General features: G+C 39.1%; 6 protein-coding genes across 26 annotated transcripts; 3 read left to right on the forward strand and 3 right to left on the reverse strand.

Annotated features, from left to right (window-relative positions):
* Positions 1-7,701: 7,701 nt before the first annotated feature.
* On the reverse strand, positions 7,702-23,388 carry khdrbs1b (KH domain containing, RNA binding, signal transduction associated 1b). 8 transcript variants are annotated; one of them, XR_010914658.1, is made up of 15 exons: positions 22,981-23,388; positions 20,788-20,909; positions 19,566-19,682; positions 19,036-19,182; positions 16,602-16,735; positions 15,629-15,869; positions 15,142-15,209; positions 14,733-14,791; positions 14,034-14,216; positions 12,712-12,757; positions 12,479-12,555; positions 12,267-12,375; positions 12,143-12,171; positions 11,725-11,792; positions 7,703-9,164 (listed from the first exon to the last, which is right to left on the reverse strand). XR_010914658.1 is itself a non-coding variant. In XM_067507561.1 (9 exons), exons 1-9 carry the CDS (start codon positions 23,072-23,074, stop codon positions 14,116-14,118), a joined length of 1,083 nt encoding a protein of 360 aa, XP_067363662.1. In that variant the 5' UTR covers positions 23,075-23,388; the 3' UTR covers positions 12,789-14,115. The 8 variants fall into 8 exon arrangements, 1 of the variants encoding a protein (XP_067363662.1); XR_010914653.1 differs by having other exon boundaries at positions 7,702-9,164; positions 12,267-12,555; XR_010914660.1 differs by lacking the exon at positions 12,143-12,171.
* Positions 23,389-46,734: 23,346 nt separating this feature from the next.
* zgc:91944 (uncharacterized protein LOC436941 homolog) lies at positions 46,735-61,938 on the reverse strand. Of its 11 annotated transcripts, XM_067507623.1 has the most exons (11): positions 61,800-61,938; positions 59,979-60,090; positions 58,502-58,928; positions 58,080-58,165; positions 55,580-55,690; positions 54,295-54,519; positions 52,993-53,149; positions 51,674-51,756; positions 51,222-51,317; positions 50,720-50,838; positions 46,735-48,604 (listed from the first exon to the last, which is right to left on the reverse strand). In XM_067507623.1, exons 2-11 carry the CDS (start codon positions 60,058-60,060, stop codon positions 48,422-48,424), a joined length of 1,569 nt encoding a protein of 522 aa, XP_067363724.1. In that variant the 5' UTR covers positions 60,061-60,090; positions 61,800-61,938; the 3' UTR covers positions 46,735-48,421. The 11 variants fall into 11 exon arrangements, with proteins under 11 accessions (XP_067363724.1, XP_067363733.1, XP_067363716.1 ...); XM_067507632.1 differs by lacking the exon at positions 59,979-60,090; XM_067507615.1 differs by lacking the exon at positions 61,800-61,938 and having other exon boundaries at positions 59,979-61,554.
* Positions 61,939-62,034: 96 nt separating this feature from the next.
* On the forward strand, positions 62,035-64,393 carry LOC137128954 (gap junction beta-4 protein-like). Its single transcript, XM_067507681.1, has 2 exons — positions 62,035-63,601; positions 63,713-64,393. Exons 1-2 carry the CDS (start codon positions 63,066-63,068, stop codon positions 64,002-64,004), a joined length of 828 nt encoding a protein of 275 aa, XP_067363782.1. The 5' UTR covers positions 62,035-63,065; the 3' UTR covers positions 64,005-64,393.
* Positions 64,394-65,712: 1,319 nt separating this feature from the next.
* Positions 65,713-67,598, forward strand: LOC137128980 (gap junction beta-3 protein-like). Its single transcript, XM_067507722.1, has 2 exons — positions 65,713-65,790; positions 66,147-67,598. Exon 2 carries the CDS (start codon positions 66,200-66,202, stop codon positions 66,929-66,931), a length of 732 nt encoding a protein of 243 aa, XP_067363823.1. The 5' UTR covers positions 65,713-65,790; positions 66,147-66,199; the 3' UTR covers positions 66,932-67,598.
* A 434-nt stretch (positions 67,599-68,032) lies between these two features.
* Positions 68,033-74,953, forward strand: tmem54b (transmembrane protein 54b). 3 transcript variants are annotated; one of them, XM_067507694.1, is made up of 6 exons: positions 68,194-68,350; positions 68,985-69,181; positions 69,945-70,004; positions 71,831-72,019; positions 73,386-73,532; positions 73,658-74,953. In XM_067507694.1, the coding sequence occupies exons 1-6, from the start codon at positions 68,338-68,340 to the stop codon at positions 74,009-74,011; spliced, it is 960 nt and encodes a 319-aa protein (XP_067363795.1). In that variant the 5' UTR covers positions 68,194-68,337; the 3' UTR covers positions 74,012-74,953. The 3 variants fall into 3 exon arrangements, with proteins under 3 accessions (XP_067363811.1, XP_067363795.1, XP_067363803.1); XM_067507710.1 differs by lacking the exons at positions 73,386-73,532; positions 73,658-74,953 and adding an exon at positions 72,735-73,378 and having other exon boundaries at positions 68,033-68,350; XM_067507702.1 differs by lacking the exon at positions 69,945-70,004.
* Positions 74,954-75,252: 299 nt separating this feature from the next.
* Positions 75,253-105,269, reverse strand: LOC137128986 (hippocalcin-like protein 1). Of its 2 annotated transcripts, XM_067507743.1 has the most exons (6): positions 105,023-105,269; positions 104,758-104,933; positions 85,225-85,393; positions 83,418-83,699; positions 79,650-79,755; positions 75,253-78,587 (listed from the first exon to the last, which is right to left on the reverse strand). In XM_067507743.1, exons 3-6 carry the CDS (start codon positions 85,318-85,320, stop codon positions 78,490-78,492), a joined length of 582 nt encoding a protein of 193 aa, XP_067363844.1. In that variant the 5' UTR covers positions 85,321-85,393; positions 104,758-104,933; positions 105,023-105,269; the 3' UTR covers positions 75,253-78,489. The 2 variants fall into 2 exon arrangements, with proteins under 2 accessions (XP_067363844.1, XP_067363836.1); XM_067507735.1 differs by having other exon boundaries at positions 104,758-105,269.
* Between the last annotated feature and the right edge of the window lie 38,910 nt (positions 105,270-144,179).

The following is a 144,179-nucleotide window of genomic DNA, read 5'->3' on the forward strand; positions in this document are numbered from 1 at the left end:
GTCTAAATGCGTGAGCCACAGAGCAGTGTTGACACTGACTTATGGAGACGTGCAGTGTGATAATGTTATGAAGTGGTGGGACAAAGAGGTTGAGGACAAGAAAGATGCTGTTGGGTAAAGACAGACTTCCATTAATTCCAGCTTTATCCAGGCACAGAGACAGTGTGAAGGTGTCATGTCATGGAAATTACATTTTTTAGGATGTGTTACCAGAGAAATGAATGGGAACATTAAAAATTGTGAACTATGACCATAAAGTAACTGAACTTTGAACAAGCTCTTTCTTAGTGAGAAGCTGTGTAACAGTTTTGTAATGACCATATACAGTACATCTAAATACACCAAGTCAGATGGATTTTTTTCCATTATCAATGTTTTAATCAATTTTCATTGTTATATCATGTCCGGAAGGCAATCTATCAATCTGGATGGTCAGTTTTACTTGCGTCTCTGTGCAGAACTATGGCATTCTCTATTCTGTAAAGCACCATGGAAGCTGACAGCATGTCCCCAACCAAAGCTGGCTCTCAAATGTCAGTCACAGCTGCCATTTAGTCACTGTTTCCACAAATACTGTAACTGTTGTATCCTCTGCTTTAAAAATGCATTGTAGCAGAAATACATTGTAGCTAAAGCAGAGTTTAAACATTATTTCCTGAAACAAAAGAACTCAGATTTAATTTTGACATTACATTTCATTTTATCACTCCTTGAGCCACTCTTTTCTCCTGAGAATGCAAATAGGGAGGGGAAAAGAGTAGATGACAGTTGAAGAACATAGTTGGGAGCTTGCAATCTGTTTCTAAAGCAATAGTAAGTCATGTGGGCGTGAGAGCAGAACAGAGCAAAGGAGAAAAACCAAACTAGATGCACTTGCACATGCATAACCAACCAAAGAAGCTGAGAGTATAGCAGCATCTTTTTGGAATTAGACAGCAGTGCATGTCATTCTAATTTTCTTTCCTCCTCCCTCCATTTTTATCCTTGAATCTGCCGAGCAAAGCTTAATGATGTCCCTTGTGACAACTAACTAACTACTAGCCATCAACACTTGCAGCCACATACAGTAGACACAGGCGTGCGCACGCTTCCACAAACACACATGCTCAGACATTCTGGCCAGCAGCTGGTAGTTTTGCCAACTGTGTCCCCCTGACTTGAAGGAGATACGGGGAGCAGATGTGACTCTATTCTGCCTGACAGGTCTGGGAGAAGAAAACAAGAGCCAGCAGCATTCTGTGTGTGTTGGTGAAAGTGTGTGTGTGTGTGTGTGTGTGTATGTGTCTTCAAGATCATGTCTCTACCCTTCACTCCATGAGACAGATTTGTCTTAGTTTTGTATGGCCACGGACATGTCTTCATTCTTTTCACAACATACTGAGCAAAGACCCGCCCTGCATCTCATTACATAGGAAATGCCTCTTCCTTTCTGTCACTACTTCCTCCTTTCCTTCCGATTTGTGCACCCTACATGCAGACACTGGAGGATACACACTAAGCCACCTCATTATCTCCTTTGCTGCTGTTTTGTTAAAGAAAAAGTTTTGTTAAAGTTTTGTTTCAGGAAGCATTTTCACTGCCACACCCAGCTAAATATTAAGATGACATGCAAACAATAAGAAGAATTAACATAAAATCATGACATATGTGACTTCAGATATCAGTTTGACCCATGATGCTACAAGCCTTAAAAGAAAACTCAATTTAAATTAAAGATGTTGCTGTTTACTGCTTCTCAGCCTGTGAATATTAAGTAGCATCATGTCAAGCATGATCCAAATCTGCAGTGTGAGGGCACAAGTTTATATGAGCTCGAGTGATTTATAATAAAATCTTCCTATGAGGCATGAAGCCGAATAAACACATTGTACATGCAAATACTGAATGATGAAGTGATAGTAAAACATTCCCAGAGGAGATTTCCCCAGTCAGTGTCATTAACAATCATATTCAGGCATTTCACTGCGTGTATGTGTGTATAACTTGTATCTGTATATGAATGACTGTGTGCATTAAACTAGTCTATAACTGGAATTTATTCACCATTTCATAAATCTTAAGGTGAAAGGCCTATCTGCAATCAGTCTCATTTCGTTTATATGGGGATTAAGGGTAAGTAATTAATCTTTAATCTCATCAGATAGGGTGCTAAGCAGTGTTTGTATGCTGGAAACCAACACGGTAGAAAGCACACAAACGTGCACATACACATAGTTGTGTGATTAAGAAATAATTTGCATTATGGGTGCACTAATCTGGGACAAGGCCATAATTATACTCATTGGCAATACAACAGAATGCCAGTCTGTTGTTAGTATCCTACTGATACACACACACACACACACAAACACAGCTGTTTTACTGTTTTATTTCTATAGAACTTATATTAAATTATTATTGTATTTTACACCACTCCGTAATCCTAATTCGTCGTATTCTCTAATGCTAACTTTCTCCTTTTTGTGCCTAAACCTAACCATTAGTTAGTATTTTTTGTGCCTGAACTAAAAGACATTGTGGCACATGATGTCACAAGATACTGACCTTCTGAGCCTGCTAGCATGTGGAGCAGGTACCTACTGGTGCATAGATATGGTGCTGATGTCAGTTTTTTTTTGTGAACTGAACCCCAGCTGAAAACTTTAAAGCGCTGTTTAAGGTTGTGATTTTATCAGGTCATCACATAATAGTTACAAATATTGAGATGAACATTTCATAAGACAAGTTAGAGTTACTGATTGACTAAAGCAACGTACGGTTTAGTAAAGGCATGCATGGTGGAAATAAATAATAACAATAAAGACAATATTGAAGGCCAACAATTAAAAACAAGTTACATACATAGGGTAAGCACATACAAGACTGTAAAATATGAAACTAAATATAAATAGTAAAATCAAGGTATAAATAAACAAATGACTATAATAAATGTTAAAGTCATTAGAAGCAGTCAAAGGCAATTGAAACATGCATCCCAAAGTTTTGATGCAGCTACTGGAAAAGCATCATCTCCTTTACCCACTGGCCGTGATCATAGAACAGTTAAGAGCAATTGATCTGATCTTAAAGCTGCAGTGAAATACTAATGGTCACATAATATTTTGTACAATTTAAAGAGATGAAGCCATTTGTGATTGAGTTGTTTTAGCCAAAACATGTTTTGGGAGGAGGAGATTATTATGTGAAACAACTCCTGGGTTGCAAACATGCACGTACAACCTTGTCACAACTCTTTTCAGCTTTCATCTGAAATGAGAACATGCCGTTGGCCGCGCTGTGAGAATGGGAGTCAAAGACAGAGAGAGAGAGAAAGAAAAAAGAGGACAGTGATGGAAATAAAATGAAAAGAGAAAAGCCAAAGGGGAGAACACAGAGTGATAAAAGGCAAAACCAGGAGAGGGAGGGGGGGAGACAGAGAGAGAACGAGCAAGAACAAGACAGGGGCTGTGGATCAGCCTGGAGGGTCAACGGTGTGAAAGAGTTGTAGCTCATTGTAATGTCTCAACCTCTTCCATCCTCCACCCTCCTCCATTCATCCCCCACCCCCTCCCCCCACCCCCTCCCATCCACACCCTCCAGCAGCTATTTAACATGGAAATTGATTTAAACAGAATGAGAGATATCCGCAGTGGGACCTGAGGACAGGTGCCTCCAGTCAGCAGAGGAGAAGCTAATGAGAGGTGAGAGACCCGAGCAGAGCTAACAAGGAAAGCAGAGAGCACAATGAGATGGGAGCAGAGAGGCAGAAATTAGAGGGAGGGAGCACAGAATAGGGAAGGAATTGAAGTGAAATTGGAGAGAAATGAGGGAGTCAAAATTTTATAATTTCCAACTCCAGTTCCTAGCCAACTGCGAGACAAGAAATAAAAAAATAAATGAGTGAGAAAAGTGTTCGTATGTGAGCCTGTGTGTGGGTGTAGAGTCTGTGGGTTAGCAATATATTCCAGTCAGTCAGAAGCACTGTTTGCACAAATTTTACCCTGGTGGAAGTAAAGTTTCTGGTGTAAAATACACTAAAGTCAAATTTTTAAAAAAAGTAAAAAAAAAGTTAAATTAGGCACTATATACAGTATGAGTCTTTTCATGTCTGAAAAAAGAACTTGTCATTTTCGCAACTAACTCTCAAACTAACAGGAAAAAACAAGCCAGCACATAATTTTGTCTGTGAAAATACTGTGCACATAAAAGATTTCAAACCTTCATCTTATTATTATTATTATTATAGTTATGTTGGTTTGGTGCAGGGGCAGTAGTGTACAGTGGCTTTATTTAAGCTGTTCCACTGAAAACAGTTACCAGCTGTGTCTGACATGTTGATTATAATTATGAACAAAAATAGTAAAGTTACTGAGCTCAAAGATGCTAAAATGCAGATGTGAGGGGAACAGCAGAGTCAGCTATTTTGGGGAAATCAAACATCACATCACCTGTTTACATTTTTACACATATTCCTTTAATACAATATTTCTATTGGAAACTTTGAATAGAACAGCTTGTTGTTTTACCCGCAACAATTATGTTAAATGCAAACCTGCTTCAGACTGATCCATGCAGACTACACACTGCAGTAGTTTATTGCTGGTCAGCGCATGGACACCATAAATACGCTACTAACTTTAGAAAGGTTTTAGCTTTTAAAAAAATAGTCTTCAGGAACAAAGCTTTCATCTTAATTCCTGAATATATAATAACAAATCTCTCTTGTAGGCCATCCCATGTTGAGAACCACAAAGGTTGATCAGGAAAAAGAGAAAAGAACACAGTAATTTACTGCCAAAGGAAAAAAGCATTTAGCAGCAACCAGTGTTTGACATATGCATGAATGAAGTAGGTCAGTTGTTACAGATATGAGGCTTTTTAATTGACCAGTAAGCAGTATTTAGTACTGTAAACTCTACCCATGAGTTGTTATACAGTACTGCCTTCAGATGTGGTCTATGTGGGCGTTTAGTAACCAAATCTAAAAGTAGCTACAGTGGCTGAAATGCAAGTCTAGTTTTTGAGTAATTTAAAACGTACAGGGGTAAGAAGTAGTTTCATGTGATGGAAATCCCTTTGCCCCCATTCTACCTTATTTTGCTGTTACATGTTTTGTCCATTTAGCATTTATTGAACCCACATTGTATCCTACCATTTAGTCATCTTTGAAGGAGATGATTACACCATCAAAGCTACTAGCTTTTTTGACACCAACATTCATGTTTGTCTGTAGGAGGGGTCCCTGATATCTGAAGGTGGTCATAGTAGGGGTCCTAGAGTCCTGATAGAATAAATAGGGTGAAAAGTGCAAATAGAGAGATACAGTTGAAGAGAAAACATGTTTTTATACATGGACCTGAAAGTTAGTGTCAACCTGGTTCATTCAACAAATAGCCAATGGGATTTTTCTATTGGAAAAATGCTGATAAAAGTTCCTTGTTTGTTTCCTTGTCCTTGTTGCAGGACTAATTCCTGGGGCGCTCTATCACCAAAGTGGTCTTGATACGAGTTGTGACTCATGCCCAAACAGTTTCTTTTAACTTATTTTAGAACTTACCTCGGCTTTTTTGTAAACTTCAGGCTTTCCACGAATGCTCAATTCAACTCAATCTAAAAAATCAGCACTGCTACCTAGGGCTGAGACAAGGGGAATTAATTTCATTATTTTGGATGGAAATCAGACGTGACAAAGATCCATGAGGACATCACAAGCTGGGCTTGTTGGAGCCCCATTCGTTGTTTCCCTCACTTTGTAACCGAGTTGTCTGCACATTAAAGAAAAGGCTGACTTCAGAAAAGCTTGAGTCTTATTGATCTTTGCTTGCCACTCGGGAGATGTAAGAATTCAACATGTGAACATGCCGCCGTACACTCACACACAGACACACGGTTTTGAATATCAATGTGATTAGTGAAAGGTCTGGCTGTCGTGAGGTTTCAGAGTGTAAACTACACTAAAAGACAGCTGGGTTGCTCTTTAAATGTGATCTTGCAATTTGATAAATATTACTTAGGAAACATGACAGGTATGACATTTTCTTGCAATATCCTCCCACGCACAGATGTAAAGGCACTCTTCATTCTCTCTCTCTTTCCATCATCCTTGTTTCGAGTTTCTGCAGAAATGGATACACAGAAGCTGTTATCACTGTTCCCTTTCACTGTCTTTCATTAATAAACAACCCAATATGTGCTTTCAGTCTCTTTCTTGCCCGAACACACACACACGCCTGTTTTAAAGTATTCCACACTGCACCGCAGCATCTAGAAAGTCTTCCATGGCAACCATTTCAAAAGTAAGATTCATCCACTTTATATAGCTGGCCTAGTTTGTCTACTCCAACCCCCACTGAGCACTGCCATCCGTGATGACGACTCGGCCCTGTGCAGACGGCACGGCACTGGAGAAGGGGACAAAATCCCTATGCAAACACAAGCGTTTAGTCTGGAAAGTTCTGTGCTCTATTTAATAATGCTGTAAAAAAGACAGAAATAAGACCGAAATAAAACATAGAAGGGGCTATTTCATATGTAACAAAAAAGAGTGCTATAGTTGCAGAGCCTTAAAATGGAACGCGAACAGGTAGAGAAATCATAATGCTGCTCCAGTAACAGAAATAAAAGAGAAATTATGAGACTGACATAGCGTTAAGATCCTCAGACCCAATGATTGCAAATACCACTGCCTTGTGCATGCCGCTTATCTTTTAGCACCCGTGTGTATGCATTTTTGGAGTTGTGTATGTCTTTGATTGTAGTGGTTTTGTGTCTTTGTGGTATTCTACATCTCTTCATGGTTGTTGCACATGAAGGTGGTCCTTTCAAGTCTGTTTGTAATTTGCAGCTCTTTGTTGTCAGTTTAGTTCTCTTTGTACTCTTTATGCATGCTACTTGTACATCATTGTAGTCTTTTTGTATGTTTTAAGTTGTTTTGCATCATTGTGGTGATTGAATGTCTTTTTGGTTGATTTCTGTTCTTTCAGACATGTGACTGGATAAAAATGTTAACAATCACTTCTTACAGAATACATTAAAACCCTTTCAATGCACAGAGATGGCTTGGCTTCATCTTGTGTTTCATTGCAATAAAAAAAATAAATAAATAAAAAAAGAAATATCGGTTTTTGAAGTTTTTAAATTCAATTTCAAAAGCTTGTGGCTGCTGTATTAGCTCTGCAGATTATGATCTGAGCAGAGCACAGAATTCCAATCTGACAGAAGTCTTTGGTTTAAGTCCAAAGATGGTCACTTCATCCCAGTGACTTACCTTTGGTACCATTTTGCACTCTTGAAGTCACCCTGAAGTAATCTTAGAAGTTTTTTCTATCTATACTCTGTGAACATAAGAGCACATAGGGCACCTATTATAGTAGCCATGCCTCTACATCCTCAAAGCCTCTGCTGAAATCCCCCTGGAAGATCAAGGACATGCAGGTCTGCTGACCCCACTTTAAGCATCACAAGCTACCTATTATTGCCTCTCCTGATGAAGCAGCCGCTGATGTGTATCTGGGGGAGGCTGATTGTCACTGTCTTCACAGGCAGCAGGATGCGATGTTCCTCTGATGGCGTGAATCTGTCAAGACCAGAAGATGCAATCCAGCTGTCCACCATATCTGCCCACAGTATTGCCACCTCTAACACATACACTTACAGTATTTTAACACATCCGCCTCAACACATTGACACCCCCTGGATGACACACGGCTTGTTAAAATTCAAGTCTATTTTTATTGATCATTGAACAGTAACATTTACTTTATTTTCCACCTATACGCTTTTGACAGTTCGATTTAAACAAAGATGGCTTCCACACAAGCCCACATCTCTCCTGTAATAGATTACAGGAGACACATCATTATTTTGAAGTAATAGCACATAACTACCGAAAAATGATCCGTTTTGGATATGGCCTGTTGACATTTCATCTCAAATAATGGTTTCTGTCCTAATATCTAATGTCCTATCCTCTAAGCTGCTAGCATTTTTAATAAAATAAATGCAGCCTCTGACTTGACTGATACTGCTTATGACCAGTGGATCGGGACAGAGAAAATCTGTTTTTAATACGGGAAAGCACAATTTTGACCTCTAAATGTAACTCAGCACCACAGGCAGCCGTAATATCATCAGTGATAATGGCAGAAAATGGCAGAGGGGAATCAAATCAGCACAGGCATGATGGATAGATGGAGGGAAGTTAGTAATGTCTGTCTTCACCCTCTGTCCCTTTCTCACATGCAGCTATCCTCCCAGTTCCATCACGCTGAATTATTATCCTTGGATGCTGAACTGCCGAAAACAGGCCTGCGTCAGTTATGGAAGTGTTGCACATTTGCAAGGAGGGTACATGTGAACATGCAAATAGGCTGCTGCATTAGCAATCGATGTCCTCGGGCAATGCCAGGCATTGTATGAGCTTGAGGTAAACTCGCCACCACACGGTTGAGATACTGATCCACACTCTCCGGGCATCTTTTACTCCTAAGCACTGAGCCTAATTTCACACTGCAACAAGGCATTGGTGCCTAACAGTATGCCACCAGAATATTAAAAAAAAATCCAATACTTGAAACGCAGATGTCACATGATTCTCTTTGAATATAGGTTGCCCTGCAAAAAGTAAAGGCATTCATCTCATGTCTAATTCAAGGGTTAATAGAAATTAAAAACAATTTCACAGTCTACTATAACAGGAGTGCTCATTTTATGGTAAATTAGGCTGTAACAATTGAGTTTGTTGGAAGGGGGGTGGTCCTCAGAAACTGTGCACAGCAGCATGCAATCAGCAAAGGCCTCAAGTGGGTCTATTCAATTGTAGAAAATAATTACACAAGAATAATACATTGTAATTCAATGTTGATAAGAAATGTACAAAGTAGTCCACATGAAGTGAGAGCTGTTCATCAGTCTCTGATCATTCTGGATTTGCACTGAGCTGAATGTCTCCACAGACCAGCTGCGGTCTTGCAGTCCTGTTCCAATGGGAGTCTGAGCCAGCTCCCATCTCCCACACTAAATCAGCTGGCTCGTGTGGGTCACTTGGCAGCCAGCTGCCACACCCCCCGTCTTTACCCTGTGCCAGGAACAGAACTGGGCTACGGGCCACTCCTTTTCAACAAGGGACCCCAAGAGCTTCGTCTGACCACTTCCTTCATGCTGAGCTGCTCCTGTGCACGGCTTCACTGAAGAGGAGACAAAAGCACAAGGGAGACATAGACATAAGCAGACCTATAAACACATAGCCATGGTTCATCAAGCCACTAAATCCTCCTCTGCTTCACAGTGATTTAATGACAGATAAGAGGTAGCCTTTGGCAGCCCACTTTTTAAAATTTAATTTTTAAGCAAAGACTGAAATAATTAGGGGTCATTTTCCTGCCAAGCAGCATAGCTCTTCAATGGTAGTTCAGCAACATTTTCCAAAGTGAGACATAATTACTGGCGAGACTAGTGATTTTGGATTAGTGCATTTATATTTAAATCAAGAGCTAATGTGGTCACAGATTGCAATTTTTGAATGTTTTGCAGCAGCATTGTATATAATAAAGAATTACCAGGGACCAGGCATCCTCATCTCTATAATTCAAGATTCAAACAACTTTATTGATCCAAGAGGGAAATTGTGTTGCCTTTTTACAGATGCTCTTCCGTGAAAAATAGAAAAGGAAAAAACTTCCACTAAACCAAGACAAGTACAATCTACTCAATCAATAAGTAAGAAAAAACCCAGCTAGAGAACAACACTTAAATTAAAATAATAAATGAATAAAAATAATATTTTTCCATTTTAAACATCCTTTTTACAGAAGGGGGATGAGTTGAACAGTTTATTGGCCACTGGGAGAGAGGATCTCCTGTGTTGTTCTGTGAAGCACTTGACTGTGATCAGTCTCTGGCTGAAAGGTCTCCTCTGTGCAGCCAGCACACAGTGAAGTGGGTGGGAGGGATTGTCCAGGATTGAGAAGAGCTTGGACAAGGTTTCTCTAAAGTCTGGACATGACGCAGCTTATTAGATTTTGCATTATTAACACTCAGTTTCTTGCTCTGAAGGAGTTTTGTAATAATTCAAAAGTTGCAACTGTTACTGTTACTTTATCACTACAAACAACCATGGACAATAACGTTGAACACAATCCTCAAACAAGCAAGTGACACCTCTGTCAGAACATGTCAATGAATGCCCTTAAATGTATTTTTTATTCAACTCCAGAAAGCCAATGCCAGTTATGCTTCTCAAAGTCTGACCACTACAGCATTACTTCCCAAGCCTTCATTTAACTTTTTTCTGCCTTCAAGGCATGCAAAGGACATTGTGCGAAATCCCTCTGACACCTTTCTACTCCTGCTGGTTCCATTTCAGGAATCGCCAGAGTCTTCTCACTGCGGTTGTTCCTTCTGTCAGGGAGCCTTGAGCTATGGATCCTCATTAGTCACTTTCCCTGAGACCACACTGACACCGGTGTTCCGTTCTCCCTCGCTCAAGAGTTGCTGAAGGCTAGCGCGGCCACACACAAACTCACAGGCACTATCACGAGCAAGGCGACATACTGGAGTTGGCCAATCATCAGAATCAACCAACCTTTGAGATGTTGTGAAAATCATGAACGTCCTGCCGCTAAGTAATGTTAACATGGGCTGAAAGGACTGGAGAGATCTGCGGTAAAGTTTCTTGCACAATGGTCCTTGGAGAAAATAGGAAAAGTTAAAAAGGAGCCCACCAGTGGTTTAGAATGTTTTACACCATTACCTACAAATTGTGTGTACCTTACATTACATTGTGATATGGCTAATCCATCACAAGGGGATAATTTGTCAGCTTGTTTTGGGTTAGTGCTGCTAGCAGAGACTAAAAACTCTGCTTAGAGGGGATTTCAGCTCCAAAAAGAATCACATCACTGGAGTACTATTGAGGAAGGGGGGATAAATACATTTAAAAAAAAAAAAATGGAAAAAAAATATCACTAAAAATAAACTGTTATGTGTGACTATAGCAGCAGTAGCTCAGTTGGTAAACCAGCTGTCCACAGATCAGTGTCAGTGGTTCAACTCCCGATCCTTCCTGGTTGAAGTGCACTTGGGCAAGACACTAAACCCCAAGTTTCTCCTGGTGGGTCAGGTGCACCTTGATGTGTGTGTGTGTGTGTGTGTGTGTGTGTGTGTGTGTGTGTGTGTGAGTGAGAGAGAGAGAATGGGAAACATTGTAACATGTAAACATGTGAAGTGTTTTGGATAACAGCACTTTACAGGCAGACCATTTACCAAAACTCCATACAAACAAGATATCCTAAATTGATTCTTGTATTAAAAGGAATAGTTCAACATTCTTTTTGCTTCGCTGGGCTTAACTAAGGGGTTTGGGACTATTGCAACGCATTTCCCATAAACAACTCAAAAAAGCAGCATGCTTGCCCACAAACGTTACACTAGCCATGCTGATACTTTAAACCAGATAGTAAGATATTCTAGAACAAGCTCTCGCTGCTTACAAAGCCAATAAGGCACTGACATACTAACTTAAGTTGTAGTTGTTCACTGTGATGAACTACACATTTCATACAAGTTGACTTTCATATGGTACACACGGACAATAATGGATCCTGAGAAAACCGATACGTCAATCTTAAAAGACCTTCATTACTAGTGGTGATGTAAAAAATATGGAGTGCAGAGCTAATGGGCTACAGCATGCAAAGAGCAACAGTATAGTTCCTTTAAAATGGAAAAATGCAGTGGCAGACCCACCTGAGGTTTGTATGGTCTCACTTCAGCAGACTGTCAGTCTCTGGGCACTCAGTGAGCGATAGCTGTGCCTGAAGGAAGGACAAAACGCAAATCAATACCTTGTCTAAAACACTGGGAGAAACTTGAGACAGAGATCATGCAATGTCTACAGGAGAAGATATGCTCATGCAACTCAAGCTTTCTTTTTTGGATAACTTTTTACAGGCAGAACCTTTCCAATGTTACAATAAGCAACCTTAAAGCAAATAAAAGTAACAGCAGCTCAACTGTACAGAAGATATTGACATAGATTTGACTTTGTTCATTTTAGCAAGAGTTGCATTAACACTACTCTAATATATTTTGTTAGTACACAGAACAGTTATTTTGGTACATAAAATTCACTACTGTATAATATTGGAAGTTACATTTTTCTTACTTTTGAGTCGATTCTTTTTGTTGCCATGACTGTAATAGTATTTTAAGAAATTGTGCGCATTTAACAGCAAGTTTATGTCAATGTATAAACACACTACGAAATTAAACATTTAGGGTTAGGTTACCTTTACAGTGGAGTTCTCTAGGTTATAACCATCCTCTCCATTGCACTGCCATTACTCTGTACTAAAGTAGGCATCGCGACAGCGTCATTCATGACAATGAAGCCTAGACCTGAATGGTGGTTTGAATTCAGTTAATTTTCAGATGCTATAAAAGCAATTCTCATTAACGATTACGACCACAGGTAAGAGGATTGAAAAAGTCTTATACATACCCAGGCATTCAATGCTTTAGAACTCTATACACATTAGGAAGCTATCCAGGTTATTTTAGAGGTCTTACCTCTGGGTCCTTTTTAAAAAGTATAGAAAGAGAGAGAAAAAATAAGTTGTGCTCTTTTGATGATCATTCAAGACATCATTTAGTAGGGTTAAAGTCTTCAGACGTCAATACATTCATTTAGATTTAAAATGCGGTTTTGAATGAGAAACAAAGGAAAACACCTACATCTGACTGCTGAAGGTTGTTTAAAAAAGGCCATTTCAGAATTTTACTAGGACAGGAAACAAATAAAGCAAGTTAAGTTTCATAAAAAAACAAACTAAGCTTTATTGACAAACTGCTGCAAAACATCTTTTGGACAGATTTAGTAACCTATTTAGGCAAGCTTACACAAGTAGCATAATGCATTTTATGGAGAGGGTACAGATACTAGTGGCAGAATAAGTACAGTTAGGATGTTTTAAAATATGTACAAGAGTTCGGATTGAGCTGCAGGATCCCTTCTCTATAGAAAGAGAAGACCCATGTGGAGATTTTTGTCCCAATCCTTTGTGTACTTTGTGCATGCAGTTTATAGAGAATCAGATCACAAAATGAAGACCTGAACTGATTTTAGCATAACAGCTGGCCGTCTTGGCCGTGTTCTCAATACACAAACATTTTGTCTTCTTAAATTTATTTTTTAACATGTAAAACAAATTGAGGATATGAGGACAGTCCATCTCAACAGTGTCTATTAGGGCTATATTTCAAAACTCTAAGTACAATGACAAATATTGCTGCCTAAGCCTAAATGGACAACGTTTTTACAACTATTTAAAAACAAACCATCATCCAGAAGGAATTGCACTGATTCCATTAACATTGATTCTTTAACCTTGACTTAATTTAAGGTTGTGTTTTTTTTGTTTCTATATTACATAATTGAAAGTTTAAAAGGTCTTTTTATTGAGCTATATTAACAGAATTTTGAAATGTAGCCTAAATGGGAATCTGCAACTGACCCTCAACAGATTCTTTGTATTTAAAAAAAATTAAAATGGATTCTTAGACAGGTGAATCATGAGCCATTAATTCCCCACGAAATGACTGCTCCTTAAAAAATGGAAAACTAACAATCAACAATGCAAAAAAGCCAGAGGGAGGTAAAAGGGTCAGAGAAGAAAATACAGCAAAAAAACAAACAAAATAAATAAATTTAAAAAAATAAAAAAAACGGGGGAAAACTAATTAAAAAGATAAATTAACAAAATAAAAAAATCTAATCAAATCAATGCCAACGTCTTTCTAACCAATCTAAAAGCCACTTTGGTTGGTTGGGGGGAATGGCTGGTTAACTGGTTTACCAAATTTGGGTTTGGGGGGGAGGGGTGGGGGGTTGAGTGGGGTTTGTGGTCAAATCTCAAAAAAAAAAAAAAAATAAAAAAATAAAAATAAAAATTCTAATTAAAAAAAAAAAAAAGTTCCAATTCTCAGTTCCCAATTTGTTCTCTTGTATAAAGTCCGGTGTAGGAAAAGACCAAACCAAAGACAAAACGGACAATTACTTTTGTCAGGCTGCTTATAGCGAGAGCTGCCATTGTAGACAGGCGGTAGTCAGGGCAACATGTTAAGGATGAAGAGTCCACTTCAGTACTGTTGGTATGGGTGATCCCGGTAAGACGTCTTGGCAACTCTGGAGGGGGGAGGGGCTTTCCCTGATCGCTGGGTCCCATTCCAGTCATCTTGGCCTGGAAAGATCAAAAAAATAAAAACATTTACCATTCAATATAATCGCAAAACAAATTTTGGTTAGTGGACATTAAACATACCCTGTTGTTAAGTGTTCTGTAAACAAAGTCATATTCACAGTCAACAAGACTGTGCTTTGCTCTGCCTGCCCAGCAAAAACCAAATAGAGAGATACTCATAAAAACAGCTGTCAAAAGCTCCACAGGGTATCTTTAAAATTACTACCTAAAGGATTTAATTTCAAAATTTGGAGGGCAAGTTGGCAGGTGATTCAAAAAGTTACTTAATTCATACTCCAAAAAAGTTGCATACAGTCACATGGTGGGCTAGACAATAACTTTTGTTAAACAGGACAATAAAATGATTCCGCCAGCTGAGAAACTGGAATTCCTCATGATAGCAGGAAAGTAAACACAGGACACTTTGCATATTAAAGGTGTGTAACATGCTTATATTTAGAAAATACTGGGATGATGTGAGCTGCATTGTTGAGAGTAAATAAGGTTTTTCCTTACCATATGACTCGTATGACTCTGTGGTCTCTCCGTGTCCGTAGTCGTAGTATTCTGGTTCTCTAGTGGTCAAAAAACATGGGGAGAATAAGAAAAAAATAACTTCTAATCTCTGAAAAACATCATGTAGTGGCTGACTATAAGTTCTAGAGGGATGATATTTGGTTTCCACAAATAAGATCAAAGCCTGGCTCTCTGGCATGGAACATCTGAGTCCCAGCTGGTTCTCCCAAATAACACCACCATCTAAACCATGAAACATGGAGCACCATCAACACTAAATTTGAGCACAGTGGCTAAAAAGTATTTCTGCTGCTCTAAAATCTAATTTCAAGTCAAACTAGCAAGCAGGCAATGTGTGTGCACTTTGAGAAAAGCAGGTGAAAACCAAAGAGACGTCTGATTCACTCACGCCTGCGGCTGACTGTAATAGCTGTCGTATGACTCGTAGGCCGTGTCTGTGTAGCTCTCATCGTAGCCCTGGAGAGGGAAGGAAACAGAGAGAGATTTAAGAGAGGCTTCCTCATGAATCATGAATGTCAAGATGTCCCCAAAGTAGTACACTGATACTAAAGCAGACATGCTCTCCTTATGTCTCAAGCCTCTGAACTCACTTATTCCTATGATGACAGACAAGCAATTTAAAGTTAACAGAGGACCTAGAACAATCTCATTCATGTGTTGGACAGGTAAGATTTATCTACATCAAACCTGAGAGCATCGCATCTCAACAGGAAAAGTCATCTTCTGAATGTTCCACAACATTTTTTTCATGATTCCTCATTTTCAACATCTGCCTTAGAGGTCTTTTACCTACTACGTTAAATGTAACAGTGACTGTGCAGCAAATAACTACACAAATAAAATCAAAACTATCCTCCACAGCCAGCTGTACTAACATATTCATCGTAGCTCTCAGCAGCTGCAGCAGGGGCGTGTTGATGGGGGGGCGGAGGTGCCATCCTCTGTGGGGGTCCGGCTGCCGGAGGCCTGGCACGGGGTGCTGATGCTCCCCTGGCAGGTGCTGCTGGGGGTCCTCCTCGGCCTGATGGGGCGCCCCTCACTGCACCACCTCTAGCTGGACCGCCTCGAGTCACACCTCCCCTAGCAGCAGTGCCACGAGGGGGCATTCCCCTGCCCCTGGTGAAAACAACAGTGTGGATCAATAGAGCTTTTGTTTTTTTTGCTTTTTAACATAACGAATACCAGTTTTTTTTGGATGAGGGAACATCTCATTCAATGGAGCAGGTTCCCCCAGCTGATTTGTTTTTCATTGTTTTTAAGACAACAACCGAAGAGACAAAATAGCTAAACACTGTTAATTTAAGAAAATGACCCAAGTTATTCTTTAAAGAAATAGTTTGACTTTCTTAGAAATATGTGCACATTCAAACTATAACCATTAGCCAGTTAGCACAGCTCAGCATAAACAGACTAAACTGGAACACAGCCAGACTGGTTCTGTACAAAAATAAGCTCATTTTATAAGCTCATTCCTTAACAGGTTAAGTCGTCTTTGTGTTAATGAGGTTGTGGAGCCATAATAGGTATCGCCCCCTTTTTTTAGTCTTTATGTTATGCTAAGTGTCTTCTTGGTCCAACTACATACACATGTATATTTAGAATTTATCCTCTGCCTCAATACCACCAGGTAGTATTAATGTTCTGGCTTATCAGTTAATAAGGAATAAGAACACAAAAGCTACACAATTACTAAAGTGTTTTTTAGATGTAACTTTATGCCCTTCCTTGCTCAGCATTTTCACTGACATACATTTAGTGGTACATAAGCAGCAGTGTCTTAGTATTGCCTCAGTGACCCAGCAGCCTGTTTATGAGAAACCCTAAGTGTGTGTGCATGCGTCTCCTAACCTGTGTGCTCCAGCAGGGGGGACTCCGCGGCCCCTGACCGGCATGCCTCCTCGGCCTCGGGCTCCATGATCCTGGCCTCCATTCAGGTAGCTCATCTCCATGAACTGCTCTTGGCAGATATCGTCCATCATATCCTAAAAACAAACAAAAAGAAAATAAAGGCAGAAGAGAGGGTGAGAAACAAGATCATATAAAACGTGAAAAGTCAAAGGAAACAGTGTGGAAAGGAGTGCTGAATAAAATAGTGAAACACAATTAGAGAGCTGCTCAAAACATGACATCCCTCTAATGACTAACGGAGCGAGTGAAAGAAAAAGTCTGAGTGCCAGTGACTCAGAGTGTTCAAGAGAAGAGATTGTGAGGGTCATGGATGTGGGAGGCTGGAAAGCATCCATCCACACTCACTGCTTTCCCTTTGCTTCTCCATCATGCACAAAATGTAAATCGCATCTCCTTGTACTTCTTAACAAATCTGGCATATGTGCATCAATGGTTACCTTATTCTATCCTCAAAAACAATAAGTTGGGGTGGATTAGTGAAGTTGCCTGTCTGAGCAGCACAAATCCTGCAACACAATCCACCGCCTTTCTTCAGGGAGCAATCGCAAGAGCTGCACTGTGACCCAATCAATTCTCTTTCATAAATCAGCCCCTGGACTGGAATGGTCACAAAGCTCTAATGACAGTGAAAAGAAGGAAAAGAATGGATACTGGGATATGCAGATGGCAGACTTAAATTAATCTCCAGCAACAGCAGGAAAACTAAGGCATTTGACTGATTACAAATTCATCTTAGACGAAGAGCACTGTGACAGCAGCTGCAGCTAACAAGCCGGATATTTGGTCTTAACCAAGCAATTTTGACACATTCCTTTTATACATTACATTCCCAGAAAATATAATTTTAAAAAGTGCCACTGTCAAGAACTGAAATGATCTATAAATCCAACTGAGGAACAATGCTCTGATTTTATTTTGGTACACCGATATAAAGAGTATAAGGTAGGCAAGTGGGTAAGTACGGGTAATATATAAAACATTTCCTAACAAATCACATCAATCTATTTTCTGAGAACCAGTGGCATGTATTAAAATGCAGTCCAATTCTAAATGAAGGCCGTCAAGCCTGACAGATGATGGTCTTAAACTGAATTGACATGTTGTGCTTTTCAGATAATAATTGCAATACCAACATCCCTAGTAGTTCATATACTCATTCACCTCTCATCTGATCCAAATTATTCTCTCTTCTATAGAACCCTGCACACTAATTAAAAAATGTAAGGCATCTCACAAACCCCTGGGCCTATTGGCCTGCTTTGGCACGAGCCATTGTTAGAACACTATGGGCTTCAGCCGGGCTTGACAGCAGATGGGGTTGGCCTGCGCTCAAGAATCTCTCAGTATAAAACCAATAAAGCAGGCGTAGGCCGTGCTGGGTGAATATGCCCACATATCTGTCTAGGAGCTGTAAATCTCCAGGCTGATTCTCCTCACTTCCTGAAGAATGTTAAAGACACAGTGATGGACAGATGTGTAAGAAAGCAACAAGGAGGGGTAACAATGCTGACACATTAAAAGCCACCCAATTAGTATTCCTCCTAGGCTGACTGCTTTACACCCTTAGACAGCACCATCAGGTCTGTTTGCTCCAGGTAATTCCCACTGCCATCTCCTCTAGCTGTGGTGCTAGATCCCTTCACTGAGCTTAGTCTAACACACATGCTGCAATTTGCTCCACCATTCTCAATGGCCCACCAAGTCGGTGATCCAAGAACCCTTTTAGCCAGGGTTCATGAAACTTTCTCACTAGGGAGCTTAATATTCTCACAACTCTGTGAATTACAGTTTTTGTTTTAAATTTAAAACTCTAACAAGAAAAATGCATTATTATGCTAACTCTTCTTGTAAGCTGACCCCAGGGTAGAAACACTGTCTTACAGTCTAAGCATGTGTGTGGTTTTTGTTTTACATCTATAATTTTTCTGATTTGTCATCCAAAATAATTTGCAAAAGTTCTGATTTTTGACTCATGTGCAAGTCTTTTTTATATCAATGTTTCCTCCAATTTCAGCTTCTTATCTGAAATAATTTGGTGTTTTCTTTTTAAAGCCAAACGTTTGGAGTTTCAGGCTTTTGATTAGTAAAACACAACCTATCAGAAAATACCAACTTTATTAAAACTGTATCTTGCTATTTTCACTGGCTACTCTCTGATTTATGCATTTAGAACAGTAAAGCCCTCTAAGGGCAGAAGTCTAAAGACATCACTTGACCCTCTGGCAACTTGAGCTTGTGTCAATGTACTTGACATTTCACAGGCTAAATGACAGTACATTAATAATCAACAGGTTAATTACCAAGAGAAAAACAAGTTATTCAGATATAGATAGGGCCCCACCAGGCAACAAGAAGCCAACAAGTTAAGACTCACAGGACACAGGAACTTCTTGACCTCCTCCATGGCGTGTGCCATGCGCAGGTAGGCATCAGGCACAGGGGCAAACACCTCAATAAACACGTGCAGCTCCATAGACAAGTGGGCGTACTTGGGCTCACCGCCTTTCCTCAGATCCTCCTCCTGAAACAAGAGCAATATCGCAGGAGTGTCAGCAAGCCAAAGAGAGCGTATCACAAAGAAATTAAACAAATTATGTCAGAACTAATCATATATCCTCTACCACCAGGAGCAGCAGGTCTAAGTGTTGTGATTATTAAGCTATATAAAGAAAGTGAATACATCAGACTAGTACGTAGCAGGTTTAGTGAGCTATCCTGAAGATTCCTGAACAGATGTGTGGTGCACAGATGCCCTTTGCTTTAAGTTCACTCGAGTTTACCTGCAAGTTGAGACCATCCGGGCTCACTGCCCGCCATCCCTCTCCAGTACAGCCCAGATGTGTGATGGCTTCAGATACCCTTCTCGCAGGTGTGTCATACCGCGTGTGTGTGTGTGAGTAGTACCTTGGCTTTGTCTCTCATGGATCCCTTGCCCAACACAGAGATCTTGGCTCCAGTTTCTTCCTGCAGACGTTTGATTGTGTTGCCCTGAGGTCCCAAAATCTTCCCCACAAAATTGAACTAAAAGCAAAACAAAGCAAAACAAAATCAGCCTGACAATTACAGCATTGAGGAAAGTTTAAAGCTATGAGAGAAAAAAAGAGCAATCACCATCAGGGATCCACATACTGCTGCCTAAGTAGTAGATTTACCAGAGAAGGTCAATATGATCTCTTCAGGGCAGTCAGTTACTATTCACTACCAGTCACCCAAACATTGAGCGAGAGCCAAGCTGTGATATAAAGCTGCAGTCTTTACCTCCTCGATCTTTGAACATCATAATTGCCCTGTACATGATGTGTCCTACAATTAGCTGTCATTGCCAAACACATTTAGCTAAGGTTGTCCCCTCAACGGAAGCAATTCCTCCTGGACTTGTAAAAGTAGCTTCTATAATCTGAAAACGCTCATCAGCTCGGACACAGCCGACTGACGTACAAAACCCAACCAAGTGTGTGAGATCAGACGTCTGTCTCACCTCAACACTGAAGTCTTACATCATATTGATCTAACAGCCGGGATCGGCCACATTTAGCTCTCATTAACATCAAAATAAATCCTAAAAAACACACATCACGGACTTTGGACAGATGTTGTATAGGTGACTCAAACTAATGCAAACAATTTAACGACACGCAGAAGAGGAATTAGTTAACTAGCAGCATTGTCTTTGCTTTTTACAGGACACAACAAACGTTCAGGCCTTCTGCACAATAAAAACATAATCCTTAAGTCAATGCAGCGTTATGTGAGCCAGATATAGATTGAACTGAAAGATGAATACACCTGAAGTTACATTAAGCCAATGGCACATTGATCACAAACAGAAGGGCCAATATATAGAAACATATACAGATACACTAAAATATAGAGCTATCTTAACTATAGTAACATTAACATTTTGATCCTTTTAGTGATATTTTAAGACGTGTCAGTATTGGCTCCAATTATATGGTGGAGCTTAAAGATCATAGTTGAAAGGAGTAATTTGAGACTCCCTGGTAACCCCATGGCTTTCTGTAATTGAAACCCAGCTGCAGGATAAATTAAATCAAGAGGGGTTCAAAGTAGAAAAAAAAAAGGAGAGAGAAGAAGAGGGAAACAATGAGGGGCAAAGACAGCTCACCTTCGGGTACCGTTTGACAGGTATGAGTACTCGCTCCTTGAGTTTGATGTTGTTTGTTGTGAAAAGGTCAAGGTATGTTTCTGTCTCCTTTTTAGCCTCACCTTTCTGGATTCTCTCAATTTCTGTAAGGAAAGAAGTACTGTTTCAGGCAAAGTGTCTATGCAAACAAACAGGATTCAAAGACAGACAGCACAGTGGGATCATAAGGAAGAAGCTCTTTCAGGAAAGTAGTGATTTGTTGCTTTCCAGGTAATAATCTAGATGTCATATTTAACACTTAGTTACAATAAGTTAAAACAGTAATGTCTTTAGACACTTTGGTTACAGTTGAAGCAGTTAATGCAGATTCCAAAAACATTCAATTTAAATTAAAACCATTCACTTTTCAGCTAGATTATCAAAAACATCTAGAGTTCTTTTGACTCACCAAATCATTAACTAAACAACAAACAATGGTGCCTCCAGATTTCAGGATGTTACAGAGTGTACGTGGTGCTTTTCATTTAACACCTTTTTGGGATCACTAGTCAACATCCCGAATACAGATGAAACCACTGATTAATTCATTAAATGGCAGCGATTTTGAAGACTGATGAACTGCTTTAGCAATTACCAAGAAAAACGCCAAACACTCTCTGGTTGCCGCTCGTTAAACGTGGGTACTTGATTTCTTTCTTTTTTTTTTTTTTAATTTCTACTGCTGGTCTGACAGAACAGCACATCTGAAGTGCCCTGAAAGCATGCTGCGTTGGGCGTCTTTTCACAATTAGCCATTTTATATACAGAAACCATAGCAATTAGTTCCTAGTTGGCCTGATCTCTAACCTTTCAAACCAAAATATTCGTAGCTATGTTATCAATCATAACCCTCAGCTCTTCCTCGCACTATTTGCAACTTCTTACATGTGGCACACCATCTAGACCTCAGCACCACCTTAAACCACATCCTTTCTTCTGCCCATGACAACCCCTGAGCATGCAATGTAGCAAACACTTCAGCTACATCACAGTCTACCAGCTGATGTAACCTCAGTAGAGGTTTACCGGACAAAACCCCACAGAATGTCCTGATGCACTGTGTCTGTCTTATTATTACTTTTAGTTTTAGTGATGGAGCCTAAATGTTGCACATACTGTTAGAAACAGCCACTGGATCACTGGTAGTGGTTGGTTACCCCAGACAGTTGAGTGGAGCAGAAAGTAAGACCTACAAAAACGATTCACATCCACAGACAGAGCACGTGTGCAGCCAACAAGATAAACAAATAACTTCACTAGCTGTTGTTTAGTTCATTTATAACCAAGTAGGCAGCTTAGAATGTCCTAACGCTTTATGGTGCATTTTTATTATCAGTAACGTTAGCATCGCTGATACCCCAGAAGATTTGTGGTCCTCAGTAGCCATCCTATGGTACATAACGCCATACTAGGAAAACAGTATTCCACATATTTTGCAACATAAATATTTTTTTCTATGTTGTTTGTAACAGGGGATATTAACAATAAAAAATATATAAAGAAAGCCAAAGACAGCGGACAACCACAGCAAAAAAACGGAATACCCGTTTCAGTCTTTTGTTTAGTCTCCTCTCCAGTTGTGCTACAGGACCGCAGCCCCGGCAGCTGCCAACTGCAGTGTGGGACTCAAGGACACTTCTGCAACCGCCGGCAGACAGCGTCTCCCCCCTCGGCTCTGAAGTACCGAGGTGACCCCACGTCTCGGGTACCGGAGCTGCGCAACGTAGCTGACAACCTCGTGAGCTCAGCAGGGACTCTCCGCACCGGAAAGTGGAGTTTTAGGTTAAAACTCGAGCACGAGCCACAGCTGGAATAGGGAAAAGTGATTTGACCTGTCACAGCTGCGCGAAAGGAAGCGGAAATTAGTTAACGTTAGCCTATTTGAAAGTGTGTCTCAACGGTGAGACCTTTAGGTTGTGTGCAACTTCAGTAATTAGTCCGTTGTCAAATTAATCACCGTGTGAGCACATTTATCATTACATGCCGCCCCGCGTTAACGTTAATGCGCTATAGAAGCACTTAGTGTTGCGTTTAATGGGGCAGTGCACGTCCCGCAAACACATGGCGCTCAAAGCGTAGAAGTGTGCGTTCACAAGCCGTGTGCGGCCCCTTTTGGAATAACTCTCGAGTATAAACCGCATTTCGAAGGAGGAAATACTCGAAATTGTACTTTACCTGCGTTTAAAAGTTTCATAGCGTGCGTAAACGACGAGTCCAGGCTGTCCTTCTCCGCCATCAGCTGGGGAAGGTATTTGTCGTCGTTCTCCATTTTGACTTTAGCGGGGGGGTAGTCAGTTTCGGTGCAACAAAAAACACCGTGTGAAAAAAATACCCAACAATAATAGAAAAAAGTAGTCCAGTTATGTAACTACGGAGTGCCGCGTATCCTCTGTGCAGACGGCGCTTCGCATGGGGCTCCCGGGCGATTCTGCGACGGACGGGTCCGCTACTTTGTACGTTTGCGGTTTTCCGGCTGGTCTCTCTTCTCAGCAGCGCTGACTAGATGGAAATGGGAGAACAAAAGCGGCGAAAGACTGGAAGAATAGTGATCCGACTCACGCAGACGGAAGTGAGCTCACAAGCACGTAGTTCTTCGGTCTGACGCCGCCTACTGTGTGAATGCGCGCCGCCTCGAAGTCGCGGCGATCTACCATCAGATTGTCAGGACTTGGAGGGTGTGTTTACTGTTACAATATACATATCTGGAGTTCTCAGGAAGTGTTGAAGCCCACAGTGATTAGAAAAACTCTAATGCAAACTTAGGAGGGTTGCTCAAAAGTAATTTGGTTTCACATATTGTTACTGGGATATGCATTTTTACTTACGCAGGAATTAAAGTAAATTAGAGTGTAGGTAAACAAGGATTGTGATGTGGTTAACTGAACCGAAATCCTTTTTTCTCTTTAAATGTACTTTTCCAAGATTTAATTCTTGTACAGGATCATAGAAACTCTTGAGCAAACTGCAGCAAAGTGTAGTCAGATTAGCCACTGAAAACACCCCTAGTTTTGGTTATAGAGTGGTCCTTGATTTGTTAATTCTCAAAATCACCTCAAGTAAAGGCCTGCTATAGACAGGTACACATCACAATTAAGGACACTGGGGAAAGTATCAAAGACAACCAAACCCAGGTAATCCTTTCATAATTATCAGTCAAATCATGTAAGTCTGCGCAACATAGCGAGAAACTATAAATGTAATGTATCTTTAGCATGTCTAGTGTTTACTGATGTAAATAATGAAAGATGTTGACACATCCTCAATATTTAGTTTGTCATTACAATTTTAGTTCAGTGTGTCCTGATGGCACCTTCATTCCAGGCTCTCTACTACCCCTTAGTGGTGGTGTTGATCATGACAAAGAGTTGACCACATGCAGCTGGAACAGGCTCCATGAGAGGAAGCCTGTTGTTAGTCTAATCCTTCCCATTTTGCTCTACAGTTTTATTGATTGAAAGGCACAGTGAGGGGAAATGTCTGGGACAGACTTCTCATGGATTGATTTCTGATCGACTGATTCCGATGGAGGTAATGAACCTGTCATGCAATTAAATGGAGCAAAAAGGGTCATTGTTCAGAGTTGGCTTAAGGCATACATATCAAGACAAAGACCATTCCCTTCTGCATTAGGTCTTTAAGCATATACTATGCGTTATCTGCAGATGTCGGGTTTTTTAACAAACAGCAAAAACTGCAGCTCATTTGTCATTTCGCTGCCGAAGTGAAAACTATTGAGATCGACCGCAGGTGTGCCCAAGCATGCATCTGCCCAAAACAAATGAAGGCAAAAATTGTCTACAATAAACACTTATGGGAGGCCGAAGACCCACTCTAACTATCAGCGTTCAGCTTGATCTATCTCTGACCATTACAGTGTTATTAGTGTTGGGGGTTGCAAGGTTGTCCTGACTCCTCTTGTCATTGACAGAATGGATAGCCTGTGAGCTGAATTTCAATTGGCTCATAAAAGGAAGAGTTACTTCTCTTGGCAGGTGGAGGAGTTCCAATCCGATAGCTTGCACTCTTGCCTTCTGCTTGTGCGGACTTGCCTTGTCCCCTAACATACAGAGCCACAGTCTGGGGTAAACAGGGGCAGATGGAAGGGGGTAAACACTGGGGTTTGGCTTTTACAAACTGCTGCTATTCCAGATCTTTGCATCTGACTATTATTCATGCCCCAAAGATTTAAAAAAAAGAAGCAATTTTTCCCCTGATGTTTTATTCTTTTTAGAGCAGAAAGTCTGCAGAATATTTTGATGGAATAATTTGATTAAAAGTTAGCACTTTAAGATTACTGACAAGATTGCTTACAATTCATCCTGAGAAGAACACTAATCTCATGACAGTTTATCTAACAGTTGGTATTTTAAGACCACTAATGTCAGACAAGTCAGGGGATCGATAAAGTAACTAGGAATCATCCACTGGCAACCATTAATGTATGTAGAGCGAATTGTGCCAGTGTATCTAGAGTTTGCGATTTTATCATAAGTGAAGATTTCGACCTGCTGCTTGCGCTACAGGAAAGGTCAAGGGATCACCAAAGTTATCATCCTTTTCATTCATTTATTCTTCACGGACCATGGATGTCTGTACAACATTCACATTAGGAAGTTGTGGAGATCCTTTAGTCTGAAATTGCCAGACTTCCACTTGAATTTCTGGTCAGACACATGACAAGAAAACAAATATAAATAAAGACATTTGGACAAAATGTGATCATAGTGGAAACCATCACATCAGGGGAGATACAAAATAGATGCTATCAAATTTAAAATGAAATTCATGCATCCCCTACAGTATATCTCTGCAATCTCATGTATCAGTAGACAATAGTAAACAGAGGATAGAGATGAAATGAAAGTAGCGGAGAGACAAATAGAGGGAGAATGGGAATTTGTAAGCCTAAATCCTGCAGTCTATACACTTTCAGTGGAGGGTTTTCCTGTTCTTGGGTGGTTTAGGCAAGCAAGCGAGCAAGAGAGATGGCTGGGTACAGTCTGAGGGTCACGCTCAGTTTAGCATCTCTACAAGGCCAGAGAAACCTTTTTTCCCCATGAAAGCTTTCAGAACTGTCACACCTGCTTAGGTCTGTAACAGCACCCCATCCCCCTCTTCCTCCAGCTCTTCACCCCTCCCCCCATCCTCTTGCACATCCTATCTCTCCCTATATCACAACCCACCACAGTAAACAGGCCCTCTCGTTACCCAGATATTCTGTGTCCCTATGCCCACAAGGTGATTATTGTGTTAATGATCAATGTATATAAAGATAAATGTTCCTATGTGCTTTGAATTATAAGGAATGTCTCCTAGTTTCTATGCAAACTTCAGTAAAAACCTTCATTTGTGCTGCAGGTGTCTGGCTCCACTTCTTGGAGACAGGAGTTTTAGGAAAAGCCATTAGTGAGGGCGCTTACATATTCTGCTGGAACTGCAAAAATAGTAGAAAATAGTATGCACAGAGAAAGCAGCCAAAAAGTTTAATTTAGCCTTTTAGCAAACTAGAGGGCAAAAACAAACAAACAAAAAAAAAAAAAACATGGCAGGTGAAATCACAGCATCTTTTGCTTCAATAAATAAGTAATGTGACATTTCACATTGTGTTATGTCTGACAGAGCTGAGAGGAAGTGGAAATTAATTAACTTTTTCCCTGTTTAAATCACAATATTTCATTTTAGTGTAAGACAGTGGGAGAATATTGTATGTGCTAATAACTCTGCTCCTGCTACAGTCATTTTTGCTGAAATGTGTACACCATTAATCCAACCTTCTGTGCATACTCCTCTGAAATATAGAACAAAGTAGGGTGAGACTGATATAAATATTCTATTGGAATACAGAAAATCCCCCCAAAATAAGCCAGACACTAAAACCATCCATCTTTCCTTAGACGTTCTTCATGCTAATAGTTTAACATAAACTGTATCTACTGTAACAGGGTCAATACTTGGTTAGGGGGCTGAAAATGTAACTCCAGTGGGATGATAAAACTGCAAAGGCATCTGTTTGCTTGTAGTATCCCACCATGCCAGTCATTTAATTCTTCTGAGTTTTGAAATACACGATCTGTAAGGGGACAACAAAGCGCAAAACTGTATAACAGTTCCAGACAAATTATTCACAAGGTCTTTGGATTAGGACATTGTTACTGGAAGTATTGCTGTTGGCATTTTTCTAGTAATATTTGAGTTTTTTTATATCATAAAAACAAACCAAAAATTATTAGAAGACTCACAGATTAATGCTTTAGAAACTGGGCAAATAAAATTCAAACTATGCTTGGAGTGGAGGGTGAGAAACCTGACATTTGAATTAGATGAGTAATGTAAATGACATGCATCATTAATTCCAGCAAATTTTCAAACAATATATGTTCATGTTCTATTGTAAAAGCCCTTGGGCAGCATTAAGAATTATGACTCCTTTCCCTTAGGAGCAGTAGGAAGTAGTGTGACACGGTTACAAAGCCACATATCTCCAGAGCAACCTGGGCCAACCAAATCCTGGACTGTGATGAAGACTCAGTGGTGGTCCTCACTGCCTTGGTGCGATATAGGTAACCTTTCATTGATGTCTAACTGTGAGGTTTATATATCCACAGCTGTGAACTGTTTGCAGTGTTGGCATGACATTTTGAAATACCATTTTATTGTATAAAGCGTGAACTCAAGCCCCTACACACACACTCCACCGTAGCTTATGAGTGCCAGGCTATTTACCCCCTTCTCCTTGGGCCTCTTAGTGTTTTCTTCACCATAATCATTATTCAAACCTAACCATGATCTTTCACTAACCCTAAGACCAAACCCTGAAAGAATATTTCCCCATTGTGCCATTGCACATTATTAGATTCATAATGCCAGTATAGAAAAAATCTAAACTGATGCAGCAGAATCATAGATTTTCTAATAACACATGAGTAGATTACTCAGAATGGAATTGACCACAGAATGGTGAGTAAAACTACTCCCACGGCTTTGTACACAGTTTCACTATACTATACAATATGTTTGTATGTTTGTAAGCAGTTTTTAGCAAAAGCATTGAGCCCTTTGTAATTACCTGACCCAGCACACTGACAATTACACATAGCAACTGGCTAAAAGGTAAACAAAGTGTATTCATACTACTACTGGCCCAGGTATACTAACTTTTAGCAAAGACCAAAGCAGAGGTCACAATGCCAGTGAAAACTGACTTGTGTGTTGTGTTGTTTTTCTGCGCTCTGGTTTCCAAATGTTAAATATTGCAGCTTTAAGTCATAAAAATGTAAGGTTTTAAGGGTTTTCTTCATATTCTGTAAAATAATATAAAAACACATCTGTAAAGTTCCCGGAATTATTTACATTTTTATTACCTGCCAGTCACCTATACTTCCACCAAGCCCAGTTATCTGCCATGGACATATATCTTACTGTGCATTACTTGCTAAGTTAACTTCCCAACTAGTATCCCAAATTTTTGGCTTTTCCTTTATAGAATATCATCTGGTGTGTCTGTTTGACTGGTGTGATTTGAAAGTAAGTAGGCCACTTCTGTGCCCAGGGGGCAGAGCAACCACTGAATCTGTTTACTCACACTCAAGGATTTCCTTCATTTTTTTCATCACTGTTCAGGTTTTTTTCCCAGTGCTGTTATTTTATTTATTTATTTATCTATTTATTAGTGTGTGTGTTTGTGTGTGTGTGTGTGTGTGTGTGTGTGTGTGTGTGTGTGTGTGTGTATGTGTGCACAAAGGCTCTTCTGTGTGATTTGTGTAGAACACAATATACACTCAGGGGTTGCCCTCTCTCCTTCATACTCTGATGTAAGTGTATTACACTTTCCAGCTAAAGATATACCTACTCCACTGATTTACGGTGCCCGGCTTCATTCATCGGACCCAAATGAAAACCCAATAAGGTGTTTATAGACACATATATATCTTCACATTATGCCATGTGGCTCGTTATCTTTTTATAGCCAGTTTTACCTCTGGGAGATCGCTCAGGTAGCAGTTTGCATCCAACCCTGGTTTTATGTCATTAGTAAGCAAACAGTAAAGTGACTCTGGGAGTTGGGCTGTTGTGCCCAACAGAAGAAGCGAAAATTTTATTGTGCTGTAGACAGATTTTATCTGCTGCTATGATCAAATTAACTGGTCCCCATCTCCTTGTATTAACACAGTTTTCTTCTATTATTAATGGAGTGGGGTATTGCAGTACTTTTACCCCCATGCGTAGTTTGTATACTGTGCCATATTTCAGGGAATTTTGATGGTGTATGTTATTGTTGGTGGAAGGTTTATGCAGCGTATTGGTTTGTTTCATTTTTTAAAACCACCTAGGGTGGGCACAGTCAGGAATCTGAAAATCTACAAGGCGTCTACCTCTGAGTAGAGACAAAGTGGCTTGTAACAGATTTAAAATCTGCAAGCAAAACCATATACTTTCTGACTGACTGACTGTGATCACAACTTTCAATTCACCCAAGCCTTGCTAAACTTTTTACGTTTTTGACAGTTTTGGAAGGAGAATAAAACACATTACACATTACATTACAACAGACACACTGAACGGCTGGTTGTTAATGGTTTAACGGTCGGGCTGTAGATGACCCTAGCAATCTTGGGAGAGCACCACTTATTGCATGTTCTTATTGCATGTCCAAATCAAACATGGTCACTAACCAACAGCTTGTGTATAGTGAAATGTCTAATGAAAAGTCTATTAAAGGCTGAAAATCAATCCACTTTGCTACGCCCAGTCTTCTTTCCCTGTGCTCTTCTACAATCCACCACACTCTGCCCAGTGCTTCAGCTGTTCTTGTGGAGCAGAAATGATTGAAATTCTCTGATTGGTTATATGTCCAAGCCCTGTTAAAGATATTTACAAGCAAATTTCTCTGCACTGCTGTTCGTGCTGTTGATTGACTCTGGATCATACGAGACTTCAACACTACCTCCTCACAATAAGATGCCAGATTTGTAGGAAGTGCAACATATATTAAGATCTGGCGTCACCTAAAAAACAGCCACAATAGCATTCCAACTACATTGGTTTTCAATCATTTTAATATAATTTATTGATTGATGGTGTGCACCGTTGCAGTACCCTTCTCCCTAGCCTGTTTTTATATAACTCATGATAGTCGATATTTGACTATAGTTACAGGTCAGAGCACATGTTAAATTATTAGGTCAAGTGGGTAAAAAGTAGTCTTTTTCAGTCATCTTTTTACATGGTTTCATTATGTCAATGTTAGGGGTGGGTACAGGTGCATCAGGGCACATTTCTGACCACACTGTACTACACCTATCAATAATTCTATAGATGAAACCGGTTCGAAACTAGGGAGAGCAGCAAACCACAACTTTTGAGAGTAAAGATTATTATTGGTAATGGGCTTGGTTCAGAACTGTTCAGGTGCAGGACAGAAGCCCCAAAACTCAGTGTGTTTCTTACATCACTAACTCTAGAATTCCAAAATCATTAAAATCATCAGTATATATCTATATATTTTCTTTAAATCATTTATGCATGTTTTTTATTCCTTTTTTGTAGATTCTCCTGTTTGTTTGTGTCCACTTTAAGAAGGAAACTCCAGCTGTCAGTTCATCGTCCCCTAACAGGTGGATTGTCATGGCCAAAAGCTCAGATCCTGTGCTGCAGACTCTGCTCGCTCGGTGACACGGCAACATCAAACATGGCTCACAGCCCATTTGATATGTCAAACCACGTCTCCCCTGCCTATCTCTGCTGAATAGTGTCTCGAAAGCACAAATACTATAAATAATCTCCTATGAAACCAATAGTGGGTTTGCACTTGGTTTTAGGCTCTAGTAATTAGAAATGCATTTAGGCCTTCAAAGGCTGGCTGCAGATGGAGATCAGAGGCCTTTCTTAGCTGTTTAAGCTCTGTAAAGAAATGTCATGAGTGCCGAGATTTTCTCTTCACCTGCTTTCTACCTTAAGGGCATTTATAAAAATGCAGCCGTAACTCATCCCACATTGAGCTTTTAATGATTTTAAATGATATACCTCTCTCTATAGTGCTTCTTCAAAGCTGCTGTTCTTTTAAAGTAAAATAGAGGAGTAAGGGAGGGGAAAGAATCCTGCCTTTGAGCTTCATTTCAGGGTTTCCTTTGATCGAGGTCTACACTGTGTGGCTGTGCGTGGCTGTGTGCATGCTGACGTGTGTGTGTGTGTGAGTGTGTCTGTCTTCATGTAAATGGTAAACAAAAACACCATGTTCCCAAGGGTCCAAAGATATGTGATCAAATACAGATCTCTGGGGGCTGTGTGTGTGTGAGTGCTGAAATACGTTGGTTCTTCCTAGCTAATGACAGGCGCTGCAACTTTTAAGTGCAAACAACAACAAAAAAAGTTCTGCCACCAACGCAGTCACCCAGATTTTGCTTGCACCATTACCCCTTGCTTTGAATGTTTTATGCACACGAAGAATGCAGAGAAATGCAATTTATCACCTCTTCGCTCTACATATCACTAAAAATCATTCAAGGGAATTTGTAATTATGTAGGGGAGACATTTTCCTGTTCATTCCCCAAGAACAATAATTATACTCTGACTCAGCTTTCTGCAGCCGTCGACAAGAAAGAAGCACATCCCTGTGACATTTGGCTCACTCCCTCAACATTTACATTTTTTGCTGTGCCTTTGGTCCAAAGTCATGTAATGTTTTGTTTATCTTAATTTCAAGTCTAAAGCTGTGTGTGTTAACTGTATGTCTAATGTGAACATTCTGTTTTGCATTCAGCTGAACTGCCAGCCCCATAGCGGAAAGTCATGTCACACCTCCTAATTTGAAACACAATGTTTTGCTTCACTCCTTGCTGCTCGGCTCAGCAGGCATGAATAAACAAAATCGTATAAATGTTTTTTTTTGTGTGTGCATGTGTGTGAGACTAGCTTAACCACACAACACAGACAAACAAGAGGCCATCAATCTGGTCCCTTAGGGAGTTTTTTGTCTTTTGACATATTAGGGAACCCACCTCTTCCCTGTCGGTTTAGATAATGTGATTATTTGGCAGATTCTACCCCCCTCTTCACGTCGAGGTTTGAGGTCCTTCTTGATTGTCGAGTCAGATATGTCTTCTTTGGCCTTTAGTAAAAGTACACACGCAAACAATGCAGTGCATGCCTGAATAAAAATACACACACGCTGTGGGCGAAACAGAGGGTGAGGCTTCTCAACTCAGACAACACCTAGATCCAGACAGCTGGCCTGATGAGGTCTGATGTGGCCTCAGGCGTCTGAAACTCTGCATTCTCAATGGAAACTACCTGCAGTGCGTCCTGCAGAAGTGAGGTCAGGCAGGCCGACCAACCTCAGTGGCCAAGGGCGTACTTTAGATGAATTTTAAAGAGTGATTTTTTTTTGTAGCAATGCTGTGGCAAGTTCAATATAAGTTACTGGATAAGTCTCTCAATAATTCATCACTGTTGATGATTATTATCATCCATCTGCGAAAATATCTTAATGTAAATAGTATTGCATATTATTGCATGAATGCACAAGAATCAAATTGTTGTAGCTGAATCTACCCATAACTACAGCTGTCAGATAAATGTAGAAACCCAATAATTTCTAAGATGCAATAAAACTATCTGTAATTCGGTTAGTTCACTTGAACCTTTACTGTAGCTAGGTTGGTAAGCCAGTTGGCCATGGACCACAGGGTCAGTGGTTTGAACCCCGCTCCTGGCTACATGTCGAAGTATCCTTGGGCAAGACAATGAACCCCAAGTTGCTCCCGGTGGGTGAGGTGAGCACCTTACATGGCAGCCACTGCCATCGGTGTGTGAGTGTGTGTTTAGATAAAAGTGCTATATAAGCGATTATTTACCATTTATCTGTTACATCAACTTTCCCTCAAACTACACATATTTTTGGGGGGAAGGGGAACTGCGGATACCCATTATTGCAAGTGAAATATTTGTCTCTTCTTGCTGTACACCAGACGTCTGCTGCTCTACAGTCTGTGGTTGCATTAATCAGACTATGATGCTGTTACGTACATTTTTGTTAAGAGACAGATCTGGACTCCATATGCAGAATGAGGCCTGGCTTTGTCCTGCTGAAATATCCACTGACTGAACATGTTTGGAGTTTTTTAACTAGAATATAAACTGAACTAAAAGCACCATAGCCACTGTAGGCTTATGATTTTACTGCTTATTAGCATTTTAACTTAGAATAAAGGAGTAAGATTCATTTAGTCTGTTTTATAGCACTGAATCTTTAAATGTACTCCTTTGTATCCTGACCTGCCTGACCAAACACGATCCAAACACAAAAGTTGGCTACTATGCACTACATAACACATTACAGTAAGCCTTTGGTGGATCCTGCTTTTGTGCCCACTCATGAAACCGTCAACTCTTGCATTTTAACCTGCTAATTATCCAGAATTTTAAAACTGATGAACTTTTCTGTCTAATTTTGCCTCTGTCCCAAATTTTGTAATGTTGTGTCGCAGGCATCAAATTAAAAATTTCTATACAATACAATAAGCTGGTCAATAAACACAGTGAATATCTTTTCTTTGTACTTCTGGCACCGGATGACTCCACTGTCTCATCACACATTTCTGCTTGTCTCTCTGACATCTCTGCTTGGATGAGAGAGAGACATCTTAAGCTCAACCTCTCTGAGGCCGAAGTTCTTGTCTTCCCAACCAGACCTTCCACACAACATAACATCAGCATCAACATTGTATCTACAATGATTGTCCCCACTAAGTCGGCCAGAAATCTGGATCATCAACGACCAACTGAGCTTTATGGACCACATCTCCTCAGTCTCTGGAGCATACAGATTTGCCCTCTACAACATCATAAAAATCAGGCCCTACCTCACAGAAGATACATCCCAACTCATCTCGTCTTGATTACTGCAATGCCCTGTTAATGGGGTTACTGGTATGCACAATCAAACCCTTGCATCCAAAATGCTCCACCTTGCCTAATTTTTAATCAGCCAAAAAAGACTTATTTCCCACCAATCAGATATCTACACTGGCTTCCTGTATCAGGTTTGAGGCTCCATCTTTTGCCTACAAGGTGGTCAGCTCAACTGCTCCTGCTTACCTCAACTCCCCCTATTAGGTCTACAATGCTTCCTGTCCGCTGCGCTCTGCCAACAAATGACGTCTGGTGGTCCCAGCACCACACAGAAGACACCAAGCAAACTCTTCAGTGCAATGATCCCACGATGGTGGAACAAGCTGCCAAACTCTGCACGCTCAGCAAACTCAATATACTCAATATTCAAAAAACTGCTAAAAACAGAACTCTTCCGCACTTTCCTATGCACTTAAATCTATTTTAAAAAAAAACCTTCCTTTCTGCTCTTTCTCACACTTGCATCTCATGAAATGTAAAAACTTTTCTGATATAACTTTGCTTTGATGTTTTCTCCTTGACTTAGATTTTTGCTGCCTTGTACCTCACTTGTAAGTCACTTTGGATAAAAGCATTTGCCAAATGACTAAATGTAAAATTGAAAGAAATAACTGTAATTGGTTACTTTCCACCACTGACAAACACTCCATGACAGATACGCATACACTTCTATACATTTAATAGTTGGTAATAAGACCAAGAAGGGAACACTATACCTACATACAGTAAATAAAACATGCATTGAGTTCACTTCAAAGCAGATTCTCTGGCCATTTTCCTATCTATTATCCTTCTTTCATGAACTGCAAGAACTAGTTCAGCTTCACTGATAGGTTAAGATATGGCCACTGCCCACACTTCTCTATACCCAATTGACCTTCAAGTGTACCGTATACTGGCCAGAACTAAGCACACTCAATCAAATCATTCAGTGATTCAGTTACCTCTTAGTAGCTTTCCCCTCTTCTACCATCAGGCTCAACCCTGCAAGTTAAAGCTGTGTGAATTCCATTAAGATATTCCACCCCCACCACCCTCTCCCTGTGGTTTTGATTATGATATGAGCTGAGGAGTTAATAAGCGTATTAATTACCTGTGTAGGAGACAAACCAGCTCCCAGAGAGAGCCCACAAACCCCCCTCCACCCCACCTCCTCTCCTCCACACACCAACCACGGACCGTCACCGTTGTGTTTAAATGAGCCATCATTGTATGACTGTCTCCAAGGTCAGTCGAGGCTCTGCTGTTAGAGTGGTGCCTGCTAAAGGGAGTCTCTAAAGTTGCACAGTAATGAGTATAATTAGAATATTACAAGGTCAAGCAGGACGACAGAGGAATCGACAGAGACTTATGGAAAGGAAAGGAAAGGAGAATAAAATGAATTAAGGAGCAAGGAAACGGTTGTAATCCTGCTGGAAAGTGGATGTGATCGTGGCTCGATACTTACATTTCTTATTATCTTTATATGTCACAGAGTGAGGTGAGTGCACCTTGCTATACACACACACACACACACACACACACACACACACACACACACACACACACACACACTACATCACATATTTTAAACCAGTCTGGACATATTTGATAAAAAAGTTTCCATCCCGACAGACTCACCTGATATGACTACACGCACGCATATGCCTGCACACACTGAACTTCAATGTGATATCGAATTTCGACATAGATGTATACGGCAGTGTGGGCATGCCAGGACATAGCTGGCTTCTGACACCAAGCTCTGGTGGAGTAAGCCAAAAGAAAAGCAAAAGCATCATCCCTGTGTTTAGAGTGCATACAGCCAGAGGTCAGTACAGGTCAGTACACAGGAGTGGCCAACAGAGGAAATAACTAGCAAAAGTAGCAGCAGGATCTCACTTTTACATTTCTTCTGAATGTTTATAGGACTTGGTATAGTTATATCAGCTGGATCATAGCTGGATGCAAGAGTTGAGTTTTTACAACAACTTTCACAAAAAAGGAAAACCCACTTGAATCTGATACGAAGGAAGAGCTTATTGAGGATAAAATATTTTAGTAGCATCTGCTGCAGTGAGGAATCATAGGCCAGGAAAACTGAGGTTTGGAGGAGGTTTTGGGTGACTCTGCTATTGCTACATGCACAGCAGCCAATGGACTAGTAGAATGAAGGGAAAGAGACAAAAAATGGTGGGGTACGAAAAATGAGAATGCTCTGAAAATCAAGGCACAAGGGGATTTGAAGAAAATGGACTGGGGAGTGTTTGAGGTGTGGTTGGGCTCCTGAAACTTAGATAATGATCCATTTGTTTATGTTACAAAATATATATTTAATTCCAATAGATTCTTTTGAAAAGTTACAGGCAGTGTTAAATCAATTCTGTTGTCAGGGGGCTTCTGCATATGTGCTGAAAGTTATATAGAACCTTATGTGGCAACAAAGAAAGCTGCTTAACTGCTATTACATGTCTGTGATTGAGAACCTTTTTGGGCAATGTAGGCAGCCGGTCTTGACTTTCAAGACTTTTTTTTTTATCCTTTTGGCTTATCCTTTGAGTTCAGGGTCGCCACAGCTGATCATTGTCTGCATGTTGATTTGGCACAGTTTATACACCGGATGCCCTTCTACACAACCCTCTCCAATTTCTACGTGGCTTGGACTGGCACTGCACAGCTGGGGAGGGAAAACGGCTGTTGTGGGTTTGGTGTCTTGCCCAGAGACACTTCAACATACAGCCAGGACCGGGGATCGAACCACTGACCCTGTCCGTGGATGACTCACTTACCAACTGAGGTACAGCCGCTACTGTACATAATAAAAAGGAGATCACAGATTTTGCTGCATGATTTTGTTCCCTGTCCATCATGTATAAATTTGTGTTTTGCACCAAAACAGTAATTATTTTCCCTATTTTTGAAATTTTCACATTTCATACAGTAATCTAATCTCCAACAATAAAAATATTCAAACTTTACACTCAAACTATTTACTGTATATCACATTGTGTGTGCGACTGGATCTAGCGTGCCAATGCTCATTTCTGCTTTTCCACGGATTGTGTTATTCAGGTATCATTTGCATTTCTTGCTAAATCATCTCTTTGTCCCATTCGATGGCTGACTTCTGATCTGGGTTACCCACCCTTCATCCACAGTGCTTATGTCCACCATAGTTTAAATTTATTATAACCTTTGTCTGGTAATAGTGATCAGCAAACTTCACTGGCCTTGACGTTTTACCAAATAGTTACTGCACCCATGTCCTGCAAAATGTTTTCCTGGATCATCAATGGCATTGAATTTGGCTCTGAAATCTCTTCTTGTACCCATATTACTGCTGTATGCCAGAATTACAGACATTTATTGCACAGTAAATCACCTCTCCAACAACATCATAAGCCCATTTGTGAGCCACTGATAATACAGAAAGGATAATTACACTTGCATCTAATTTCACATCTCCACTGACAGATTTACATATCATTGTCCCAAAAGATGTATTGTCAGGGTTGTCAAACACCACATTAAATGTAAATCTAACCAGATTGTGATATGACTCACAGACTTAGTTTTAAATGTACATGTACTGCATGTATAAGCTATCAATATGAAGTATTTTACAAACACCAACTACTACGATGTACAGGTCCGAATTATTAATTCCAGCAGTAACATAAACTCTACACATATTACATACATCACGATCAATGTCTCAAGTTAGGATCACGCAGGAAGACCAATTGCAGTGTCCCATTGTCGCATTTTAAAGTATGCTTCTCCTACGCAACGAAGACTCCAATAGACAGATCATCCACAGCCCAACCTATACCAAGATCCTGTGCACATTTGTGATGAAAAGAGAATATAGCAGATGCTGAGGCCATGGAGTACAGTGATACAGAGAAGGTGAAAAACAGACAGAAAGTTCTCAGTTCTTTGTACATTATGTAAAAGGACGACTTCAAATTTCAACTTGTGCTCTATGGCTTTAGGTAAGGGTGGAAATGTACATTCATGCTTTCAAACTTCCATCTGACTTTCCTATATTATAATATTTGTCCAATTGTAGCTGAAAAACTTCACCAACTGACATCACCTGGAGGAGTTTTTCATCAATAGGAGTTCAGATGATGTCACATGGTGGAGCTCTGGAAAAGCAGGTTGAGCAAGAAGATGACATCATCTGAACTGAAGGTTCCTCTAAGCAATGTCATCTGGGGCGTTTTTCAGCTAAGTAGAGAGATATTTTGATATAAGGAAGTCAGTTTAACGGTATTTATTTACATGTACTTCCCAAACTAGAAGTTCAAAATCACTGAATACGTCCTTTAAGTTATATGACCACTAGCTCAGCTATCTGCTGCTCAGACGCTCAGCTGGAGAATTTGCCATAGAACAGCCTGTTTCACATCAGTGCAGCTTTCAGTTTTTGTAGGCTGCCTGAATTGAGACACGGCTGTGGTCATCTAAAGCTTTTTGAATGTGGCTCCTACTTCCTAATCAGCCAGAGAAAGCTATTTTTCTCTGCTTGACTGGCACATTTAATAGCATTCTCAATTCTTGTATATTATTAATACCTGTGTGTTGGGCAGTGTGTGGTGGAGCATAGTTCCCAGTGGCTTTCTTCATATTTAAATGCATACAAGATGCATGGGGTAAGAATGTGGTATGTGGTTTTTAGGCAATAATTGAATTTATGTGAAAAATGCCAAATTATTACATTATATAAAATTATCCTGCTAATTATCCTAAATCATACAAATGGATCTTAGAGAGCCCAAAGTAATTAGAAACACTTATTGTGATCACTTTACATATATTTAAGTCCTTAATACTGTAGAGATATCAACTAGCTAGTGTCATGAAAGTGCAAATTTTGCTTCTGATAAGAAAAACATCACACAATGCACCACGACAATGTCTGTTTTATTTGGCCCTGTAAGTATAAGTACATTCCCATTCCATTCCTGGCTCCAGTTTTCTTCACCAGTTTATTTGGACTGGGATTCATTTGAAAAACGCTGCACTATCTGATGCTGAGGCCATGACTTTTAGCTATTGGTCACTGGCTGCTGCATGGTCCTCTGTCAACAGTCAGAATGCAGCTCTGTGTCTTCAAACCCTTTCCTTCTCCCATTTTTTTTCTTTTTTTTTTTTGCGATCGATGCGTCTATGCTTTGCAGAGAATTTGCTGAATTTGCTGCTTGCAGAGAAACATTTGGTGCAAACACAGAACATCTAGGAATCCAATTCGCAACTATACAATGGAACTGCTGAACTGCTGTTTTATTTCAACTTCATCAAGCAAACAATAATGTGGCTGAGGAATTAGAAGCAGGAAGAAGAATCAGCTCATGTAGACTGGCTTTGGCACTGGCAGCTACAAGCTTTGATCCCCAAGTTGTTGGTTTTGAGCATCTACAGCGTCTCTGGATATTCACAGTCCCATTTGTATTCATGCAAGAGAGCAGCAGCAGTAAAAGTGACATAGACGGGAGTGTAACGTAATGGCCTTTTTTAAAGTAATAATGTACTCAGTGGGTATATTTATATGAATGTCACAAAGTGTGTGATGATAAAAGGGCAAGAGTTACAGTGTAGGTGTGCATGTGTCAGTGCGTGTGTGTGTGTGTGTTTTTTTGAGGGGGGCTTTCTTGCTTCATGTGGCTACAGCACATCATCAGTGATGTGAAAGACAGCATTCTGCCATCTTTTACACTCCAATACACAGGAGAATAAATTCTCTCACAAGACCACACTTTGCTGCACACACACACTCACACCCACACCCACACCCACACACTCTCTCACACACAACAGCATCCTTCTAAAAAAAGCATAAACATTAGGCACGAAGAAGTTGCTGAGAAGTAAAAAGCCGTCTAAGCTGTTGATCCCATTTGCTGCTTTGAAATTTTCCAGGAAATCATTCTTTTCGATCTTTTTCACTGAGGGGATGAGCGCGTGGTGAAGGAGGCTGCCAGAGAAGGAGTCTTATCTGTCGCAGGGCAGACTAGCACTCTCTGAAGCTCAGCACACTCAGGTGCTACATCTCATGTGTCCTCTGCTAGTAAGCCTAAACCCTTATGAAACAGCAGGGTGGATAGAACAGGAATTTATATGAGGAAAAGCCATCTGGTAAACTACTATCTGTAAATGTGTCTACATGATATCTAGATCAGGCCGATTGGTGTCTGATTTTTAGTCTTGTCCTTCAACCGGAATAAATAGAACTGCTTGTCGTCGACTTGATCTGCCTCTGGTTAAGGTGTGATTATGTTTACACAACTGGGGATCAGGTCTGGATATTGACCCATCACTAGCGCTCTCACATGGGGGGACAAACGACATGATGGAAAAACTGTGCTCCAGGAAACAGAGTGCTTTGTTTACAGGGCGTCGAATCCCCACCAGTCAAAAAACACAGAGCAATAGAAATGTAGAAATGTAGTCAACACAGTCATCCGTTTGCTTTAAATGCTGTAAATTGTTCACTGCTTTATGTACACATAGGCTCAGACAAACATGGACCTGGACTTTGTGCTAAGGGCTCGCGAGATAAATACCGGGTAATGTTTGGTTCGTCTGACACATACACCTGCGTTCTCACGTGTAGCTCCTCAGGGTAAAGTTTAGAAAAGCTCAGGGTTGCAGTGTATGTGTGAAAACAGCTTTAGTCTTTTAATGAAGTCAGTGACATTTAAGAGTGTTTTCAAACTTACCTTGTTTAGTCTGGTTCAATGAATTTGAAACTTGAAGCAGTTCATTCGCAGCTAGTTCAGATCAAAGCAACCACAACAAGACCCTTTATTGGATGTGGTCCTGGTTTGGTCCCAAATGATCTCTGGAGCAGTTTGTTTATGGTGAACCACAGCAAGTATTTACTAAATGGCTAGTCAGCAGAACATCTTCTTTAGAGAGTGTGAAACAATGCTGTATTCTCAAGATGTTTTGCTGAAGTACAATCAGCGTCCTGCTAAAGAAGAATGATTATGCTAATTGTGCATTTGTGCCACGTTGCAGAGAATCGTTCTCTCATTGACAAGTACAGAATGGGATCCTCTTCTGGTGTTTGCTTTAGTGTTTCTGTCCCTTGAACCAATGAAAGGAAAACACTGTTCTTGCATGACTTGTGGTGCAATTCAATTCACTTCAATTGTTCTGTGTTTAAAAGGAAACCGAAGGACAAAACAGACCAAAGTTATAAACTGAACAACTGAGCTAGCTTCTACCATCTTTTTTCTGTATAGTTACCATAGGTGATGATAGTAAAAGGCTGCTTCAGACAGTTGTGGGTGAGAGAGGCAACTGGTACGCTTTTCCCCCTGAAGATTTGCCCCTGGCATGGGAAATGGTGTTGAGGAAAGTCTGAATTTTTTAAACAATCACCCAGTGAGCAAGTCAGTGACACCCAGTAGAAACTGAGGTTCCACTGGGCAGTTCTCACTGTGAGCAGGTGAAAATAAAGGAGAAAGCTGTTTGCACATGCTCAGCAAAACTGGATAAAATGAAGAAGGATAAAAATATACACATAGCTGTCATCTGTGTCTCATTTGAACATTTGACAGCTGTTGGTTTGGTATTTTAGTAACCAGAGGTTGGGATTATTTCAACATGAAAGACATTTTTTGCAGTCTGAAACTCTACTGAGGGGGATGATGATGGAAAGAGCAAAGTAAAGAGAAAATGTTAGTGGGGCCGGAGAGAAAGCGAGAGAACGAGCTCTAACTCAGAGGAGCCTCTGAAGCCTCTGAAGACAGATGAGTTTTGCTCATTTTATTTGAACCTGCCTGTGCTCATTTTAGAAGTTGCAAGGTGCTGCTGAGAGATGCTCTGAATTGCGGAAAGAATAAATCAGGAAACAGAAAAAAAAAAGCACAGTAAAATTGCCACAAGCCCTTTGTGGAAATTTTTATCTGACTAGAGGAAGAGGGACCAAGGCCCTGACAGATTCAGGGCACAGCAAGTCATTGTGTGTGTGTGTGTGAGTGTGTGTTCTTTTCGTTTATATGTCCTGCGAAACAGGACAAGGCAAAAACTTTCCTACTCATCTAGTCTCGTATTATTCTTTCAAGGGCAAATCACCTATTTGGCTGCATGCGCACATGCTGTAAGAGAAATCGGAGCACTGGAGTCGGTGGAATTGTCTCCCGCATTCACACAAATGCACCAGTCTGAAGGTAACCTTTCCCTTCCTCCCTTTATCTTCTTCTCAGTAACACCCTCTCCCCAGTTCGTTTCTCACCTTGTTTCTCTTGCCGCACAAAAGAACACCTCGCAAAAAGGTAAGCGCAATGAGATGAAATTTCATCAGACAGGAGAGTACATTTAATAGTTCACCAAAGGGTTAAATAAAGCACTTTCTTGCTGCTTTTAAAAAAACAGTCCAACTGACAGCTAACTTGACAGAAAATGCCTGTAATCAAAACATAACTGCAACTGTCCGAGGTACAAAGTAATAACCACTGACAAATTGAATTGCATACTTTTCAAGCCACATGTGTCATCAAGTGTTTTGTGAGCCAACTAAAACCGTGGGGAAATGGTTTACCAAGGCAGTGAATGGCCTGTGCAGTCAGCAAAAAAAGGTGATGGGTCATGAATTTTCTTTTCCACAGTAAGAAAAAAGAGGATGAAAACCTCTTCTGAGGGAATGAATGATAGAAGAGCTACGTTGGTCTCAAAGCCTGACACTGCCAAAATACACCAATGTGTCCTTGTGTGTGTGTTTGTGTGTGTGAGAGAGAGGGAGAACAGGGCTCTCGTGCATAGTGCAGTGTCCGTGTGCCTTAATTCCAGTTTGTGTATGAGCATGTACAGATTTGAATTTTGGGGACCATGTGTACATGTCCTTCTGTGGTTGTGTGGACATATTTTATGCTCACAAGGACCCGCTCTGCTTTACAACACACATTTAAGAGTTGTGTCTTAAAGAAAGAGGAACACCTTCATTTTAAGAGTTAAATGAGATGAGTGACACTGTACAACACATTAGAGAATAGATCGAGCTGCATATTTCAGTCCATTCCTAACCTGAGCCTGATCTTTGTGCCTTGTGCGTCCCTTATACTTGACTGTGTGGAAGACCGATAGGTAAAAGTAGCAAAACTGTTGAACACATTACAATATGCCATCAGTCTGACTGAATCCAAACATGATTCTCAAATGTCTATTCCACCCAGACCTGATCCCCCATTAACCAATGTCTTCTGTCAAGCTCGGTTTGGATATTCACTGTCTATCTCATATAGACATACATACATATAGGAGGTGAGTAGCTTCACCTAGCTCAGGACTGAAAGCTTGGAGAAGCAGCAACATTGAAACAAACAAACAAACAAACAAAAAAATGCCCTCTAATGACTCTAAAGTCTATTTATTTTTAAAAATTGTTATTTTATTCGCAGTGCGTTCAGAGAGTTTTTAGACCCCCTTCACTTTTTTTCAACTTCGACTATTTATTTATTTTATTGTTTTCTTATTATTCTACACTCATAGAATAATGACAAAGTGAAAACAGAATTTTAGGAATGTCTGTAAATTTAGTAAAAATGAAAAACTGAAATATCACATGTACATAAGTATTCAGACCGTTTGCAGCACTTGAAATGTAGTTGAAATCGCTTTTATAAAGTTTCGGTGGATGTTATGTGGTCTGGTTCTTAAGTTGCCAGATACTGTGAGCGGTGTTGCCAGATTGGCTAAATTGGGCTCCTTGGGTAAACCTGATTAGGACAGGTAATTTCTTCTTCTCAACCTCCTCCTACTTAATTTCGTCTTGATTCCAGTCATGTAAATTACCTGGATACTTTACATGATTATGTATTTCGGGGTACTTAGAGAATGCTCAGGAGCTTCCCTCTTGGCTCCCTGCACACATAACTAGAGATAAAATGAAATAATCCCGTAATTCTTCTAAACTTTCCAAATGACACCAAAGCAAAGAAATTTGTGCTACTCCATTTAAAATGATTGTTAATCGAATGCATTTTTTCATGTCCATTTCTGAGCATACAGTTCTGATGTGATCAAATCAAAAACTTCAGCATAGTTACATTTACAGCAGAGATGTAAAGAGTGGCTGAATAATAGCGTGTAGCTGGTTTTTAATCGGGTGTGTGAATGTGATAGGGCATTCGTACACTAATGGTAAAAAAATATAGGCTGAAAACAAGAGAGTTATTATGATACAAATTAAATTCCACTGGACATGTATGGATTTATCTCAGTGTGCTTGCAAACCAGCCTTTATTCTTATATAATTTCGATTAAATTGGTGAAGACTGACATTTTTGCACTGCAGAAGCCAACCTAACAAGTTTACATTCTAATGCAGTCATTCTGTAGGATACTAAGTTTGCTTCAAGCTGCAAACGTTCCAGATGGTTGTGGTTTTACTGCAACACGACTATTCATGGAGTGCCAGACAAGAAAAACACAGAGCTGTGCTAATTTGGTTTGCAAATACGTCACTGTGATTGCTGACACTCATCATTTTGTCTTTATCTATAAACCAGTGAAACCACAAATGTGAAAATGTGTGCAAAAAAAAATTAATCGACTGTTCAAGTCTTTGTACAAGTATATTTGCAAACACAATAAATCAAGCAGGTTCATATTTCATTCGAGCATCATTGTTAAAACCTTGAATTACTGCATAACTGCACACAATAGAAACAACACATGATTCCGCCACAAATATACAACAGCAGACAATGTCTCCCCCCTGTGGCCTAAAGAAGGAATAAAACACAACGTTACATTATAAGGGGACACAAGACAAGTTAAGACTTTGCTGATCCTCCTAAGAGGGAATTGCCATTTGTTAAAACAACAGAAACAAACAGAGCACGCACACACACACTTACTTGTTTAATTAATGGATTCAAAAGGTCGCTCCAGAATTTTCCCTCAAGGCCAGACTTCACCATCTAACAGCCGTCTGAGGGATACGGGGCAGATTTTGTCATGTAGCCATTACATTACATCAGTCAGTGCTTCCATGGGCAATAAAGCCCCAGTGTTCTTCAAAATGCCAATTTCCTGAGACAAGTTAATTTCCCCTTCTGCCAAGTCCTTTGCTCGACACACAGAGCTCAACTGAAAATCAATTAACAAGCTGGTAAACACAAATATGAGAGCATATAATGATTTTTTGAGTACATTTAAATTAATTCTTCCTCTAAAACTGCTCATGTTACACACAGTGTGCTTCACAGTACTGTATAATGCATTGCTGAAGCTAGGACGATTGTATTTTCTGAATGTGTCGTATTAGTGTCTCAGAAGCAGGAACAGTCATCTCACCCACTCCTCCATCACTTTGTTCTGTGCATGATTTTGCATCTTTTTGGAGCTCATATTTTTCCACCTCTTTAATGATGTAAAATCTGTCAAAGCTTGAGCACATTTCACACATTTTACACACAACATTTACACAAGTGTTTGGTCAGAAATCACAAGTTTTTGTTCTATTTCAAATTCCTTTTGCATTGTTTTGCATTTTGCAGTTTAAGCCATTGTGTTTTGGTCCATTTTGGACCTCTGTTTGCTCTAAACTGGGCTTCAGGCTCTTGTTTACCTCATTGTGGTTTGACACCAATTTGAAAAACAGTGTGTCAAAGCAGGAAATCACTGTCACCTCCAAATTTAAAGGCCTGTATCCTAAATTCAGTTGTCAAGAGCCTTAGATTGACAAGATTTACAGTTGCTTTCCTCTACTTTTCTCAAGGGTGAGGTAGCCCGCATGTCACAAACAATAAATGTTATTGTGTCTACATTTTTGTACAACAGCTGGGTTCAACTGTACAACCAAATCAACAGAAGAACGTTTTAGCACCATGATTTGAGGTTGCCAAATCCTGGGGGGAAAAAAACAACATCCTTGAGTTTAATAGACAATTATTAAGTGTATTCAGTTTGAAAGCTGATGACTTTGACATGTACCATTTATTGTAAAAATGTACAATTTTTGGTTTTCTGTAACTCTTCTTTCGGGGCATTATTCTTCTACACAGCGACATGTGGACACAGGACACGCCACTATAAGATGACACTGTTGCCATCTAGTGTTGAGAAGTGAGCTACTACAACTTTGTTTTTATTCTCTCTTTAAATATCAGCCACAAGATTAAATGTGGCTGAAAGTATAGTTACTAGTATGTTAACATGGACACATGTGAATGTGATTATGGGCTAACAGATGAAGGGAACAAATGAAGGGAATGTAAATGTTTCATATCTGTCACATTAGATGGATATTTCTATATATCTGATAAGCTGACTATAGTATGATTTATGCCTGATGTTTTATGAGTTAGGCAGCACGGTGGTGGAGTGATTTCCCTGCCACCTCACAGCTAAAAGTAATGCAGTTTAAACTGTCGGTCTGCTGCGGCCTTTTTGTGTGGAGTTTGCATGTTCTCCCTGTGCTACTGTGGGTTTCCTCTGGGTACTCCCACAGTTAAAGACATGCACGTTACGTTAGCTGGAGACTTTAAATTGCCCATAGGTCTGAATACTGGCCTCCTGTTACCCTAAACAGAGTAAGTGGTTAAGATAATGGATAGATAAATGATGATGGATTTTGTGAATTATTAGTGACCATTTATTACTCAGTTGCCATTTACAGGTCTGAACATTTTGGCAATGTAAAAGAAAAGCTGCTAAAGGTTAACAATACACAGATACCCCAGAATTGCTCTCCAAGTTCAGTTAGAAGGGATCTGAGCTTTCTACACAACACTGGCACTTTTTTTGCACTGAATTCATTACTAAGTGTTGCAGCTGTCACTACAAAGTCACTTGAACTCATTTGGTCTTCCTGTGAATGAAAGTGTTAATTATGAATAAATTCCTGACACTTTCCTAATTATATAATTCATTTCCACTTGGCATCTGTGATCAGAGTGAGATACTAACTTATTTTAAATGTGAGAACAATAATTGCCTTGAAATAAATATTCTTCCTGACATCATGTAAATACTGTATTCCAACCCCAAACTTACTTGAAATAAATCAAGACATGTCACACTGGTGATTGTTTACAATTTTATTATTGTTATTGTTCTCATTGTCAGATAAAAGCAGATAGAGAGGAGCATAATAATCAGAAACAACGTGCAGCTTTGGGGTTCCTGTCCAAAGCTGGACGAGAACGGTCTGAGGTGAATATATGTTAATACAGGGCAAACCCCTCCGTAATAAATGCTACATAACACTGTCCATGTTGCAAAAAGTCACAGTTGGCCTGCAACACATTCATGACACAGTTAATCTGAGGTAAGCTAGAGTTGGCTAGTGTTGTACTGAGCAAAGAAACATCTAGGATGTACTGTGTCTAGTCTAGTGTTGTGACCGTGTGATGTCCTGTTTCTGGGAGCACAGTTTATTGGAGCTCGTCTCTACCTTGGCATAGCTTTGGCATAAGGAGGTAAGATGGTGGCTCCCTGTCAGGGGTCACCTGAGAACAAGCATCTTTGTCCATTTTATGAACAATTAGTGAGGAACTCCAAAGGCCTTAGGCCAGTCAATATAAGGGATTACATAACGCAGAATTTAATTCAGCTATTTATAATTCAAGTTCAACAAATAACAGTTCTTTATACTGCTAATGGCGTTTGAAGGAAAGCACCCACAGACATGTATATTCTGGACTATATACATGACAAGTCTGGGCCCTTATACAGGTAGAGTCTGCAATGCTCTCCTCTTTCACTTAAAGTGAAATCTATTTTAAACTGCGGCTTGGCAGTTGTACAAACAAGAGCTTAAGCTTTAACTTTTCCCCAATAGGAGAGAAGGTGCTTGTAGCATGTAGGCCAACACATGAGGAGTTTTAGTCACATTTGTTATAGCATTCTGTCCAAAGAAAAATCTGAGTAGACTTATGTAACTAGTCTAGCTTTACTGGCTGAGTTGAGGTCTGAGAGACTGAAAATGAGGGCAGACTCCAGAATTGACCAAACAGCAGCATTCAGTTAACACACAGGACACATGACAAAGAGATACTTTGATATATTGTCACAAGCTTATTTTGCTAATATCAAAAAGGTATAAATAATACATCCTGATTTTGGTTAAGATGAAGAAATCAAATCACATGTTAAGACACAAAAGAAACCCGATGCACAACTTTGCTGTCTTTATCCACCATTTTTGGGATTACCTGAGATTCCGGTTGTCCCTCAGGGCTTTCACGGATTCTATAGTATCAGCACTCATTGACCGATCATGGATTGAAGCGGTCGACGTGTTGAGGTTACAGTCTTGAGAATGAGAAGAGGTCAAAGACATTCAAGCAAGCAGAACACATCTATGCCATCGTCAACTACATCCTTGAGAGCCCACTTTATCCCTACACCTGAAAACAACCTGACCTGCAGGCTCAGCACATTCACCACCGTTCATCAAACAGCCACTGTGTGGAAGCTTAAAAAAGGCATGTAGCAAAAGAAAGCTTAAAATGGGCGAGGTATCCTTTACATAATTATCCCTCTAAGGAATTTAGGCTTGTAATACCATCTTGGAATGCACTATATACTGATATATATTTATACTGTATATTGCCATTAATATAAGCAGGATTACTGTTGATAAATACAGTGAGCTCCATACCATCAGAGGCAGCACCTCTCCATTTCATTTCTGGGTGTCATGGGCCCTGAAGGCCCTGCAGTTGTCGAGGAGACTCTTATTGTTTTCCTATTTCATCCGATTAAAAATCAAATATATGGTGATCCAGACTCCACTGCCTTTGGTCCTTCTTCATCCACAGTCTCCCTTTTTGAATCCTCCTCTTTCTGTTCCAGGACCTGAGGGGTGGGGCTTGGCAAGGCTGCAGCCTCCATAGTAGCCAATGAAGAGACATCTTGTTGCTCAACAGCCCTCTGGGAAGATGCATCTTCCTGTGTGAAAAAAAGAGAAAATAAAAATAAAACAGTGGTTGTGACGTACACAGTCATCTTATCCTCCTTTGTTTGGAATGTTTAAGGCTCTAGTGGAAAGCTCCAAACAGTCTCATAGCCCCCACCAGGAGTTTGCTGGTTGGTCAGCTTGTTTAGGTTACTGAAGGGGTTGGTGAGGCTTACCAGAATTTTCATTTTCCACTGCCTGATGTGACCAGCTATCAGCAGGTCTCGATAGAGAGCTCTCTCTCTCTCTCTATCCATCATTTTCTAAATAAATTATAGTTTCTAGAATGACCACACCAATGTTAAAACAAACACTTCATTAACATTGAGAGTGGCTCCCGCCCCTGCCATAATAATTCCAACCCGCCAAAAATGTGAACCACATAGCGCCAACTATTGCCCCCAACAGTTTTGTTAATCAACTGAATCTAATAAAGCAGTTGACAAAATCCCCCACAAAAGCCTGAAGAAATTAAAATAAGAAGATGTTTTATTCTAATAAATATATCTTGTCTTAATAGTTCTTTACATGACCATCAAAAAAATGAAAACCCCACCGAACGTAGTAGCTGTAATTCGGCTTTATAAACATCAGATCTGCTCAAGTCTCTGGACATTTTTTATGTGAAATATGGCGTAAACCTAAGGGTTTTGCAACCATTAAATAAAGCCTCCCCACCTGAGTACACCAATGACTAGGTTGCCAGGACCAAACAAGGTGGTGTAGCTTTATATTACAAGTCTACTTTTAGTTTAACCTTGAAACTCTATATTACTCTCAACTTATTTTGAGGCACATTACTAAAACACTGACAGCATTTTTCTTCTTATTGTGTCGCTGTATAGACCACATAGCTCTTTTCACTATTTTTGGATGAATTTAAGGAATTCATCTCAGATCTCAATATTCACTGTGTCAATATTTTATTCGTGGGTGATTTTAACATACACTTGCCTCTAATACTCTAAGTTAAATCTTCACAACACTGGTCGATACTCTTTGTTTCACCCAGTTTGTCCAGGAGCCAACTTACTGCAGTGGTAACACCCTTGACTTATTCTATTCTGTGGGATGGTATTTTCTGACCTAATTGTCTCCCCTCAGTTATGTCAGATAACTTCCTTATTAAATTTGACACAACAGTAATTTGTCCTCCTAGCCGTCTCAGAAATGTTGTTACCGTTCGATATATTAGTCCATCATCTCTAGTTTCTCTCAGTGAACAACTCCTGGCAGTTCTAACTCCTTTCACTGCAGCAACAGACTCTGTTTAAAACTGTATCAATGTCATAAACTCTACTTTTTTTAGTATCCTGATTCAGTTTTACCTATAACAATTAAGACTGGATAGTTAAGTTCACTGAAACAACTAATGCTCTACAGGAGATTGGAATGCAAATAACAGAAATCCCTATCTGAATCTACTTTACAAACATGCTCGCCCCACTGTAAGCGCAGTATATTACCCTTGGTAACAATAGAAGTCTTCAGTCTTTCTTTTTGACACTCAGGTGGTGATGGCAACTTCTATACTTATCACAATTTAATAAGGGAGTTATGTTAAAAATATGTCTAACACGCATTTTGGAATGAAGAATATGTCATCCAGTGGAATCGTGTGTCTGGCTCAGGTGTTATATGTTTTGGATGGCAACAAATGTCGGTGGCACAGACAAACAAGCTAACTAACAAACTAACCTAGGATAAGAGAAGATTCAGTCTAGGTTTTTGCATTTGTATGGTGATTGAAGTGCATATTTTTAGTTTAGAAAATAACCAGAGTCATTCATTAAAGCTTAGTTTACAATATATTGACAGTTTATAATCAGTTAATTTCATTTTACTTGGTAAACATTAAAAAAAAAAATATATGGTTGTTGCCAATAACCTACTGACTTTTTTAATACCAGATTCAAATAAAAAAAAAAAAAGTAGAAGGTCATTTAGGTCTTACACACACATAAAACAATATACTATTGTCCTTTTTGAGGAAAAACAACAATGTCCTTAAAACTTTCTAGCGCCAGTACTTCTAAAACTAACTGGAAATGTTAAAACTTTCTTAGTTGTTGTTTGTTTCTCCTTCGAACTGGCTCTGCTTTGCTTACTTGCTCTGAGAATCGATGATTCACCTGATCCGCAAATTCCTGCATCTCCCCCTCCTCACCATTCGAGTGGCAGCTTGGACTTGGCACCTCAATTCCATGGCTTTCCAAAATGGCAGCTTCTAGTTGTTTTGGACAGGAGAGTGGAAGTATACACTCAGCGATCACTTTATTGTGTAAACCCAAACAAATCCAATACCAATGTTCTGCAATAAAGTCTACCATTCTAATGCCCAATCACTTTTACATTTTTGTCAGTGGTTCTGATTACATTATGCTTAGCACTGACAGACAAGATTAAAAAAAAAAAAAAAAAAAATTCTCCACAATATTAAGAAAACTGATAAATTTAATAAACTTTGTAAAGGGAGAATTTCCAGCACATCTGCTGAATGGCAATAGACTGCCGAGGTTTATCTAACACAGGGGCAAGAGATGGAGACAATCATGGCAAAATCTCTTCCCATGGTGCTTTCCTATGTGAAGTCTATCAGCAGGTCCTCACCAATATTGGCTCTTCTCTTCATTTCCTTACGACGGTTAGCAAACCAGTTGTACACCTTCAAAGCTGTCACACGCTCAAACTCTGACAGCTTACATCCTGAGTAATGAGATAAAACATCCACAAGAAAACAAGTATGTTTTGAAGTTCTGATGATTTATGTAATGCATCTAATTTTAAGGAACGTCAGATTTAATAAGAATTCATTTTAATGCCTCTGTTAATGCAGGCTCTGTTATGATGACACCTTGATTCACCATTACAGGATTTGACAGTGCAAGTATTTAATTTACAAACTAAAAATAATGTGTTAGACTCGAGACACATGCTTCGTCTGAATTTTGTAATTTAGATAATTGATATATACAATTTTTACAAAAACTGTATATTAAACAGTTACCTAGTGACATTTTCTGACAGAAACTGATTTTAAAAAAGTGGAAACCCCGCAGTACCTGGTTTTTGAATGACTGAATTACAGGTGTTGGCAATCTCCTCTCGCTTTGCTTCATCTGGATACTGGTTCTCCATGAAGAAACTAAGAGTTAAACATCCACAGTAATGGAAACTGTTAAATCATATTGCATCACAGGCTCAACATTTATTAGGGGATGGCACCAGACAGATCCGCGCCAGTTATGCCCTAATTTTACACCTCATCAACTTTTAGTCTTTGCATTGAACCAAAGAAAAAAAGGACAATATTTATACAGTCAAAGAACATCAGGAAAGCTCACTACTATAAATGCATAGATTACTGCATGCATTAAGTGGATTCAATTCTGTAAGTCAAGCTTTGCATACTTAAATATCTCTCTACACAAACATATACACAGTTTTATAATTACTCACATAAATAAATTTTCCTTACTCATGTTTTTAGATATCATCTAAGGCTGAAACAAATTATAATCTCGAGTTACTAAACACACAAAGATCAATTTCTTGCAACCCTCTCCTTCCGTGTTGCTCTATCCGGTCCAGTCTGTCTCACACACACACACTCTCTCAAACACACACACACACACACACACACACTTCACCTCTACTCTACTGTCCTTGGGTCTAAACTAGCTCATAAGGATCAGCACTGCAGCAGCATTGCGTAATGAGGGAACTGCTGGTGAGTGTTGTCTGAAGGCCTTTGTGGTCTTATTACTGTGAGTGGTCAGACTGCCCCTATACTTACAACCACCACGTAATACAGAAATCAATACACAGCAGGTAAACGAATGTCTCCTCCTCTTCTCAGCACCCTTCTGAGAAGACTGTTTCAGACAAATATGTTACAAAGATGCAGGGAAGTAACACCTACTGAAATAACTGCACAGCAAACTAAATGGCTTTGTTCCGCATCAAAAGTCGTAACACACCACCAGAGGACATTCACTATATGATGGTTATTAATATCCACTGTTACCTGATAGGAATGCTGCATTCCTGTCATTAGGGAATAAAGTACAGAGGACTTTATTAACTTTAAAGAACTAAAATTTATCTCCTGAAGATATCTAACACATACAAAGTTTTTCTTCAGATCTTGATCAGCTTTTTTAATATTTAAATCAAAAACACAAGTGACACATTCAAGTTTATCATTTACAAAAACCCAAACACCGAAATATAAACAAAAATGATCAAATGTCCAAAACTGATCAAATATGTCCCATAATGAATCTTTTCCTTTAATTTACTATTTAACTCAGCTATAAAGATAATTAGTCCATTTTCCCACATGACCTGAATGCAGCACAGTCTAATAGTATTCACTCACCTCTCCATGATGGACTGACACTCCTTCCTCCAAGTGAACCTGCTTCCTCTGCGCAGCCTCAGAGGGCCACCCACCATCCCTGTTCTGTCACCAGCCATGATCCCCGTCCTCCAATCAGGTTCCTCTTTCACCAAAGACCGCATTGATAAAGTGGCACCTGAAGAAAAGCGCACATTTAAAAGTTAACGCTTGAGAGTTTATGTAAATTAAGATGACAGTGATTGTGTTCGGTCCGTTGCAACAGCTGAATAAACCTTAAAGGGGGACTTCACCAATTTTCAACTTGCATCTTACTGTACAGTTCTAGTTTGGGGAGTACATAAATGCTAATTATTTAAACGTTCTTCTGACTTCGCCGTTCTGAAATCTGTTTCTGCCTTTAGCGTAAAAACCATTCTAGTTGAGACCACACAGATGAGTATTCCATCATTTGGAGTTCAGATGAAATCATCCGGAGGAGTTCTAGAAGAGGAGGTCAACCAAGACTACAACGGGTACACACAGTATCTACAACAAGATGACATCATCTGAACTGAAAAACCCATGACATGACATCATTGGAGGCCTTTAACAGGTAGATGCAGAGCTGAAGGTTTTGTGGCATTAATTCAAGTTGCACTTTAACACCAATTGTTACATTGTTACCAAAATGGGAAGTACACAACTAGAGAAAAAAGTGACAGACAATGTACAAGTTTGTTAAAAAAATAATCAGGATTAATTTAGATGAATTTTACTGCTCTTGTTATATTGTTGCATTTTATTTCTTAAGATTTATTACATAACTATGGCCATTATTTATAAAAACAACCAAAAACTACATTACGGACAAAAGGTCAACTAAAATAAACAAAGTTGTGACAGTGGCAATTCCCTGCACAATAGAAAGTGTTTGTCTTTTCATCATACATGTAAATAATTGTAGAATGCTGCAGAAATTGTGCTACTGACCATGGTAATGGTAATAAAAGAAATAAATAAAAGATTCGCACCTATGCAGTTAACATTTTATCTATCTATATATTTAGACTGATCTGTGAGACACAAACTCTTGTTTTATAGGGCAACTTACAGTTGACATTTAAACTAAACTATATTTACAACCTAGCTGGTACAACAGTTGCTGAAACTTGGTCAAAGTCAGGAGGATTTCAATAGCATGAAGGTCCTTTATTTTTATTACTACCGGTACAAGCTTCTAGTTTGACTCCCAAGGTGTCAAAGTAACTGGGTTTGATGGCATGCAAGATAGCTTATGTGCAGGCATCTCCTTTGGCCGGGGGTCAGGGAGGACATGGTTACCTGGGTGGGCGTGGGCGGCTGCAGCCGCAGCAGTGTACCATGGTAGCAAGTGCATCAACAGTTCTCTCTGCCTGCTCCACAGTGGGTTGGAGTTGAGGTTGGTGTTGGGGTTGGGAAGGATGTTGGAGAGGCTGCCACTTGCCCCTGCTACCATCCCATCTCTGTCCCCTCCCCTGGCCCTGGGCAGGGGACTCACGCTGTGCTGGCTTTCACTCCATCTCAGCCCTTCAGTCGGGACAAAATCAACGGTCAGGCAGGCCACAGCCACGGGTTAGGTCGTAAATACCAGGTTTGGCTAATGTTATTAGAGCCTGAGGGTTATCTGGGTTAACCGATACGCTCCTGTAGACCTGCCAGGCAATTTACAGTCATGAATTCATTAACAAAACATGTTTTATAAAGTGCATCTGCCAATATGATGTCAAATTGATTTATATTTTAGACTCTTTAAAGGTTGATGATGGGCAGGTCAGTAGGAGCCTATATCAGAAGCAAAGCGCTGTGGCCACTGAGAAACGTAGCTCTTGTTAGTATCACTGTTAATAGCCATGTAGGAATGAAAACCAGCACCAGAGTACCTCCAGCATCAGGGCTGAAAACTACACAGGAGCTAAGGCAAAGCTTGGGGGTGGGGACAAAACAAAGGTATAAGATGAAGGGAGGCAGCAGGGACAGCAGATGGTCCATCGGTGGTTGCTTATTTTGTGAATTGATAATGTATAAATGGGATTATTGTACACAAGTTATACTAAATGCTGTTTTTAGCATTTGGTGTTCTGCAGCTGTTTAAACCCTATACCCTGTACCCTACACAGACAAACCACATTCACCCACTAAAATTTCATTTCCAACCAAGAAGCCCTACTATTGATTATCATCTCCTATGACAGGACTACCTTTGTCCTGTGAAATTATAGATTTGTCCCGTGTCCTTCTCTGACCTCACAGCCCTCGAGGACCACGATGGAGATAGCGTGACGAATTAAAGGTGCGTGGGATTATCATGCGGGAAGATGGTTGTGAAGAATAGGACAGATGGAAAGTTAGCAAGCAAGGGTTCACGTTCATATAATACACACAGTTCCTCCTTTTACAAAAACCCATCCTACATTATGTTACCTGTAATCATCAACTGCGAGACTTTTTTACTGATTAATAATTACTGCTACTGTGCCTAGTATCAGTCATCTCTTTAATGATCTATAATCCCTGCTATAATCTAATCCTGCGCAGTATTTGAAGCTCCTATATACCCAATCTCTACAGCCCTTGCCCTGTGTCTCACCTGGATTATTCCTTTCCAGCAGGTACCAGCGGTAGAAAGCTCGCCGTTTGGAGTCACTCATCTCCAAGCCTTGCTGCAGCAACCATTGGGAGATGTAGCTCTGGCTTATGCCTGCATACAAGAAGCAAGAAACGGTATCTTAACACGTCGAACCTACTTATTTATTTTTTGATGCGCCAATAACGTCTGTCTTTTTGAGATCAGCTGTGAGCCAGCTCTGAAATACTCTAGCTTAGCTAAATGCAAGCATGTGAACTTGATGCAATGCTGTTTTTTTTTTGTTTTTAATCGATCATTGTTTGGTTAATCATTTTTTTTACTCCAGACTCACAAATAACAGTGAAAAATATTTTTGTCTGTAGATTTTAAAGTTTAATTGACAAATTATTGCAGTATTTCTACTGATGATTTGTAGTAGACTGGGTGTTTCAGGTAATAACTGATTACCGCACAGAAGACACCAAGAAGACACCAAGCAAAACAGTTTAGCGCAATGATCCTCCGATGGTGGAACGAGCTACCAAACTCTGCACGCTCAGCTGACTCTCTCCCAATATTCAAAAAACTGCTGAAAACAGAACTCTTCCGCATCTTCCTATGCACTTAAATCTCTTCTAAATCTAAAGTGGAGAGCCAAAGTCAGTCAAACGGTGATCTTCATCATGACCACTTGGGTTAGAAACTAATTAGTCCTCTCTACAGTATAGGGAAGGGTACAGCACATACAAGCCAGTTCACTTCCATGTGCTTTACAATCTAGATTTTTGGGTTAAAGATCAAAAGATAAATATGGATGGCTGGCATTTGCATATAGATATATTAAACAACATAGAAAATAGCATCCTCTGTATAAGATCACCCAAATTTTAAGTTAGTAGCAATATTGGCACACAGGACCAACAGGTGTTTCTTGCACTCTCTGGGTGTCCAAGAGATTGATTTTCAGACAGAAAACAGCTCTTAATGAGCACTGTTAATCTTAGCCTTGAGCTTTACCTCTAATTATTTTTAAAAGGAATTACAGCGTTTAATCAACGTAAAAACCAGAGAGCTGGTATCTGCAGCAGAATTTGCTATAGATACCGGCCTTGATACGGATACCACAGCAATACCACAGCCTAAACCTAAAAAAAAAAACAAAAAAAAAAAAACATGAAAATAAAAGGAATAATCATAGATTTTGAGAAATCCTGAAAGAAATCTAGTTTGACTAAATGGAAAACTAGAAAATGCTCTCAGTATAGCTTATTTGTATTAAGACTCCTTAAATGTCCTACTGCAGTGTCAAGCCTAATCCTGGGTTTCAGTTTAATCACCAAGTGCTTACAGCTAGTGTCATTTATGTTCTTTTTCAAGCTCAAAAATTGTAGTTAGGGTGCTATTGTTTTTGTTTGTTTGTTTTATGGATGTAGGTATGTTTTTAAAAGCACATCCTATTTTTCCAGGCACCAGCTGAGCCAAATACTTGAAGCCCTGTTACAAGGTAAATTGTCTTGACTCATAATCTTTTCTTGGCTCTGTAGTTCTGAACAGACACCAGCTGCTGGCAAAAACAAAAATCCAAATGCTGCCATCAGAATGAAAATTTACACCGCCTTTTGCTAATGGTTAAACAATGTGAAGTTTAACCAATCCATTTTTGACATTTTGCCAACACCAGTGTCCGATCTCAGTCTATGGGCTCACTGACTGTTGGCCGCATGAAAATAAATTATACCATATTCACTTTGCACATCAGCTTGTGCTAATGTAGAGAACTGTCTGCAGCATATAGGAGAGGGAAAAAAAATGGCATAACCACTACATCTGTAAGCAGGCACTGGAGACAAAGCTGCACACACACACACACACACACACACACACGAGTTATAATGCTGTTATTCTTATAATACTGATACTAATAAAATGTATCAAAAAGGATACAGAATGAAAGAAACCACTGGTGCACTGACCAACAAACACAATGGATCAGCTATGGAAAAACAACATAACAACTGATGACAAACATTGTGAAAGCTGTAGTAAAAAAACATTCAGAGACACAACCAATGACCTCCACAGAGCAGGGCTGACTACATCACAATCCACCACTTAAAGAAAACTTCATGGGTCAGAAATACAGCGCCCCATCACAAGGTTCTCTAAGTCTTTGTCACAAGAGGGATCGACGGAACCTCTCCACAATAAGATAAATTATGGCACAGTGCTCACATAAAATTTCATATGATACAATAGGTACTATGTTGTATGCTGTTTATTATATCTAGATGTAAATACCAGGAAATAAAAGGCTGACATTCTGAGCTTTGACCTCATTAATTTTTTACGACAAAAAAATAAATAGCAGTTAAAGTACTTTATGTGTTTAGACCTAAATTAGACAAATTTATCTTCTTTGAATAAAATACACACACAAAGAAAAAACTGAACACCACAGACATTTCAAACACACTCTTGTAGCTGTTCAATAAGTTATAATAGTACCTGAAAAGCAGAGTACCTGTAACTTGGCCTACGATTGCCTGAGAAATCCTGCGATTGTTAAGGAAAGTTTTGATCTCTTCTTTCACCAGGTTGCTGTCTCTCCTGTAAAAGCAAAGATGGAAAAAAAAAATAAAATAAAAAAAACATTGTGGAGAACCATTTCACTGTGGTTAAAACACCAGCTTTTGCTCTGGCTAACCTTATTCACTGATGCTCCATTCTTTTTAGCCATCCCTAAACACTTGGCCTGAATTAACTCCACTAAAATTCTTGAGAACGAGCCTGCACCTCTGGGGAGAGTTGCTGTCATTATCTGATGTTATAATAGTCTCTCTTTGTCACTACTATTCTTTTATTCTTGCTTTCAACTTGTTCTCACCCAGCAATATTTCATCTCCAGCTCTCTAATACCACCACCCTGTTCTTTTCTCTTCTCACCTCATGTACTCATCCACCTTCTCCTCCAGGTCCCACTCCTCCTCTCCCATTATGTCATAGCTGAATGAGCGCTGAACTGCCACAGCTGGGGGGTAGAGAGGTGGAGGTGAGGCCTCGTAGCTGTTGCTGGGGGACAGTGCTGTGCCATCGAGGCCGGAGGTCTGCGTGGTTGCAGAGGCCAAGGAGAGCGAGGAGGAGGAGGATGAAGATGAGGAAGGAGCTGGAGCAGCTGTGGTGGGGGTGTTGTTGGACGGCGTTGGATGAGAGTCACAGTGCGATGGCCGATGGTCTGGGTCAAGCCTCTCCAGGGACTCCAAAGCATGGATGATCTGAGGCTTGGTCATGCCGGACAGACGAAGGCGCTGCAAGAGGTCGATCTGTTCGATGGTGTAGCGTGGCTCAACTTCACAGCACTCCATTCTGGCATCTGCATATACATTTTGTTTTGTTAATGAGAATGAGATGGTCTTTGAGAAAGAAACAGACCAAGTTTGTATTTTAACACACAGCAACTGTACGCATGACTGGGTTGAGTTAAACAGCATTCCAAGATTTCAGTGTTACTAAGTCCTATGGTGCTATTTTTATCTCCAAGCAGCTTTTTGACAGACCTTAAATTTAGATAAGTTGCAGAAAAACTGATAAATGATCAAGGGATTATTAATAGAATAAACAAAAGGTGTAGAAAGCTGAATTCACTCTCTTTTACACCTTAAACGAAAAAATGATTTAATAACTTCTGTTAATGACAAACCCGTGTAAACACTAAACTCATTTATACCACTGAGAAAACAGACTGCATTCTCCTCTGAAGAACCCTTGGGTCATTCAAACTTTTGGCACCTTATCAAAGACTTGGCACGCACACCTGGGGCTCACCTTGCTCCATTTGTCCAGTGTGGAATTAGGTAAGATCACCCCAGCATACATCACCTAACATCAGGTCCCCTCGTCCTAGTCCTTCACAGCCATGCTTTACTTTCTGTACCTGACTGTCCTCTGCAGACTTGTAGGGGCACAGCTTGACAGCATACAGAGTGAATAACCTGGTTTAACTACACAGGGAGCCACCTGGGACCACATTACCTCATATGTTTTGCAAATCTGTTAATCCCACTGCACAGGTGCAGTTTCAGGGTTTTACCTTTGCAAAGCAACAACAAGCAGAGTAAAGTACTAAAAAGTTGATCTTGAGAAATGGGACAGTTAAATGTTCAATAAATCCAACACTGCTACATATGCAACTTCTCTCACAAGCAGGATAAAGTTACGTTGCCAGACGTGTTTGCACATAGTGTCTTTGAAATCCTGTGTTCTATGGGACAGACTGGCATCCATCAGAGCCACAGTGATTCACTCAGCCACAGTTGCCACGCTGATAGTCCCGATTCTTTATGTGCAATACTACAAACTCAAAACAAATTCTAAGGAATCAAAAAGTCAGCAGAGCCGTCACCCTGCATTTAGGTTAACTTACCTGATGGAGGGGGTGACAAAGACAGGCGCCCCGGCAGCGGTTCAGTGCGTGGGGTCGCAGCGGGGACACACCACTGTCGCATGGCTCAGCGGACTTCAGCTCGGCTGGACCTCTACAGAGTCACATAGGAGACCTGCTGCAGTGTGTTGCGGTTAAGCTGCCTGTATTAGCATGCTGGCAACCCGACAGCTGCCGATGACTCGCTATAGCGAGCTACGAGGGCTAAGCTAACACGGTCAACTCTTGTCGGTCCCCCTGAGCGTCAGCCTCTAATCAATAGCTGCTGTGCTATTTGTGTCAGGTTAGCCACTAGGAGCCAAAAGGAAGGCGGAAGTAATGCAGTATGGCCTTCAAAATAAAGTTTAGCGACGGCCTTACAAACTATAGCTTCTCTTAATTTCATTATTATGTAAACCTAACTAATAATATTCTTTAAAAAATAAACATTTATCAACACTTAGTGGGGAAAGCTAGAAGATAAAGTTACCACACAGCACATCAATAACAACACAGACTACAAGTACTTTACTGCACTGTGCAACTTATTCACTGTGCAACTTATTCAGTTTTCTATTTATTTGCACATAATAGATTAAGACAACAAACTTATTATATGACACATATATAGTTATGTTGTAAAGAAGGTAACTTCTAATAATAATTTAAGAATTGTTTTCATTCAACAGGTGTGCTTTTACGTAGGTAACTGGTGGAGTCCCTTGTTCTCCAGATGTGTTTTGGGCAGTCGAATGTGTTCTATGAAGGTGCCGTCCCAGAAACCATCAAATGCTATGAAATTGCATTTGATGAGCACAACGCCAGAAAGTTAAGACCAAGACTGTTAGATGACTGGAGTTACCAACCTCAAAGGGGGGTGATGCTTAAATTGCACATTTATTTGTCTTAAAAAAAAAAAAAAAAAACAGGATAATAACCCAAAATCTCACAGCATGATGTGCAAAGCTGTTACCCAAGCAAAGTTGTTTTAAATTTTACATTTACATTACATACAGTCAGTTGAGTTCATTGTTTTGACATGTCCAGTATTAGTTACTAATGTGAAAAAGAATACAAAACAAGAACTCATCGAGTATACAAGTTTGCCAATAACTGTGGCTATAACTACTAATGGTAAACAAATACTATTCTTACAAAAATACTATAGCAAAAAACTATAGCAGCACCTAATAATAATTTTCATTCGTTTTAGTCTACTTTTTGTTTTTCCAATCGGGGGGCCCTGGTAGCTCAGTGAAAGAGCATTGAGTTGGGATGCAGAAGGCTGTGGGTTTGAATCCCGCCCCACCAGGTTTCTTTCCCACTCATGAATCCCCGATATGGACAGGAAGGCTTAACCTGAATTAGTTTTCAGCCCTGTAAAAATCAGCCCTTTAAAATGTTAATAAAAAATATATATGTAGATAGTTTAGACGTCTCCAAATACATGTCAAGATGCTGCTGGTTGTTTTGTATCTTGCTAACATCTTCAAAAAGTGATCACCGAGAATAAGGCACGCTTTTATTTTGAACGTCATCGGAATCACAACTACTGAGTGTGGCCAACTTTACTTGAGTCTGCTTAAGTCTCGGTTATCGACTTAGCAAAAACTTGTACCTTTGGGGTTACATTAACAGCGCCGCCGATGGGCCGCTGCCCATAAAGTCAGTACGAGAACAAGTAGCTGCAAGTAAACACCGTGTGTGTTCAACCGAGGGGCTTGGATGGAGCCAGATGCTAACGCTAACAAGGCAGCGCGCTAGCTAGCTAAGTTAGCAGACAGCTAGCGGCGGGATTGTCCCAGCGCGGAGCATCTCTCTTACCTCCCGTTGCTGTGGAGAGGGAACTGCAGCCGGCTGGACGGAGACGGACGGTGGGGAAAGCTGTGGTGAAAGTGGCCCACAGAAGCCCCCTGTAGAAAGTAACAAGTCGGTCCAAAGCTGTGTACTAATGAGCAGAGGGTGAACGCTGCGGGGTCATATTGTGTTTCAGCTATGCAGTGGGGAAATAGTGTATGGAAATGTGGGGAGTCTGTCTCAATTTATATATGACCCCTCACCCGACACCTGTCAAGCCAGCAAAAATGATAATTAGGATTTCCGGTTTTACTGTACATTCCAAAAATATCACTTCTAATTCTCCACACCAAAATGTGACCAAATAAAGTGATTTGGAGATTTCTGGTGAAGTTGTGTGAAAATAGAAAATACCCAAAATGCTTATACATATGTCCAATTCATGCAGGTCTTTATTTTTTACAGTTTCATAATTTGACCTTTTATTTTGGAATGCTTGATAAAAACATGTCACTAAGTGTGTCTACCTTGATGCAGCACCACCCAACATAAGTGGGTCTGTCTGCAGATGGGTTTCCTTGTAAGCATTTACTGAAGGACTTACATAAATACGATAAATAACAAATACATAATAAATACATAAATAATGACTTAAAAGTAATTTTGAATGTATAATGCTGTTTTTGATTCTTGAGGGACGCAGTGAGGAAGTGCTTCAGTCTGGAAAAAGTATCATACATACCTCACAGACAGCATGTTTGCTGAAGACAGTGAATCTCCTTTGCTGAGTAATCTAATACACCTATTTGATTGACCAGCTTCACACAGACAGCTACAGACACTGACTATCGCATTATCACATTATAAAGTCTATGGTCCAAACCCAAGGGACAGTGGATTCTGACTGATGAGGGTTATACTTATGTAGATTCTCTTACCAGAGATTGTTTTGAAAAATCAAATTCATGATATGCAAGAAAATGGGAGTCATTCTTAAAATGCCAAAGTTTCTTTAAAGTGTCTTACATTTATTGCTCTGAATTAGTGTGCCGCAAACTCTCTGCATTCTCTCTGCATGTTAGTCTAGTGACTGTAGGTGAAGAATGAGCCTATGTTTGCTTTATTCATTTTTCCTCCCTCCCCTTCAGCCTGTGTCATGAAGGCAGCAGTAAAAAAGTGTGACATTAAAGAGCCTCTGTGCCTTACTTGCTCAGTTCATTTCGTGTCTGAGTTGTTTGAGCAGTCATCGGAGTGTGGTCAGGGGAAGTCCAGCCTGTCACCTGAATCTAAAGGATGAACTGGGCGTTCCTCGAGGGCCTCCTCAGCGGGGTCAACAAGTACTCCACGGCATTCGGTCGCATTTGGCTCGCCATCGTTTTCATCTTCAGGCTCTTGGTGTTCCTGGTGGCCTGTGAGAAGGTGTGGGGTGACGAGCAGAAGGACTTTGATTGCAACACTCGGCAGCCTGGTTGTCACAATGTCTGTTACGACCACTACTTCCCCATCTCTTACACTCGCCTCTGGGCTCTCCAGCTGATCTTTGTCACCTGCCCATCCCTTCTTGTGACTCTCCATGTGGCCTACAGGAACGACCGGGAGCGCAAGCACCGGCTGAAGCACGGAGAAGACTTCCCCTCACTGTACAGTGACACAGGAAAGAAACGAGGTGGTCTTTGGTGGACCTACTTCCTTAGTCTGCTCTTCAAGATAATAGTGGATTCCGTGTTTGTCTTCTTGCTGTTCTACATCTACGAGGCCACCTTCTTCCCTCCTTTGGTCAAATGCAGTGAAGAACCATGTCCAAATGTGGTTGATTGCTATATTGCCAGGTAAGGGCACCTCTCAGGTTCTAAATAGAGAAACATCTTGAAATTTCAATGGTGAAAAGCTTTATTCTTTAATGCTATAATATCTCTTATCTTTGACTATGTGTTCCCCAGGCCTACGGAGAAGAAATTATTCACCATCTTTATGGTGGTGACCAGCTTCGTGTGTATCTTCCTCAGTCTTTGTGAGGTCTTCTACCTCTGTTTGAAGAGGTTCAGGGAGTGTTGTGGAAGAAAGGATTCCTCCAAGAAGGAAAACTCCCCCATAATAGCTACTCGAAGGGAAAACTCTTCATGCAAAGAACCTGTGCTGGAGAAGGCAAAGACGATTGACAACGTCAATGGAGAAGTGGGCAAAGAGAGTTCTGCCCCACCGTACAGCATAAGTCTCCTTAGAGACCAGTAAAAATGTTTGGTAGAACTTTATCTGCAGTAACTGCAAAACGTTAGCAGTTTTAGGATATTCTTAAAAAATGTAATTACATTAAACTCTGTAATTTGTTTTTTTAAGGCTGAACATTACATGGATGTAATTTTTTTATGCACTTGTGATCTAAAATGACTGGTATGTAGAAGAGTTTGTTTATTTTTTCTATTTAAATGATTATGTGTTATTCTGTAACCTCTTTTTAGAATATCATGACAACAAAATACATTTGCTACCCTTGTGTAGTGTGTACATTGACTTAAACTGGACATGAAGAAAATATGTAGGTGAACATATGCATAATTTTATGAACTTAAAGAGAGATGGCAACAATAGTTTCTTCAATAAAGTACCAAGTTCTAAAAGTGTCTTTGGAACTTATTCATTTTTTTAACCCTGTTGTGAAAAGTTGCAAATACAGTATCTAAAAGCAAAGTCACTGTAATGTTTCTGTGGCTTGTTCCTGGGGGTCCCTAGGCAGAGAAAGCCATCAAGGCCCCACTGGTAGCTGTAAGCCTACTATTGGCCCTACATAAGCCCCTTTCACACATGCACTGGAATTCTGACATTCTCCTGACTTTGTCTTGAGGGAGTGTATGTGAGTACACAAATGTTCAAGTGAGCCTATGTTTTCAATCATGTTCTGAAATCAAGAGGAGTTTCTCCCATGAGGATACTTCTCACTCATGCAATCTCCCACTGTTTTGTACACGTGTCAGACACAGCTCTGGACACTGTCTGAGGCTGATTTCTTCTGACATTGTTTGTAGTTCATATGTGAAACAAACATTAGTGGGTTTGGGGGGGCACTTGCACTGCACTGTTTATTGCCTCTGTTGGAGGTTTAGAAGGGTTTATAATTGGAATTGCAAAATGTGCCAATATTAGTGGCACTTAAGGTTTTTTTATGGTTGCAAAAATATAGAGAAAATGGAAACCATAGAATAAAATGTTCAAAAATGTTCAGCAGAACCACAATGTGAAGTACTAAAATGTCTTGTTCTAAAATTATCTATACATGCATAGTGATGGGTGTAACATTGTTGACAAATTTGATAAAGTCACCACTCCTAAAGCATGTCTTAGACCACCATGATGACAATTAACCACATCCTGCATTCCTGCTCTCTGTATCTCAGGTCTAAACCAAAGTGTTTACTCAAACAAAAGTTAGGCGGTGGCCATGTTTAATTTTCATTAATCAGAAGTCGCAGTGCTACATCCTGGTTGCCTAATGCAACTGATACCAAATCAACTGTTAAGAAATGTATTGGTCAGAGTAGATAAACACACCTGAATTGGGTTTACTAAGATCTAGTTGTTATACCATTTTACCCTTTGTAGTTCGCATTAAGTTACAGTCAACTGTTCAATTCTAGATGAGACAACTCACTAATATGTATTTTGTTGTTTTCATGAGGTTTGTGTAAGCTATATCTAATTTGCCATATTTAGTAGTGGTATATTGATATATGGGGTCAACATTTATATTTGGTGCCGTTTAATACTAAAATTAATTTAGTTCAAAATTAGTACTAATTAGTTTAGTGCTAAAAATGAATTAATCCTGACAAATAGGTAAAAAGGAGTTCACCTTTAGTACTTGGAGGTTTAAAGGAAATGCATGGGTGGATGCTGATAATTGCCCCACCTCCAGATAATGGCCAATAGTTAATTCTTTTACTCATTCAGTATTAGAGAAGAAAGGTCGCCCAAAGCTTCCCACTGAACACAATGGACTGAATGATTGACTTGTCTTCATAAGGTAAGATAATTAATAGTATATTTTATCTCATTTTTTATGAGATTAAATGAAGACTTCTGTATTTGGAGGCAGCGAGAGAGACAATTTAAACATTACATACGATGTTAAAGTATTGTCATATTTGGCCAGTAAGTGCAAACCCTTTTAACTGTGAGATTTATGACGTTTAAGAGTTTTAAAAGAAATTGTTTAATCAGGAATCACCTTTCTAAAACATGCAATGCCATATTTGCTATAAAAGATAGCAGAGCAATGTCAAATTAAAGCTAATTTATAAAGTCTTTTGTATTTGAAACCGTGTATTCCACTGGATAATCATGTAACTTTCTATAATGTTTTGTGTTCTAACCCAACAGTTTATAAACTAACTTCTAAAAACAGTAAAAGGAAGTGAACAAAAGCTGAACTCATGGATTGGAAGTTTCTTGAGGGTCTTCTTAGTGGAGTCAACAAATACTCCACTGCCTTTGGACGCATCTGGCTCTCAGTGGTCTTCGTGTTTCGAGTGCTTGTTTTTGTGGTGGCTGCTGAGCGGGTCTGGAGCGACGACCAGGGACACTTTGACTGCAACACTCGGCAGCCGGGTTGCACCAACATCTGCTATGACTACATCTTCCCTATCTCCCACATTCGCCTATGGGCTCTACAGCTCATCTTCGTCACTTGCCCTTCCTTCATGGTGGTGTTACACGTGGCCTACCGGAAAGAGCGGGAACGCAAGTACAGAGCCAAGCACGGTGAAAACACTCGGCTGTACAACAACCCAGGCCAAAAGCATGGAGGTCTATGGTGGACTTACCTGATTAGCCTTTTCGTCAAGACCATCTTTGAGCTCACATTTCTCTACTTGCTCCACTACATTTATGAGAGCTTCAAGCTACCCAGGAAGGTCCAGTGTAATGTCTCGCCCTGTCCAAATTTGGTGGACTGCTACGTATCACGGCCCACTGAGAAGACAGTTTTTAGCTACTTTATGGTGGGGGCATCAGTCGTGTGTGTGGTGCTGAACATCTGTGAGATTTTCTATTTGATTGCCTCCCGATTGGTGAATCTTAAACATCGAGGCAGCAGACACACTGCAACTATGAACATCCACCATGACATGAGCTGTGATGCTTGCAAACCGACTTTTGAATTATAGATTAATCCCAAATCTGTCCTCTTACACCACTAATTAATTATAGGGTGTAGGTTTTTTGTTTGATAATACAATACTCACATACTTTATGTACATTTACAGAGTTATTGTTCACTGCAACTGCAATTGTTCTTTGTATCCAATTTGGTTGTGAAGTGATCTTTTTCCAAACAAGAATATAAGTGAAATAGTACATGAGGACAAATATACATTATGCAGTAATTCTTCGAATAATTGAATTAAAAGGTATTTCTAATGAACCTGCAACCATTGTCAGTACAAAAATGACTAAAATAGACAACATAATACTTAATACTTTTATAACTAAAACAAAAACGCTGTAAATATATATATTTTTTTCAATTTGGATAAGAACTATTACATTTATAGGGAGCATAGTTTCTCCCATTCTGATGGCGCAAGTCCTCCACCTGGTGGCATTAAAGTCCCACTACATTAACATGGGAAGATTGTGAAGCCTTCAGAAACAAAATGATCCATAAGTGTTAGTCCATGCAAAATTGTTTGTACTGCTTGAGAGGTGCCATTTTAAAAATTCTTAAACTCCTTCTTTACTCATGGATGACTCACAAACTATGTAGTGACATCATTGAACATATGGAAATCTAAAGTGAATTACAGTTAATAAATGTATGAATTCCAACAATTTATTTAAAATATGGTAAAGTTCTGTTCATTCACATCTGAAAAGAACATGCATATCGTTCATGTTTTTCCAAGCTTTCACCTTTGTGTTAGATGAATAATTTTCTTAATTGACCTTTTAAATAAAGTGGACGACATAACTTCTTGTGGCAAAGAAGGTACAGTATGTAATTTAAGACGTTTTTGTCCATACGTTTTACATCAACAGAAACAGGGAAGTGCCAACAGATGCATTGCATCAAGGTTTCCGACACAAACGACAGGTAATTAAACAGTTTGGTTTCAAAATAAAAGCACAGAAAGCATCATCCAGTCAGAAAAACAACTAACAATGGCTGGGCTGTAAGGGACATTTTAGCGACAGACGAACAAATAATTTTAACATATATTATTTCTCAATATTAACATTGTTACATTTGCGATATTTTCAACTTTAACCGGTTGCATATCTTCTGCTTAAGTTCGTGCCAGTTATGTAACTTTAATTTTGACACTTTGACACAAGCACAAGTCAGTGACTTTATTAAAACTTCCAAAGAAGCTCATCTGTTAAACTGACACTGCCATCCATGTTTAATGATGCGCGCAAAGACAAGATTTTATTTTGAAAAACGTCAGCAGAAGTGTCACTTTCAGCCTCGTTGACTGAAGAGTGTTGCTTTGAAAGCGAAGAGAAAGGACGCTGACAATTAAACTAAAGCCGAGAATCATCCTCATTTTAAACGAATGATGAGTTTATAGAGATGGACAGTACAGGTAATAAATTCCCACATACAGCTTATTTAAATGTATGTAAACTGCAGACATTACTTGTTTGAAAAAGAGCGTTTCTTTGGGTGTGGTAGTGGCACATGAGTCTGGAGATTCTTGTATCATTTGATTATAATATATATATATATATATATATATATATATATATATATATATATATATATATATATATATATATATATATATATATATATATATATAAAATAAAATTATCCTTTACTATTACTATTACTGTCTATAGATTGTGCTCATATTGCTTTTCATCTAAGTTTAAGAAATTATTTCCCTAATCAGACTAAATTGTTATTTGTTATTGAGTCGTTTCATTTAGTTTTAGAAGCTAAAATATTATATTTCCATATTAGGTTTATTTTTTAGTCAACTCTAAGATACTTTCAGAGTTTGCACAACCTGTACTGTAGTTATGTGCTCAGCAGCTAATCATTAATACAAGTGCAATCTCTCTGTGGTTTTGACCTGGCTCCAGTGTCTCTGATCAATACAACACATATGATGTAACATTATCTGAGATCACTGCAACTCTCTCTGCTTGGTTTTGCAGTTGTGTTCATTTTCCTGGCCGGAGTGTTAACTTTCATTCTCTTCTTTCCTTCCTCAGGAGCTTGTTGTACCAACCTGGAGGAACCAAAGGCCCTGATGAAGATGGGCCTGAGCATGGTCTGCGTCGGTCATGTTAACTTCCTGTTGGGAGCGCTTGTACACGGTGTGGTGCTCAGGCACATCAGTGTTAACAAGGAGGCCACGGTCATGCAGGTCGTCATCTCCAATGTGGTGGCTCTTACATCCGGCCTTGTAGTGAGTGTACAGACAAGTCTGCATGTATTCAATTTAGTATTTGTTGAACAGAATTTGTCTGTGGCGACAACAGAGGCTAGAAGGATATTTGACTGCACCTGTTGGGTGGAAAACAGACTAAACAACACAAACAAGTGTGTAGTCAGTATAGTGCTTCTGTTACTTTTTTGCGTCACAGTGTGATATTTTCCATCATTGCTTCACTACTTACAGTTTTCAATAAATGGACTAGAATTTATCTTAATATATTGTAGAACCATTCTTAATAAAATCATCAATGGTAAAACAAAGCGTTCTCTGATTGCATTAAAACCAATGTATATGTAGTCACAAGAAAAATGGCACTGTTTGCAATTTCCTAGTGTTCTGCATAAATTGGTCATTAAAAGTAATCTGGTCTTTTCCAAAGTCACAAATATCAACAAACACCATACATCTGAGCTGATAAAAGACAAACATTTATAATATTTCATTCTTTCGTTGGATATCTTCTAAATATTCGTTCAATTCAGGCATTCATCTGATATAAGAATGTTCGTGTCAATTGCCAATATGATATCGTTGTAGTTTTTTTGCCTCTTGTAAACATGCAGTAAGTAAGTGGGAGTGTAGTGATTGCACCACAGCTGATATGATGAAATGCTTGGTGCAGAGAAACATATGATACATATGTCATTCCTGTTCCCTGTATAACAAGAGACTCAGTGGTTGCAAATAGAGAAATATTAATGTCCTGAAAATCTCATCTGTCTTCATTCTGCAGGGAATTATTGTTGGCATTCTGGCTATTATCCTGTCCAAAAATAAGAAGAGCAGGGGCCTGGTTAGTATCACTGTGTTTTTCCTGTAGAACAAATTTCCTATATAGAATATAAACCATAGAGAATACCAACACATAACTATGTACAGTGTGTTCTGCAGCCAGTCCATTCCCCAGATGCTTTTGCTTTGGCTCTTTCTTTGGTCATTGATCCCTTTCTGGTTTGTCAGATTCGTGTTTTCATGTATCTCAAGCTAATTGTGATCTGTCTGCAATCTCTTTGATATTTCCCTACGTCCTCACATTCTATTCTCCCTCTCTCTGTGGTGATTAGGGCATTAAAAAAAAAACACTTTGAGCTTCTGCATGCTGCCTCAGTTGGCTGAATCCAGCCCTGCCGAGGTGCAATTGTATCTGTTTTTTTTTTTTTCTCTCTCCTTTTAAGCAGAGTGCCTTCTCTGTTTTTTCAGTCAGCTGTCGGACTGCTCAGACAGGACTGATGAGGCAGCAGGCTGAACTAAATTAGTTAGCCCGAGTAAACCTACCGTGATAAAACCTCTCCTTGTTTTATTTGTTAGTGAAAGAACCCCTAATGTAGGCAGGGCAGAGCTGACAAGCAGCAGTTTAACTTTCGTCTTGTTATCTCTCTTAATCATCCAGGCATAATATGGCATGAATAACATTTAATCTCAACACACCCTTTTTAAATTTTTAATACAGTTCTTTATCACATGTGCTGGCTACAGCTACTAATCTCCCAGACAGATTGTTTCTGATAGATCTTATCGGGTATCAATTTAACACTTCATCTTCACAAAGGTCGTGACACATTTCGTAGCTCCATCTCACTTTCTGCGTGCTTAATAAAAGTTAAGTTTCCCCATCCGAGATAACCTTTATTATTGTGCTGATATCCTTAGTTATATAATGATTTATGTGGTGGTTGGATAAGGCTGTATTTTCTTAACCAATCCCAGACCAAAAAAGACCAAAACCAAGCATTTTGCATTTTTCCTAAATTTGAATTAGTTTTTCTTGATGATTTTTTCATATCTTTATAAAAATAGGAGTAACAGATGAACCAACTGTAATAATATTACAGTTAATTAATCCAAATAATGATGCAGTAATCTGTTACCTAAATGTGATGTTTGCTGTAGGTAGTTTATCTTAATGACGTAAACCTGGGCAGGTTTGTCTTGGCTACTAACAAAAACACAAAATGAAGAACAGAGGATAAAGAAACATTATTTTACATTAACATCTACAAGTAGTGATGACAAGCTGCCACCTCAACAGAGAATATGCAGTAATGAGAACCTGTTTGGCTACACTCCTAAAAGCATTTTGGGTGTAATTTGCAGGGATTCATCTAATATAATATACAGGGAGAGATTAGATTAATATATTTATTTTATTGAGTGCTTTGCAAAGTTGTAGCTGCTGTACTGTAACAGACAGTGCTTCAAATTGCCAAATCCTACAGGAGTATTACATGTTCATGTTGCTGCTTACAGCAGCATTGGACATGTAAGAAGGAGATAAATGCTCCTATGGGATCCCACTGACCCTTGAAGTCCCTCTTGTCAACAACACTTTATTTCCTTTTGAAATGTAAATGAAAGTAATGTATTGGGTAAAGTATGTTCATGTAATAAGTAAAGCAATATAATTACTTTTAAAGGAGTAATAAAGTTCCTGACATAACTTCATCAATGATATATGCTTAAATATCTGAAATCTGCAGCATTTGCTCTGTTCGTATCATTAGAGTCTGTCCATTGCTGTGCTTTTATTTGTTTCCCAACTGGAAGCTTAAAAGTTTTTTCGTGTCAGTCATGCTTTTCTTTCCTGGTCATTTTAGTTGTGACTCTGTTTTTCTTCTCCAGACGTGGTCACTTTTCACAGTCAGTTTGGCTGCAGCAGTCATGGCGGGAGCAGCAGCCGTCGGACTCTTCGTGTCTGTGGTGATGGCCCTGATTCACGGTGGGCGCAGCATCCTGATTTACTGCCACTCACCTGATGCCAATGGAGACATGCTCACCAATGACTGTCCTTTTGACCCGACACGCATAGACGTGAGTGACACTGAGATCAAAGCATGAACTGTGACCTTTTCTCCAGCAGCTGGCTCTCGGAACAGCTGAGCATTGTTAATGTGGCCGAGCATTGCACATAGCTGTGGCGGTGTTCCTTTGTGTGTGAGTGTAAACAGAGTGTATGTGGGGGGGGGCAGTGGGAAGCTGGGTGTGTGTCTTTTCTGTCACTCAGTCTTACTCTGCAGCCTGCTTGTGGCGGAAACGCTGACCTGACCCTGTCGGCCCACGTCAGGCTCTGTCCTCTTTCAGTGTGCTACAGATGGACTGTCAGGTCCGGTCAGCCTCACAGCTACAGCCACACATCAGCAACACTATGGCATTTTAGCACAGCTCGTAGTCTACAATTTGTCAGTTAAGTGACCTTTGTCTTAAGCTAGATCTATATTGACACAAGGGGTTAAAGGCACGGCTATAGCTATGTAAGAGCATAGCTTTTGATTCATAATTCACTCCTTGCTTTCACCTATTAATGGTACGAGTGCAGCACTAAAAATATGTGGAATCCCCTATGAAATTGTTTGTTTGTAGCAGAAAAAACGGTTGTGTTTTTACAATCAACAGCAAACTCGCGGTCTAAACTGCTTATTCTTTCCAGTTGCAGTAGGTCTGATTAAAGATAAAGTTGTTTGAAGTTGTGAAGTTTTTTTTGTCCCTTTTGATTTGTGTTACAGTGTCTTTCCTTCTGTCTTTCCAGATCTCAGCAATTACATTTGGTCTGTAGAGTGTGTATGTCCTAAAACCAGACCAAATTAATAATAAGCTGGATGGTGTTCCTGCACTAAGTTTGTTGTGTTCTACCAAGGTTGCAAACAATACTGTTGAATTGGAGATGCTTATTAGCTGGGGACCTCCAGTGTTGCTGCCAAAGGGTACATTACAACACCTGAAGATGTGTTTGGGACTTCTGCTGCTGATATTCATAGTTGTTTAGAGGGATTAATGATTCAAGTAATATTTTTTGTGCTTCCTGCATATTTCACAATGGACTTAAATGCAAATTTAACACTCTTTGTAGTCTGCAAGTCAGCATTGCCCAACAAAAGGCAGCTCTCCATCATTGTATTCCCTCTGTACAATTTTACTTCCATAAATTTTGCTTAGCATATTTTATTCACAATTGCTGGCTTTCCTGGGCAAACTGGAATTCCCACAATTGGTGCTCTCATTTTATTGATTTTATTACAATTTAAATTTTTTTGCAGCGCTTCACTATTGCCTGGGCAATATAAGGTTCTGTATTACACCCACCCATTATTACTTCAGTGTATGTGAAGCAGCTCTTAGCTCAAATTGTGCTCTGTTTGGTCCATCTGGTGGCTAACTCCACTCTTCTATGCCTCCCCAGAGTACCACTCTGATCCTTTGGGTGCCTCTAGTTGTGACTTGTGTCATCCAGATGGTGTTTTCCTCTCGGTGCTTTGCAGTCTGCATTTCATTTCTGGGTCTCCCTTGCTGCCCTGTCAGGAAGAGACCTAGAGACTGTAGGAGAGCGGTGAGATTTTGATTCAAACATACAGTGTTTGTACCTTTAAATGGTGCATAAGACTGTAGTATAGGGCAACATTTTAAAAATTATTTTAAAAAATATAATAAAATCATTCCTCCATGTTTGTTTAGATCAATGTGGTGAGGCCAATGGAGAAAGCCGTTACCTCTTGCTATACTAAACATACAAGTAGCTACACTGAAACTCAAACACATTGCACTGAACATTCAAGAAGCTATCATGAATTTCCAAGATGGAACATTGTTCCTCCCAGGCAGCAGCGCCAACCTCCTCCCCCTCCACGAAATCCTGTCCATCAGCACCGGAGTCTTCCTCCCTCTGAGAGGCTACCTCTTCACCAGCCGTACAGAGAAACGTCACACAGAGAAAGGCAAGAAACAACCGCTGGCAGCCAGCAAAGGACACCAGAGCACCACCATCTACTTGAGAGAGGTACATTGGAAAGGTCCAGCTTCTGGATTTAGCCATATTTTCAGGCTAAGGCTCCTTAACGAAGGACTGCGAGGGTATGTGCTGTAGTTGCAGCTACAGTTCTTGGGTTCAAACCCAATTCCCTCAGTCCTATTTTCTTGTCAGTATCTCAAAGTTATAGGATCGAGAGGTGTAATGTTTTATTCAACAGTACAGGGGACCTGACTTCAAACTTCAAGCATAAAATTGCTGCAACATCAAGAATCTTAGCACCATATTACCTACCAGTGATGGTTGTGCTTTCTCGTATTTATAAGCATGATGTGTTTTATATCAGAAGAGGGTGGTATTTTACAAGTAAAGCTTATCTTGTAAAATAAAAACATGGTGTCAGTTCATTTTGGCAAAAGCAGTGATGTCTCAGAACCTTGTCACTTAGTTTCATACTTAGGTTTTTCATTCATTGAAAGTTGCTTAGTCTAGCCAGCACTAAATTGGATGCAAGGACATAAAGCTAGCCTGGCTGTATCCAAACTAAAATAAGCCTACCAGCACCTTTTAGGCTGACAAATTAATTATTTTCCCCTTTAATTAACCAAAAACCATGCAAAGGTGTAAGAACCTGTAGCTAAGCTTTGTGCCGCAACAACCCCTAATTATGACAGCATGACTCTAGGAAGTCACTGCTGGTTGCAGGTGTTACAGCACAGAAATTAACATAAAATGACAGCCTTTTCATTTGTTTTGCATGGTAGTTGTATTTATTTAACATACCCAGGCTAGCTGCTTCCCTTTACCTCCAGTCTTTAAGCTAAGCCAGTCATCTTTATATTTAGTGTACAGAAATGAGAGTGGTGTTTTCTACCTCTGAAGAAGTAAATTGTTGGGGTGTACTTATCAAGAATAACATGTCTATGCATTTTTCCGCAGTTGAGTGAAGAAAGTGTGTGTTTGTATTTATTGCCTAATAAAATAAAAGCTTTTATTCAAAAGTATGTTGCTATCACATGTTTTGTAACTGGACTTTATTGGAAAACATGTCATTTTAATATGTGGTGATGTCTGCAGCTAGTGGCCTGACTGGTATGACGGGTTACTTAGACCCATATGTTGACATGCTGACAGTTTGTCACAAACACATCCACCCCCACCGTGTCAGGTATATGCTAATGAAGACCTACAGTGTACCCTGACAGGCTGCAAGTGCATGACAATAATGCTCTATTTCCAGAGTGAAATCCTCCTCCCTTAATTCCATTCATATTCTAAATAACAAGACACACTGCACACGTGATGCTTTGAAACACATAGGTATATTTTGAATTCAGGTCCAACAGAACAACCATGACATCCTCACGTGAGGTTTTCATGCAACAGAAAAGTAGGAAGGGAGGAAAGGGAAGTTAGGAAGGATGAAAGAAGGGATATGTTTATCCAACACAAGGTACCAGTTAGAGTTCATTAGAGGCAGTGAAAGTATAAAAGGGTTAAACTGTAGTAGATAGGTGGTAGCAACTGTTGTTCCTTATCCTACCAGCAGAAGGCAGTGACACTATATAGAATCCCCAAGCAGGTGCAGCTGGTTAGGAAGCTCCTGTGCAAGTGTTTGGTAAAAGTTAACCTTACATCAGGGGTAATGTCATGGACGCAGTTGAACCAGCACAGTTAACTGGCTCTCATTGGTAGTTCACTCTGCCACCATCTCACACTTGAATTTAGTTTGTGAGGTAGTGAAATCTTGAATGCCACAGCCAATTAATCACGATTAGTCTATTTGGTCTATTTATTTAGTCTATTAGTCCAGTTGGGCTCACACTGGCCATTTAGAATAAAATCATGTAGTTTTGTATTCAAACTGAATGAAAGTACAGAAATATAGCAAATACAAGGCTTTTTATAATTAAAACTGAAAGTACTTATTTTGCAAAATCACTATCTTATGGATCCAATATTATTAAGGCAGCAAAATGTAAGCAGTGCTTTAAAGCAGTTGTTGGTTGCAATAATTATCAGTTATTTACCTTATAGGTAGGTTAATACTTTAATCTACAACTATGTGTCAAATTATATAAACTAATTATATATGTTTGCTTATATATGTAAAATCTGAATTAGAAAGTACAACCCCAATTCAAGAAAAGTTTGGATTTTGTCAAAAATGTAAATAAAAAATCTAACAGTTTTATATTCAACCCATATTTTATTCACAATAGAACATAAAAAACACATCAGCTGTTTAAATAAGACCTTTTACAATTTCAGTGAAAATATTAAATCATTTTGAATCTGATGGAAGCATCAATGTTCCTCTACCTAAAATTGTGACGATCCCATATATATCTCTGATGGTATGGGGGTGCATTGGAATAGAACAACATTCCTCTTCTAAAACTTCAACTACTGTTCTCCTCACTTTACAGCCATTTGTTAAAAAAAGAGGGGATGTTACACAATGGTAAGCATCTCCCTGTTCCAACTTTTTTGAGATGTGTTGCTGCCATCAAATTCAAATTCAGGAGCTAATATTTTCCATAAAATGTTAAAATCTCAGTTTCAACATCTTATATGTTGATTATGTTCTATTGTGAATAAAATATTGGTTGGTGAGATTTGGAAATAATTTAATGCTGTTTTTATTTACATTTTACACAGCTTTTTGAATTGGTGATGTAGCTGTCAATGGTGCAGTGGTACATCATATAATAATTGCCTCTGAAAGGTAGTAAAGTAGTAGTATACAGCTGCAAACAATGAAAATACTAAAGAACCTTAGTATTATAATAATGTAAATTCAGCACTTGAGTAATTGTACTAGTAATAGTAGTTATACCCCACTACTGCTACAAAACCAGCATATAAAAATTATAAAACTAAACAATATGATTTATAAAGGGTTTTGTTGGTTCTTGAGAGTCTACAACCAACAACCCTTGAAAGGTTTTCAAGTAGTACTTCATAGTACTTATTATTTATTTAATTTTTCATTCTGTCCAATGGTTGGCTACTTCACAAACTGAATTCATAGTATGTTTAACCTCCAAAGCAGAAGATGGCAACAGCGATCAGGCAATGGGAGCCTCAATATGACTGCAAACAGTGGCCCTGTTCACATACACACACTAGATATAAATGGAGGCTTTTAATGTGAAGAGCTTTAAAAAATCTTCATAGTTTACAGTCATGTTTATTTGATCTGAGTAACTAATCCCATGCTGTGCCTCAAAGTGCTTCAGCTTCTTGGTGCTTCAGTTACAGATAAAATAATATCCCAAATATTCATGACACGGCCACTGTTTCCTGTCAGATTACTGCACTACTGTATGTGTGGAAACCCTAAAAGTCCAAATCACAACCAGTATAAGAAAATTCTTCTGTCTCGTGAAACATGTCCCCTGGTCTATGTGCCCTGTAAGCATTCAGCTACATAGTGATGAATGAGCCCTTAGTGAGTTCTTTCTTCAGAGGAAAAGAGAAGAGGGTCAGGGTGTGTCCCAAAGCAAGACAAGTATTCAATCTTTTCTGCCTGGTACAGTGCTGAGGAGGCTGCAGAGCTACAAAAAGATACCACTGTGCATTTACTGTTTTTGTGTTGTGGTCTGGTTCGTAGGATCATGCGGTATAGTTACAGGTTACAACTACCTTAAGTTAACTCCTCATTGATAAAGTACTTTAAAATACTTACAAATTAAGAAACAACACAACATGATAATACTGTAAAAGTTAGCCTCAAGCATACATTGCATATCCACATGCACACACATTCAGACCAAATGCACAGCCACACATTATAAACACATGGCGGCTCAAATGATATGTGCTACTGGTGTCATTGATCAAATGCATTATGGATTCTCCTCACTGCACTAGAATCATACTTTTCCACCCAAGAAATCGATCTCAAGTCACATTTCTCTCTTTCTCTTTCTCTCTCTCTCTCTCTGTGTGTGTAAACTGGAACATCGTCATTTAAAACAGCATATCAAAGTAAAAGCATGATTTTAAGAATAAAAATGAATAAATAAAGCAAAATGAAGGAGAAAATAATATGTACAAATGAAAAAAATAAACAACAAAATGCCAGTAGATATCAATAAAAACAGAAGAGGATTTTAGGCCTTCTTTTTCTCAGCAAAAGATCATATAGCAGTAAAATCCACCAGAATGCTATGCTACATAATACTGCCTTTCAATGCCAGAGTGTGCACCATACATGAAGATTTAACTTCATGATATACATAGACATACAGTATATACATAATGTGTGTTGGAGGAGGAGCCTACCCCCTGAACACTAGGCGACACCTTAGTCAGCCGATCATTTTACTTGTGTCCCTTCAGTTTTCCCCAAATATAAATACAAAAGTGGCATGATAGTGATGCCTTTTCCTGATTTTCCTTTAGAATTCCTCCTCCATCCTCGCACAAAACAACAACAAAAATAAGATGATATGAGAGACGAGAACCTTCATGCATTGATTTAAGTGACTGGTTCGATAGCGACTGAGATACTGAGGAAGAAGGGGTCGTCGGTTCAGAACTGGGAGGCCGAGCTGGGGTCGCACTGGAGTAGCCGAACGATAGAAGGGTCGCTTTTGGCACCTTTGATAAACTCTTCCAGGGACAATTTGCCTGCAGGACAGACAGACAGACAGACAGTGGGAAAACAAGAAGCACACATAATTTTAAAGTGTGACAGTGCAAGTAATATTTTTCCCTTGTTACAACAAGACTCCATTGAACTAAAGTCAGTTTGGAGTCAACATGAGCCAAAATACAAATAATATAAATATTTAGGAATCATGTTGATGAACACATGACTTTCACTGTTAAGGTTTTTGCAGAATTAATCAGAAAAGATGTTTTTCTACGATATGTTTGGTGAGACATTTTTTAGTTGTTCTCTATGAGGCAGATTGCAGTGTAGGTTGTGAGTTGGTAGCGTCGCCACTTTAGTCTGGAGGGATATCAATATCGTGTCAATAACTTCTGGATGCACTGCAATTAAAATTTATTTTATGTCAACAGGGCAGCCAGATTCTGTTTTAGTGAGTGTCTTTACAACAATTGGTTGGTTGCCATGACATTTGGGACAGATGTTTAAGGTCCCTTATGGATGAACCTTGATGACACCATCAGGTACAGTAAATGTCTTAACTCAACAAATGAAATATGTCAACATTTACTTGATGGTTTGGCATAAAGGTCAATACAAACATTCATGGTTGCCAGACAGTGTATAATGTCATGGTGAGTCTCTGGATTTCCTTCAGTTCCTTCCTTCAGTTCCTGTTTTCCAAAGAAAAAACTAGGATGCCTTGATCACCTATAACTTCATTAGTCCTTCACTAGCAGCCCCTCAGAGAAGTTAGCATGGCTGACACTTTTTTTGCTAAATACTAAAAAAGGTCACTATTTGTCATCATTAATTTAGTAATAAATACTAAAAGCATAAAAGCAGACAGAGAAAAACGTACATAAGGATATTAACTTGAGTTTTTTTTTCCTGCTATTTAGTGAGCATTTTCTTTTAATGCAAAAATTATCTCAAATATCCTGTTTCCAGTAAACATTTGTTCAGTCAATAATGATTCCATAAACTGTAGCAGTCATCTACTGCTTCCCACTCTTGACTTTTCCTCTCTCCTCTTTACAGCATTTTAATCCCTCCATGTTAACATTCCCTCCTCTCACCATCATTATTGAGGTCCATTTGTCTGAAGATCTTATCCGTTCTCTTCTCCGGTGTAGATTCATCTTCTGGCATCTTCATCACAGATGACACCATCTTGTAGATGGCCTGAAAGACAGAGTGTTGGAGTGAGAGAGAGAGAGAAAGAAGGAGAGAGACAGGGTGGGTGGTTGGGCAGGGGTGGGAAAAGAGAAAGATAGATGAATTCAAGCCAGCAGGGACCCTTTAATGAAACTGAGGAGAGAACTAAAACACAACTCAAGTGAAGAATAAAATCAGATTAAAATCTTTCTTAAATTCATATCATTACTTCTGATGCTAAGAGCTTCTCCCTGGAGAGCTTCTCTCAGAATATCGACACACGGTCTAGAGAACCACATCATCTTAACACACTGACAGAGATCTCATATTCCAGCAGGCAGGGTAGGTGGTCTTATGAGCAGAGCTTATATTGATCTGATAAATCTTCATCTGTTGACTGATATGAGTGCATCCTGTCTACTGATAGCACTAAATTCACCTCTGCGAGCAAGCTCAGAGCAGTGCCCAGCATCAACTGTCCTCAAGCACGGATCTACAATCAGCTGAGGTGCCCATTTCAGCTTCACCTTTGGGAGTTTAGGATGTAAAACTGACTGCTGATCAGTGTCAGGGGAAGGTAGCTTGCACAAGGTAAGCCATTTATGCTTTTTAGTAAGTCATACAGCTTTAACATTTTAGCTCTTGAACTATGACACAGGCGTTCATAGCATGTTCCTACGACATGTGAAAAGCCGGGTGTATAATAATAATGGTAATAATAGATGGCACTTTTTTAGTGAAGTCAAAGAGTTAACCACTAATCATAACTGTACAAAAATACAGAAAACACAATGTATACTAAAATTACAATGAGTCTGCCGTTTACATTTTTATTCTTTGTTGTTGTTTTACTTTGAACAGCTCTCAAATATACAACGCAAAGTTACCATTTTTTGATATTTCTCGCTGATATTAGGACCAAATTAGGTAATCTGCAGACATGACATAAAATACTCTAATCATATGACATGTAATTTATTGATAATTGAGGAATAGTTGGTTTAGCTGGAGCCCATCCTAGCTGTCATTGGACAATAGGCAGGGTACACCCTGGACAGGTCTCCAGTCTATCTCAGGGCCAACACAGACATACTGTACATACACAGACAGACAAATATTCACACTCACATTTACACCTATAGACTCCAGCGCAAACCACTTTACAACCGAACTTCCCTGGATGTAATAATGTGAGATAAAACATTTCACACAAACTTCAAGAAAGCAAGAGTTTGCAAAGTATCGGGCACAACAAAGTATACAACCCCAATTCCACAAAAGTTGGGAGGATTTGTAAAACGTAGATAAAACTCGTAACTGATAAGCAGCCCACCCCATAGGCACTAATGCATACCCCATACCATGAGAGATGCAGGACTGTCCGCTGATAACAAGCTGGAGGGTCCCTCTCCTCTGTAGTCTATAGGACAGTTTCCAGAATTTTTTAATTTTGATTCATCTGACTACCAAAAAGTTTCCATTTTGACTCAGACCATTTTAAATGAGCTTTGGCCCAGAGTTTCTGGATCGTGTTCACATATGCCTTCTTCTTTGCATGATATAGCTTTAACTTACATTTGTGGATCGTACAGTGAACTGTGTTCACAGACAGATTTCTGGAACTATTCCAGAGCCCATGCAGTAATGTCCAGTAGAGAATCGAGCCTTTTTTAAATGGCGTCCTGATTCTCTGAATCTTTTGATGATATTATATACCGTAGATGGTGGGATCTTCAAAGTCTGCACAATTTTCCGCTGAGGAAAATTTTCAAAAATTGTTTTCAGAATTTTTTTTTTCAGAAATTTTCACAATTGTTTGGTGCAGTTTGGTGAACTTCTGCCGAGCTCCTTTTATTACCAGTCATGTCACTGAACTGTTGCCAACTAACCCTATTAGTTTTTCAAAACTAAATGTTAAATGTTTTCTGAGAAAGCCTGTTACATGCAATTGAAAGGTTCATAAAAACCAAGTACGTTGCCTTTTTGTTAAGATTTTATTTAAGTGTCTCACAATAGAATAGAATATAGAACTGTTCCAGTAATTTGCTGTGTGTATTAAACATTGCTGGAGTAATAATGTGAAGCTGGTAAACACCTATTTTTGTAAACATGTTATCAAGCTATGTTAAATAAAAATCTTAAAATCAATAAAGCATGTCCGATAATGCCGTGTAAGACAAATCAGACCTCTTCTATAATGACAAGCTCTCCCTCTCTCGGTGTCCAGTGACACAATGGGCCCCTCCTCTCTCATCCAGCGGTGCGTAACCTCAATGAGCTTGAGGATTATCCCAGTATTCTGCACACTCAGGGATAAACTCTGGTTAAATTTAACTCGCTAATCCATGAGAACCCAGAGCGCACACACACACACACGCGCACACTACAAACACACATGGAACAAACAGTGAGATCTGAAGTACAGTCTTGAATCTCAACAATATACGTTTCTTCTCTTCAACAATGGAAAAAAGGATTAATATAGTACAGTACTTAGTTTAGTAAACACTCTTGCCTGTTAGAGTCTTTGCACGTCAGACTTAGAGGCTCCCTATATTTACTTCATTAAATGTAAGCATTTATCATAAGCACCGGCTGTGTTGTCTGTTTCTGTCCATGTAAATATCTATGCGACTGGCTAGTTTATATATGATGTACAGTAGTGGGCTTTTGGGAAATCTAATATCAAAACAGAAATATACAAAAATAACCTCATGGTGATGTCACATTTGTACTTGTGTTATCAAATGTACCATATGTGCATATTTTAAAGCTAAATTAGGTCAAGTGACTAAGAGATTTATGACGGCATTGTAGCATTTGCTATTACTATACAAATGTGTCATCAAAATCTGCATGGGACTAATTGTTTATCCTCTCTGGTGTTATTTGAGCCTTATACAGTATAATGATCTTAAAGAAAATACTATCTGAGGTTAAAGGAGAACATCAATAATTTCACACAAAAAGGTCATGTGTTTATGTGTAATGAACATGACTCAGTATGTGTAAACATGTTTTTCTGGATGAGCCACCTGAAGTCTGAGAAATATTATTGAGGATTATTGAGATTTATAGTTGCAACTTTAAATTGCAAACTTGGATATGGTGTTTGAAAATCATGGATTTTTAACTCGTAGGATGGGTTTTGCTGTTACTTAACATAGCAGCAAACCTCTCCTGATGTGTAGTTTCAGTTCTGTATGTACTTACATACCATAACTCACATCTAGTGCAACCCCATAGATAATTTTGTTGAATTAATCAAGTACTTTGGTTTATGAGCAAATACCTGTTAAGTTTTTAACATTCGTAACAGCCATAGAACACTTTTGGTTAGTGTTCATTAGCAAATTTTAGCAACAAAATAGGCTAAATTAAGATTATTGAGCTTGTTTATGTGAGCATGCAAGTAAGCTGATGTCTGCATTGGACCCAATAGCTGTTACAAATTACATCCTTAAAGAGAAAGGTAGGTTTAATGTAAATATGTTATTTGTGGCATTATGGGAAATGTAGAATTAATAATATTTTAGCATTTGACCCAATATCAGGAACTAGGTTGAACATCTAGTACAATCAAACCTTATCAACAATGAATACTGTTCCTTGTTTTTTTTCATAGTTCAAATGTCTTCACTTGTCCTATGCCTCCCACCACACTTCATTTCCCAATACCCCTTGCTCACCTGTACAATCTCCAGCATCTCGTCACGGCTGATGTACCCGTTTCCATCCAGATCGTACATGCTGAAGGCCCATTTCAGTTTCTGTTCCAGCTTTCCCCTTGACGTCACACTCAAAGCAATGATGAACTCCCGGAAATCTATCGTCCCATCGCCGTTCGTGTCAAATGTTCGGAAGACGTGCTCGGCAAACTTAGAGGCATCACCATAGGGGAAGAAATTGGCATAGATCTTCTTGAACTCCTCCACATTCAGGGTTCCACTGGGACAATCCTTCAAAAAACCCTGATGAAAGGATAAAAAGTCCTTTAGTGCTCTCTTCCAATCTCTAGAATAATACAAGTCTATATTAAACGTTCTATCAGCAAGCATGACTGACCGAAATAGAATCTTTTCAAAGCCAGTTGGACAATGAGGAATCACATTTCTGTGACCAAACATTGACCTGAAAATGTTTCATTCATGTACCAGTCCATTCCGAACAGACTGAAGAAATACTTTTTTAAAAAGGAGCTTAGTATTGGGTCGATGAAAGCACTTCTTTTCAGGAAGTCACATTTGATAAAGGCCTCTCGTGCTGAAGAGCAAAAAAAGTAAAAGTCATGTCAGTGGTGGTTTATCTTTAGCAGAAATAAAGCTCTAAAGAAAAGGTCCTTAACAAAGTCTTTGTCCCTGTTTGAATGCTGAAATTAATTAAGATCATCATATCAAATATTTTTATGAGTAGAGGTGGGAAGTCAACATGGCTGTGTTTCTAAACAAATCGTTGCTGGGGTCTGACATTTTCAGCACAGCTTTTCTGCTCAAAAAAAGACAAGCTGATAAATTCTCAGAGACCTCTGGTACCTCAACATCATTTAGAATTAACAGGACTGTTGATGTAACCATCATAACCACTGTGACCACTGTCAGTGTGAAGAGACCTGGGGTCAGGGAAGTGGTGCTTTAGTATTGTACGGCTCTTACTGAGATCACACAGATGTTACATAGGTCTAATCCCTGTGCAGAGCTATATACCCATTACACAAAGACACATCCGTGCAAATAGGATGAGATAATTCATGCAGCTCTGTGGTACTTGATCATGCCAAGATCTAATCCGACCTCCCCAGTGCATCAACAGACGAGGAGCCTTGGAGGGACACAAACACTGTCAAATTCAAGGCTGCTGTCTGTGTTACTGATTACTGATAAAACACCATATTACAGTTCCTCACCGATTCATTTTCATCTACACTAAAAGCCCAGTATTGTGAATTAGACCTGAGGATATAGTGTTGTATTGTTATTAGACATGAGGTTTTTAGTTATCACTGTGTTTTAATCTGTGTTGACAAGTGTTGAATAAAGTGTAATTTTTCCAAACTAGGTGACTAAAGTGTTCTTAACACATACATTTTAGCATTGTCCTCAAAAAGGGTTAATAATTTAAGTCCTTTCCCTGTGGATGATCAGTGCAACCCATTGTTAACATGATACAATATTTTATGGGTATTTTTTATAGTGCTGTAAAGTAATATTTGGGGAACTTTTATTGTACTAACATACTCTTAGTACAGTAACATCAGCAGTGTAGTGAAAAGTAAACTCGCATAGACATTATTTCTAACATGTGTCTTTCAGATAGTGGAGTCTTGAAAACTGACCTACGACTGCCTGAACTCCTTTGAATGTTTTCTTTGGATCTTTGGTGACTTTCTGGACAAATCTTGACCGCATTTTATGACTACATGCATTTAATCACTTTCCACTACTCAAGCTGTACATCTCAAAAATGTCCAAATTCTGTGTGCAGTTTTTTTTTACATACCTTATACCACTCCTGCAGTTCGTGGTCAGAGAACTCTGTATTTTCTCTGAGGTCCTGCAGCATCTCGGGTCGCAGCTTGCTGTTTTGTTTACCCATGGCAAAGGGACAGGACTCTTGGTTTCCTTGACAACAGCAGTGGCTACAGCACAAGCCAGGCCGCTTTTCACACCTGTCAATCAGAAATCAAGAAACAGGAGGTCACTAACAATTAAACAGAGAGGAGGATTAAGTGGTCAAAAATGAAAACAGACAACATGTTGGTGAGCAGGCGGCAGCACATCACGGGAGTTGCTCAGCAACAGATCAAAATTGTGAGGGATAAAATGTAGCAAGCATTACAAAAGACAATTTAAAAAAAGCCCTTAAAAACTAATTGGCTACCAGACAGCTGCATTAGACATAGGTGAATTTGTGCAAAGTACTGTAACATCAACCTGGTTGCCACAAGAGACTGACAGATTGACATTACTTTGTCCATTCACACAATGATGGTCAAAATTTTTTATAAAATCAAAGCCCTGTCACAGTATTCTGTACCAATCCCACTGATATTATGCAACTCAGCAAGTTTTAAACCTAAAATATTAAATAATCCCAAATGCACCCTTGTGACGTCAAACATTAGCCCACTGATCACATTTATGGGTTTATCTAGTCAGCTGTGTGTTTGTGTGTCAAATCAGCTGTGTTATGCCTGCGCATGTCCAGATGTCTTAATCTTTATTCCAGTTCAACCTGCCTGACGAAAAAACAATTTCATTGATGCAATTATGTCATTAAACCCTGACTATGAAACCAAAATATTTTTAGGTATAAAGCTACAGCCTTTACTTGGTTAGCTTAGATTAGATTAGCAAAAATGCTGTAAACTAACTGGCTTTGTTTCCCTTATAAAAACCCATTTTCAACTGACAACTGAAAAAACTAGAAATGCCACAAATTCCAAATTATTTCAAAATACCATGAACACGTGTTAGCAATCAGTTGAAGTGAAAAAAATCACTTTCTGCATTGTTTGTGACTCCTTGACTAATGTCCTAAGGCAGCATGGTGGTTGAGGGGGTATAGCTGCTGCCTTAAAGCTGGTTCAAATCTACCAACAATATGCAGCCTTTCTGTGCGGACTCTGCATGTTCTACCCATCTCTCTGAGATAGATTAGTGACCCGTCCAGGGTGTACGGCGCCCCTCGCCCAGCTATGATAGGCTTGTTGCCAGGATTAGCAGCTACATATGATTGATGGACTAACGCACTTTTACTGCTGCACCCTTTGCTTTTGAAAATTTTAAATTGCACACAACTTGAGCATCTGTTTATCTTGACAAAAAATAGATAGAGATGGGCCAAAATCTGCCAATGCAGCAAAACCTCAGTTAGGAAATTACAGCTTATATTAGCCCACCACCTTAAACTACTGGTCCAACCAAACCGAGTAAGGCTATAGCAGAGTGTATTGAATTGAGTCAGTGTGTTTAAGGAATGTGTTGATAAATTCAACTTTATGGCATGCAAACATTTATTTATAAATCATATAATAGTTAATTAGTTTTCCCATCAATTGAATACAAATTTGAGAACCCTTATGTTATCAGATTAAATGTTTGAAATACTATTGGGATAAATTTAACATTCATATGTTGTATTGTGGCGGTTATTGACTTACAGAGTTTGTAGTAATTTATGGTTGAAATAAATAAGACACTAAGACACTGTAGTGCTGAGACCTTTTCACAATGTTCATATAAACTGTAAGTCGTATGCATAAAAGGTGCAACGAACTTGTGCTTGATAACTTCTCTTTGCTTCTCTGGGTGACTATATGTGTGTGAATGGAGTTTTAAATTACAGGATGACTGGGGATGAACACCTGCAGTGAGATTTGTCCGACCTTTTCTGACCCTCAGTGTCTCCTCAGTCATGGTGGGTAATTGCACCAACAATTTTGTGTGTGTGTGTGAAGAATGTTTGTGTTTATACAATCTTGAGAACGTCAAAGAGGATTTGTAATGCAGGTGGGTGGTGTGGGTGCTGCAGGTGTTTATCGCTGCCTGGCCAGAGCTTTAAAACCCACATGCCCGATCGCCTCTTTAATAAAATTAGACTCATATTAAGTACCTCATGCTGAAGGCATTAGAGTAAATGCTCGTACAATGACAGCGATGCTTGCAGCCAATTCCCAGGCTACTGAAGGGATAACTACAGCCATCAGTTATGTTTTCTTTTTCTCTGTTTGGGGACTGGTGAATGCTGCACATGGCGAGGATTAGGAATCAATATAATGGCTCTTTGGCACCCGTTGTGAGAATGTGGCCTCTAACCTGCTTCACTTCCAGGCAAGATTCGTACACAGATACTCAGCGAATCAAATCTCATTAAAAGTTTCAAATTTCCATTTTTCTTTTTTTCCAAAAATACAATTTTTTCCAATGACCTTTTCTTGTTCTATTAAATCAGTCACATTTTTGTTACTTACATAATTTTATGATTATTTTTGGCAAATAAATATTTTCTGTGAAATGGTCACTTGTTTACTCAAAATTATACCATTAAGCTCGGCAATACATCAATGCAATCTTGTCTCTCTGTTTTCCTTCCAATACAAAAAACACTAAGACACCAGCTGAGTCAGTCTTTGGACCTGCACACAATCATAAGACAAAAGCAGACAATTAATTTCTCCTCGACAAGTAACTGAGTGGCATCTGCAGGGCAGAAAACTGTACATGAAATCAGCAAGAAGAGAGGCTTAGAAGAGAGGATGAGATTTAATTGGGGAGCTAAACATTCTTTAATTACAGCAACTAATGCTGTCAGGGGAACACATGAGAGCAAACTTTTACCTCAGCATAGGTCAGAGCAAAAGAAAAATAATGCATAATGTATACTGACATATTGAGAGTTTATCTTGAATAAGGGAGAACCATCTATTTTCTTTGTTGTTTTTACATTTCTAAAAGACTTTGGAGGATTGCGCCCATTCTAACTACTGGGCATGGCCTGTTCTACTTCAGTGAAGTAACCAATGTGAGGTAATAGTCACTGCCCACAAAGGAAAAAGGTTGGAACTGCAGAGTACACATTTTGTTCAGCAAGATAATCTGCACAGATGAACACCACTTTATGATTTTTGGAAGTGCTAGCTCAGGCTTGACAAAGCACTTAGAGACCAAGCCACAGAAAGTGTGAGTATAACCTGACAGGAAGGCTGCCAGCAGTCTCTACAACAAATTCTATTCCAACACGCTGACCTTTTCACTGTGCTCCCCCTCCCCCCCATCGTTACTTTCCTTTCTTCAACCCAGCTGTGACCAGCTGTGAAAGCTCACTGCATGCCTCCCTGAGAATCACAAGATTGTCCTCACAAGCCACTGTTTTTTTAATCCTCCCGTGGCCCCCAAAACTCAAACCCCATTTCCAATCCCTTGGAACTATCTCCTTAAAATTTCATCCGTCCATTCTAAGGCATAATCCGTCTCTTCAGTCTAAGTGCCTGTCAGTGCTTGTTAGTTGTTGTTGTCCACTCCCCCATCGTAAGTAAACGCAGAGGCCTGCTGAGCGCACGCATTCACAGACTCGGCCCCTTGGAACATCTGTTACACAGCTACTAAGCGGGTCACCATCCTCTGGGCTGATGATCTTTGCACAGAGAGAAAGACTTTCAGACAAAAACCACAGATAGGATCATAGAGAGAAGAGGAGCTAAGGCGAGCGAAAATCTGATCCAAAGATAAGAGGTGTTTTTAGTGAAAAATGGTGTCATTAGGAGGTAGAAAGTCTTTTAGAAAAAACCAAGATTCTTCTGTAGAGAATAGCTGTGTCCGAATATATTTCTACATCAAGAAATTTATCCAAAACTGCAGTGCTGTTGCAACTTTGTTGAAAGTTGGGTTTATGACATGAAAGCATCTGCATGGTGAAACCTAAGATAAAACCCTGGAAGGCTGATGCTGAATTTCTTTTCTTCTTGCTGCCAGTAGCTGATATTTTGTGCCAACATTATAATTGGATTTTTTTTTTTTGTAAGGCCATTTTATTGCCAAGAAGCCCCTCAGCAGCACCTTATAGCGCATCACTGGACACTGAAAGTAATTTGATTCAGTGAGATGGGTTAGCTGATCCTTAAGGAGGACTGAAGCAGGTTTCATTGCAGGTTTCACAGACTGTTGTGTAAAATCCTCCCACACTAGGCTGAAATGATTTCTCTGGGTGGCCATGTGAAATAAATAAATAAATAAATAAATTTTTTAAAGCTCATTGACTAGCTGTGGTCAGGCAGATACCCCCCTCATCACAGAGCTAGATGAATATGTCTGGCAAATATGAGCGTTTTAATAAAAGGCCTGTACATCAGTGCAACTTTAACTGCAATAAACCAAAGGAGAAAAAAGCAGTAGAGACCTGATTGAGATGTGTGAGGGAAACGAAAAAAGAAGTATGAGCAATGTGAAAAAGTTAGAGAGTTAGAGAACAGATAAGTACAAAGTCCAATTTAACATTTTAGAGAGCGAGCTTTTTTCTCGTCTCTTTAATGTGCTTATAAGACAAGAAAATGCCGCCTTCATATCGCCTGCCAACAGCTCAGTCATTAGGAGGGAAGAGGGATGGAGAGGGAGAGAGAAAAAGAAAGCCAAAGGACTGGAGACAACAGAGGGAGGGGGTGTTGAAGTGGTATGCAGTGCTAGAATAAAGCAGACAGAGCTGGTGCCATGTGAAAAAAAGCAACAGATCAAAAAAAACTGACAGGAATCATTGATTTTTTTCTTCACTTGAGTGTTTTCAGCCTCCAGTCTCTCATTGCTTCTTCACAGAAGTGCAGCTTGTGAGAGGCCACCTGAGATACCTTTCATCCATATTTCTTCAGCTTTTTTTTCCTCTCCCTCTTGCTCTACATATTTTAACTCCCTCGCAAATTCCCATAATTTCTGCATAACAATTTGCTTGTCTTCTTTTGGAACTTCCATTCTGTGGACCCATGGTTTATAACTATGACAAAGTGGAGAGAAGCGATAGCCCTGCACCGTCTGCCTTCTGTCTTTCACACTGCTTTTACTAATTCATAGCCATGTTTTTTCCTCTTTCCTGTCACTTTCGATGATGACTGTATTTATTTATGCTTGTGTTGCAATATTGTCATTTGTCATTGTGTAATCATCGTAATGGTCTTCACCTTCACTGCTATATTGTTGATGTTCAGCTTTATGTATATGTATTTACTAAATGTGTGTATGTACTAAATCTTGATTGATCACAAGTTCCTGGAGTTTGGAGGTCAGGTCCCATACCCCAAAATATTCGCAAATATCTGTGTCAGCAAATTGTCCCATTTAAAAACTTTAGGCCAGTTAATTATCAGAATGTATGTTAAAAACATATTTTAGCTGTACCGTGATGGACCTGATGTGACATTTATCATTTCTCACTTCCAAAACATAGCTGACAGGGCATAATTACCTTGGTTACAAAATTCACGTGTTTCCATCTTAAGAGGAAAGGAGAAAAAATAGACACCGACAAGCAGTGGAAGAGGAGGCAGAAGAGACAAAAGGATTGATGAAGATACGAAGAGTTATTGAAGGAAAAGACATTAATGGAGCGGTTAAAAATAAAAATGAGGACTGGTCCTCAGTGTGGAGCTCCTTCCTATGCTGCACTCCCATAGCTTTCAGAGCATGTCCAAATCTTGATAATAACTCTCTGTCAAATGGGGACAACATGCATTCACACGTAACAGACACACACCCACACACCCACACCTTACAGCACTGCGAGTAAAAAAAACGTCACTCTCTCATTTACAATGACAAAATGTATAGAACATACAGCCACCGATTAGGTGAGGACTGAAAGCAAGGACAAAAGAGGAGGATGTGACAATGTAACATTTAAGCTTTTTGCTTCTGCAGTATGCAAAAGCTTAAAAGGCTTATGTGGTATTCACTTTAGAGAGAGTATGAGAGATAGATGGAAAAAACACAGAGACAGATAGAAGAGAGAGTTGGTGGGGGAATCAGGGATGTCTTTCTGATGGAACCATGGTGAACTAACTACTCTGGGGATTATCATAATCAAATCCAGAGGACTGCAAAAGGGTTTACTCTTTCTGAATGTGTGTCCACACACAGCCCTGACATGTTGAATATTGGACACCCACTTTTCTGATTTGAGTAATTTAGTCTAATGGACATTACTTCATTAGACTTAGCTTCAGCCAATTATTATTTTAAGTATGAATTAATTTCTTAATTAAACATTTACTTATATTCTCTATACCTTACATAGTTTTTATATGTATTTTTTATGAAGCAATGCTAGAGATAAGTACTTGTTATATCCTACAATATAGATGTAAAATAATATGTAGAAAATGTGTTAGTCTTGTAATTGTTTGTCTGACTGAAAAAAAGATCTTGGGCTTATGATAGGAATAAGGTATTTTATTGTATTTACCCCTCTATGGTGCCACCAGCATGCCACATTTTTGGGCTGAGCTTTAATACACACTTCAGTTACTTGGCCCTGCACAACTGTAGAGCAATAGACCTCTTTTCAGGAACTCAGACCTCCATCTGGGAAGCGGCTGGCCTCATTTATAACACGTCCATTGGAGGGCAAAGCTATTTCCATCTGGGTCACAAAGACAAGAAATAATGTCCTCCATCCAGGAGTAGAAATCTTCGATTACGTGAAAACCTGGAGCAGCCTGAGCCCCACCACATATCCATTACTTTGATTCCAAGCAAGCAAATAGAGATCAATTCCCTGGTACAAAATCTGAGACTATTTGCAGGTGCTTAAGTCATGCAGGTAAAGCTATTCCCCCTAAACCTCCATGGAGAATAAGGTGGTTTGTGGTAATAGGTTTCTTGGCATTGAAGAGTTATTTCATTTTCCTGAAACATAGATGCACTGATTCCTGTGTGGACGAGCAACAAGGAGTCGTGTTTCTTTATTTCCCCTTCTGGTAACTTCTGGACGTTGAGACATATTTAACATTGCATCTAAGGCACAGACAGTAGCTTTCTTCTGAGAGTCTTCTTCTAATGATGTTCTCAACCACAAAAAAACCCATGTGGCTGTTTAATCATTCATCATCGCATAGAAAAAAAAAATTAAATATGTACTTGCATAAATATGACAGCAAAAGGGAAAGAATGTACAAATATTCTTTACGCTTTCTAAGTAGCGATATAAACCAGTTCATACCACAAGGAAAAAGAAGATGTTCAATTATATAATATTTATATAATGTTTTTCAAAAAGCAGGACTTGTGGAAAGCCTCCTCGCAGCAGTTCCTTATGAAATATTTACACTGGGAAGCTCATCTTCACATTCAGTAACACGGTATTCACTGTGTAGCCAGCTCACATTTATTAACTGAACTAGATGCTTCACTGCTCCCTCTCCTTACATGTGACATTATTGCATAGAGGAGAAATGCTAAATTACACATTTGTATGTAATAAAAGCAAGTGCACACACCATTGGCTTGGACATAAATGAATTTTGTCCTATGGAATTTTATGGAAGACAAAAGAACATGAAATATGTAACTACACAATTTTAATACTTTTTTGTTTCCTCTTGGAAGCTAGAAAGGCACTTCTCTGCATTTACACCAGCAATTTCATGCATGCAAATGAATAAAGTGCACAGTAATAGAGCAAGGTGAGCATTTGCAAAGAGACCAGTGTGGGCAGCTGTAATAACTTTGTTTTTTTGTTGATTCACTTGGTGTCTGACATAGAGTGGCTTCATAGGTTACTGTAAATACGTTCAGTGGAGGCAGAAAATAAAGCATTCAGTTCTGTGCTGTGCACACTATGAGCTGTTGCTTTGAGAAAGACATACGGCTTAGGTTAGCGCAGCATCTGTCCATGCATTCACAGCCAGGGAGGGTGCTGTAGCTAGCTTTCCGACTGTAGTGCACCATGTGTTTGTGTGGGAAGGGCCAGGTTCGAGGAGACAGCAAGCTCAGTGACTCCAGTGTCTGTGCATCAGCGGGAGTCAAGCGATAACATTTGGTGATTACACCATCTGTGAGACCAAGTAAAGGTGGAGGACTAAGAGAAGGAAGAAGAGGGCTGATCAAAAAGGAAAGATTAAACAAAACATGAGCTACACTGATGGATAATTAATGCCTCTTTTCACTTCCTCCCTCCCTCATCTTCCTCCGCCGTTCATCGCAGTATGTGCTCCGTGCAGCGTTATGACCTTTAGCGTGTGTGTAATTCTAGCACAGGGCCTGAGCACAATAATTTATGAAAATCTATAGTGACTGTTGCATGCTGAGCAAACCAAAGTCAGGCGCCTTAGCCACCCAGACAACCTATTATATCAGTAACCTTACTCTCACCAGAGGAGATACACCTGCAGGTTAGCTTCTTCGTCCTTTTTGAGACAACTTCCTCTCAGCAGCTCAGCAAGTCACAGTCGATGAGCCAGGTAACAGATTTTTAAGAGGACATGGACATTTTCAGATTTAATTTAAGACATTTATACTTCTAAAGTATTCAACATATTGTCAGAAACCGGTGGCACATTTCAAATACAACATATTGTAGTAGATAAAATCCATACATTACTCCTCTTTGCCTTATTGTACTGAAAGATACTTATCACTTCCTACTTCTCAGTATTGATTCTAATGCTTAAACACAACCAAAAGGTATTGTAACCTTTAGAGTCATAAAATCTTGGCTCTGATTAAAGAACGCCTCCACTGATTTTGAACTTGGTTCTTTTGGTTTGGCTTCTTTTTGGTAGTTTGGGTAGCACATGTACTCAAATGCCAATAAACTTTCCTTCGACTTCCCTATATCAAAATATTTCTCTACTTCTAGCTGAAAAATGCCTCCAAATCACTTGAAAGAACCTTCAGTTCAGATTATGCCATCTTGTTGCTCACACAATGGAGTTTGTAATCATGGTCAACCTGCTTTTCCAGAGCTCCTCCAGATGACATCATGTGAAAAAAAAAATCCTCTGGTCATGTTCTGATCTGGAGGAGTTTTTCAGCTAGAAGCAGAAAAATATTTGAATAAAGGGAAGTCAGAGGGAAGTTTAAAATCATTAATATACATTTACATCCTAAACTAAATCCGTACAAAGCAAGTTGAACATAGCTGAAGTCACCCTTTTAAATCCTCTACAATTCTGCAACATTGGCTGCACAGGAGTTCCATTATCTCCATGCTCACATCCACGCTAAGATATAGTAGCTACAAAGTACAGCTGGACATCAGGACAATCTGTCCATCCATTATCTGTCACCCCTTATCCTGTTCATCGTGGGGGCCGTGGAGGGGTTGGACACTATCCCAGCTGTTATTTGAGTTTATTCGGTTCCTTCAGTTCATAATTACTGTCTATACCGTTTGTTTCACTTTACTGTTTGTCAAAGATCAATGGCTTTGGGCTTGTCCCTTCAGCGGTCACCACAGTGGAACGTGTTCCACACTTAGATTTGGCATGAGTTTTATGCCAAATCAACTTAATGCTCTACCACTGAGCCACCAGGCCCCTTTATACATTACTGTTTGTAACCATTTGCATTTTACATTTGCAAATGTTAAAACTGTTTTATTTTATTTGGTAGAGAAGAAGGCATATTTAGCAGATTGTAATTAGGTAACAGCTCAGCTGTCTCCAATAAACAACAATGTTGCTGATTCTTTAGACCAGTTGCTGGATGCAACATACTGTACTGTAAAGTGTGGAACAGTAGTTCAGTTGTACAAATAAAAACTTTCATACATAGTTTACTGTTCTGATGACTTCCCATTACAATTCTCTGTTTGTTTTTTCTTTTAACAATGTGAGGCTCCGTCCTTCATAAGAGGTCAGAAGCTCACAAAGTTACGTGTCAGCCTGAAAATCGTTTCCATTTTCACAATAAAGTCAATGGGGACATTTACAGGTCTTACCCTTAAACAAATCCAAACAAATCTATAGTGTCCACAGATTCCCCTCAGGGGTCACAAGTGCAGCTATTTCTGCTGCTGAGGTGAAGGAGATTCCTGATACAGTTCTATCCTTAGATGCAATCGATCTGCTGACATACAAGACCTGTCTTCCCTATCCTCTCATTTAACATATCCTTTTTCTTTTCCCCTTTCCTCCATCTATCTCATTTCCCCTTCAAACCATCTCCAATGTCAGTTTGTCGTTTTTTAACAGCTGTTGATCTTTACTAAATGCCTTGGGCCTAGCTTTCTGCTGCCCCAGCTCCCCTGGTATCACTGCTCCAGATTTTTCGGACCTGCTCCTGCCAACACAAACTGGCAACAGGACCACTAGAACTCGGCCCTCTGGCCTTTCTCGTTGTTATTAAACTACATAAAACTGGGTTTAGATTCTTTGTGGTGTTCTGGCATATATGAATGCTGCCACAGTGACCTGGTTTCACTGCCAGCCTGCTTGGACAAGAAACATGAAGACCGGTCACTCTCTAACTTTTACTGTATGCACCTCTCATATATGCACTCAGGTTTAATCAGGTTCAAAGAACTAAAACGCTATCAGTTAATTAAGTTTACAGGTGGGTATATAGATTTATGAGTACAAACCTGTATGAATCTGTAGAGGAACTGTATCCTTGAATGCCCTCTCCACAGTTTGGAAAGTTGGTTGTGGTTAGTTTTAGTTGTAGTTCCAGTGAAAACGATATTCTAAGTCAGATGGAGGACTGAATCAAACCTCTCTTCTTTCAACCTGCCAGTATCACATCACCATGGAAGTGATACTTGGAAGTGTCTCACAAATTCTACATTGCTTAAAGGGATACTGCAGTGTTTATTAAACTCTCCAGGGTCTACTAAGGGACTACAGGGACTTACTAAGAGGGGTCTCTAGAGTGACGGGCTTTTGAGGTACCAATGTGTATTTTGGTTAATGTCCCAGAGCAGGATGCAGCACTGGCACAGCAGCAAGTCACCCAAAGCCACAGTCACATGCAGGAATCACAACACTTCCAAAGTTCAAGATGGTATTTTTTCTTCCAGCATCAACTTCCTTCTTTTGTTACCACAGGCACTTAGTCCCTTAATCAGGTTAAGGATTTTTGTCTAGAAGTAAGTATAATGAAAAAGAAGAGACAGCTGCAAGGTCATATGGTTTGATGTGATGTGACCCTCACATGGTTTAACTTAAGAAAGTCCAAATTATAGCATAGTAAATATTTTATTATTTATCAGATATTGAACAAAAATGGTAAAAATCTGAACCTTAGAGTATTGATTGTGATTGTGATTGTGCTAAATGTTGATATGAATGGAGATTTGATAAGTTTAAATGGGATACATTACACAAATCACTGTACATAAAGATTTATAGTTTTTGTTAAGGAAATAACAGCCTTGGAAAGTAGACTGAAAACTAAAATTGTTAATATAACAAAATAATTAAAAGCTAAATAATGTTTAATAATGATTAAACAAATTAAAATGAACATTTTGCAAAAACAACAGAATAATAGTGGCAAAATGTTATGCAAGACAACAAAAGAGAAAGCTCTGATCAGCTGTTAAACAGCCGGAGTGCAAAAGGCAGATGGGAAAGGTAGGAGCATCAGTCTTTTCCAGCTGCTTCCTGGCACAAACACCAGGGACAAGGTTAGAACCCCTCTGGCTTTCATTTTTTGTCTTCATCTCACTTTCCACTTCAGTTCCTGACATCATCCTTCTCCATTTATCACATCCCTCAAGCACCCAGCCTGTACTGTGACACCCAATGAAAAGCACTGGCGCTGTTGGTAACTGTTTCAATCCGGCTCTTTTTTTTGACCTTGTGTGATGTTCCACCTTACCTCCAACATGGAGAAGTAGTGAAGTACTGTGCGTTTGTCTGTGATTTGAAAAAAAAGGACAAGTTGGGTCATGCCTAAAAATCATCACATTAGTATAGGGCAAAAGACAGCGCCCTCTAATATACTTACATAAAGAGGATTTAGTCTCCACTTCGCGTTCTCCCAACTATAATCTAACTCTCACTCAGCCTTGATGATTTTCCTTGCTAACTTCTCTCTGACCTAGAAAGATTTGATCAAACGTAGTTGATTACACATCATCATGCACGTGACATTTGTTTTTAAAGGGAATTGAAAGACAGACAAACAGACACAGGGAAGTCAGTGTCTAAAACCTTTAACAAAGGCAGAGGTCAGATCCAGAGAGGTAGAAAAGGTTTGGGAAACAACCTAAATTTCGGGTTTTAGTGAGAGCAGACGGGGGATGATCCCTAGCACCTCGCCATATTACAGCTTTCTCACTTTTCCATTTCCTGGTGACAAAAGAAGACAAAGTGTCTAAAAATACCATCAAAGCCTGACTTTTATCAGTGAGTCAAACAGCCTACTCAGCAAGAATTTTCCCTTCACGATGGATCATGTTGCATCAACAGAGGACTGATGGAGATATCCCACAATGCCTTGACTTGTAAAGTACCAGCATGCAGGGCTCGCTCTGGGCTCAGATGGAAAGATCACACATTGAGACAACTCTTCATCTTGCTTGTAGAGTCTATTATGCTCCTTCCCAACATCCCTCCGTGACTCCTACAAGCTCAGCTGTGATGTTCACACATCAGTCTGCTGATGCCAGGCAAAGAAACACATCTTGCTGCTAGTTAGTGGCTCTCACAGTTTTCTTTTTACCACTGAGTTGTAGATTTCAGCTGCATGAAGTGTGACTTTTTACTACACATGGTTGAATTTTATAATAGCATTATTATAATGAACAACTTTCTATAGCGCTGCATAAATAAAATCTTCCGCATTCAATTTCTAAATGTAATCATAGGGGAAAAAAAATTTAAAAGAAAAACTACACCCCCAGAGTAGCATAACTGATCTTTTACTAATCTTATGATCTAAAGTATGATTATGTTATATGTCAATACACATTACAGTTAATTGCCAACTTACAAACCATCCTATAAAAAAAACATGAAGCACCAATGTCCAGGTATATTTTCTTGGTGTTTTTACACAGCTGACAGTCCCTCAGTATTAGAGGAGTATCACTCAAAGTGACATTCAATGTGACGTATAACATAAATGTCAGAAATACATCATTTTTAAAACAATAACTGGAAAATTGACACAATAACCCTGCCTTGATTTGACATTGTAAAAGGGGCTTTTGTTTTTTTAGGGTCTGGCAATAAAAATTTTAAAACTTTCATATGTATGCCGAGTTAAAGTAATAAATTAGCTGTTTCCACAAATTTATTGAATGAGTAATTAAGTGTAGGCTGTGTTCATATTCAGTTAAACTTTTTACATGTTACGTTTAATTTGTTTAAACTTATTTGAAAAAAATCTAACCAAATAAAAGAGGGAGCCTTAAAGATTTAAAATCTAACCAGCGACTGTTGAATTCAATTTCATTTTGAACTTTTGTTAAAGGCCATTACACATAAATATACATATTTATAACCATAAGTTAAATAAATAAATAAATTATAAATATAAATTAATATGGTTTAGTATATAAAAATAAATATAGACCATATAAATTCAATGCAACTCTCCAGATGTTACAACCGCAGTTTTTCTAAACACAAAAATGTTTAACACATTGTACAGTTTTTAATAATATCGTATGCAATGTCTTAATGGTCTGAATTCACTCTAAGCTAAGGGGCAAATAATGCATAAATAGCTTAAAAGAAATAATAACTTTAAAAATAAAAATATACTTAAAACTTTCTGTTTACAGTTATACATTATTGTAGTTATTTGCACATTTGTACCATTTGTGATACAGTTATATTGTATATTACAGCTGCGGAAAATGCACCCAACACATGGACTATGACCTTGATAGATCCCGACTTTAGAACCACACATCTGTACATGAGATCATTAAGCTTAACATTACTGTATTCTCCACAGAGAAGCTTGATCAGAGAATTCCTGCTGTGAGGCTCTCCTTCTAGCTGTAGCTCTCTTTCTTAATTTGTTTACTGCTATCACTTTTTTTTTCTGTCTAGGGTTATAATGTGTAAGGAACAACACAAATACACCTCACAATCACTTACACAGCACTCTGATCACTGACAGGCTGGTACTTTTTAAGAGAGTCTCTGTCACTGCATCCTTTTAAACCCACATCTACCTTGTTTGTGATAGACCGAGTATGCTGCCATGTGAAAACAACAGACACTGTTCTGTTTACAGCTGACAAATTTAATTTATTAAAATGTATTTAAAAATGATTCCATTTTATGCATTGCACCAGAGGAAGCATAAAGCTAATTTTCATGTGCCATATACTGTGAAATTGTTGAAATTCTGTAATACAAATTTCTCGTAGTGCATCCATGAGTCCAAGTGGATATGTGCCAAATTTTGAGAAATTCCCTCAAGATCTTCCTGAGATATTGTATTGACAAATAGAAGGAACTTGCATTCCCAGTGACCTTTTAGTGACCTAATTTTGGAGAACAACCATGCCACACAATGATCACGTGATGATCACGCTAACTTTAGATCCCCCCCAAAAATCCAAGTTTTCTCTGAGAATGCCAGAATGGTGTGTAGTGGTCAAATAAAATGATTAAAATAAGCATTACTGTACCGATGTCTAACGCTGATTTACTGCGCCTGTGTTCTTAGTTTCTTACTAATTGTTTGAGATACTTTTGGATATGACTGTATTATTCCAGAAGAAGTCCTGCAAGGACCCAGCTCAGCATCTGGCAGGTTCATCTGGATGCCAAGTTGATGCTTCGGCAGTCTAAAGAAGCTTGGAATCAGGAATGGCCTTTGTGAAAAGATAGCAGGCAAGAAACCACTTCTTCAAGAGGTAAAGACTGAGATATGCAAAAACATTCAAAGACGCGAGTGAATGGAAAACGTAAAGATCAATGAAAAAGAGTATTATGGGGGTCAACTAAAGTTTGGAATTTTTGAGTTCAATTATCCCAAATATGTGAGAAGAGTTGCAGTTGTTAAAGTTGGTGAAACATGATGAAGGGTCTGTCATGGTTAGGGCGGTATTTGTGCTAGTGTTGGTGGTGATAGTCTGAAGATTATAAATGTACAGACATCTAGTCAGACAAGTTCTTATCTCACTCTGATTAGGAACAGTAAGTATTTTTCAGCTTGACAATGACTTCAATCACACTGATGATGCAGTGAAATTATATTTTGAAAACAACAGATGGTCATTGACTGGCCTCTAGATACCAACACCAACCTTCATCATGGTTCACATTGTTTATGATTTGATTACCTGGACAGAGACAGAATTAAAAGACAGCCTAAGTATGAAGAAGAATACTGGGAAATGCTGAATGAAGACTGGAATAATATACTTAGTAGTAGAAGAAAACTGCAAGACAAGTGTCTTCCTAAAAGTCATAATGTGCAAAGTCCAAAGGGAGGTTGCATTTAGTATTGGCTTTTGCCCTTAGAAGTAATTTTTTTCTGAAAAAAAAAAAAAACAACCACTGTGTTTTTAATATTGTGTACACCTGTGTGGATGTGGTTTCAACTACCACATCCAAACAAAACAAATAATAACATAGATTTAGAGATTTAGAAAACAAATGTACTAGGACACCTGTTCATCCTTGATGACCATTAGTCTAATCAACACCCACCATTCAAACTCTTAATTTATCCCAAAAATTCCAACCAACTGCTGCCAAACAGCACCTTCAACTATAATCCACAAACATAATTACTTATCAATGTTACTGCGACCTCAGCCTGCATGAATGAGAGTCATCCACGTAAAGACATATTCACAGTTCCAAATTAAGATAAAAAAGATTATCTCCACATGCAAACAACTGTCTGTGTGACATGAGAGGACAGAAAAAAAACCTTACAGCAGCTAATATAGTCAGAGTGTCATGCTGTGCCCTGAGAGCCAGGTGGCACATTTAATTGAACAGGCTGTACGGAATAATACTGCTCTTTTGCTCACAGCTCCACAGAAAAAGGTTGCTATGTGATTGCACCAGCAGCCGGAGAAATTAGTCTGCAGTGATTAAAGCTGCTTGTAAATGCATCCGAGCTGGCCGGCGCCAGATCGATTTTTCTATTTTCTCATTGGCCCTCTGCTTTTGCCCTGAAAGCCCTGCAAGAGGCTGGTGAGGGGAAAACGCTGAGCTTAATTGATGCTGTCACAGTATGAAACAAGTTACAATATTTCAACCAGAACATCTCTCTCACTCACATGTATATATAAAAAAGAATACAGGCACAGCTTCCACCACTCTGTATATATTTATGGGACTGTACAGACACAGCTGGTGGTTATTCTTCCATAAAATTCCTCACATTCTGCTCAGGCATGGGGGAGGCATCTAAATGGAGAGAGAAGCCCCAGAGGAGGTAAGGAGTCAGGGGAGAACCGCGAAAACAGAAAATAGTTTTGTTATTCCTACTGTACAGCAGTACAGGGATTAATTATACCACGCTTTTATTTCTCAAGGAAACCCTTGGGCTAAAATAGCCCAAGAGGGACTGGGAGAAAAGATGAAAGGCAACTCGATCGGGATGGAGAGATACCTGATGATTGGAAGGCAGAGATGCAGAGGAAAATAATGTCAAGTTTGATGGAAAGCGAGGGAGAGAAATAGCCTTGTTGTCCGGGGGAGAAGTGATAGACAACAGAAAAGGAGGGCAGATAGCGGCAAAGAGGAAGAGGCTGCTTTGAGATAGGATCTCAGCAGAGGTATTGGTGGAGTGTGTGGCGAGTGTGTGTGTTTCCTCCACCATGCCTTATCAGTTGACAGCTATTGGCCCTTCTATGCTTAAGAACACACAAACACACCTTTGCTTTTCTCTTTTCCACCAAAAGTCCACCTACCACCCTGACTTCATTAGCCAAACCACATGCTGAGCTCTGGGAGTAATTGGCTGCCCTTTGAGGCTCCTAATGGCCAAAGGAGAGGAGAGAACAGGAGGTGAACCAGCTAAATTACTGTCATTTATTAAAAATCTCCACTTAGAACTTCTTTTCTTACTAACTTTCATGTGACTTCTTTTATGCCCTTTATTTTCAGTCTTGATCCTACAGAATTTGTTTTTTGTACTTTTACAAAAAAGACTAGAAGGAATCACAAGCCAATTCTAAGACCTGCCTACACACAAGGGATATGAACAACATTTAGCTTCATGTCTAACTATTTCACTCAGTACTCTTCTAAAAACAAGCAACTGCAGTGAGTCGAGTCCAACAGCTACCACATCCAGGTACATTGTGGATGCTCTACATCCTCTGTAGACTGTGCTTTAAGCTACACCGAATGTCACCTGGATTCACTGGTGCAACCTTTGTTTTGTTTTTTTCAGGCCATGTTGTGGTTTGCTGTGTGTCATCCACCTCCAGCAGAGCAGCTGCTCTCTCAGCCTTATCACAGGCATTATCAGACTGTATGTCTGACAGCAGGAGACGCCCCTCCCCAGTAGGATCAGGGCAGATTATAGGGCCGGCAGCGTGCATGGGAAACATAGACCTCGTGTCACCCCATGCAGGCCATATCTCACTCATCTCCGGCACATGAAAACACAACTCCTCTCATCAGAGTGGATAACTTACTTATATTTTCCACAATCCCCATACAGAGACTAGATCCAGCAAAAAATTGCCTTCACTGACACGTCAGGCTGCAGCCTGGATTAGCTTGTTAATCGGAGCACTGGGACTTTGTTGTTGTCCAAACAAATGAAAACGCATCAGACACACTGCTCCACTGGGGGACATGTTTCTTCATTCCAAAATGCTTGGATTAAGAAACTAAAAACATTTAAATAGTGATATATTAGATAGATTCAACAGTGAATGTTTTTTTCCATCAATAAAGATTGTAAACCTATTTTTTCAGTTAGGTGCAATATTATCACAAAACTGTCACAATTTTAACACATTTAGAATAAGGTGTTGCCACGTATTTCTGTCTAATGTCAAGTTTTTCACAAACACTTGATGTTGAATGTCCAGTATTGAATGCCAGCACAGGATATTTTTAAGCATTTGAACAAAGACCTTTTGTCCCTTTTTCTCTCAAGGACATTGTCTTGTTTTTACCACATCAATGCCTAATAGCAATCATTAACATTACAATCATGGTGATAATGGTTCACAGGAAAGTGGCTGCTTAGTATTTGCTAATTACAACAGAGTGCTAAGATAAAAATGTACCATAACTCTTCAAAGGGTTAAACAGACCCATTTCCTCCATTACTGTTTTAGCACCAGACCACAGGGCCATTTCACATCCATCTCTTTTCTATTCTCTTAGTGATTATGTCTTTTTCTCCATAAAGCTCTCACGCTCGTCATCTGAGAAGTTTCCACATCCATCATGCCTGTGCAGAGAGGGGGATGTTTAACCCAATCCAAGGCCTTGGAGACCATCAAGGTCTCTGAAGTACTGAAAGGTTTCACTTATTTTCCTGAAAGAAAGAAAAGGGCTATGACTGTGTGACAAAAGACAAGCCTTTCAAGCTGTGTGTATGTGCATTCCATGCATGCATGTGGTCAGGGGCATCTTGTCAAGAATTTCTAGATGCTTCATATATTATGGGAGCAAAGTAACCTTTAGCAACACTTTCTGTGAACACATTATAGAATATAGAATGCATGAAACAGCCACTGGGGACACTAAGTAAATCCAAGTGTACAGAGAGTAGCGCTCCAGCACACATTGAGCCCATCTTATGTAACAACTAGACTAGCATTAGCACATGCTGGCTAAATGCTGCCTCTACCCACCAAAACATCAGCAGCAGGACTCTCTGCTGCAGGACTGATATCACTGGGCTGGGGCATCTTTCCCTATAGGACATTGAAGCGCAAAGACCAACCGGCACCCGGGGATCACACCCAACAACCACATTATTAGCTCGCTCATCCTTTTCTTATTATTAAAATGACAACTGCAGAATAACCAGGAAGCCTCTCGACACCTGCGTCTAACACTTAGGTGTCCGTTCCTGAGCGGAGACATCTCCGCACGAATTCCACTTCTCTTTGCCAAATGTCAAGCCTGACAGAAACCGGTGAAGTCTCCAAGCATTTGAGAGCAGAAAGTGTGCAGCTGGGAGGCATTTGGGAAGAGAAAAGCGCTAGAAGCAGCAAGTGTGTGATATCGGTATCGCGCGTCAAGCCCCGAGACGCGCAGAGCTCTTATAAACAGCTCACTGACAGATGATAATTACGGTCATTCATAAAAATGGCAGACCTAAACTGCTTTTATCCTATTGGCTGTAGGAAAAGAGGTTGCTCTTTCCTTTTGTTTCACTGAGTTGCTCCATAAAAGAACCCCATCCCAAGCAGCTGCACACAAAGCATATGTCTAACATGAAACAAACTGCAGGGGGGGTTCACGGGAATGTTTTCAGCTCGCACTCTCTTGTCACCACAGAGCCGGAAAATGCGCCGTTTGCGCGGGTAAACAAAAAAGCGTCTGCGTCGCTTTTCCAGAAGCCACATTCATTTCAGCATGGGATAGCGTTACAGAAAATGTTAGTACTTGTTATGCTGGCGATAAAGACCAATGGCTAGCCTCTTTCTTACCTGATGTAGCCGAGGCAGTGTCGGTGCTGCTGGGGAGGAGAGTGTCCCTGCTCCGGTTGACAGGGGCCGGTGTGCGGGACAGCCGGGTAGAGCTGCGGGGATGCTCGGCTCGCTCTGGACGCCTTCCTCCGGAGCTCCTGATGATAGTGTTTGTGATCTCCGTCTGCTTCTTACTTCTGCACACACAGACGCGCACACACACCTACTAACTTACTGACTGAGTGGCCCCTTGGCTACAAAACCAGACCCCAGCAAACCATGTTACCGTGCAGGCGAGAGGCAGCAGTGACGGTGCTGCGGAGCTACTGCTGGTGGTGGTGCTGCTCCTCCAGGGGCCGGGATGGGACAGCGGCGCAGGACAGTGTGTTTAAGCCGTGTGCGCCGGTGGAGTGGATTTAAACGGGGGGATGGTGTAGTTGGGATTACGTGGTAGGGGTTTAATTAGATAGCGTAGCGCCTATTGGCACCGACGTTGCGCACAGCCCTCCTTCTCCCCCCCTCTCTCTCTCCTCTCTCTCCTCTCTCTCCTCCAGTAAAACAGAAAGATGTGTCGCCACACAGAATCATGGCGCACCCTGCTATGTTGTGTATAATAATGTGATTTACTGCGTCACATTTTGCTCTTACAGACGTGGCAAAGAGCTGACACCCTTCCCCATTCAATCGAAAAACACAGATTTCTCTTAAATAAATTCAAACCGATCCAAAAAAAATAACAATAGACATCATCAGTTTTCTTTTCCATCTATGTCTTCATTCAGCAGTGCAGATACTTTTGATTTATGTTGTGACATACCTAATAGAATCAATTATAATATTTTTAGCACAGCCTTTTGAGACTGCAATAAATCGTCTTAGAGTCTCTCTATTATCCTGGTCACTCAGACAACTCTTCTTAGAAATCCTAAAGCATAAGTGAGCCTCCTAGATATATCTTATTTCCACCATGTGAGCTTTCCTCATTTTAAATTTGGGGTCACTTTGCCTCTTGTGGTCATTTCTAGACACATGGGTAATGATGCCACAGACTTGCAGTCACAGGAACATCAAGCTGATTGAGTTGCTCATGTAGTCTTTACCTTGACTGAGCTTGGCAATTATATTCATCCCCATCTTCTCTTTGTTATGTTTTGTCTATTTTCAGAATAACAACCAAGGAGACCAATCAATTGAAGTAATAGAGCCTGAATGACTCATGTAAATGATGTAATCATGCACAACTGATGTTAAGACTGTACACACTTGAAATTGAAGACAATATTCAGCTTGAAATATCAGTGTGTTTTACAGTTTTTATTACAACTTCTGCTTTTATACAAATAAGATTGTTTTGGACAATAACCGCTCCTTTCACAGCTTCTTTCACAGCTTCTTTGTGTTATTCTATTGCAAATTAAAGCCTGGTGTGTGCTCTGCCTCTGATCGATTTCCCCTCTATTCTCAGATTCAAAATGGCTTGCTTTTCTCCCACAGACAGCTCTCTGGTCTTCATGTTGATTTATTTTTTCTATTCACATGTAAAATCCAGAGTGGTCCTTTAGAGCTATTTGTTGTTTGAACAATCAGTCTCACAGGACACACCTGGGTAACAAGTCACATACTCACCTTAAAACACAAATTAACTGACTTTGCTGTTCAAGAACTTTTAGAGGGGACTGTGCTGCTTTTTGTTAAAATGTAACTGAAAAATGTAACATGCAATAGGGTACAAAGAAAATGTGAGTCGTTTTTGACTAATTCCTAGAAGGACCGGATACTATTAGACACTATATGTAGTACTAGTATGTCTAGATTAATCTCTAGACCACATGTCATGATTAGTTTTGTGGAACAATATCTTTGTGAACACATGATGATAAATATTTTAGAATCTATTAGATCCAGCAGCATCATGTAACACAGCAGCCAAGGCTTTCCCCCCAGACAAATATAATAGAAGGGGGCTGCTGCAAAACTGTGACATTGTCATAAGAAATTGATCCATTCAGTCCAAAATAATGTATTACCTTTCAATGCCTGAAATAAAAATGTTTTTTACAGTCTGTGGTGTATGTCATGCATGTGTGCAATGTGGTTTGTGTTATTTTAACCCCTTTCGTGAGTTGGGAGGAGTCTTGAACACATGCTGTCAACAGGCTCAGATCTACAGCCACAGAGGCTCTGTCTAGGTGTAAGCACCCAGCGAACAGGTTTTATTTGAATGAATGGGGCATCGTCTTAGAACAGCCCATCCTTCATGCACACGCACACATCACACAAACAGCTTCAGGTTCACCATCTGAGCCAGACATCAGTGGCACTTTGTCACACTTCGCAGAACTTGAGAGAGCCGAGGGAAGGTTTTTTATTAACTCCAAAGGTTGGGGATGACTCACAGTCTGTGGTCTCTCTGGAGTAAGTTTGGCTGCTCATTGAAGGGACAGCTGGCCTGCATAACCAGCACTACAACTCCAAGAGGAAAATCCAAACCACACGTACGTAAAGGGAGCATGTAACTACTCGCAGCAGTGTCTATTCCCTGTGACGATTTCTGTCATGATGGATTTCAAATGGGGAATGTGAGGCAGAGGGGTTTCAAGGATGGTCAGCTTTTTAATGAGCCACTGTGTGATGATCATGTCTCATTAGCGCTTAGTCATTTAGGCAACACATATCCTGGTGACGTGGCCAGTGTGTACCCTCTGCTCACCACATTCACGTCTTACAGTAGCTCCAGAGTCTTTCTGAATTATAGCTACTGGTTCACAACGGGATTCCAACATCAGAGTCAATTTGCTACAGCTTAAACCAGTGTAAAAGGAATATGGGGTGAATGCACCCTGTGAAAGTGGAAACTGCTACAAATCAGAAGTTGAAAAATGGGAATCTAATTAAAAAAGAAAAATTTATTGACAATGTCATTGCCAAGATAAAATACACTAGTATATAGATGAAGGAGAGGAAAAGGCATCACAGCAGGGTTGGACAAATCATATGCAGCATTAGATACCAATGGAATTATAATTTCCATGCACAGCGTGGGTTTTCTACCAAGATCAAAAGGGAGGTATAGTTTACTGCATTCAAATTCCAGATGTTCAGAAGGGGATGTTGAACTCATAAAGACAGGAGTAAAAAGTGCATCCACAATCTTGAACTCTTTTGAATCTACTTGCTTTCTGAACATAGTTTCCATTATGAGAATATAATATCAGCCAGTGTGTGCAGATCTCCATTACTTGTATCCAAAGTCTCTGTGGTCTGTTGGATGTCCATTAGTAATCTATCAGGATGTAAGTGTGGATTATAAGAAGACGTTGGAGTCACGAAGACTTGTGCTTCTGAGGCCTGGTAGCGCTTGTGTGTGTGTGTGATCATGCATGCATTCCTCAGCTCAGAGGGATTAGGAAGGGAAGTTGCATGGAGGTTTTTGTCTTATTTATATTTACAACCTTTAGACCTTAAACCATAAATGACTTACTGAAGCAAAGTTGCTTTTTTGCATTCAGTTTCACCCCCCTCCTTGCCTCACCTCTCTGTTGTTTCCCAGTGATTAAGACAGAGACAAATATCTGACTCAGATTTAGCTTATTTCATTAGTTGTTCATAACACCAGCCCTCTATCTCTCTGTCCTGTGAATGAGTACACTGATGTGATTAAATTATCCCCTTTTCTCATTCCCTCTCTTTTCTCCCTCTCTGTCTTTCTCTCTCTTTTGTGTTTTGTGTACTGTTGGCACTTTCCCTCTGAGCCAGGGTTCAATGCTGTTGTTGCACTTTTCCTGCTCTTGCATAACCGTGCAGTGGTCGTGTTGCGTTGCATCCTTCATCTCTCCTTCCCCAGGCGTGATGGTCACTGTGGGAAACAATGGCCCAGAAAACTGACCTTCATTTCAGTATTTCAGAAAGACTTTCCTCGCTGTGTGCAGAGCTTAACTCCCCAAAGGAGAGCATCATTAGGCCTGTTTGACCTTTGTTGAAGTAGGATGAAGCACTAGGATATGCTTCAGACAAAGACTCGCACTCTTAAAGGAATCAGTTTATTTCATTATGTGTTAATGGATGTGTTTCATTCTCACATTGGAAACAATGTTATTATTCAACACCGCTATATACCAATTCAACTAGTTGGGACTGATAAAGGTAGAAAAGGTTGCCTTTTGAAAAAGCAGTCGCAGTTCAGAAAATATTTAAGTTTTTGTAAAATTACAGAATATAAGTGATAAAGAGTAAAATGTTAAAATTTAGGCACCAGTGTCCCTATAAATGACGAATCATCGGCTTTCAGCTTGTCCCTTCAGGGGTTGCCACAATGCATCATGTTGATTTGTCATGTATTTTATGTGGCCCTTGTTGGCTGGGCGGGGCCACACCTGGTGAGGTGGGATTCAATCCTGTGGCCATTGATCCACCAGGCACCCTATAAATCATGAATAAAGTAGAAAAAAGTAAAACAGGAAATCATTGACTGTGCACAGAAAGTTTTGAAATAAAAATTTCAGCACATTTTTTAAATATTACACATTAAATATTGCTTCTACTCAAACTCCTTCCACACATCATGACACCTACATCTGCATTGTCAAAACCAGATATATCTCATTGCTGTCAGGTTTTCAGTATTCGGTGAATTCTGCTGAGAAAACTGTCATAGTAAAGTTTTATTATCACGTCTGCTTTTCACAGACTTCACAGGCTTCATTAAGAGCAGATCCTGCTTTTAGATATTGATAAATGACACCGCTGTGGTCAGCGAAAACAAACACCTACAGTATGGTGCATTCTAAGACCTACGTTGAGTTTATGGACTGATTAAATGTAATTTTGTTGCTAGGAAACGGTTTGGATTTATGTTTATTACTGGTGCTAAAACAAATGGCAACAGGAAATAAACTTGGACTCATTTCGATTTTTTGGTAAAAACTGTTGAGTTATCACTTGGCACTACCTACATTTCCTGTTCTTTTATAACTGGAAAAGAATTAATGCTACCTATCAAAGCATTTTTCCACTGCTTTATTTGACCAAAGCTGCGTGACGTGTGGAAAATCCATGAATAGAACTGGACTTGTAACTGGATATTTGTCTTTCAGGAAAGACAATGGCACCAGTGTTGGCCTAAAGCTCACCTGATTCTGCATCACAGACACAGTAGTAGTTCTGTAGAGGGGCTCTGCCTCCCAGAAAAGAGCATTCATTAAAGAGCAGATAATATAAAGAGAGAGATTGTGGTGGTTTTGCTAATTCAATTTTTACATTAAATTAGAGAAATCTGTTAAGAAATATAAATTATTCCACATTAATATTCATCTTGGCTCTTTGTTTGCTTTTATTAATACACAATATTTTCTACTTCAGCAAAGGATTACCAATGTACAGTGTATTTCATGCATACAAATTTAAAATGACTATAAAAACAAAGACTAAAAACCATTATGTGTCATCTCCAGTACTGCACCATCACCGAACAACCTGACTAAAGCTGCCTTGTATCTTTGTTTCAAATATGGGTCTAAATGTGCTCTAGGTTAGAATACATCACCAACCCAGGCCTACACACAACAAGCTACATTTTTCTTTTTTACTTGTGTTGTGAAACTAACAGGGTCACTAATTAGTTGCAGGTTGCAGATGGACTCTCTTATCTTGGAAGTTTGTTCGTACTAAGCTAATTAGTCAGGCATAAATTTTGTAGTTTTATGATAACATTTATTATTATTAATGTTGGACAGTGGGTCACAAGAAAGCATGGGGGATAGCTTCTTCAGGTCAAGCTGAGAACACTTTATTAACTTTATCTCACCCGATCATATGTTTTTAAATTTAAATGCAGCTCACACAGTACGCATGTATGAAATATGTGACTTGACTTTTATATATAAATGAAATTGTTTAACAAAATAATTCTTTGCAAAAATAAGTCTTACATAATTTTTTGAAAGTAATATAATATAATTGTAAAAATTTAAAAATGATTCAGTATAGTGCATGGGACATGAATAAATATTTTAAAATATTGTAATATCCTTGGTGACAAATAAAATTTTTAGGTGGGCTATGAACAATTGCAACATTGCTGCAGCACTTTGAATATGTGTAAAGCTTGTGTCCAATGATGTTCTTAGTCTAAGAAGTGTAACAAGCGATAGTCATGTAATGAGAATGTGTATTTGCAACGTCACTGACCAAATGATTTGTCAGGAGGAAACCAGGTTTCCCTCAACACCTGTCAGCTGTGTGACAGTTAATCCCTCAGCAGCTGATATCACCTGTGCTCAGATGGAGGGATTATACCAGAGCTATTCGTGAATGATGAAAAACTTTCTTTTCTGTAATCCCAATGAAAATGATCCCAGGAAACAGTTTCAAATTAATTGTTTTAAATATGCAAGCACATCTTGTAGTCAGTCGTGACTGTGTGCAATATAATATCAGTGAGGAAAAAAAAGCAGGGCACAGTGTTACAGCCAATTAAAGGAAGCAGTGAATACATAATACCCAGTGGAATGAGTCAGAATCTACAGTGGTTTTCCTGTTTCAGTGATGCATAATTCTTCAGACCTTGCTTGCACAGACTTCATTACCCATTGCAGGCAGGCTGAGACGACCAGCAACTCTCGCTAATGCTTTGGATGCCACTGTAATGCTTCCACTTAATCTCCTTTGACTGAAAGGAGAGGATGTTCTCACCTGTAAGATCAACACAAGAGGACTTAATGAATGTGTAGGAGAGGGCAGTGAGCTGTGCCTGAACTGATGAGGATGAATCACTATCCTTAATAAGTGATTTAGCTGCACAGATATAAAATTTCTACGTATAAACATTTGCAGGTGCAGATCTATAAAAGATTTGAGTGGGTGATCAGAGCACATACTCAAAATAGGGTGGCACAGTTTGAAAACTATTTAAATTAAACTTAATTACTAAGTTTTATAACATAAATTTAAATCCTCTTTGCATTTATTGAATGTATATTAATAATAATGTGTTTATAGAGATTTTGTTCAGTGTAAGAAATGCAAACTTCATGCTTTCTATACATAAGATATTCTATTTTTAACTTTAAATAGACAAAATTAATAAACAGGTGGGGGAGGTAAAAATCCATCCATTGCAGGGATGATCCACCTTGTTGCAATTGCTACAAAATTTTATTACAATGCAAACTATGAACAGCTTCAATGTACATAATGAATAAACTTGTATTTACATTTATTTATAATTTTATATTTAAACCTCAGATTTGGTCAGTTCCATAGCAGGTACATACTTGTCACTCTGGCAGGGGGGATGACACCTTCGGTGGCCATTCAGATTTTATATCATATAGCTACTATAATCATATTTTACAGTATGTACTATTTAGAACATAACTGCAATTTCTGCATTTATTATACTTTTTGCCAAGAAGCTATATTCTCAAGCAAAAAAACAAAACAAAACATCATAATCTGACATCGGCAGATGGTCCAAGGTTTTCTGGATCAAGGTAAAAAGCTTCTGTGTTTTGCTTTCCACTAATGAAGCAGAGAAAGCAGAATCTTTGGTGCCAAGATGAAGAGTGTCATCCTTCAGATGGGGGCGAGTGACTTGCACAAAGCTGCAAATATAAATAAGCACTGTTCATTTGTGAGCACATTGCCCATTGCCCCCTTCATGATGAAAATGTTCTGTTATAACAAGGCTTTTCACTGTGAACGTCTTTGGCATTTTGTCTTTTAAAAGCACTCTCCTCAAACTTCAGATGACAACACTTGACTCAAGCTTTTACTTTCCAATTTTTTAATTTATGGATTTGAAATATGGAGGGACTGAAATAAAGTGAGAAAATACATTAACAAAACTAGCCATGTTATAAGTATGTATGTTTGGTTCCTGTTTGTATCTGGTCCGGTAATTTTGTCAATTCATTGCAAACAACCCACATCGACAAATGCTTTTTGGAATTTTGATTACCTGATTAGCACTGGAGCCAAGAATGTCCATGGATGCTGTTATCCTTTTATGTTGTTATCTTGTGATAACAGGATAATTAAGTCTTTCTCTCCAAGATATCTTAGAGGAGCAACTCTCCCATGCCCCACTACATGTCTGTGGTGCTGAAAGTGCCATCCTGTTACAGGATGTGTAGCTATGCCAGCGCTCACGAAGAGTTTTTCCACCAAGAGTGGAGGATATGCAGCTCAATTCCAGCCTCTCATTTATCAATAGCCCCAGAACCTTTTTCTACATAGTGATAAATGATTTAAAACAATGGCAGGAGATACCTCAAAGGTGCCATGACTGTGAGAGCTGAAAAAATAACTCCCTGCATCATCAATTAACTGGTGACTTTATTTATTATCAGCCTGCACCAGTCCAGTGCTTTATCGCTCTTTTAGTCTCTCATGTTAAAACTGCTGTAAAGCATTTTTAGAGGAAAACACGATTTGCTAAAAAACGGCAAAGAATATTTTCCTTTGGAATACAGAGAAAATTACATGTGTTGAGGTATGTGATTATTTTGATTGAGCCTGGTATTATTAGCACAGCATTCATTTACTGTACATGGTAAATATACACATATAACTTCACCCTTATTTTTTATTTGGCAAACACTTTTATTTAAGTGACAGGCAAGTGAGGGGCACACACAGCAGCAATTGGGGTACAGTGTCAATAGGGGTAGAGCAAGAGACACTTTCTGTCCCCCAAGGTACAATGTGCACTAATGTAATCCCTAGAGCTAACTATTGGACCTCAAGATAAATATGTGTACTTTTGAGGGCCACAAAGGTTCGTATCATGTATGTTCCCGAGCAGTAAAAGGTACATATAGTACATGCACCATTTATTCGTTTAAGGTACAATTTCAGGAGACAGCCTGTTTTTTAATTAGATTTGCAGATATAAAAATTTGCTATTACAATTACCAACTCGGTAAAATAATTATCATTGACTTAGTTAAGTAAAACGCAATGACATATACGCACTCAAGTGGCAAGGTGCTGAATAATGAAAGCAGCAATTAACAGGTGTACAAATACTTACCCAGTGTGAAGGGTACAAATGTGGCCTTCTAGAGGGAACAGCCCCAGTGACTGTCACTTATTTTTGAGAGTGTGCACAGTACAGTGTCTACACTGTTAATGATTGGCTGCTTTTAATTTCATATAATACATTTTTTTAAATTTAAAAGTCTTTTACTATGTATCTGTAACAGACGCTGATGAAGGCTACAAGTGTGTCTAATACCATAAAGTTGTTTGACTATCTGCAAGTGTTACATGCTAACCCTGCTGAACGTGGACAACCTGCTTTTTTTTTTACTGAGCCACAGCTGCCTCCACTCTGCTGTTTGTCATATTATTAAAAGTGTTTAAATCTATGATGCTACTTAGTGTTGCTTTTTTTGATAATCCTGAAGACCATAAAATCTGCAGCTCTCCTCAGACTTTCAAGAAGAAATGAAGGAAAACAGTCAATATGACTTTGCTATCCATTATATAGTTTACAATGGAGTACTGTGATGTGATGAGTAGCTCTTACAGCTGTTGCTCACTCACAAGCTATAATAGCACCACAAATTGTATGAGAGGATTAAGCCTGGCTAAATGCCCAGGGCTTGTTAATAACGTCTAGTAGAGAATAAACCAAGGCTACTCTGGGGTTACGTAACACTGCTGCACATTCTCTATTCTCTCTCACTCTCTCTCACACTCAGTTACACACACACATAAACACACACACACACACACACACACACACTTTAAACTGTTTAAACATGCACAACTCACTGATGATGTCAAACTTATTGAATTTGTTAGCTTTTCAATGCAAAACAATCTCATAATCCAGCTAATCAATTCAGACCAACCAATAGTAACACCTCGCATTAGAGTGTAACTGTGAATGATTTTCATCTCCTCAAGCAGTGGCCTCGAAATAAAAGCCTAGTCTATTTGACCTTTTGCAATTTAAGGACGCATAATACACGATCAATAATCAATAACACCCGAACTGTCAAAACCAGAGGAGATGAATGAGGTGAGTGTAAGAATGACCTTTGTTGTAATGCCATAACACTTTGTGTGCTTACAGTATTTAAAATAACACTCAATACAGGCAAGCACATAAAAACTCCCCTTTAAATTAATTTTAGTGTTGGAGTGTTGTTTTTTTCTGGGATAATTTCTACCTATTCTCTGCATTAAAATACTCCACATGGCTGTGTTAAATGTGAAATAGTTAGTTACTTTGTTTGTTTGTTTTGCCAGCATGCAAACAACATGATTGATACACTGTTGCTACACTGGCACCACAGTGAGGTTTAGATCTACAGATATCATGGACCATCAGCTCATCACTATGCTTCCTCCAACCTCCCTGACTCATCTCAGCAGGCTGAGGTGGGGCAGGCAGAGAAAACAGAAAAATAAAAGTTAAATTAGTAATGTGGCCCGGGCCTGCTGGCACGAGGAGGGAGGGTTTTGTAATATTGATAGGTTGGGTACAGCGGGAATGACTCATCTGTAGCTCGAAATGAAGAAGGAGAACATAAAACTGACAGTGCTATAAGTCATGACTTTGCTTTTTAACCCAGAGTCTTCACATAATAGCACAAATAAACATTTTCTCCATTCAATTTCTGTGAATTGCCATGAATAGAACTGCTTTTCACGCTGTTACTATTGGCCAACCGTTATTTAAAATCGTCATCACTTACTGTGTATGGATGTATGGACTATATTATATAGTTATAGTTATTATATAAGAGGGCAAGGCATATTCACGTGTTTTTGCCATACACCAAAGACATTTTGGGGTGAGATGAAATTTCAGAATTTCAGCTTTGATTCCATGGTATTTACATCTTAATAATAACAACAACAACATACATTGATAACAACATACACCAAATTACCTTTTGTATCAGAACACCCACCTTTGAACTTAGCGAAAGTATTAGAACAGACAGTTTATTTACAGGAGACTTTACAACATGATTTGCGATGAAAATGATTTTTTTGATGCAGACTTAGACAGTGATAGCTGGCCTCATTAAGCAGATCCTGGAAGAGCAGTCTGCAGGAACAGATCTGAGCCTGCCCTAGTGAGGAGTCAATTAATCTGTCTCAGTGTTATTGTTGAACAATCCATCCATCGATTATGTGTAACTGCTTATCCTGTTTAGGGTCATGGGGGGCTGGAGCCTGTCATAGGGCAAGAGGTGGGGCACACCCTGGACAGGTCTCCAGTCGATATCTCAGGGCCTGTTAAACTATAACAAAACTTTTGAGAAACAACACAGCTAGAAGGTTGTGGGTGCACATCCCCGGCTGACCGTGGCCTTTCTGCGTGGAGTTAATATGTTCTCCCTGTGCTTGTATTGGTTTCCTCCCATAGTCCACAAACATGCATGTTAGGCTAACTGGTAACAAATTGCCCATAGGTGTGAATATGAGACTGGTGACCTTACCTGGTGACCCCTTGCCCTGTGATAGCTGGGATAGGCTCTATGCCCCATAAACAATATTTGACTCCCTTTCCCTATTTGCAATAACTTCCTATAAGTCCTTTGTTGAGTTGTCAAACCGGGAGGAGTTAGCTAGTTACCCCTAAATGACCTTTGACTGGATAAACTAGTAGGTAGTTTAGAAATGTACATGTGTTACACGGCCACTCAAATAATGAAAGAGAGGAAAATCTAGGAAGTGATTAACACAGCCAATGTTCATAGATTTTTAGACACTTGGCTTTAAAATCAGTGTTTATCTGTCAACCAACAAACACATATTTTACCAAAGTAAGCTTGGCACTAATGCAAGTTTTATTTTAGGAGTTGTTTTTCAAGTCTCACAGTTCACAAAATTTATGAGCTGCCGGTGTTAACATACTGACAAAATACGTAGTACACCGTTTATAGTTTACAGCTCTACAGACAAGTGCTCCTGTGTAGAATGCAAGCAGATTCTTAATGACCTTTAGAAGAAAATGCTGAACAGGTGAACCCTTTAAAAACAGTTAATCCTCCTAAAAGTGGGATACACAGGGAATGGGAAAAATTGTCAGTTTAAATCTTATCATCTTACAATGTTTGGATCACTTTCTCTTTCATAAGTGTATTTTGTGGTTGTCAGAATTGAACACTAGTATGCAACACTGAACTCCTAAGTGTTTAATATCACGAAGCTAATAAGGCTGCTTGTGAGTCATAATGTAAATCTGCTGCTGAAACCTGGGGACTTACTGATAGATACAGTAACATTATTACACTGTTGCAAACTGAGTGCATAACACAAATAACTGAAAATTATTACTGATGTTGTTGGGGCCTTAGTGTCATACATTTACATTTACAATGTACCAGTGTTGGCTCCCAGCATGACCACAAAGGATACACGATTGGTCAAATGATTGGTATCTGCCTCATCACTGATCTAAATGAATACTCAGATTAATGTTTCAGCTGTTACTAGGCTACAGCCTAGCATGCATGTTGGAGGACAAGGAGCCAACGCAATGTTTCTGGGCAGGCTGCTTCAAAATATGAATGAACATCATTATTATTGAGATTTAATTGCAAATGGCCATAGTCATACAATGTGCTCCCCCAGAATCTATGGGTTTAATAGAGACAATACATAATTAACAGATACATATTGTTTCCCCCTTATATTGCCTTATATTTAGACTTGCTAAAGCCAGAAATGGCCAAGCTTGTGATTCGCTATTGACCATTCTCTATTGACCTAGCATACCATCAGGAGAGGCAAGGCAGGCACATGAAACAGATCTCATAATGACACAGTTTGCAATTAAAATTTTAACTCTCCTTAAACACTTGTCGCTAATACAATTCCCCTTAAGTGAAGCTGCTAATGGGGGGTCTTAGAGGCCTTCTTTGACCAGGGCTCCCATTGAGTCTAGGGGCCCCACTTATTGCTTTCATTGGAAACTCCAGTAATTGCATACTTCTGTTTACAGCTCCTTGCGAGAACAATATGTGAAAAGTTTGAGGGTCTAAAATGAGTTATGTAACATCTCAAAAATTCCTTCAAGTGGTGTCAATTGAGTCACACTCACAGGTTTGCAAATGAAAAGGATTTAAATGGTAAATGGCTGCTTACATGACACTTCACAATTTTGCTTCTTATTCACACACCAGTGGTGGTGGCTGTCATGCAAGGTGCTCACCTGACCCACACGGAGCATCCTAGGGTTTACTGTCTTACCCAGGGAAACTTTGACATATAGCTGGGACCGCGGATTTAACCACTGACCGTCTGGTCCATGGACGGTTGCCTTACTGCCTGAGTATTGGGATTCTGATAAATACAAGTGCGCTTACCAGACCTCTACAGTTAGCTTGTCATCTTTGCTTGAGGCTAGCAGCTCAAGGCTACATATATGTGTCATGAACCTGTATTGAAAATATACAAAAATCTGAAAACACATCACTCTGTGGGCCTACAGGTATAGTATAGATTATTTAACAGGTGCTGTGTGTGTTTTTGTGGTTGCCTGTAATGTCACACCAATATTTCATCATTCTACAGACAAGCATTGATCTGGTTTGTTGCTCATGATCCAAATTAATGTGCTGCTACTGTTGCTCTAGAGGTCTTGACTATGAATACTGGATTCTCCTGTCATACTACAGCACCGTGAATACTTTGCAGCCATACATCAATGCAGCACGGAAAAGTGGCAGTTGACAAATGGAAGCTGACAAAAACCACGATTGTGAATTTATGGCTTTTTCATCCTTGAACTGCTTCACTGCTTTGCAGCAAAGCATTTATTTTATACAGTACCTGTAAAAAACACATAAACATAAAGTTTACTGAGCACTAGCGAAAATGAAAAAATACTAATGTAGTATAGATTATATTAAAGTGTAATGAGGTAGATCACCTTGATACCACCATTACTTGTTGTGCAAGTAGGCAGATTCCTTCGACTAGGGATGGAGTTTATTTTTTTTATTACCTTTATTTCCACAACATTTTATTGTTGTTTATTTCATTTTCAAGTTAAAAATGTTTTCAACATTAAATATTTCAGTTACACACCTGGCATTTCTTGCACTGAACAAACACTTTATTTTTAATATAGAATGCATTATATCCAAAAGGGTTTTCTGTTTAATTCCTTTCAAATTATTTTCCAAGTGTGCCACCTTTTGAGAGTGTGCCCTAGTCTGGCGACCCTAATAAAACAATTCTCGATCCAGTCCTGCTGCAGCTCATTGCTATCTAATGAAATCCTAATCTTTCCATCCAACCAATTGTGAGTTTGAGTAAGGTTGATGACTTGGGGTGGGGTGCTGCTACTAGGATGGGTGAGATTAAGCTTTTAAAGTGAGTCATACCTGCCAACCTAACTGCAGTATGAGGTGAAGCATGATGATGAAAACCAAGTGTAATCCACGAGCACCAGAAGAGAAACCTGGCTCACTTTTCATTCAAAATTAATGAAGGGTTGCATTTTCTTTGCATCTGTGTGAGTGCACCTTGAGTAGGAATGATTCCTTGGATTTTAGGATGGATGGACTAATTCTTACTTACTGCTTAATTCCTCTTCTTACATTCACACATACTCATATACATGTTTTAACTACTGGACGGTTCTTGTGATAATCTCACATTGACTATATTATTCTTCAAGATGTAATGCTACCTTCCCTACATTGTAGAGTAGTGGCAAAATAATAATTCTAATACCAATCACAAATCAATTGTCTTACCTTTCGGCTCTTTAGATGACGTCGAAATCTTAAAAACACACACACACTTGCACACATACATACTCTTAGATAACCCAGCATCATCATCTTTCTAATGGCATTCCTCCTGCTTTTCTCTGTCCTAATTTCATGTTCTTACTGATTTAATAAAACAATAGCCATATCAGCAACAAACACACCACGCAATTCTGGCTCAGAGTAAGAAAACTAAAAGGCTAAAGTGATGTAGCCTCCAGCAAAAAAACAATAACTTTCTACATTTGATGAATGCGCCCTATACTGTAACACAGCATATTAAAAGAATTCACTGTTGTCAATTTCTTGGTTCATCTGCACATTAGCATAATGTGCCTGTAGTTGTGTTGTACAGAGTGAGGGACAGGTCGCCCAGCTGCATCCTACAATAGCAACTCATTAGCACTGCTGTGGACAGTTGATCACACATCAAACTCCTAAGTAATGTCAGCATGTATGTGTGTGATTCAACGCATGTTAGGATGAAAGGAATACTTAGTGTTGTCATGCCAGTGTGTTTTTGCATGTACACAGGTCCTTTAATGAATTTTCCTCATTTAAAAGTGTGCATGTTTTTGTGACTTGGGTGGATGCGATTGTATGTTGCCTAGGCAACATTTAGCCTCGCCCATAGGGAACTGCCAAAATATGCCTGCGCAAACAACAGCCAGCCAGTCCAGACAGTGAAAGGACTTCAGATTCAATTGGATTAAATGTGCCTAGAGAACTTGGGTAAATGGTGTGCGTGTGTGTGTGCGGTCTTGTACATGAACGTTTAAAATAATCAAATTTGATGAAGAGGATTCAATTTACAGTCAGAACCAGGTGATTTAATGTGTGGAGGAATACAGTAGCTAGAAATTTTCACCGCCTGTTAAATGTGATTTAACCAGCGGACAATGGTGATAATATTGTTATAACACCACCAGTCAGTCAGTCAGATACAGTATAACAGAAATTGATGTACATTTAGTAATTGCATGTATTTGCCAATACCTTTGTTGATGTGATATTGTTTTGACTTTGATCATGGAACTTTATTCATTTTCATGATTTTATGTCAATTAACACAGAACAATGTGCCATTTATGACCTTTGTGGGAGATTTACTTTTCTCATTTCCTGCCCAATTCATTTGCTGTTCAAGACAAACACAGTGTTAGAGATACTTTTTGCTCTCACCCATGATTGGTGTTTGGTTTTTGCTCAGCTAGATTTCTCTTTAATTAACCACACAGTGCTGGGAAACATTTAATGAGCTGTGGTTACATTGTCTCAAGACACTTTTGTGTGTAACCTATGCAAAGTAACCCTCAAATTAAGGAAATGTGTGTGAAAGTTTAACATTTTAATTCTCGCCAAGTTTTAAAAGTCATTAACTGACTGAAACAGCAGATCAGTTCTGTCCATGAAGTGAACATTATAACCATTTAAACCTAATATATATTCTTGTATGTATAAAGAAAGATATCCTCTTTTTTATATCACCCTGCTTTAGCTTTAGGAAACTTCTGTCTTTGAACTGAAGTGCAGACTCATTTTTCAATATCAGTTCAAATCCAGTCTAGGACCTTTCACATATCTTTTCTTCTTCTCTTTTCTCAGTGGAAAATGAGTCTTGAAAGCAATAATCCTCTGCAATACCAGATCATTGGTATATATACTTATCGTCCACAACATTACAACAATAGGTGAAGTGAATAACTTAAAGCCATAAATGAAAACAATGTAACAGAAACATCTGCCTCTTGTGAATGTGTGTGTGCCACAACATGCCTTTATTTCAGTCTGGAGTGTGTGGCGTATCGCTTTACATAGTCTTCCCAGCCAGAGCTCTGTGCGGTGAACATGACACATCAATTATAAATAGGCAGTAATGCACACTTTGCCTGAGTATGTTCCCTAATGGCAGCATTAAAGATGAAAATACTTTGGGCTGCACTCACTGCAACAGTTAATGATAACGGCCTTCCCTTAAAGTCTGGATACCTGTCTTGTAATATTCTTTTCCCTTTATGTTTTTTGAGGTTTAAGAACGGTGGCTATTAAGAATGCTGCAGAGAACATATTAAGGAAAACATGAGCTGGATGCTAAAGTTATGTAATTATTGATTTCTCTGTTGACTTCACACTGAGTCTAGGAGAGGTCTGAAAGAGGAATTAATGTATTTCTAATGTCTGTTTAAAATGTATATTACTAACGTTATTTCCTTATTTCAACCTAAATTTTGTTCCTATCTTCTGCATTGTAACTATTTTAATGTTTCATTTTCTCTTTTTCTTCTTCTGCTCTAGATTTGAATTTACAACCCTTTTTTTAAATTTTCAGTATCTTCTAAACATTGAGTGTATGAAGGTTTGAGCACCGGCTCCTCTGAAAGTCTCTGTAACCAAGGGGAAAACAGCCTGTATTCACAAAGTATCCTTTTAAATTCTACAAGAGTTCCCAAAGTTTTTGAAGATACTACAAAGGTGTTCTTAAGGAAATGAGTTGATGGTTTCATGCATGCTTACTTGACAGGATGCCCACTGTTATTTGGAACTACTCAATCTACATAATTGTTTGTGCTGTAGAGTTCCCCAGGGCTCTGAGCACAGTGCTTTTTCTTTTTTTACTAATATTATATAATATTATATAATACCAAGTGATAGTTTTCACCTGATATCACACCCCTATGGGACCATCCACTAAGAGCAGCGGGGTGGGGGTGAACTGCAGCCCTGCATTTTTTCCAACCATCCCTGCACAAACATTATATTTCAGCTTCTCATTGACTGAACATGCCTGATCCAGGTAATCAGCGGTGGGGAGTGTAGGGATAGTTGGAAAATAAGCAGGACCGTAGCCCTCAAGGCCTAAAGTTTGTCACCCCGGACCAAAAAGCACCGCTGGCCACCATGTGATTTTCTGACTTACTTTCATTCCAGGCAGCATTAGTGCATACAATGCGACACAGTCTGTTTACAGCTGCCAGGAAAGCATGTAGAACCTCCATGTAAATATACTTTCTCTAACCCTGCCATGCAAGTGCACTAAATAGCCCTAATATATCTCCACAGTCGTACACTTCTCTAAGCTTTCATCATGGCAGCAGTTTTGGTTTTATATATTGTACATTGTTTGTTTATTATGGTTAGTTAATGGTCTTTTTTATTATTTGTGTAAGCGCATTAGGATTAATTTTACACTAATGCATCTATATATTAAATATGTATGACTGAACTTTAGATAAATTAATTGCACAAAACATCTCAAATGTTCCCTTTTAAAGGAATGGAGCAGCAGTCTAAAAAAACTGTTTGTATATGAATATTTCATTCAGTATAAACATCATATTCAGTAGCTGCAATTAAAAACTGAAATAAGCTGGAAGAGAATATGTGATTTTATTAGACACTGTGAACTATATACATGTAAAAAACCAGATATTTTGTCTGTTTGTGTCTTCCATGAGCTCCCTTTTGTAGACACTGTAATGATGGGTTGAGGCAGTGTTTGATTTTTGGCTCATGCTCTACTCCATCTCATGTCCCTGCTGAGGCACCCAGTGCTTCTTCCTCTCCCTCCTCCTTTCCCCTCTCCCTGCACCTTGGTTTGTCTCTTCCCCTCATCATCATCATCATCATCCTACTCTCTCACTATCATAAACCACCCGGTCAGACATTTTCCCCATTTCCTGTGTCACGACTGCTTCATATGTCTCTCCTTCAGTCTTTCACTTTTGCTCTCTCACACATTTATCTGCATTTCCTCACTGTCATTTAAGCTCCCTTTCAAAAGCTCTATTAGGTCATTGATTAGCCATTATTTGATTTTGTCCACCCTCTTCTTCTACTCTACTAAATAGCATTTTGCCCACAGCTTCAATCATATATTCTTTAAATGTCTACTCCATTTTTTTATGAAATTTGACTTCAAAGACTTTTAATATTCTGCTCTAATAGTTGTCTACACTTAATTTTCTGATGGTGCTTTATATTCTGGATCATAATGCAGAAAATGGCCACAGGTGGGCTAAACACACACATACACTGCATTGCTTAATGTTCACACCCTACCTCCACACACACACACACACATATATAAATATATGTAGAAAAGTACAAAACCAGAAGATCTCAGTCTTTGCTAGAAGTCAATACTAAGCAGTTTACAAGGACAACTATTCTCAGCCCCAGTCCAGGCCCTTGTAGTCTTTACTTTAGTTTCATTTACACACACACACAGCCACACACTGATGGACAATGTTTATGTACATCTGGTCATCTTTTATCCTAGAGCTTTTTTTGCAGAAAGGAATCAAGACAGTAAATAGATGTTATCCTTAAAATGGGACATGCTTGGAGAGTTTCAATTTTAAACACAACTCTGAAAAGCAAACAAAAGCTGAAAAGTAGATGGCAGCTTTGAATATCTATGCTCAGCTCTGACAGACATCTTCATCTCTCTGGATATTACCTGAGAATAATTCTTTTGTGATTCTCTCAGGAACATGTTAGAACGCCTACCCTTTGACAAATGAGGCCCAGATTTGAAGTGGATACCAGAAGGGAGACCGTTTAATGAATTCATATGCATTGGCCCAATTAGCCTCTGCACTGAAGTAATTATCAGACACATTAATGTGCTGGAAATCGGGACATCCCATTGCACAGTTCTTCCAGCCCAAAGGATTGTGGGACTTATTTTTAAGACCGGGAAGGTCAAGTGTTTCCAATTTGTTCTCTCTGCACATTAATTAGCTGGAATTTGCTGGCTTAAAGCAAGTAATGCGATGATGGGGGCTTCCAATGGGAATGATGGCACCACCCCATGGCAAGTGAGTAGAATCCAACTTGTCTTGGTTGTTTACTGTCTTGATGTTTGTAAGTTACCTGGTTCAACAAGCTGTAGCCAACATATATGGTGTCAAACCTCATGGTGGGCAAAGACATTGGAGTCACACTGTTGAGACTCAGATAAAAGAAGAGAACAAATCATTGTTTCCAGGCATTATGCTATCGCTCAATCCCTTCAGAACAAGCTGGATGAATTTAGTTCTCTGAGAAATGCTGTGTTCACCCAGAGACACAAGAATTAGAGACATACCACCATAACTACAATATAAAATTATAAAAGGTTTGATCATTCTGCTTGTGCTCTTGTTACAAGTAGAAACGGAAGTGCACGATGGTAATGATAGCACAAGTGCTGGAACTTTCGGGATTTCTCGAACAATTCGACTTGACAGTCATTAAAACAAAATCAAATCAGGATGAGTACACTGAATCTGCAATTGGATTCCCTATCCACACCCATTCCATCTGCTAAATATTTCATCAAAAACCATGGATAAACAATTCTATGAGGCAACATCTGAAGGGGAAGAAGTCTGCTTACATTTTGGCAGACATGGACTGGTACACAAGGGCTTGGTATGGTCGATGTAGGGCTACCGTCGATGCCAAAAACACAAAATCACTACCAAATTGAGTTTTAAAGTCCTGCTCCAGTTATAAGTTGGGCCTATAGGTTATTCCATCTGAGCTAGGGTGCATGGTATTTAAATTGAAAAAACCCCACACAATGGTTTTGGAAAACCCATTTGTCAACTCAGGTAACACCACAGAGGCAAGGACCACCTTCAACAATGCAGGAACACCTGTTCAGGCAGTTAAGTGTTTTAATAATTAAAGAATACAGATTTGCTTATGGTGTGAAAATGTTAACTACATACGAGCCAAAGTCCACCAAAATCTCAATTTCTTTTTCACCTTATGGGGTTTTGTTCATCTTCAGGTATCTGCCTGAATTTCTACCACTACACTATGAAACATATTCCTACTCTCTCTGTGTTGGCCCTGAGATAGACTGGGGACAAGCCAGGGTAGACCCTGCCTCTCGCCTAATGACAGCTGGGATAGGATCCTGCCCCCAGCTACCCTAAACAGGATAAGTAGTAAATGATGATGAATGAATGGCTGCATGCAGTGTGTGTACTTCAAGAAGATAGTCAACACATGTTTGTCAGTGCACTGGAACACACTGCTCCTAATGTATATGATAATGGGTTTTTCATTGAAGAATTTCTTCAATGTTTTCCTTCAAGTGTTTGAACACAATCATATGAATTAGAATAGATTTAAATGAATGTCACTGAAGAAAGTGAGAGAGAAGAAAAGTAACATTAGTGCTTCATACTGTATAATACGTTCTGCATAATGGGTAAGCTAAACTGACAGGTCATTACTATAGAATTGTTCATGTATCAATATCTCTATATTAATGTTCTGTCAAATTATAGCATGTATGTTTTTGTTAAAACAATAATATAATACAAAGACTATTGTTTTCCCATGTGGCCAGAAATCCACTTAATGCAACATGAATTAAATAGTGTAAACAGAAAAAACTGTACTGTACACATATACTGTTTAGTCAGTGCCACCCTGAACAGAGTGAATAGCTGCCCTTTAGCATCTCACATTTTAACTAAAATTGATTGGAGATGAAGCAGGGTAAAGAGGGGCCAAGAGGAGTGACTGTTACTGTGGAAACAATGTTTGGGGACATTATCTTGTGAGTAGATAGCTTTGTTTGTAAACGTCTTTACTCAGTTACACCATTATAGATCCAGTTCCATTTTTCTATTTTGAATATGAAATTCTACCTGGTATTATTCTGAATTATTCCCACTGTAGTATGAGATGTGGGGTGTAATAACTTAAATTCAAACTTGACTTGACCCAATGACAGCCTCTGAGTCAGAATTCTCTGTCGGTATGAAAATGAGCTAGTGAGTGTGTGTTTCCATGCTCACCACTTCTGTATGTGTATGGTTTGATTATTACATCCACAGATGTGTGTGTGTGATTGCAGACACTAAAGTAAAGGTCTGTGTTACTGTAACATGTCGGCTGATACACACCACAGCGGTGTTTGGCAGAGGCTCCTCAGCCCCCTGTCGAGGTTTAGAGGGAGGCTGGGAGAAGTTCATCACTCACACAGGATGGGGGTGATTACTTGGCTACTGTATTCTGGGTTCTAGATCTAAATATAGCAACGCTGGGGAAAGGCTGGGCTGCCAGGAGGATGGTGATGGAGGCATGTGGTCATCATTGATTAAGCAGCAGGGGGAAGACAGCTTTTTAAGATGTATGCAGAAAACTTAGGGCCTTGTGTATTAACTTGGCGGTAAATAGTCAAATAAAGCCCTGAGGTTTATTGAGAACCTACAGTTTGGTTGAAGTCTGAACTTTATTTATACTCCAGGCAAAATTATTTTTTGTACGCAATCTAGAAGAAGAATATCAATTAAACAAAGGCTAAAAACTGTAAAACAAAATGAGGGCGGTGGGTCATCTAAACCTTTTAGTGCTATTACTATGCCGTCATTCCATTCATTATCTGTCACTGCTTATCCTATTTGGGTCGTGGGGGACTGGAGCCTATCCAGACTGTCATCAGGTGAGAGACGGGGCACACCCTGGACAGATCGCCAGTCTATCGCAGGCCAGAGAGAGACATACATTCACAGCTACAGGTATTCTTAGATCACATGAATGTTTTTGGATTGTGGGAGAAAACCCTTAGGAAACCCATGCAGGCACTGGGAGACCATGCAAACTCCACACAGGAAGGGCACGGCCAGCTTGGGCGGGCACCCGCAACCTTCAAGCTGTGAGGTGGCAGCACTAACCACTGAAATATCGAAAGGTTTGTTTGGGGAACTGACAGGGGGAAGCAGCTGTAGTAACACAAGTTTGACAAGGTTAAAGATGATTATGATTCAGACAGGATTCAAGATGTTAAACCTTTTACTCACAATGGAATTTCACACGACTGAATGCAAGAACCTAAATCGTGTAAATATTGTGTTATATACGCTCCAAGGTAAAGAGCTGAAATGATTTCAAAGGCTAAACTGACTATAACACATAGTCCACTGCCATCTGTGCGTTTTGAAAAGTGTGTAACAAACACAGTAGTAAGTAGTGTGACATTGTGCTTACTGTGTACAGATACAATTGACACTAACATTTCTTTTCGAAACCCGTTAGAACAGCCCCTTCAAATCAGCCACGATGACCACTGACTGCACAGCCAAATAAGCTCTGGTATGCAGTTGAAAGCACCACTTCTGCCTAGTTGAAGTGCCATTGAGAAAATTGTTCGCAGTGGCAGTGGGATGAGCATGGCTCCCCGGGGGTGGGCTGGGGTGGGGGGGTTGTGTAATCTGTTGCTAGAAGTGCAGTTAGAAGCAGAAGAGGTTGAATGATCCTTGTTGTTGCCAGGTAGGTTTTGACTACATGTCTGGTATGTTCTATGCAACAAATCTGTGTACACTGAGGATGCTGTATTTGGTGGACAATTCTTTTACAACCCCAATTCCCCAAAAGATTAAGAAGATGTGTAAAATGTAAATAAAAACAAAATGCAATGATTATCAAATCTCATCAGCCCATATTTTTTCCACAATAGAACATAAACAACATATCAGATGTTGAAACTGCGAATTTTACCATCTCACTGAAAATATTACAATATACATTTTGAATTTGATGACAGCAACAGATCTCAAACAAGTTGGAAGAAGGTGATGCTTATCATTGTGTGGCATCCCCTCTGCTTTTAACAACTGTCTGTAAACAACTGGGAAGTGAGGAGACCAGTTTCAAAATTATTATGAGAGGAATGTTGTACTGTTCCTGTCTGATGCAGGATTCAAGCTGCTCAACAGTCTTGAGCCTTTTTTGCTGGATATTTTGTTTTATGATTTGCCAAATGTTCAGCACCTGGACTCTCCTCCTCTGAAGCCATGCTGTTGTGATGGATGCAGTATGTGGTTTAAGATTGTCTTGCTAAAATATGCAAGGCCTTCCCTGAAAGAGACGTTGTCTGGATGGGAGCATATGTTGCTCTAAAACCTCTATATTTAGTGGGAGAGCTGTAAGCACAGCTCTCATTAGTGGGAGAGCTGTAAGCACAGCTCTCATTAGTGGGAGAGCTGTAAGCACAGCTCTCACACTATTGAGATCCTTTTCTTTATTATTATTATTATTATTATAGCTCGTTTTTCGGTCGCTATCTAGTCCTAGACGGTTTGTCGTAGAAACTTCGTTCCACTTCCTAAACGTAGGTCCCTTTTAGGACAGGGGTGGTATTACTTTTCTCATTAATAACTTTTATACTTTTTATTATATTTCACTTTTTATGAACTTTTTTTCCCATAGAAAATGAATGGAAGGCACTTAAAATTTCCCTTCAACTTGCCACTTTTCATCTGCCTCTTGTGTCGTCATACTTTGGAGTAGAAACTTCATTTAAAGTTTATACAGGTCTAGTCCCTTTCAACTTTTTCTGGGTGGATCAGCTTCTTTCTATCTTTTATACTTTTTGAATAATCGCAGTTTTAGTTTTAGGCAACTTTTGGAGCTTTTTCAACTTTTCCATTAGTGTGTATTGCGGAATGTTGGAGCAGCTAGAGTGGGTGACATCACACGCACTCTAACTTTTCAGCTTCCACTTTTAGCAACTTTTTTCCCTCTTTTCCTTCTTTCCTTCAGTCAACTTTAATCTTACATAAACAAACTATACATCAGAATGTAGGTATTTTTGTCTTCTTTCAGTAAATGTAACTCTCATAGTGACAGGACTGATGGTTCTTTCTCCAAGTGTCCAGAAGCAGAGAGAGTGCCGCCTGAAACTCCCATTGGAGCCCATTATAACAGAGGTTCTTAAATTCTAATCAAATCACAAACGGGGGGCTGTTTTAAAATCGCCACCACGCCTTCATTTTATGGAGTATCTTCAAATAAAGTACATCAGTGTGTTCATTGAAGCCTTTTGTCACTCACAGTTTTTGAATTGTTTCGATAGGACTAATACTTTTTCATATTTTGAGCATTTTGCGAGGCATAGTCTCAGTACTTTCCCACCCTGCCTTTGCATTTGGCTCACATGACTCAGCAGGCAGGCAGCAGTCATTGTCATGGTAATGGACACAGCTGCATGACGTCATGTAATCAGCCTCAGAGCTGTGTCCACACACTTTACCTGAGTTTTTCTCCCTCAACATACACAGTGGAGACACACACAGACACACACCCTCACAGACAGGAAATACCCTTTCAAAATAAAAGCCTTTCAGAATATTTTATCCACTTTTTAGCATTTAAATGCTAAAATGACTGTGGTGAAGTTTCCCTACACACACCCTCACAGACAGGAAACACACTTTCAAAATAAAAGCCTTTTATCATTCTTATTTTAATTATTTAGCATTTAAATGCTAAAATAAGTTTGTTTTGAAGTCTCCCTACAGTGGACACACAAACTACCACACAGACAGGAAACACACTTTCAAATTAAAAGCTCTTTTCAACTTTTTAACAGTTTTTCAGCATTAAAATGGTTCCTTCATTTCTAAGTAGTTACTTCTAGCTTTTTTCTTTACACTTTAATAGCAACTTTTTTACTTTGCTTCTTTTTTTGTTTCTTTTAACTTTGGGAATATTTACCTTTTCCTTTGTTTATTACTACTTCTTTCCACTTTTGTTAATCAAGTTGTTGCTTTTTCACTTCTTACTTTTTTCTTTACACTTTCAATAGGAACTTTTTACTTTGCTTCTTTTTCTGTTTCTTTACACTTTAAATATCAACTTTTTACTTATTTACTTCCTCCATTGTTACTTTCTACTTTTTTTCTTTTCTGAATTCAACTTTTCCTGGGATTTTGGATTTTTTCCTTTTCTTGTCATCTTCTTCTTTCTCTTTTTGTTTGTATTTATCTCTCTTCAGCGTTTGCGGCTTTGAACGTACAAACGCCTCTGCTCTCAGCAGCTTCTGAGCGGTCGGCCTCTACCGGGCGACTTAACAGCTCTCCCACGTAATTTCCTTGGAAATTGCCTTTTCTAGTCTTTCATTGATAGTGCCTTTCCAGATGTGTAAGCTGCCCACACCACATCTTTGTCCTTCTCTGTCTCCCTCTCTCTGTCCCTTTCTGCAGGTGTCCCCAGCTTTGAAGCTGTGTGTCTTCCAGTGTGCAGCTACTGGTCCTACCATCCTGCCTGATGTTTTGTTGATTTGTTGCTCTTTTCTTTTCTCTCTCCACTTTCCACTCACCCCAGCCGGTCAAGGCAGATGGCCGCCCACCCTGAGCTTGGTTCCGCTCGTGGTTTCTTCCGTTAAAAGGAGTTTTGCCTTTCCACTGTTGCGTAGGGCTTGCTCAAGGTGGGAATTGTTGGTTTTCTCTATACATCTTTAGAGTCTTTACTTTATTTTGTAACGTGCCTTGAGATGAATTTGTAGTGAATTGACACTATATAAATAAAGCTGAATTGAATTGAACTGAAATGGTGGACAGGGGTCAGCATGGGACAAATGTAATGATTAAAACACAGTGCAAAAAATTACCACGACATTTATGCAGGATGCAGTTTCTCAGCAGCAGCTTTGAGTCACTACTACAATTTCTGAAAGGTTTTGGGGAAAAACTATTATTATGGACAAATATTATACAGTTTATGGTAATACTTTACCATTGCAATTATTTTAGTCACATTAGAGAGTTTGGGTGTGTATGTTAACCCATTCACTTGTACTAAATAAAACTTCTGCTACTATTAAATAATAAATGGCTATATATATATTAATTGCAGACAGTGTGGACTGACTACATCATTAAAACAGCTGCCTAAAGCAGTCTGTCTAGCTTTTTATTTCTCCACATGTTGAAGTGTTATGCATGGGGCTATTCAGATGTAATCTAAGAGCATTGTTTATCTCCTCTAGCTTAATGCATACTTCTAACTGTGGCTAAAAACAATCAAAGAATGCTCAGCAGAATGATCCTCTGAAATGTGAAAAATCAGTAAGATTACATTAAATCCTACCTTGTCCCTGCTGGTAAAGAAGTTACAGCACTCACAGGGTCAGTGTCATTTAATGACACTGCCAACTGAATGAGCATGTGGGTATATTTGCATTTAAATGTGAAGGTAGCTAAGGATAGCTTTGCTAAAAGTGAAGTATAATCTATTATGTGTTGGGCTCCAGCATGGAGTACCTGTCTACTGTAACAACTGCTTGTCATGTGAAAGCAGCTCAAGAATGACAATACAATCCAGTCATATTTTCTGGAGGCTTCTCTCTGCATAAACACATTCATTCAGCACATCTTCACACACAATTAATCAACAGGGTAGACAAAATACAAGTACAATAACTATACCTCTAGTAATAGGTACATTTACTCCAGACTCTTAACTTTAAAGGGCGACTTCACCAATTTTCAATTTGCTTTCTTTGGCTTTAGTTTAGGTTGTAAATGTACTGTATTAATGCTTTTAAACTTGCCTCTGACTTACCTATATCAAAATATTTGTCTGCTTCCAGCTGAAAAACTCCTCGAGATGACATCACTTGGAAGAGTTTTTGATCATTAAGAGTTTAGATTACATTATCTGGGGGAAGCTTTGGAAAAGCAGGTTGCAGCAATAATTCCAGATTTCATGCTAAAAGCAACAAATTGGCACTTGCAACTCAAACATTCTTGTGTTCCTGAGAAGCACAGCGCAATGGAACTTTGTATAATGTTTGTACAGTACAGCTGAGCTGTCTTGTATATGGAGGAGTCAAACCTCCCCAACAGCTGTCAGGGAGGAGATAATGCAGCCTATGTTCATCCGTTCTATATCATTCTGTGACAGCCCTGAGCGCATATCCATCAAACATTAAAGGAGTGAAATCCCATTCGATTTCATGTCATCTTTAAGCAGCATGACATGAGACAATGATCATTCAATATGATATGGGGGCATTGAATCTAATTTATTCAAGTTAATTTTAGATGCAGATTCCGGTCCAAGTGTAGAACACAAAAGCAACTCTCATTAGCACTGTAATGTAAAAAACACACACATACACACACACACACACACACACAAAAATTACATCACTTTTAATCAGGCTTGTTGCAACCTCCTCTATTACTTCATTTGTTTAACAAATCACTGATCGCCACCTCTCAGTAATACAACATCTAACCTTCTCTTGTCCTCTCCTCCGTTACCTAAACATCAAGATAGAGCATGATTCTACAGCATGGGCCCTGTGTGCATGCTAGTGAACATAACGGTCTGATCCACTGTGATGTCAGCCACCCAGGTGGTGGTAATAGCAGCATGGCTGGTTAGCCAATGGATGGAATCCAAGCACAGACATCCCTTTCTTGTCACCAGTACTGAAAGCTCATGCCACAAGCGATGCAGGAAGCATTGCCATTCATCAATGTCACAACAGGTGTTAACAAAACAAATGCATGGTGGAAAAGGAGGCATTAGAGGATGGCATTAAACATACTACATTAAAGATACTAATGAACTTTTGATGCTCATTCTCTTGCAAATGCCCCCTTCTCCCTCTCTCTCTATAGGTCTCTATTTATACACTTCATCGTTCACAATAATGTTTAGACAGCAAATAATATTGCTACATGTAATGGACCCCCGTTTGTAATATTGACTGTTGTTGCAGCTGGTGCTTCCTTAATGTGATCACTGTAGATGTATAGTGTAAAAATTGTCCAGACTTTGACCAATGGGCCACACTCAATAAACACCAGGCCTAGGCCATTGGAAAGTGCTATGTTCTGATAAAATCTTGATAGGGGGCAGGAAATGCAAGAAGCTCAGACGTATTTGTTCACAAAAATTCATTTTATGTATGATAACACAAACTCATAGATTAAGGTATGTAGAGATACAATGTGATAAAATTTGCTCAGACAAAACGGGTAAAGTTTTCATACCAACCGTTTTACTCAATCTCTGGCTTGTTTTGCCCCTTGGTGGAGTTCATTTGTGCAGGTCTGAACACAACAATCACACTTGGGTGTGGACCAAAACAACTGCACCGAGAATCTTTTCTGAATGTGGTCTCACTCTGGTCCCAAACAAACTTTGAACCTTTTTGTTTGTGGTGAGTAAGTCATCCGGCCTCCATCCAGCCCAAAACAGCATATTTAAGGTAAACAATTTAGACAGTTTGTCTTCTTTGCAAAGGGGGAAATGGTGTGGTATTTCAAACATGTTTTCCAAAGTTTACTCAATGTTACTATTCAGTTGGCAGATTTGTGATCGCTATACTGACCAGCCAGTTATCAAAGTCATGAGTAAAAGCCAATTGTGAATAAAACATTTAGCTTATAAAAATATTCATGAGTACTGGATGAGATCTTCTTTTTGTTCAAGTTTCCAAACTGCTTCACTGATTCGGACCACAGGAAATAAAAACCTGAAAGTGTAACTCTGTCCCTCTTACTGTTTTGATATTTTATTTTTTCTTTCTCTGTGACTAAGATTGAGCATTATCAGATCCTGTTATAACCCCAATCATTTTATCCTACTCTTTTTCTTTTTCTTTTCCTTTCGGCTGTTCCCAAATTTATGGAGAAATATTTTACTGTCATGTTCTGGTGGTCTGGCCGACGGCTCCATGGTGACAGTATCGGGACGAGAAGCACAATGGGTGGAGATGGCATACGTGGTGCTAGCACAGTAAAATCTCTCCATAAAAACTTATAACTAACTCTGCAACACATAAGTCTTTGTATATGCAGATGTGAATAAATTTAAACCTAAACTCATTTACAAAGAACTAGCAATTTGAAAAGATGCTAAAACACAAGTGATTGGTCCATGCTGCTGGGATCACACGTATGACAGTAATAAAGATGATATTAACAGGACACAATGTTCAGAGCAGCCAACATAAAAGTCAGCCTGAAAGGTAAATCATTATAGTGACTGGCAATTTATTAGTCTAACCCTTTCTCTTACAACTTAGATCTTTCATCTACCAAATATGAAAAACTATTTGCAACACAAAAGGTGAAAACTACAGTGTAAAATAGAGTGTTTGTAATAAGTTGCTGAGTGAAACCACCTCCATAAACTGAGCACAAGCTTACGCCGACAGACCTTTTGCACCTCCACAAACACACATTCTGCCGAGACCCCGCTCACCTCAATAAGGGAGTGTGTTTGTTTGCATGTCTGTGCACACAGAACAGCCGGGCATTTGCTCGATGCATCGTGGTGGGTGAAAGCACTCACTGCCAGGTGGTCCTCAGGCAGAGCAACATACTGTGTGGCAGTGATGAAGCAAGGCTTTGTGTGTGTGTACTTGTGTGTGTACTTGGGTGTAAATGTGTAGGTAAATGAATAATGGTGAATAGTTGGTGGGTGATACTGGTGGTTGTTGCTGTGACAGCTGGCTGCTTCATCTGTTTGGTTGGGACAAAATGCCACACAGTTATACTGGACAGTAGAAACATAACATCACCACAAGTTGAATAATCCATCCTCTGTTCTCTCCATCTCTCCATTTCTTTGTTGTGTTTGATTCTGTTTTTAAATCTACCAATTTCTATTTTTAAGGTCATCTGTCATGTCATCTGTGATCTGTAATCCAGCCGCTTTATTTCTAATATAGTATCAGTGACAGTGCATGCATGTACAGTATGTGTTTGACATGTGTTATACACATTACCTAGCTATAAATGTGTTATACTTCTATTTGCAGGAGATTAACTTAACTGTCAGATTAAAAAAGAAATAATTTTGTCCCTGTCTTATCTCTGTTATTTCTGAGCTAATAATGAGGTTTACACTAGCAAGTGTGCTGATAGTCCCTATCTTTGTTGGCAACAACATAACCAATGAAAAGCCCAAAACCAATAATGAATTAATCATAGTAAGTGTGATCGTGGTGCAAATTATAGGTAAGACGCTTAGTGACACGTGCTCCCCTGAAAAAATATTTGTGAAATTATAGTGTTATGCATGCTGATCAAATATAAAATTTAGTTATTATTGATTTATGAATAATATATGAGGATAGGTCATCACCATTTCATTTTATTAAAGATACTAGCATGGAGGAATCATCCTGGTGAAGCAGCTAGAGACTAGAAGTTGCAAGAAACTAAACCTTGTAAAAACATAGTACAGCAGTAAATACCTCTCACTTCATCTAAATATGAGAAGATTTTTTTTACCACTATTAACCCTTCAAAGAGCCAAGGGACATTTTGTGCCATTTAGTTATTTATTTTCAAACCTTCGTGGCTGTGTTGAATGAATATAGCTCACATTTGCCAGAGGATATTATATGTTTAAAAAGTTTAGACTTGTCATGACAGTTCCTTAAATTAGCTTAAAAAAACCAAATGACAAAAAATGTCCCATTGAAAACCATTGAAAATGCCATTTTTGATCCCACATTTATCTTAGCTTAAATACATTCCTTTAGGTTAAGATTTCATTTTGGACTACGGGCCTTCAATCATTAACGTTTATATTTGTCCACCAGATGGCGCTACGTTTTCCTATTCAAAGCATGCCTTGCTAATGAAATGATACGTGTGTTTCACTACTGATGTTGGATTGATGGTGAGTGTGTGTAGTGTGTGTGTGTGTGTATGTGTCTGTGTGTGTGCGTGTGTGTGTGTGTGTGTGTGTGTGTGTTTCCAAATTCATTAGCAGTTTCTCTTAGCAGGCTACACTTTGTTTTGATTAAAAAAATAGGGTTTTATGCAAACATTATGGCTTTTATAGGGTTAAAAACCTACAAAATAAAATTAATATTTTATATGTATATTTATATATTTCAGGCTGAAGTGGTTTTAATTCACTGAGTTGTTTAAAGTTGAAAAAAATGACAATATGAAATATTTTTACAACAGTTTTAGGGTAGGTGACATTCTTTGTCATTAGGATAAAAAATTTGAATATGCATCAAAATCAATGTTGTTGCCAATCATTGACTTATCTCGGGGCCTAATAATAATAGTTTATGGAATAGTTTTATGGAAATTATTTTAGTTTTTTAATGTTAGTGTACATTTTTTGTCATTAGGATCAAATTTATTTTTAAAGGACTTCTTGAGGGTTAATTATACAGATAGCAAGACCTACTGACTAACCTGAACTATTGAACTATTACTATAATAAAGGTTCTGTGTTAATACAAGTTATTTTATTTAGGTTCATCTTTGTTTCTAGCAAAACCCACTGCAGAATGAGATTGAGTGGAGTTTTTAGATTGTCGTGATTATTATACATCAGATGTACTGACATGCTTTCAATAACTGTATGTTTTCAGTGTCAGAGCCAGTCCTGCTGAGGCATATGTAGCTGAATTGTTTTTATTCTGGCCTATGTTATACTGAAATATAAACAAATGAACTAATGTATGAACTATAACGCCTAAGAATACAGAGATGTAGGGTGATTCCTTTTTTCTTTACTTACCAGTCTCTCTGCCTCAATGGTGCAGAAACAGACTGCAGTGGTAATTTGTCATTAGTTAGTTCAGAATGTTTGAACTGGGCTTACAGGTGCATTAGATCCAGGTTTATGATCATCCAGAACACATATAATTCTGGTAAAGAATATACTTCACCTAGCTTAGCACAAAGACTAAGAAGTGCTAACATAGCATGATCAAAAAGAAAAGAAACCCTTACACAGTAAAAACATATAAACATGACACATTTGGATTTTACACATCACTGGTTCTCAGAATGATAGCGAAACAAATTTGACTGTGTGTGTTTGTTGTGCACATGTCACACCGTGCTGAATGGCTGTATCTTCTTATTGCTTAAACAGGAAATCCATTCTGTCAGTCTCTTCCCTAATTATCAGGCCACACAACACACTAACACACACACACAAACATACACAAATTGCAATAAAGGCTCCTACACATAAAAAATCAGAACCATATACAAACTACTATAAGCCCATGCACACAAACATGCACAGAGAGAGAGAGATTACTGCTGTAATCTGTGCACATTAAAGCCATTAGTGGAGACGTTATCTCTTTGATAATGGTGATTATAGCAGCCATATGAAAAGCTGTGATGAAGCAATTTTGCAAATTTAGAGTGCTTTATATCATCTGAGGGCAGCTGACCCTTTCCTGTACCGTTAGAGCGAAAAACTCCAGATTTAATTGACAAGATGCTGAATAAATAAATGTCTGATCTTTAAAACCTGGAGCACACAGTGAAAAGCAGAGTGACACCACCTTAATTAGCCTGAGTTGCATGCAGACACCACCAGATGGTATATGGGTGTTTTTCACACTCAAAGGAGCCATTGATTGACTCTGTTATCCTGTTTCTGCATGCAATGGCTGTCAAACCTCTAACACAGATGCTTGTCTACACTGCTACAGTTTCTGAGATTCTTTTGTAGCGTAAATCTGAGCTATGAGTGAAATCAATAAGGGAAACCTGTTTCCCTTACCTAAGGGCACAATAGCTTTATCCTACTCAAGTAAATTACTTTTTGGTGTTGCCATAGTAACTGTTGAAATACTCTTAATGCAAAAAAAAGGACTAGAGTTGTGGTTAATTCACATACTTTTTAATGCAGCTTCATAGTAGCCAGAGACACAGTGGAGCTACAGACATTATGCACTAACAGCTGCTTTAAATATAAATAATTGACTTGTCTTGCATGACTTAATTGCTGTCTTTATGGAGCCTGAATGAACACACTGTTATGGGAGGCTGGGGACATTTAATTGGCTTCGAGATGAGGGCTGGTAACTAGACATGTCCAGTGTCATGAATGGTGTAATTATAAAATCTAATCAAACTGAAAAAGAACATTTAAAAATACCTATAATGAAACCAAACTGAAATATATCAATTATGTATCCATAGTCTTTACATTGTGACGATTTCATGAGGATAAAAATTACATTTCACGGCTGTGCAGAACTTTTACAGATATAACTCCTCCATGAGTTATATAAGAAGAGAGACTAAACTGGCATTGTTTGTGGTTTGAGGATTCCTGTCAACAGTTTTGCAGACATCATCTTTAAAAGAGCCGACAGGAGGCTCCCAACAATGCTCCCTTTGTACAACCATGAGAGAAGTGGATACTGGACTCAAAGATGAATGACGGGGGCTAAAAATTGCTCACCTGGCACATATGCCAAAATAGTTTTCTATCTTCTGGGTTTGCCTCCATATTCTGCAGCATGTTGAAAGTTTTTATACGTCTTCTTGAAAGGAAAAAAGAGAGAAGAGATTTGACCATTGTGAAATGATTTCTTGTATTAATGGACAGAAAGAACGTGTGCTATTAAAGACTGACGTGTTAACTGAAAAAATAAAAAGGTGTTTGTAGGGAGGGAATGACTGTACCTGCACTGCACCAGTACTGTATTAAAGATTATTTCATGTTGAGTGAGTCTCCAAGAACATTTTGCTTAGAGGACAAAAGGTTAGAGTCATCCCTGCAAATAACGGAGAACCCCTCTCAGGTGCCATTATCCAGATCATGTTTGTCAGCCAAATTACTTTAGCTGTGGGATGCAAAAAGCCTTCTATTTACTGAACCTGTAGATAGTTTTTTTCACTTTGGTATGAAATAAAATGCTAAATGCAGACCTGTTTGGTGGTGATATACTGGGAACTGGCTTTCCAAAATATGTACTATTATAAGTACTGTTATTGGTCATTGACCTTATCTATATTGAATGTAGAGTAGTTGTTTTCTTAGGACAGTCAGCAGCATTTTCTGTAATTCTTCCATTAGTCATGAATTTGGCTGCTGCTAAAGTGGCACCTGAAGATAACACATCACATTTTGGAAATATGATAAGCCAGAACTAATTTATTCATATTTCATTCATTCTCCAAAATCACTGGAGCAAACAATTTGTTTTGTATCTGCGTTTTCAGTATCGTTCATGTGTGTCACTTCCGATTTAGAAAACAGAAAAAAACGTAATATAATTGAAGAAATTACAGTTTGGACACTGCACACAGCTTGTTGCTTCTTTCTTTGAATGGCTTGTTTTCCTGCTGTTGGTAGGACCTCTGATTCAGATGCACACAGGGTGCACACATTCATTAGGGAACTCTTTTTAAAGCTTACTTTGCATAATTGATACACAGTCTGAATGTAAAGCAATCACTATAAAACAAACACAAATTATACTATGCTCATTCACCTGTGGTTACAATTAATTTCTTCTGTGTATATTAGAGAATAATAAAAGAGAAATAATTTTAAAAAGTAAATCAATATGTATGACATCTCTTTAAAACTTGTCCCTCAGTATTTATAATTTAAAAGTACAATGCTAGGGAAGCTGAGATTTATTAGCTTTCCTTTGTTAGCTTAGCATATCGGCTAGAAGCAGAGGGAACAAGCTAAGCTGGCTCATTCTAAAGCTTTTTACATACAACAAAACACATAAATGATACGAGTTACATTTTTTTGAGGTGAATTAATTGCACTGCACATATTCACATAAAATTTGATGTTAAATACGATTAGGTTTTTAACAATTATGCTCAACAAGGGTTTTTACAGGTGACAAATGGAAGAATTGGTGCATCCTATACAACGGAGAACATGACATGTTGCAGCTCTACAGTGTTTTGTTTTCATTTTCTTTTTTTTCTGTAGGACAGTTTAGGGAGATGTTGGCTCAGTTCAATCGAATAAACTGAGGAGCAATTTCAAGGAGCCAGTTAGCCAAGAACAGTACCTGGGTAAGTTTCCGGGATAAAATTTCTGTCATTTAAGATGTGCATCAATGTGTATTTGAAAACAATGTTAAAATTTGAGTAAAATGATTAAGCAGGTAATCACTCCTGAAGTATGCCCTGCAAGCCCCTGTAAGCAGATTTAGCCCCAGGGATTAGACAATGTTGAATGCTTCTGTGTGATAGCAAGCTGCTTCGCAAGTTAGCATCAAAAAAACAGCACTGTCTTGGTTCTGTCCAAAAGTAACACAATCTATTTGTAGACTGCATAAACACAGGTGGCTATGTGCTGGAACTAGTTTTTGGTAAGGCAATATAAGTTCTTGGAATCTTGTGTTATTGTGAGGTTTTCACATCCCAGAAAAGACCACATGTGTCAATTTCTGATCTTTTGGGAGGCTGCATGGTTCTCCTGCCAGTCTTTGTGCTAAGATGAACTAAAACACTCCCAGCACTAAGTTCATAGTGCTCAAACATTAGAGTTGAATCAATCTCATAAAACTTTCCTGAACTTCTTGCACATATTTCAATGTGTCAAACAATTCAGTTACTAACAATGTTTGTGTCTATTGCATTGTATCATTCATTTTTGTGTATACACTAGTTTTAGATTCACTTTTATTATAAAGATTAAATTTCTTAAATGAGAGTTTGTACATATCATCCAGCCCAGTGTAGACTGTAGAAATGTGTGTCTGGTGCAGTCGGGTGGTTGAGGCTTGCGTATAAGCTCCATCCATCTGATGAAGATCTGTAAAGTAAAACATCTCTGCCAACCATCCGGTCACTATTTGACTATTTCACTGTTCAATCATCCTCCCCCTTTATCTGTGAGGATCTGTCAGTGCTTAGCCACATGCCTCACCACCCTTCTGAGTGAAGTGTTCCCAACTGGATGCACACACTTCGTGTGACACTTCTGGTGGAGAGTCCATGTTGTAGTTTTGGTTTGCCTCAGGTGTGGTGCAGTCAGCCCCATAAATTTGCACGAATGGTTTGTGTCAAAATAAATCTATTATTTTCTTTGTATTTCTTCTTATCCTGTACTCCAAACGCTTTTTCCTAGGTTTAATTTTTCTCAACCTGTTTTCATTTTTCTCAGCCTTTCATTGCTATATTTTTGGCTCATCCAGCCCTTTTTTCTTATTTTTTTGTCTTAGTTTTCTAGTGTTGTACCTTTTTTTTCATGCATACTGATACAGGCATTGACTTTCCCTCCAATTTTTTCTTAAGCCCCCCCTTTAATATTCAGGGTAAGGTAGCCATGGAAACAGTCGAAAGGGGTTGGTGACAAAATAGATTTAAAACCTAGTCCATGGATTACTTACCTACCTGATACACACCCCCCCTACACACACACACACTAGAAGTCTTCTCTTATCTCTCTCAAGAGATAGTCTTAATCTGTTGCTATGGATACTAATATGGGGGGATGAATCCTTCTACAAGAAACTTTGCAGACCTTTAAAGAACAAAGCAGACACAGAGAGAGACAGTTTATGGAAGATGTTCTGTCGCTTTCCATTCACTTTCACAGATGTGTCCCCACTGTTCAACAAATGGCATTTACCAATCATTTGGTAGCAGCAGCTGTGGGCCTATCAAAGGCAGCTCCACCCTGACACCACTGAACATATAAAAAGACCAATGCACATTTCCATACACAGGTTACTTCCATATAATTGGCGAAGATCTTGTTTGCCACACAGTAAACACTTAAAAATGAGAGATAGCATGATGACAGTGTTGGACAGTGGTTTATGAGGGTGTATTAGATTTGGTTTTGCAGGATTATCCTATTAAACCAGGTGTTCCCTCAGTTTAAGGGCGATGATGTAATGGCTGGAACAAGTCTGTAGGTAAGACACAGCTTGTTCTGAAAACAAGTCACCTACTAAACCTTATTTTTGGGAAGTTTGGAGCTTTTATGTGGCTTCATGAAAAATGTCACTATAAAAAAAACCCATTCCACTGTGGGTGTAGTCTTAAATTTACATCATTTGTGTTATTTATTGCGTAAGTCTGTAATAGAAATTGTTTTCAGTTTGATGATAATAACTTCTAAGACAATTCAGTTCATTATTTAGTTCACTCTATTGTTAAATTAGCAGTTTGATTAATGAAGATTATATTATGTGATTAAATAATTCTAGAAAAATGAAGTTTGGTCGCCAAGTAAGCGGCCTCTTTGTTTCTCTCTTTGCATATACCTGTCTGCATCTGTATTATCACTATCGTATAAAACTAAAATAACACCCCTAAAAATGTAAAACATTATTTTCCTTTGTGTCATAGGAAAAGCTAACATACTTAAATGTATAAAGCTGTCTGTGGCCCACTCTCGAATTCATACATGCACTGTCTGCTGAAGATGACAATCTTTAAAAGCAGCTCATGAATGTGTAGCATGCCTTTTTTTAAAAAAAGGCTTATTAATTTGCTAAAACAACTCAGATCAATAGGCAGAATTTGTTAGGGGCTATTTTAGCTGTGGATGAGTACACAGTGTGTAGTCTCTCGTTGCAGAATGCTGTGTTTGACATTGAGAAGAAATTGGGGGGGGGGGCATATCAAATTGTGCATCACTGCAATACAAAAATTTATAGCAAATTGATTCTATTGATTAAAAGTGGTTTAAAAATTGATCCCTCCACAAAACCTGAACAGATGAACGTACAATGGTACAGACACACACACACACACACACACACACACACACACACACACACACACACACACACACACTGTTATATTTTTACTCATTACATCCTCACTCCACAAAACCTCATATACTGTACACATATAGTATATTCCTGTTACTACCATATGTTCCTCATGCAGGCTGCATCCTTGCAGAATCTCTGAAATGCAGTCTGTACTAAATTTATAAATGCTTATTATTGAGGCAAAGACACACTCACACACACACACAGATTTTGAAGCAGCACAATATTGATTTCACCAAGGATGCTGCACCTTAAAAACCTGATAGAGTTCAGCAGAATGGCTTAGAACATCCACAAGCAAAGTTATTAACTCCACTTCTTTTTTAATTTGTATAGAGTGACACTTCACAGGGAGAAACCCAATCAGAGAAGTGTTTCCAGCTCCGTTCCTAATTAAAAACTTTTAGAAGAGAGTACATATAAAGAGCTTTAAAAAAACTACAAAGTGGTTAAGTGTCTGGCAGACAACAAGTGTGTTAGAACAGATTGAAAACATTTTGTGGACTGGTCTCCCACTGAAGAGTCCCTCTGAGTATAGCCAGTATCTGTGCCAAGACAGAGTGACTCACCCATCTTTTCCCTCCATGGGTGCCACTCACTGCTTTGTAACGGAGCAGAAGGAAAATAACACACTTCATATTTGTGTCATTGGGGCAAGCACTTCTTTACTTTCCATCTGTCTCACTCTTTTTATTCTGATTTTTATTTTATTTTTTTTGTTTTTAATAATGTTTCTGTCATTGTTGGGTTGTCAACTGCCAACCCCTTACTCTGGCTTTCTTTTGCAGGTCGGTTTAGCAGTAAGACAGCATATATTAAGCCTTATAGGTTGTTACATAACATATCATATTCAGCTATCATTTGCAGTCAGTAAAAATGATCCCTCATTTTTTAATAACTCCTTTTTTCACCCTATTTGATTCCTTTTCTTTGCATTTGCACAATTGATTTCCCATCATAGCAATGTTTGATTCACCTCCTGATCTCTGCACTACTGGTTTCTAAAGAAAAGACCCATTTGCGATGACTGAAATGAAATGCAAATGAATACTAACAAATTCCTCTTATACTTCATTAGAGCCCCTTCCACCGGCATTTATCTGCTAACTGGGCTATCTTTAAGATGCAGGATGGAGGGTTGTTATGGTCATTCCTGTCCCCAGGCACCATTTCAGTCTGGCATAGTGAAACACAGAGCCATGTTCTTTCACTCTTCTCCATTTAGCTGATGGTTATTGTCTACTTATGAATACATCAGGCAATCTGCATGTGTGTCATTAAAAACTGTGCATAGGCTTTGCAGACTTGGCCAGCTGGCTATATCTTATCTTATATTATCTGCCCCTACTGACTACTGTATGGCGCAGAAACATTAGCTCACTGCTGATTTGGAGCTTATGAAATCCAAA

The sequence above is a fragment of the Channa argus genome, chromosome 1 (assembly GCF_033026475.1).
Source record: "Channa argus isolate prfri chromosome 1, Channa argus male v1.0, whole genome shotgun sequence".
NCBI classification, from domain to species: domain Eukaryota; kingdom Metazoa; phylum Chordata; class Actinopteri; order Anabantiformes; family Channidae; genus Channa; species Channa argus.

Bases quoted from the DNA above. Each gene is read 5' to 3' on its own strand.
- khdrbs1b (XM_067507561.1), bottom strand. From the start codon at position 23,074: ATGGAGAACGACGACAAATACCTTCCCCAGCTGATGGCGGAGAAGGAC. The intron at 20,910-22,980 runs GTAAAGTACAAT...CTTTCCTTACAG, and splicing joins TATGAAACTTTTAAACGCAG to AAATTGAGAGAATCCAGAAA. The intron at 14,792-15,141 runs GTGAGTGAATCA...TTTGACCACTAG, and splicing joins TATTACAGTCAGCCGCAGGC to AGAACCAGAATACTACGACT.
- zgc:91944 (XM_067507579.1), bottom strand. From the start codon at position 59,046: ATGCTGTTTAACTCAACCCAGTCATGCGTACAGTTGCTGTGTGTTAAA. The intron at 54,520-55,579 runs GTGAGACACAGG...TCCCGACTGAAG, and splicing joins GCTGGAAAGGAATAATCCAG to GGCTGAGATGGAGTGAAAGC. The intron at 51,318-51,673 runs GTACTGCGGGGT...CTCATTACTCAG, and splicing joins TTCAGTCATTCAAAAACCAG to GATGTAAGCTGTCAGAGTTT.
- LOC137128954 (XM_067507681.1), top strand. From the start codon at position 63,066: ATGAACTGGGCGTTCCTCGAGGGCCTCCTCAGCGGGGTCAACAAGTAC. The intron at 63,602-63,712 runs GTAAGGGCACCT...TGTGTTCCCCAG, and splicing joins GTTGATTGCTATATTGCCAG to GCCTACGGAGAAGAAATTAT.
- LOC137128980 (XM_067507722.1), top strand. From the start codon at position 66,200: ATGGATTGGAAGTTTCTTGAGGGTCTTCTTAGTGGAGTCAACAAATAC.
- tmem54b (XM_067507694.1), top strand. The intron at 69,182-69,944 runs GTGAGTGTACAG...TTCATTCTGCAG, and splicing joins CTCTTACATCCGGCCTTGTA to GGAATTATTGTTGGCATTCT. The intron at 72,020-73,385 runs GTGAGTGACACT...ATGCCTCCCCAG, and splicing joins TTGACCCGACACGCATAGAC to AGTACCACTCTGATCCTTTG.
- LOC137128986 (XM_067507743.1), bottom strand. From the start codon at position 85,320: ATGGGTAAACAAAACAGCAAGCTGCGACCCGAGATGCTGCAGGACCTC. The intron at 83,700-85,224 runs GTATGTAAAAAA...TCCTTTCATCAG, and splicing joins AACTGCAGGAGTGGTATAAG to GGTTTTTTGAAGGATTGTCC. The intron at 78,588-79,649 runs GTGAGAGGAGGG...TCTGTCCTGCAG, and splicing joins AATGGACCTCAATAATGATG to GCAAATTGTCCCTGGAAGAG.